Source organism: Pteronotus mesoamericanus, unplaced genomic scaffold (assembly GCF_021234165.1).
Source record: "Pteronotus mesoamericanus isolate MK-2021 breed Mesoamerican mustached bat unplaced genomic scaffold, CSHL_Meso_final contig_78, whole genome shotgun sequence".
NCBI lineage: Eukaryota > Metazoa > Chordata > Mammalia > Chiroptera > Mormoopidae > Pteronotus > Pteronotus mesoamericanus.
The window spans coordinates 28,769,339-28,910,787 of record NW_026555258.1 but is presented as its reverse complement, the minus strand read 5'-3'; the positions used below and the strand labels follow the sequence as shown (position 1 = coordinate 28,910,787).

The 141,449-nt window shown below is 49.0% G+C and overlaps 4 protein-coding genes across 8 annotated transcripts; 3 read left to right on the top strand and 1 right to left on the bottom strand.

Annotated features, from left to right (window-relative positions):
• The first annotated feature begins 8,066 nt into the window (after nt 1-8,066).
• ALDH1B1 (aldehyde dehydrogenase 1 family member B1) lies at nt 8,067-14,308 on the top strand. Its single transcript, XM_054584635.1, has 2 exons — nt 8,067-8,202; nt 11,553-14,308. Exon 2 carries the CDS (start codon nt 11,563-11,565, stop codon nt 13,114-13,116), a length of 1,554 nt encoding a protein of 517 aa, XP_054440610.1. The 5' UTR covers nt 8,067-8,202; nt 11,553-11,562; the 3' UTR covers nt 13,117-14,308.
• Nucleotides 14,309-22,753: 8,445 nt separating this feature from the next.
• On the bottom strand, nt 22,754-34,642 carry IGFBPL1 (insulin like growth factor binding protein like 1). Its single transcript, XM_054584962.1, has 4 exons — nt 34,195-34,642; nt 25,596-25,705; nt 24,797-24,913; nt 22,754-22,903 (listed from the first exon to the last, which is right to left on the bottom strand). Exons 1-4 carry the CDS (start codon nt 34,640-34,642, stop codon nt 22,754-22,756), a joined length of 825 nt encoding a protein of 274 aa, XP_054440937.1.
• An 8,019-nt stretch (nt 34,643-42,661) lies between these two features.
• LOC129079678 (stimulated by retinoic acid gene 6 protein-like) lies at nt 42,662-76,927 on the top strand. Of its 5 annotated transcripts, none has more exons than XM_054584960.1 (19): nt 42,662-42,816; nt 49,787-49,957; nt 53,323-53,398; nt 55,200-55,265; nt 57,946-58,076; nt 58,821-58,941; nt 60,501-60,546; nt 61,402-61,530; nt 63,783-63,853; nt 65,219-65,330; nt 68,305-68,458; nt 68,841-68,916; nt 71,551-71,632; nt 71,965-72,013; nt 72,487-72,604; nt 73,676-73,795; nt 74,939-75,102; nt 75,834-75,980; nt 76,687-76,927. In XM_054584960.1, the coding sequence occupies exons 3-19, from the start codon at nt 53,337-53,339 to the stop codon at nt 76,839-76,841; spliced, it is 1,803 nt and encodes a 600-aa protein (XP_054440935.1). In that variant the 5' UTR covers nt 42,662-42,816; nt 49,787-49,957; nt 53,323-53,336; the 3' UTR covers nt 76,842-76,927. The 5 variants fall into 5 exon arrangements, with proteins under 5 accessions (XP_054440935.1, XP_054440933.1, XP_054440934.1 ...); XM_054584958.1 differs by having other exon boundaries at nt 55,165-55,265; XM_054584959.1 differs by lacking the exon at nt 49,787-49,957.
• Nucleotides 76,928-85,552: 8,625 nt separating this feature from the next.
• On the top strand, nt 85,553-137,649 carry CCDC180 (coiled-coil domain containing 180). The gene is given in 37 exon segments (XM_054584956.1): nt 85,553-85,624; nt 86,874-87,064; nt 89,795-89,883; nt 92,281-92,384; nt 93,464-93,592; nt 93,670-93,780; nt 93,898-93,993; nt 95,923-96,086; nt 97,431-97,550; nt 99,948-100,027; nt 100,385-100,473; nt 102,234-102,356; nt 103,492-103,665; nt 104,432-104,547; nt 105,853-105,979; nt 107,601-107,640; nt 107,770-108,236; nt 109,532-109,758; nt 113,365-113,540; nt 115,105-115,285; nt 116,204-116,350; nt 117,074-117,218; nt 117,402-117,518; nt 118,467-118,565; nt 120,435-120,554; nt 122,207-122,379; nt 122,680-122,803; nt 122,805-122,929; nt 124,667-124,744; nt 128,014-128,080; nt 128,863-129,004; nt 132,497-132,657; nt 133,244-133,381; nt 133,872-133,983; nt 135,591-135,696; nt 136,434-136,569; nt 137,518-137,649. Coding segments are annotated over 37 exon segments (4,995 nt in total). The 5' UTR covers nt 85,553-85,555.
• The last annotated feature ends 3,800 nt before the right edge of the window (nt 137,650-141,449 follow it).

The following is a 141,449-nucleotide window of genomic DNA, read 5'->3' as shown; positions in this document are numbered from 1 at the left end:
TGAGAAAATATATTTCTTCACTTCAGCCGTTCAGTCTGCGGGGCTTTGTTATGATAGCTTGAGAAGCTGGAGACACCCCTTTAACAGCAGAGCAGAGTGAGTTGGGGCCAGGGTTTGGGTCAGGGGTAGGGTGCCCATGAGAATCCCCAGGGGCGCCTGTGGGGAAGACAGACTCCCAGATATGCCCCCAACCCCCACGGATTCCAAGTGGGCGGATCTGAGGTTGAGACTGAAGGCCTCCCTGATTTTGAGAGAGGAGGTCTCAAATTTGAGAGAGGGGGTTCCAAATTCTCAGGAAATTTGGCAATTCCTGGCCCGGAGGATCTCACGGGCCCCTCTGAACCCCACCTTCTGCTCCCATGTCACTGAAGCCCCAGTGCTGAGCCCCTGCGCTGTCCCAGTCAACCCCCATTTTTATACATCAGGTCATTCTAAGTCGTCCTCTTTTGCCTTTTTTCCACATTAAAGCATGAGAATGCAGAGCCCAATGGATGAAAATAAGCTGAAAATTTATAAAACAGAAAAGTGAATCCATGCACATCCCTGGAAAAACGGACAAAAGTGCTTCAAGTTACCCAAAAGTTTGCAAAATGCCCCATTGGAGGAACAAAACATTACCAATACAGTCAGCCTTTTGTGTCCACGGGTTCCGTGTCCACAGATTCAATCAACCATGGATCAAAAATACTCAGGAAAAAAAAATCCCGGAAAGTTCCAAAAAGCAACACTTGACTGTGCCACACGCTGAGCACTACGCTGATTCCACATGGATGAGGTGATGCATGTGTGTACTCTATTATAGCCTATATCCAAACACGATGCCATTTTCTATAATGGATTTGAGCATCTTCAGAGCATCCTCAGGGTCCTGGAACCAGTCCCCCATGGATACTGAGACAATGACGATACTAGAGAAAACAGAGACGAAGAATATTCATTGTCTTCATTGTCTATTGCTGCATAACAGATTGCCCCCAAACTTAGCACCTTTGAACAAGTTTCTGAGGGCGGGGACTCCAAGAAGGGTTTAGCTGGGTGGTTCTGGCTCAGAGTCTCTCATGGGGTCATCAAGCTCCTGGCGAGGGTTGCAGCCCCCCGAAGGCTCACTTGGGGCTGAAGGATCCACTTCTGAGTGCACTCACGGGCATGTTGGCAGCTTGGAAAGACGCCTCAATTCCTCCCAGGTGGAGCTCTCCAAAGCTCACATGGCACCTTGCTTCCCAGAGCAAGAGACCAGAGAGAAAGGTCCAAGACGAAGCCTCAGTCTTTTATAATCTAATGTCATTGTGACATACCACCGTCACTTCCACCATCTGCTGTCAGTCACACAGACCAACCTCCTGGTACAATGTGGGAAGAGACCACAAAATACGGCTGTGAATACTGGGAGTCACGTTGTTTGGGGCCATCTTGGAGCCTAATTATAACTTTTTTTTAAACCAAATTTACATTTGGACCAAAGTAATACAAACCAACACGTTTTTAACCCAATTGCCTTCAACCTGATGACAGGTGGCTTTGGAACCTAACTGGGAACATAAATGAGGGCATCTCCTTGTTTCCTGTGTGTGGTGAACTGAGTAACAGTCCTTAAAGTGATTCAGGTCCTAATTCCTTGAACCTGTATAATCCCAGATGGAAAAAGCATCTCGGCCTCCCCAGCCGAGGACAGGGACGGTGCCCGACTCCTCTCTGCACTGCCAGGTCCTTGATGCAGCGTCATCAGGAACTGAGGGGAGGGAGGGACGAGGGATGACAGATGCTTGCTAATGTGGCAACTCCTGGGCCTTGGCGAAGGGCTGTGCCTAGGCAATAGTCTTTGAACCAAAAAAGAATTGACTGGAGACAGAGGGGAAAGGCATGCGCACCCTGAGCCACCGTCCCCTTGCTCTGGTCACCGAAGAGTGAGATGCTGCTGGTCCGAGAGGCCCGTGTGTGTTCCTTGGCAAATTTGTGCGGTGTATCCTTAACGGTGGGCAGCGTTTCAGGCTTGCTCAACCGGGAAATGTGGGATGACACACTTAGCCTCTGCCAGCACTTTGTACTTTAACCATTGCCTCCTAGTGACCTATGGCCAGAGATGATAACAGGATGGGAAATTCAGTTGACTGGGTTTTCCACAGAGCATACATTCAGGGTCCAGAGTTTATGTCTCCAGGACTCTGCTCACAAACACTGTTAAAAAGCTTTCCTACACTTCTTCTAGCCCTGAGCCTCTCTCTACTGGCCCTTTGTTCATCTTAATCCTTTTAAAGGGGGGCAGACAGAGGCCCAGATGGAGGAAGTTGCCCAAGGCCACACACAGAGAGGCTGGGGCGGGGACCAGGACTCTGACACTCAGCCCTGTGTCCTTTTTACCATCCTGCCTGGCTCTGTGATGGCTGCCCCCAAATTAGCTGTGGACTTAGAGGAAGGCATCGAGCCCAGTCGTGAGGGTCACAAACTGGACAGATCCATTACAGAGCCTTTGAATGAGCAAGACATATCCCCTTGATTTGGTAACGCAATCTTTACTTAAGCTTTTCACTTTTTATTATGAACGAGCTTAAATATAAACAAAGAATAGAAAGGACATAACAAATTGCCTGTGCCCATTAGCAGCCAGCTTAAGTACTTTTCAACACCTGCTGTTCTTGGTAACATAACTTAGAATCATCTTTCCCCTAGAAAACTAGTGGAGACACACACTACAGCCAGGATGATATTTTCAGATTGCAAACTGGATCGTGTCAACCTTGCCTCCCTCTTCTTCAAAACTCTAATAGTATCCTCTGCAGCAGGAAGTTTGGACAGAGCAGAGTCCCCGCCCAGCCCCAGACAACCTATCCCTGGACTACATTTTTTCCCCTCTGGACTACTTTTTTAAGTGAGAGAAAAATACACTTCTTTCCGATTTAAGCCACCTAGATTTGGGTTTTTTGTTTTCTTACATCAGTAGTTCAAAAACCTGGCTACATATTGGAATCCATAGAGGACCTTACAAACGAAACAATAAAACCAGTTAACCAGGTAGAACGCCAGGGGATTCCAGCTCACTGGGCCTGGAGTGCTGCTCAGCCATGGGCGTTTCTCAAAGCCATCCCGGCGATGGCAACGTGTAGCCACAGCAGAGAACCGCTGCGTAAGTCTGTGTGTCTAAACTCATTCTAACTGATACACGGCTCAGCTGAAAGGTCTTCTTCTCCCAAAAGTCCCAGGTGGAGGGTGCTCAGGGCTCCCTCCAGGGCTTCTGCTGAGCTTCATGCTAGTTTCTGTTAGTGGTACCTGACAGTTTATTGTATTGGTTTTGTTTTGGTCAGTCTCCTCGCTGTCCTCTGAGCTCCTCCAGGGTGGGACCATGTTGGATCAGCGATTTTCAGCCAGTGTGCTGCAAGAATTTTCCAAACATGCAATACCTGTTTAGTCAGGGGCACGACTTTTTTCCCCTGAGATTGTCAAATAAAAAGAAAAAAATGATAACTGCCAACACAACAATAGCCATCTGATGTGGAAAAAAAAAATCAAAATTATACCTCTTTTTTTGTCCAATTGGCAAAAAATATATTTTTTGGCGTGCCACAGAATTTTAGTAGTTAGTTTATATGTGCCGTGGGATGGAAAAGTTTGAACACCACTGTGTTAGATCCATCCAGGGTGCTGGCTCAGGAGTCAGGGTTCTTACCGGGGCCTCCAAAGCCCTGCACGGCCTGGTCCCAGCCCACACCTTCTGCCGCTTCCAGAGCCAGCCACCCCTTCATGGTTCCTGCTTCCACTCTATTTGTCTTTCCCTGGTCCCTGGAATGTATCTTGACCCCTCCCACCGCAAGACCTGTGCATATGCCTGTCCCTTTCAGCTGTACCTTTAACCTGCCTCTTCATTTAGTCAATCCCTGCTTGCCCTTCAGCTTTCATCCTGTGCTCTTGCTACTCAAAGCGTGCTCTTGGCACCAGCAGCATGGGCATCACCGGGAACTTGTTAGAAATGCAGAGTGTAAGGCATTTGTAGTTAAGAAGGTTTAAGAAGGTCCCCAGAATACGTAGGTTGCGATGCTGACCAGTTCTGACTCAAAAATAGGATTGGGGTGGAGGCGGGAGCACGGGGGACTCTGTTTGCTGTTTTCAGAAGAAAGGCTTGCTGGGTAAACGGAAGGCACAATGCCCGCCAGAAGGATGCTGTGTCCACACGTGAAATACTGTTGACCGCCTGGCCTGCTCCAGCTAGACTAGGGGCCATAAACTCAAATGCCTATAAAAAGCTGTAAATGAATTCATCATTGTATTTGTTTCCTATTTGTTAGTTGTAACAAAGTATCATAAACTTAGTGGCTTAAAACAATACAAATGTATTAATTTATAGTTCGGGGGCTCAGAAGTCTGATATGTGTCACACTGGGCTGAAATTACAGTGTTGGCAGACACGCACCTGTCTAGAATGCGGGAGGAGGGGGAGGGAATTTTGTATTTGTGCCTTTTCCAGCTGCTTGTATTCTTTGGCTGGCGGCTGCATCACTTCAACCTCTGCTTCTGTCATCACATCCCGTCCTCTGCTGTTGACTTTCCTGTCTCTCTTTGATAAGGAGCCTTGTGATGCAACACTGGGCCCTCCAGTGCAATCAGGTTAGCCTCCCCCACTCCAGATCCTCAACCTCAGACGCCCATGTGCTGCCACGTGCTCCGCTCCCACCCCAGTGCCATCGGGGTGCTAGCATGACAGCCTGGACTGTAGTCTGATCTTGGACACTCATCCTCGGTGTGACCTTGGGCAGGTCCCTTTCCCTTTCTGGTCTCAGTCTCCTCAATTTTACACCCAGGGCAGAGGGAAAGAGCAAGGGAGCCAGGCAGGCGAAGGGAAGCTGCACTTGTGGGAAATATTCAGGTCTGGTTTGACAACATTCAGATTTTGGTCATATTCGCAGAGTGTAGACTGTACTTAGAGGTACCCTTAGGAGAAAAAGAGGGAGAAAAGGGTATATGCATCTTTATTTTAAAATTCCCATTCCTTTTAACTTCCTTAGTATTCTGAGCCAGTGTTCCACCTTCAGTTCAAATGCAGCGAACAGAGGCACCTGTTAAGCTCAATGTAGAATAAACACCCAGTACAATTCACATGTCTTTTTATTTAGAATCTGTCTGTTCCGTTCATTTGCTCAGAGCCTGGAATCTTCTCCAGTGACTTCTTAGACATATAAGGCTCCAAAACGCCGAAGGCTAGAAATAGCTTCTTCCCTTACCTGGCCCCTGAAAATACATCTCTGGGTGACATTCCTTGCTGACAATGACCTGACTGTGGCTTATGTTATCCCACAGTTTCCCCTTCAATCCTTTTAGTCCAAACACTCGCAGTGGCACCAGGCCCAACATCCGTTGCAGAGGCCTGGATATTTTCTTTGCCAATGAAAAAAAGCTGAATCTAAAACAATCCTGAAACACAGTCAACCCCTCTGCAAAAATAATTTGTGCCTTTTCCCCTCAGCCACTGCGCGATCATCCTTCTATCCAAACCACACATGGCAGGCATTGTGGAAAGTTTTAGGTTTTCCTGTTTTGTTTTGTTTTTTAAGTTTGGGATGCTTTTAACAAGTGCCTTGCGACATGACTGCTGCTTTCAGCCCTGGAGCCAGCCACAGCCCAGGAGGTGCCAAGGGCGAGCGTGTGGGGTGGAATCTGGAGACAGACAAACGGTTCACGGGGTAAGTCTGTGTCTGAAAACCACGTGCGTTGGAGTTATGGAATTCCCAAAGGCCACTGAGACTGGTGCTTCCCAAATATGGTTGCACATCAGAAGCATGTGGGGCCCCAACATGTAATCATTTAGAATCTCTGAAGGCAAGACCCAGGGAGGTTGTAAATTTTTTTTTGAAGTTTCTGAAGCTCAGCTAAGTCAAGTGCACTCCTTATCTACAGGATTTTGCCAAATGGTTGTCTAACCCTCCTTGTATTATTTCAGTGATGAGGGGCGCGCTGCCTTCCAAGGCGGTCCCTGCCATCTGTCCTTAGCAAGCTGTGCTATGTCAGAAGTTCTTCCTCTGCCCCTGTCCCCTCCCCTTGCTGGCCTGCCTTTCCTTCTAGGATCCCACAGACCACATCTGCTTTCACCCTTCAGAGATTTGGAGGGTGCAACCTTGTCCCCTGAGTTCTAAGGAGCGGACCTCCCCAGTTTCTTCAGCTCCTTCTCCTAGGACACAGCCTCCAACCTCTCCCGCCTGCCACAGCTTTCCATTTCAGCCTGACGAAATGAAGACTGAAACTAGTTTTGTCATGGACCCACTGTGGGCAAGGGCTTGCGGCAAGGACTGTGGGCATCCTAAGGATGACACGGTAACAGAAGATTCCATAGAGATGTTGCTTAAGGAAAGAACGATGGGAAGTGGTCAGGTGCAAGCAGAAGAACGTGAATGATACTGTGGAGAGGCAGGGAGTTATCGTATTTTGCTGTGTATAATGCACACTTTTTTGCCCACATTTTCTAGGGAAAAATAAGGATGTGCCTTACACGTGGGTAGTACTAATGCCGTGTTTATACAAATGTTTTTAATTATTTTATTTATGCTTATGCATTAAAAGTGTAACTCTAGAAAGCAATAATGATCTCCATAAGCAAAATAATACCCAGGAAGATGCTAATTGGTTTTGTTTCTAAATATAAATAAATAAATCAATATTTGAATTTAAAAAATTAAAACAGAAGATTTTTTTTTCCTGAAAGTTTGGGCCAAAAATGTGGGTGCATCTTATGCGCAGCCAAACATGGGTAACACAGAGAATCAGGGGCTGACAACATTGCTGATGGGCCAGAGGGGAAAGTGGCCCCGGGGGAGCCCTTCGGGACCACCCCCCAGGACAAGATGGACGTGGCCCACCAGCATCATTACTGTCTGAAGCCACCTCTGAGCTATTTAGGTCAAGACACACCCTTGCAGCCATGATTCAAAGAGCAGGTAGCCAGAGTGAACCTGCAGCCACAGAAGCCACCCCACACCCAGGAAGCCAGGGAAAGGACAAGGAACACTAGTGGAGACAATCCTCACATTTCTGCCACCATGCTAGTGATGTTCCAAAGGGGCAGGACTATACCTCCCACCTGCCACATCTGGCAGGGGTACTGCATTGTAATCAGCAGCACATAGTTCACATCCGGAACTCGAGCTGCACACAAGGCCTGGGAACTTAGTCTTTACCCTCCCAAACTGTCCAGCCAGGAGGAGGGTGCGACACAGATGAGTGAGCAAGAGATCTGGGAGTATGTCCGTCTGGGCGTCCTCTATGACAGTGACAAGATGGAGACAAGCTAAAGGTTCCATCCACAGTCCTCCCTACTGTGGAATTCTATGCCACCTTGGAGAGAATGATGTAGTCTTATAATTAATTAGAGAAATGAGAAAACGTTCCTAAGAAATCCCTAACAGGGGCAGGGTGGGGGGAGGGAGCACGCAGCAAAACAGAAGGCACCATATCATTTTATTTCAACTAAAAGAATTTTTGAAAAGTGCAGGAAAAAACAATACCAGCAAGATAAATGACAACTTCTGGATGAAAGGATAGAAGGTAGTTTTTTTTTTTCTTTCTTCACCCTCTCCTGTTTCCAAGCTTTCTATAGTGTGCATATATTCTTTTTATCCTTAGGACAAAATTTGCTTTTTAAAAATGCACAAGCATAAAATCTTCATGGAACTGGGAAAAAGAGCAGTGAAGGTTGAAACAGAAATTGAACAAAGGTAAAAACAGAGGGGGGAGGAAACAAGAGGGCAAGGAGAGGTGCAAGGACCGCAACCTAACTAGGAGTGTCGTGCAGGAGGGGAAAATGCAAAATATTGTATAATTGGGGACCAGTCTCAGATGGCTATGTGACCTGCGGAAGGCCTGGCCCTTTCTGGGTCTTTGTTTCCACATCCAAACAAGCACCTTAGGACCCCAGGTCTGAACCGCATTGCAAAGGAGAGCACGCTTGAGTGGTGCAGTTCCCCTGGGGAAGCGAGATGAGGTTGAGCCACTCCACTGGGAACCCTGACCTCTCGGCCCCTGGAGGGAGGAACGACCGGCCCCTGGAGGGAGGAATGACCGTGACCTTGAGGCTGCCGCCCCTCCAGCGCAGAAAGAGCCTCTTTGGCTGCTGAGCCTCTGGGATTAGCGGAGGCGGGACCTGCGGCGCCCTCTAGGCGCAAAGCGGAACTACCTGGTGAGAGCCTGAAGCTGCACTTGAGAGAAAGCCCGAGCCTGCCGCAGGTAAGTTCCCACCTTACCCTCTCGAACCGCCCGGGCAGGCCGCAGCTGCCGTCAGCGCGATGGAGGCTTCCTCTCTAGGCCTCGGCTTACGCATGCGGGGGTCGGTCTTTTTGCCTGGCGTGCGCTCTAGGACCTCACCCCTTTCCCTGGACCCGAGTCCCGAGGCGGCACCTGAGGGCCCGGAGGACGCAGTCCTCCCCTCCCCCTCAAACCTTTCGGATTAGCTGGACCTCAGTGCTCCCGCCCACCTGGCCCACTTCAGCGGGGGGGCCCTAACGACGGTAGCCGGTGGTGGAGAGGCCAGAATGCGCGCCCCTCCACGCAGAATGGGTGAGGGCGGGCGGCCTCCTGGTCCTGGCTCGATGACCCGTAAGGTCCGATGCTTGGCACAGGGGGCACTAATACAGGGAACCAAAGAGACTGCCCGTAGTCAGGAGGAAACACAAAGCTAGGACTGCGGGAACCTGGGCTGAGGCTCCTCTTCTTACTTGCTATGTGTTCTCCGTGAGTCCCTGAAGCTTTCTGATCCTCAACCTTCTTCCAGAATGGGGCTTATCACCTTCTCTAATCACCCCAGGGCTGCTAACGTTTGTGTGAGTTCACTGCCAACCAAGTGGCCTGCAAACTGTAAAGCCTGGTGCACCAATGAGCAGTGATCTTCCTTCATGTACAGAGAGGTGCCAGGACAGACCCCACAGGGGCCTCTAGAGCAGGAACAGGTTTGGCTTGGCCTAACAGATTTCCCAGCCGCAATCTAAAACCACTTCTCCGACCGGTTTAGCCTTTCCACCCCCCTTCTGTGGACTGGTGACTCCTCCTTACACCCATTCCAGTGGACTCCTCCCTCCTGAGACTCTGGGCCGTTGGTGCCAAGGCTGCTTCTGCCCAGCATGGGGCAGAGCCCTGAGCCAAGTGGAACCCTAGTGCATCGCTGATAGGCTTGCTGGCATAGGGCCCTCCTCACCCACAAGGGAGGGCATTTCTGGGCAGCACTGATTTGTATAGAGCTGAGGACCTGGTGGGGGTGTTTTTTTGGATGAGTTCTTTGCTCCTCTCCATGCCCAATGGCAGAGGGTAGGGAGTAGGGGGTTTGGGGGCGGGGGATGGGCAAAGCAGTGCCTTTTTGCTGTTGAGTGGGGCATTACTCCCACTCGAGAGAGTAAAGGTGGAGGACTCCCTGTCCTGGCTGGGGAGTGATGGCTTCAGTGAATCTAGGAACTTTATACACCCTTTACATTTCATGGAATACATGTTATATACTGTTTAAATTTTACAGCTGCTGATCGGGTCTACACTGTTTTCAGAGTTGTGGGCAAGATACACCCAGGCCCTTCTTCCCAGCTACTGCTGGACTTGCCGCACCCCTGGGAGGCTGAGGCCTGTGCCTGGGGGGCTGGGCTAGGCTGGCAGCTGCCAGCTCTGACGCCCTGGGGGGAGGGTGACCGGCTTCCCTCCACACCACCCCATTCAACACAGCCCCAGGAGGCATTTTACGTAGGAGGCGTCTGAGGCACAGAGTTGACCTGATGTGAAGTAGCCCCTGTCTCTGAGTCCTTTTGGTCTCTATTCCATTCTCAGGTCAGTTAAACAGCCTTTTTGGAAATTTACGTAGCAATCATAATTCTAGGCAGCCAGGGCTATGGCAATGAACAAAACAGGAAAAGAAATTCTTGTCCTCATGGAGATGATGTTTTATTGGGGAGAGGCAACACTAAACATATAAGCGTGTAATGTCAGCTGGGGAAAAATAAACCACGGTAAGAGGGATAGAGGTGAAGAGAGTTGCAGGGGTTGTTTTGTTTTGTTTTGTTTTTTTCCTAGTTAAACATTCTCACATTCAATACAATCTTCACCTCTTAACTGGTTGGATGACCTTCAAAAAGTTATTTAACCTCAATGAGCTTGTTTCCTCATTTGGAAATTTAATATAATGCCACGTACTTCTCAGAGAAAAGGGATTAGGAAGAGTAAGAATAGGTATAAGTAAATACACCGCACAATGTTTAACACATACCTTCCCCACTTTCTCTCCACTGGCCCAATAGCAGGGTGAAGGTGTCTTATTCCTTCCTCTACTTCCACAACAGCTCTCTCTGCTTAATCCAGGACTGGATGTGGCCAAGCGATCCTCCCTCTCAGTCTGTTGTGGAGTTGAGGGTCACCTGAGGTGTTTGGATCTCAGGAGATATTTGAGGTCTGAGGGTGTAGGCCTGGGCCTTAGGAGCAGAACAAACTCAGAACTTTGGGTGGGTTGCCCCGAGGATAAATCCGTCTAAGGAGAAAATGTTCACTGGATGCTTCTTGAAGAGCTGAGTTCTAGCCTTATTTTTACTGCATCTACTGTTCCTGGACAATTATATGGGATATAGGAGCCCTTAATATGAGAGGGACCTCCCCAAAATGAAATTTATTTATAAAAAATTGTGTATTCTTACATGTTTAAACTTCAGCCACCTTCAAACTACTCTCCATTTCATTCAATACCATCTAGACTTTTTTCCACTGCTCAAAACAGTATTTGAACTCATTGATTTTGATGCTTTTTAGTGCTTCTGCCATTTTTTTCACTTCTTCCACATAAGCAAAGCATTTCTCCTTGAGGACTTTTTTCATCTGTGGAAACAACAACAAAAAAGTCACTCAGGGTGAGATCAGGTGAATAGGGAGGGTGGGGCAAGGGGGTCACGCCATTTTTGGTCGAAAGCTCCTGAATACTCAACACGTTGTGGGCAGGTGAACTCGTAAATCACCCACCATGAAATGGACAAACTTGTTGAAGGAGTCTTCAAAGAAATTCGCTAAAGCCAAAGGCAGCCTCTCACAACAGTGCCAGCTGGTGCACTGATACAGATGGGTTCCTAGAACACTCACCTAGTGGAGAAAGCCTGTACTACTAGGGGCCCCCCTCCTGTTTTGGAGGGGTCCCCCCTCATATATAATTGCTGAATGAATGAATGAATGAATGATGAATATATGGATGCAATCACAATCAAATAGTGATTAAGAGACTGGGTTCTGAACAGCCTGAATTTGAATCCTAGCTTTCTTTTTTTTTTCTTTAAGTAATTTATTTACTTTTCTAAATACATTTGTCTCTACCTTCCCCCCAGAAAGTTTCAGTTTTATAAATGGTGGTCAGGGAAGGCCTTGCTGAGAAGGAGACATTGTAGCACGGACTCAGGAGAGATGAGGGACTGAGCTGGACGCTAGATTGTACCCCTTAACAATCCATGTTTTTTTGAGGTGACACCCGTTATGCTCAAATCTGGGAACATCTGAGCTGGTGGGCTTTTGCGGGCCCACCTGAGTCCCTCTCACCTGTTCACCTGGTTCCTCCTGTCCCTCTCCAGAGCCGTCAGTATGCTGCGCTTCCTGGTGCCCCGGCTGCTTTGCCTCCGAGGCAGGACTGCCCCGTACTCTTCGGCAGCAGCCCTTCCAAGCCCCATCCAGAACCCAGACATCCGGTACCACCAGCTGTTCATCAACAATGAGTGGCAAGATGCAGTCAGCAAGAAGACCTTTCCAACAGTTAACCCCAGCACGGGAGAGGTCATTGGCCACGTGGCTGAAGGGGACAAGGCTGATGTGGATCGGGCCGTGAAAGCAGCCCGAAAGGCCTTCCGCCTGGGGTCTCCATGGCGCCGGATGGATGCCTCCGAGCGGGGCCACCTGTTGAACCGCCTGGCCGACCTAGTGGAGCGGGATCGGGTTTACTTGGCCTCACTGGAGACCTTGGACAATGGGAAGCCTTTTCAAGAGTCTTATGTCTTGGACCTGGATGAGGTCATCAAGGTGTACCGGTACTTTGCTGGCTGGGCTGACAAATGGCATGGCAAGACCATCCCCATGGATGGTGAGCATTTCTGCTTTACCCGGCACGAGCCCGTTGGTGTCTGTGGCCAGATTATCCCATGGAACTTCCCCTTGGTCATGCAGGGCTGGAAGCTTGCACCGGCCCTTGCCACTGGCAACACTGTTGTTATGAAGGTTGCAGAGCAGACCCCCCTTTCTGCCCTGTACTTGGCCTCCCTTATCAAGGAGGCGGGCTTCCCCCCTGGGGTGGTGAACATCATCACCGGCTATGGCCCCACAGCAGGAGCGGCCATTGCTCAGCACATGGATATCGACAAAATTACTTTCACCGGCTCCACTGAGGTGGGCCATCTGATCCAGAAGGCAGCCGGAGATTCCAACCTCAAGAGAATCACCTTAGAGCTGGGCGGGAAGAGCCCCAGCATCGTGTTGGCTGACGCCGACATGGACCACGCTGTGGAGCAGTGCCACGAAGCCCTCTTCTTCAACATGGGCCAGTGCTGCTGTGCAGGGTCCCGGACCTTCGTTGAAGAATCTATCTATGACGAGTTTCTTCAGAGAACAGTGGAGAAAGCTAAGCAGAGGAAAGTGGGGAACCCCTTTGAGCTGGACACCCAGCAGGGGCCCCAGGTAGACAAGGAGCAGTTTGAACGAATCCTGGGCTATATCCAGCTTGGCCAGAAAGAGGGGGCAAAACTTCTCTGTGGTGGGCAGCGTTTTGGGGAGCGTGGTTTCTTCATCAAGCCCACGGTCTTTGGTGATGTGCAAGATGACATGAGGATTGCCAAGGAGGAGATCTTTGGGCCTGTGCAACCCCTGTTCAAGTTCAAGAAAATCGAGGAGGTAATTGAGAGGGCCAACAACACCAGGTATGGCTTGGCTGCTGCTGTGTTCACCCAGGACCTGGACAAGGCCATGTACTTCACACAGGCACTCCAAGCTGGGACGGTGTGGGTAAACACGTACAATATTGTCACCTGCCACACGCCCTTTGGAGGCTTTAAGGAATCTGGCTTTGGGAGGGAGCTGGGGGAGGATGGGCTGAAGGCCTACACGGAGGTGAAGACAGTCACCATCAAGGTTCCACAGAAGAACTCGTAAGAACATCCACCCACAACCTCTTACCGGTGGTCACCAAACATTTTTTAGCCATGGACCCCCTTTATTTGTTCCAAATGAACTTGTAGGACCTCAACTAATGAAACAAAATCATAGTTGCTCTAGTTAAAGCAGGGATGGGTGCTGTGCTGGGAGTCCTAGCCCTCTCTGCTCCAACCCCAGCCCCCTTGGACATCATGAGTTACTTCTATGAAACCTTCAGGATCCCTGGAAGATAGATTAAAAACCACTGATCTGGACTTTTAGTTCTTCCTGCTGACCCAATGGCTTTCTAATGGATTAGCCTGGTGGCTTAGTGGACGGGCTCACCTCAGACATGGAATTAGAAGACATTAGGAATTTTGATGGATGCCAGATCTTGTTTCCATTCTTCAATGACTTAACCTAAAGATCAAGGGTTCTTTTCCTTCTCTAAGTACCAGTTGTTGGATATTTTGCTTGCTTGCCCTTCATTTTGCTACTGATTTTCTTTAATTTGAGGGAAGGAATGGGCAAAGAATGAATTTACATATCCATTCCTTTACAGTAAGCTCAAATAACACAAATGTCCATCAACTGCTGAGTGAATAAGCAAAATGTTTCTGTGGAATATTCCATATACTTTTCAGCCATAAAAAGGAATGGAGTACTGACACGCTGCAACATGGATGGTCCTTGGAGACATTACGCTGAACGAAAGAAGACAGACACAAAAGGCCATGTATTGTGTGATTCCATTTATATGAAATATCCAGAGCAGGCAAATCTATAAAGATAGAAAGTAGTTCAGTGGTTGCCAGGGTGTAGGGGTAGAGGGAATGGGAATGGGTATGGGTAGAGTAACTGTTAATGGGTATGGGATTTTTTTGGGTGGGAGGTTTTAAAATACTCTGGAATTGGATAGTGGTGATAGTTCCACAACTTTATTACATACTAAAAATCAGTGAATTGTATACCATATTTTGCCATGTATAATGTGCACCCATGTTTTTGTGCACATTATACATGGGATTACTATACCCATTATTATACCTATGTTGTATAGTCATTGTACCCATGTATGATGCACATCCTTATTTTTCCCTCAAATATTTGAGCAAAAAATTGTGCATTATATGTAGCAAAATATGATAAGGTGAATTTTATGAAATGTGAATGGATTTCAATTAAAAATTAAAATAAACTCACATTTTGTTTGCCAATCCATTTTGTGTCAATATTCTCTTGTTGCTGAATGTTTTGCAGAGTCTTGGGGATGGAGGGGACCCACGTAGTCCCCTTGTCAAGTCATCTTGTCATCTTGTCCCCAAGTCATCTTGTCAACCCCCAGCCAGGCGCAAAAGTCCCCGCCACAATATTTCTAGTTTTGTTTTGGTTTTCACTTGGCTGGCTGGGTGACAAAGTGCAACTTTAAGACCCACAGAGAAAAGCTCTGGTTCCTGCCTGGAACAAGTCCCTGTCAGGTCTCATTTCAAGACTTCCACTGGCATTGTCCTCCATCGTCTACCAAAACACTGCCCCTCAAGCCATGCTCCGTATCAGGGCCATCCTGATGTGCTGGGATTTCCAGAGGTTCAAACCTGAGAGCTCAGTGTGTTTACTGTTAATTTTAATTTCCCAGTAGATGGGCGTAATGCCAAGCCAGCAGGCCACGGCACCTAACCAGACTGCTGAGCCCCGTTCTCCTTGTCTTTCACCTTTCTGTCGCATTAATAATGAATCATGCTACTTTTAGGTCCACTCAGTCTACTACATGCACACCGCCCCCCCACATGGCATCTGTTTAGCATCCTGTTGTCTACCCTAGGCTTCAAGATGATTTTGTTCAGTATCTGACTTTGGAGTTGACCTGAAAATGCTTTCTGGGGCTTCTGAGTCTGTTTAGTCCCCTCATCTCTCCTTCCCTGGACCTCCTTTCTGTGCCATTTGTCTAAGGCTGGGGTGACCCTGACTGTCCCCCAAAGTGCACTTTTTGTCTCCTTCTCTTAGAAGCCATTGGCACTTTGCATAGTAGTCAGAGCTTCTCACGAAACAGGGAAACAGGAGTGAGTAGCTGGGTGAATGGGGGTCCCTAATGACCATCAAGCAATATCCCAGTGTTTTAACAAATCCATTGTTCGTTTGCCTCTCAGTACGTCTAAACCTAGAGCAACTTGGTACAGGGTGTCCCGGGATGGGTTGGGACTGGGACAGGACAGTCTTCTGGGTCCCTTATTTTGATTCCTGAAATTCTGTGACTGAGGAGACAGATGAGTCAGATTGCTGGCCATCTCAGCCCCCTGCCTCTGCTCTCATCGTCACTGCTCTGGGTACAGGGCCGTGTGAGCGGGGAGGTTGAACTTGGCATCCTTTAATGCAGACACTTGCACGTAGATGCTGCAACTTTGGGGCACCCACTCATTCCAACAAACTACCCCCAGCTCTACTCTGCCAGCTGCTATCTGTGCCAGGCACCTTTACACGCCACTGAAGCCTCACACAAACCTATAAAATAGGCAGTGGGGTTACCCTTCTTTTTTTAGATGAGGAAATGGGAGGTGAGAGGTTTCACATGAAGCTCATTTGGGCTCACTTTCCCATGTGCATACATAGCACTCTGGGCCAGAAAGGGGACCAACTGAGAGCCCATCTAATCCAGCCTCGACTCCTGAAGAGCCCGAGGACTCAGCTTTGCTGCATCCATTGAGGCTGCTGCTTGCCCACAGCAACATTGCTTTCCTTGATGGGATCCCAGATGCTAGGCACTTGAAGAACTTTGATTTGGTTTGGCTCTATTCTGGGTGTGAGGCTGACCTCTGGTGGCCACCTGGTTAATTAATTTGCTCAGATTGTTTGTTGGTTTAAAAAAAAAAAAAAAAAAAGGGCTTCCAGGTTCTGGCTCCCAGCCAGTTGCGGGGACAGAGGATTGTGTGAGGCAGCCCCTGCCCTCTGACTTACTTCACTTGGTGTGATACCCTCTAGGTCCATCTGTGCTGTCACAAACGGCAAGATCTCATTCTTTTGTATGGCTCATAGTACATTGTATATAGGTACCACATCTTCCTTTTCCATTCTACAAATGGGCACTTAGGTGGGTTCCATATCTTGGCTATTGTAAATAATGCTGCAGTGAACATAGGTATGCATAGGTGTTTTCAAATTAGTGTTTTGGATTCTTCAGATAAATGCCCACATGTGAGATTGCTGGGTCATGCGGTAGTTCTATTTTTAATTTTTTTGAGGAAGTTCCATACTGTTTTCCACAGTGGCTGCACCAATTTACAATCCCATCAAGCATGCACAAGGGTTCCTTTTTCTGCACATCCTCATCAGGCACTTCTTAATATTATTCCACACTCGGTAAGTAATCATGGTGGCCCTTGAACAGAGATGTTCAGATAGTAAGGAGCCAGGATGCAAACTCGGGTCTTCCACCTCTACTGCACCCACTCGGCCCAGGAGAAAGGCCCAGTGGGAGGGACATGGGATCCTACTAGACAAGAAGGAGGTAACCAGGCAGAGCGATGCAGGAAGGGTGTTCCTGGGAGAGGGAATGGCATGAAGTTTGTGAAAAAGCTTGGAGGGTACGAAGCAATGGTGGAGGAAGGGGAAGGCAGGGAAGACCTGGGAGGGGGGCGGGGCCTGGGCTGGGAAGGGGCTGCCCGCCCTGCAAGGACGTCCACACACGTCATCCAGAGGTGGGAAACCGTGAGAGCGGTGAAAGGAAAGTGCGAGGATCACACTCCGGTTTCTAAAGCTGACTCTGTTTCAGTGGGAGGACAGGCTGAGGGGGCGACCTGAAGCTGGAGGCCACTCGGCACCTCTGCCCAGCCCGCCATGCTACTAGCCTGGACCAGGTGTGAGGACGGGTGGGAGACGGCGGGAGGCAGGAGGTGACGGCGTGTGGCTGCTGGGGTAACCCAGTGGTGGCGGTACTAGCACAGTGAAAGGGAACCTAGCTAGAGGAGCGGGTTTGGGGACAAGGTGGTGAGTTTATTCGCTTATTCAACACTTTTTTTATTGAGTGCGGCACCCCTCGGCACCCAGTGAAGCCTGGTGCCTAGTCGGTGCTCTGCAGATGTTGTAAGTGGTGGGTAGGTTTATAAATGGAGATAAGAGAGGCTTCTGTCCCTCCCACCCCCACTCCCACCTTCTAGTGATGACGATTTTTACTCTTCCCTCGACAACCAACCACTCCCTGACTCCCAGCAGGGGGAGAGTTGAGTGTGAGGAAGAGGAGACGCAGGTGAAACTCTTCCACCCCTGGATGCCCCGGAGGCTGGCCTCAGCGGCAGTTCTGGCCCCGGGAGCTCTTGCGGCTGGAGGGGACGCCTGCCCCACGGAGCTAGGCAAGCGCAAGTTTCGGTGTCTAATTCTGCCCTGGGTGACGGGTTTCCAAGTTCTGAATTCATTATTGAGCTGCCGACGCCAGGGCACTTTCGTTTCCCTTAATTAATTAAAATATCACATAATAATCTTTCTCTGATTTAATGTTCAAGAGGCCCTGGCGAAGGCTGGGAGTGAGGAAATTCATTAGAGGAGATTGTTCACTGTCGATTGATTTGCTCATTCTTATTAATTTTTCCTGCATCATCCATCCCTGGGGGGAGAGGGGAGGGCAATGTTTTTTTTTTAAAAAACATAGGATTAAATTCACCATAAAACCTGATGGAAAAAAAATCCATTTTGACTAAAAATCAGACTTTTTTATTTAAGGTCGGAAGTGGGAACATTTGGGATTGGACACTGGTTTTCAAATGATCTTCCTTGCGCTTAGTTATAACTCACTTGACAACAGAAGACCGAGATTCAGGCTGCTTACTGCTTATAGCACCAAGTCCAATCCTTTCCAGTGGCATTTAGGGGTGTGGCCAAGGCCCCCCACCCACCCACTTGCCACCACAGCTCCCAGAAGCCGCACTGGTCACAACGCCCTGTTTCCAAAGTAAGCTGCGCGGCTCCACCCCTGCTCCTTTCACATGAGGTTTCCCTGGCCAGGAATCCCCATGCCCACTCCAGTCCCCAGCTCAGACGCCGCCTTTCCTCTTTCAGGAAATCTTCCTTGATCTTCCCCCTACTCTGATCACAGAGCAGACATTCTGTGCTTCCTGGAAGGACAGTGACTTCATCCCACTCATCCCCCCCCACTGGAGTCTCCCCTGAGTGCAGGGCCCAGGTCCCACCCACGTTCGTATGGCCAGTGTCTGCGCCCTTCTGTCCTCTGGAGAACGCCACTCGCATGAATGTGGAAGATGACAGAGGGCGGGGCTCGTGAGTGAATTAAATCCTACAATGTTCATACAGCGGGAGACCCACATTCAATAAGAGCTAGAAGAACCGGGCCAGCAGCAAACGATTAGGACTGGTTAATAATCGCACGCAAGGTGACCAGGCGGGGCTGTGACTATAGCCAAGGTGGGAGATGAGGACCCGGGCAAGCAAAACGGGGGCAAGACGCAAAAAGGCTGCAAAGACTGTCCTTAAAAACATTCATTTGCAGTGCCCAGGGGTCATACGATGTCATCACATATACGACAGTAGGGTGGAAAACCAGGTTCAGGGAAATCGTTTTTTCCCAACGGCAGTAGCCACCGCGCCCATCCTTTCAGCCCGGGCAGAGGTCTTGGGGCTCTCGCCGTTGAGAAGTCATTAGGCTGGGACTTTGTTGGTTTTGGTGAAAGCTTCAGACAGGGTAACGGTTGTCATTATTTTTGCAAATAATCCTGATGCTAAACCCAGCCTCGTGCAGTTCTCCTTGCTCAGCTCTGACCTTACGCGGCTCTGTCCACCCTGCTCTCTGGGTCTACGTCCAGCTTTCTGATTTTGACGAGGCAAATCTGAGGGGATTCAACTGATTTCATTAAGTGTGCTTATTAGCAGATGCATGCTGTTCTGCTACCTTCTCCAGGGCCTCAGCATCCGTTTCTCCTGAGGGTCTCAACACCCACTAGAGAGGGAGGCGGTGCTGAGTAGAGAGTGGATGTGAGCATCCCCAACCTCCAACAAACAGAAAGAGCTTCCGCTTTGATCAGTTTCAATTCTAATTTTATTCAAAGAAAGGGTTCCAATGTTTTAAAAGTCTGAAAACCACCCATCTAGTTTCATTCCTTTCTTATTCAAAATGAGGAAAGTGAGGTGTAGGAAGTGAAGGGAATTTGTTCGGGCTCACACAGCAAGCCAGGGAGGAGGTCCCAAGGGAACCCCGCGTTCCTAGATTCCCAGGCCAGTCTCCTGCTGCGCAGTATGCCAGAGTGATGCTGCCCCAGTATTTCAAATGTGAGACAGCCGGCCTTAAAAGCAGAAAATGCAGTCTCAGAAAGGACCCCCAAATGGCATGCCCGCGGTGGGCAGCAGACATGGGCCTGGACACGAATCCCTGAAACCTGGGCAACTGGCTGCACCTTCCTTCACGTAGGTATGAGTTATCCTGAGAAGCAGCACCACGGAGAGGAAAGAGCACCAAGGAGGGCCAGGCAGCCCGCGCTCTGGTCCTTCTCGGAGGTCTTCAGACCCTGGGCAAATGCTTCCCTCGCGGAGCCTAGTTTCTTGGTCTGCAAAGGGGGAGGCACATTAACACTCACCCTCCCTGCTATCCTGGAGCTGCAAAGTGACTACAGATGGCTTTGTGGACTTTAAGGACTATCCACACATGAGATCCCAATTTAAAAAGTTTAATTGCCTAGGATTTCTATTTTTTTTTTAATTCCAGATATTAAATATTCACCTTTCTTTCTTCATTAAAAAAAGCAAGCCTCATTCCTGGGTGAGGTCAAAATATTGCTAAGTAAAACATGTTCTCTTCCACAGCCAGAGAAAGCAGAGCCATGTCTCCACTGCCCACCTGGCTGGAGAATCCTGGGCTTGTTCACGAGTGGGCATCTTGGTCCCCAAACGCCCAACCACGGGGCCCCTGAGTCCGGTAAAGTGTTTCTTTAAGATGAGAAACCAGCAGGAATAGGAGAGCTACAGCCAGCTGTCTATTCCCTAGTATGAAGCAATGGCATTTGTTTTTGAGGAAATACCAGTTTAAAAAGAAGGCTAAGGCCACACTTCCCGCATTTTTTTCGTAGGGCCATCCTACTCTAGCATGGCAGGGCTGGAAGGGCCACAGGTAACATCCAGTTCAAATGCCACATTGACAGGTGAAGAGACCAAGGCCCAAAGAGGGAAGGGAACTGTCCAGGTCACACAGCAAGTTAGAGGTCAGGCGGGAGAGAGCAGGACCCTCTTCTTCCTACAACACACACTAAGTCACAGAGCTCCACTAATCAGTCGCAGACAAATGAGGTCAGGAGGCCCAGCTGCCGCATGCCCCACCCAGCCCTTTAGAGTTACAAATGTTACCGTGACAGGATCTTCCCTGGGAGGGAGTAGTTAAAAAAAGAATTCTCACAGAGCAATTCATTTCAAAAGTATAAACAACCACGTGCAGTTTGTTTTCCCAGTGTTTGCCCAGCTAAAAACTACATCTGCCTATGAATCTAGTTTGTGTCTAATTTTTAAAAACATACAGAAGGGGTCTTCTACAAACAGTTTTTCCAACTTGTCACAGAGCCAAATGATCCATGACTTGACTTTTCCATCATCCTGTGATCACTGTTTCCAAGACCCTAGGAGAAAGGAGGGAAAAGAGTTAGAGGGAAGAGGCCTGCCCTGCCGCCACCGACTGTGTGTTAAGTGGAAGGTGAGGGAAAGGACCCTTGACTTTGAATCTCTCCCCGGTGAGAAGTGCTGCGGGCACGGGGGCGGGGCGGCCATGGGGCCCTGCGGAGGCCCAAGAGGTACACGCACGATCAATGGGTGGATGTTTCAGGCAGAGTCCAACTTAATGTGAGGAAGAACTTCCAAATACTGGAAAACCCAGGGACAGCGCGCTCGCAGTGGCGAGCACTGGAACACCCGGCGGAGGTGCGCACGCAGGAGCCCACCCACAGGGCGCGCCACGGCGGGAACTCGAGAACCGGGAGGTGCCGGTGGACTTGAGATTCCATGGCTCCCTTTGGAAAACTCATCTATAATAGACTGTATTCATAGCCAGGTATAATTTCTGTTTTTTAAAGAAAAACATTTATACTTGGAAACTATATATTTAAACATGAAACATATAGATACATACATATATGTATACACATACATATACGCATACAAGTATACAGGACAAAATGTCTCAACTTGATTTTTTTTAATATATTTATAACAATAAAACAAAAAGTCCAGTATCAGGGCAACTGTAAAAGCCATTTCCTAACTGCATTTCTATTTGATGATTTTACCTTATATCTTCCTCCTCGTTTCTAGGAGCTCTAACTACTTGCATCCACCCATCCTTCAACCCCACAGGAAGCCACAGCAAAGTCTTCCTTTGTTTCCCCGGCTCTAAGCTGCTTCACTTGCCTCAAACTCACACACGCCCCATGCTGCCTCAGTATTGCATTCCCTGTCGTTTAATGATGTTCACTTTCTGGTTTCCTGGGCATCCCTGACAGGCCTGATGAAATAAGGCCTTGCACACAGAAGGTGCCTAACAACAGTGGCCACATACGGAATAATAGGCATTACAACCACAGCGAAGTCCTTCTGCTTTTCATACTCAAGCTTGCTTCCCACTTTCCCATCTCTACGAAGTACCTGCCAGTAAGCCTTGGTGACCGCACCTGTTCATGGTGGCTCCTCCCACCCTGTGAGGGGATCAGGCCTCCCTGCCTGGGGCCGCCAGTGAGAGGAGCAGACTTCTACCCACCCCTGTGCTGCTGGGTGTGGCCCTGTGACTCGCGCTGGCTAACAGACTTAAGCAGATGTGACAAATGCTGTATCTGAGCAGAAGCTTTAAATGAGATTGTGTGCTTGGCTTGGCCTCTTGCTGGTCCCCTCTGCTGCGAGAGTGGACATATTCCACTCTTTGGCTCCTCTAGCTGGGTCCCCTATCACAGAAGACACATGGAGCATAGCCACAGTCCACCCGCCACCTGGACATGGAATGTGAACAAGAGATAAATGTTGGTGGCTGTGAACCACTGAGGTTTGGGGGTTGTTAAGCAGCAAAAGCTGGCTATTAAGGGATTCGTTTCCTAAGTTCCCAGTCCACCTGTTGGCACGGGACAGCTGCAACCCCGGCCCTCACCCAGGTGAGTCCGCGGACGCAGGCCCACCTGGCCCAGGGAGATGCAGATTCTCTGCAGATGTGCTGCCCAGAGGCACCGAGTCCAGGACAGGGAGGAACAGCCTGGAGATGGCAGAGCTGCTGACGAGGAGGAACCCGGACAGAGACAAACAAGGGCCACGTTATCTTCCCCATGGGCATGTTTTCACACGGGTGCCGTCACCGTGACGATGTCTGCTCTCTCAGGGCCCTCTCTAGAAGCCGGAGGAAATATTTGGTTCGACCTTGGAAACAAAAGCAGCTGCTCCTTCTGGACGCCTGGAATGTTCACAGCTCTTGACTTGCATGCTAGGTGGGAAGCCCAGAGTGATATGCATGGAGAACATACTAGAGATACTACCTGCTAGTTGTAGTATGTTCCTCCTCTTGTTTTGTATCCTTCTGGTTTCCTTGATTTACGTGTTTTTCTTCTTTTTTATTACACATCTTATAAACTGTCTCAATTTCTTGTGACATAGGTGTATGAATACTGAAAATGACAAAGAACATATGCTTACTCTGTCACATGCGGTCGTCTGGAGCTGGGAAGTGAAAGGCCTTGTATATCCTCAGGTCACTAACTGTCACTGTGCCATGAGACTTGGCCTCCCCAACCGCGTTGGCCGAATGGCACTGGTACACTCCCTCATCTTCCTTTCTCAGAGGGTTGATCTAGAAACAAAGTAAGCAAACTTACATAGTTCTATGTGGCAAAGCAAAATCACTTCCTTATTTAGCCTTCATGATACCTCTGAACACTTACTCCTTTTTACAATAAGCTAGAGCTCACTCTATTTCTCCTCTTGCCTTCTCAATACCTTCTATCGTGGCTCTAATTTTAATGTTTCCTCTGCATTCTTGCCTTTTACGGTGAGCTACCTGGTTCTATTTTTTTTTTTTAAGATTTTTATTTATTTATTTTTAGAGAAGGAGGAAAGGAAGAAGAGAAGGAGAGAAACGTCAATGTGCCAGAGATATATTGATCAGCTGCCTCTCACACGCCCCCAACTGGGGACCTGGCCCACAACCCAGGCCCTGGGAACAGGACAGTGACCTCTTGGTTCACAGGCCAGCATTCGATCCACTGAGCCACACCAGCCAGGGCTGATCCTCTTATTGAAGGTGATAGATATAGCTTATAAGAAAAATACTGCAAATTAAAAGAATAACAATCTATTGCCCAAGGAATGGCCCACCAGGGTTCCCCAAAGGAGGCAGCCTTCACAAATTAACACCGGAGAAAACATTTTCCTCCACCCTTTCTCGTAATAAAGTATGGGAATGTTAGGGTCTCAGGGCCTTTGGATGCTGTCCAGTCTAAAGCCCTCTTTTTAAAACTGCGGATGTGGAGGCTCAAATTTGAAAAAGCCCCTGACCCAACTGCATTGTGAGTTTCTGATCTGTGTGCGGAAGAGTCACCAAATCTCGTAAGGGGGCGGGGGGGACTGGGGAAGACAGCCCCGGAGGGGAGCCTGCCCTCCTGCCCCTGCGGCTCTCCCCTCCGCTGCTTTCTCTTATTAGAACAACCTCTGTCAATGGCGAGCCACTGCATAGACCAGGAAGGATTTATGCGCACCATCTTGTTTTGAACTCACGCCAGTGGTGGGCCACGAGGGAGCATGGTTATCCTCACGTTACAGGAGACGTGCACATAAGTCATAGGCTGTTAGAGTCACATGGCCCTTTGACGCTGTCCGTCCAAAGCCCTCTTTTTACAATTGTGGACACAGAGCGACTCGGCCAACATGCACCCCTGTCTCGTCACTCCATTACTCCTTCAACCACACGGCATTCCCTCTCCTTAGCAAAACTGCAGCAAATGGCACAGAGGAGCCATGAGAGGATGCGGAGGTGCCATCTTCCCTCCTTATTGGCCATGCAGTCTTGGGCAAGTTTCCTACGGCCGTGCAACAAATTACCACACACTTAATGGCTTAAAATGACATACACGTTATCTATACTTTCCGAGGTCAGAAGTCCAAGTGAGTCTCAGTGGGCTAAAATCAAGATGTCGGCAGGGCTGCCTTCTTTCTAGAGCCCTTAGGGGAACCGCTTCTTGCCTTTTCCAGTCTAGAGGTAGTCTGCATTCCTTGGCCTGCAGCCCCTGTCCCCCATCTTATTCCGATGGTGGGTCACGCCTTTCTCACACTGCCATCTTTCTGGCTCTCTCTCCTGCCTCCCTCTTCTACATTTAAAGAACTCTTGTGATGACCTTGGGCCCACCCAGATAATCTGGGGTAACTTCCTTATTAAAGTCAGCTGATTAGCAACCTTAATTCCAGTTGCAAGCTTAATCCCCTCTTGCCATGTAACAGAAAAGATGCACAGGTCCCAGGCCTAAGGCACGGACATCTTTCTGGGGCTGTAATTCTGCCTACCACGGGAGGTCACTCATGCTCCCAGAGGTTACACTACCTGCCCTGCTTTCCTCACAAGTCTCACAGGGTCCTATGAGAAGTGGGTAAGAACAGCTTTGAAATGTGTAACATGGTATAGAAATATCAAGGGTGCTTTATACGGGCCAGTCAGTAATAGCCAATAATCCTAAACAAATGAGATGCTCACCAAGATCCAGGCTGTGGCCTCGTGGTCAGAAGGGCCCCCTCGCACCTGGACAGCTACATTGACATGGTCACCGGGCAGGTCCTCCAGCACCTGGGTGCCCTCAGGAGACTGTGTGACCTAAAGAGGACAGGAACACCAGGAATGGTTTAGTAAAAACATTTCTGGGTACGTACCACCCCACAGACATCCTCGCTGTCTTTATCTTCCCCCTGACTTGAAGGCCAAAACCCTAGTAGCTCTTGTTCCTATTAAAATGTCCATCCCTTTTAAACCCCAGATCTATGTACAAACAGCACACCCTGGCGGACAGCAAGATGTGGACACCACCACCGTCTCGCAAAAGCGGTTCAGAACCCCGTGCCCCTTCTCAGGGCTGTTGAGACAAGGGGACAACCTCTGCTGTGATCCACGCTAGTCCCTCAAAGACTGATCTCCAGGAAGATCTAGTTTCAGAATAGGATTGGGTAATCGGCCACCAGCCAAGTCCTCCTAAAACCCAAATCCAGTGTAGCAGTCTGTAACTTCATCGCAGCTGATCCCGGCTAGATAGGCAGCAGAACTTTCTGGACAGCTAAGTGGCCAAGAGGGCAAATGCCACAGGAAGGATGGCAACAGCCCTTCTCTGGGAGAGCTTTAGGGTAAAAGTTTTGTGGCATAAACCTGGAGGCAGAGGAATGGTACATAAGATAGCCTTTTAAAATCCTCTGATCCACATATAAAGATACACACACAAGCACACTTAGAAGAAAAAAAGACATTTACACCTCCCCCCGCCCCCACGATTCTTGGCTATAAATACCTTCCTCCACGTGATGACGGGGGGCGGCGCAGCCCTCACCTCACAGGACAGGTACACCTGTGCCCCAGTGACGTTGTGAACGCTTCGGGGTGGAATGATGACCACAGGAGCTGGATGAAGAAGGCAAGGGAGCACAGTCATTATCCCGCCAGGTCCCAAGGACCCCGCTTCTAGAATTCCCTGCCTGCAGAGAGCCTGCTGGGACAGACTAACGTGGCAAGAGCAGTGGCCAACAAAAATTCTCCACACAAAAAAAACCAAACTCTTAAGCAAGGAATCGTGGAAGAGAGTTTTCCTTAGACCTGGAAGGATGCTTACATGCTTCCTTGCGCATGGCCTTTGTTCTACTAACAGGAAAACAGGGATCCAGAGAGAAAAGACAATTACCTAAAGTCTCGCAGCCTGTCTGTGGCAGAGCTCTGGTCTCATCACACTCCTCCGAGGGCCCCAGCTGCCATCTGCTTTTGGCTCAACCACAGGATAGGGTGGTGAGCTCTGGGAGGGGCTGGTGTCACTTCCCCATCTTCTAACAGATGGGCCTTTCTCCTCTGACGTGGAGGGTGTTTCAAAGAATAACGCCATGTAGGACAGCTGCATCCACCCAGGAGCGGAGACCCCCTGCGGTCCTTTCAAGACGCTCATTTGCATATCACAGCCTCACAGACTCCACACAAGGCCTCCCCCACCCCACACGTCTCCCATCCCCAATGGCAAAACTGCTGGCCTGGAAGCTGTGTAGAGACTAGGAATCAGGCAATGTGGATCTAGGCAGCCAGAGCATGACAGAAAGGAGAGGGAGCGTGTGGGTTCGCTGGATGGGACCGGAGAGCATGCGGACATCTGAATTAGAAATTCTTAGCTGATACTCCATACTCTGCCCTCCTTTCTGTGCCTGGTATCTGCTCTGTTCACACTGGGACTAAAAGAATCAAGTCCATTGGCCTTGGCCTTCGTGCCCTGCATCGGTCCTTCAATGGACCTGCCTCTGCATGGAATGCAGCCCCCAGCTCCACAGGTGGATGGCTCCCCATCGTGCAGGGCCCACAGGGTGTGTTCCAGCCCACAACCAGGGTGTCTGCACTGCTTTCGCCTGCTGAATCCTAGCCTGCCGTGCAGCCCACACACCCGGGCTCTCGTGCACAAGAAAGCAAGCTCGGCCCACCCGTGGATCTGCCCCATGGCGTCTTGGGCAAGGTGAAATGCGGTCCCCGGCGAGGAAAGCGCTCTCTGTTTGGTTCTGCTTGTCTGTAAGATACGAACAACACCCTTGGCTTCGCAGGTCTGTTGAACGGATCTTACCACGTGATGAGTGTGAAAGTGATGGTTTAAGTTATCACAATATGCAAGTAGGGGTCAGGAGCAGGTCTGGTAAACAGACGACTGGATGAAGAATCACATGACAAATAAAAGAGCGAGCGCATTCATTCTCGCTCCATCCAACCGCAGAGACTATGGACTCCTGGGGCTTCCCTGGTGACTCAAGGACAGCCCGGCAGGCTGGCCTTGGACAGGAAAAGAACAAAGAGAGGGAGACAGAAGGCTGGAGGAAAAGGGGAGAGGGACGGGGTGAAAGGATGCAGAAATGATACTGGTCTGGCTCCTTCAGACAGACTGGGAAGTAGACTCTGTCAAGCTGGTGCCAAAATACCCCCCAGAAAACAAAAACCAAAACAAAACAAAACAAAACAAAACTTTGGGAAACTGTCTTAGAGCTGCAGAATCTCCAATAGAGAAGCCTAACTCAAGATCCTGTGCCTGACCATCTATGATGTGTTCATCAAGTCTCCACTTGCATGCCTCTAATGACAGAGAGCTCACTACCTATGGAGCCAGGCCCTTCTATCCCTGGAGGGCTCTGCAAGTAAGAAAGCTTGCCCTCATCGGAGCTAAAACCCACCTCCCTGTATCTCCCTGCTGTCTATTCCAGGGCTGCCCTCCGAAGCTTCACAGCCTCCTGGGTGTCCCAAGGGCCTCCGGTGAGGTGAGTACAGACACTGCCCTTCTCCCCTGCAGGCTTTCTTCCTCCTCAGCATGATCAGCTCACTCCTTCATCTTTATCTCATCTCTGCCCGCCAGGCACCAAACCCCTGCCCACATCCCTGAGTAGAGCCAACGTCCCCCCAGCGAGCCAAGGCCCTGGGCTTCCAACGCGGCCCATGTGCCCCAGCCACCTGCCTGGCTGCCACAAAGGACCACAACAGCCCTGCTCTCTGGCAGGAGCCCCATCTGCACAGACAACAAAGAGAGGCTGATTTATTCACGTTCTCCTGCCAGCATCGCCTCCCCCGGAGCCCAAACCGATCCTCGGATGGCGCGCTGTGGGCACAATCAGAACCATGTCTTATTCCAGAGCCCTCAATGGATTCCAAAGGGACACTCAATCAACGTGTTTTACTTTTGTTCATGTAAAGTCATAAATTTTAAATGAGATTTCATCAATCCCTTTCAGGTCTAAATGAATAAACCAGTAAATCACATTTCACCTTTCTCTCCTGCATTTCCCTCTCCCTCTCTTTCAATAACTACACTTAAGAAAGCCTGTCTTGGAAATACTGTCTTTGCCACAGATTTCATGGCAGAAAATACCATTTGTTTTACAAAAGAGCCCCCTACGTTGGATGACAAATTGGCATTCAAATTTTTATTTTAAAATTTACATACAGTACGTTCACGCTTTCTGGCGTACAGTTCTGAGCTTTGACAGATGCATACAGACGTGCAAACGCGGCCATAACCAAGACACAGAATAGTTCCGTTAGCTCGAAAAATCTCCTCCTGCGTCTCTTTGTCACAGTAATCTGTCTTTAATTTTGACATGTCTGATTTGAAATTGAAAATATTTTTATCCATAATAGCTCTTTACAGTCAGTCGTCGTCGTCATCATCATCATCATCATCATCATCATCATCGTAATAACGGAAACAATGCCCCCAGCTAACACTGAGAGCTTGCTGTGTGCTGCGCACGCTTCGGTTACGGGGACGCGAACCCGTCTGATCTTCCCCGCAATCTCACCAGCCAGGGCAGTGAGCCCGGGTCACCCAGGCTCACGTGGTGGGGCGACGCTACGGGCCCAGCAACCTGGCTCTGCGCTCTGTCCACACCACTTCGCCCTCTCCTTGCATGACACTGCCATGCTCACTACTCTTTTCATCCACACACCAGCCCTGCACTCCCTGCCCCCACCCCCACCCCCACCCCAGCCATTTTACGCATGAGAAAACCAGGGCTCAGAGAGGTGACGTGTCTGGGGGAACAGGGACTCAAATCCAGGACCCTGAGTCCATGAACTCCACACTGATTTTTAAAGTGAAACAGTTGTTATCGTGCATGGATGCCCTTCCAGTATAAGAAAGAATTCCTTGGGGACTGTGTTGGGGGTCCCCAAGACAACCCCTAGGTTCCATGATTTGCTAAGGGGACCACAGGACTCAGCAGCGTTTTACTCACAGCTATGATTTATCGCAGCGAAAGGAGAAGGCACAAGGAGCAAAGACTGGGGAAAGTGGGTGCGGGCTTCCCAGTGAAGTCACACAGGACACACTCAACTCCCCAGCAACGAATTGTGACAACATGTGCAAAATGTCCTCTACTGGGGAAGCTCACTAGGCACTCAGGGCCCGGTGGTTTTCACTGGGGGCCGGAGACCCAGGCTCCCTCTGCCTGCTACATCCCACTTCCAGGCTTCCAGGAAAAAAGCAGGTGTCCAACTATCCTCTGTTCAGTTTGGGCGGTGAGGCACCATTAGGAGTCCTGAAATCCAAGTTCCCAGGCACCAGCCACGGGCCACCCTTGCCAGCAGCCTGCCCGAGGGTGCACTGCTCTGGGGACCCTTTTCTGCCCGGGCATGACACCCTCCAGGCATCACCCCAAAGATACCATTAAATGGGCAATGTGTCCTCAACACTAGCAGGGCATTCCCAGCCCTACTGTCCCCAAGGGCTCATTCAGATGTGGCACTGGGAGGCTCAACGTCATGACCATCACAGGCAGAAGGAACCCAGGTTCGATCCTGTCTCTGCCGCACCCCAGAGCTATGATGTGGCCTCAGTTTCTTCTTTAAAATGAGCATGGGAGTCCATGGTCCCTCCCCTTCCCTCCTCTCCCCATATGGTGCTGTAAGAAAGCTACAAGACCCCTTGCAAACCGTAGCGGCCTCCCTGAAGGGACCTGAGGACTCGGCAGGTTGTCCTACCCTGAGGGCAGTCTCCTCGAAGATGCCTCTATTGGCCTCCGACATCGAGCAGGCCTATCGGGGCCCTACCCAGAGGCTCCAGAGGCGTGGCCACAGCCCTTCCTCGGGGGAGCCCGGGGCAAGCAAGGCCTTACCGTTGCCAGAGCAGCCATGCTCCTGGGAGAGCCAGCACTTTCCTTCCCTCTGACAAGCCCGACGTCACTCTGGAGAGAAAGGATGGTGCCTGATGGGCCCAGTCTCTGAATGTGCCAGCTTTGTCTTTCTAGCGCTTTCTTACTCAATGCTTGTTTCCTTCTGTTTGTGCCAGGAACAGCCCTGGGGATGCTGGGACAGCACAAATCTACCCATCAGGTAACAGCAAAGAGTCACGCAGCTGTGTCCCGACAAAGGCAGCACTGTGGGTGGGCAACATGGTCCCGAGGGAATGTCAAATGCCCAGGGGTCCAGTCACCAACCACTGGAGCTTGGGCTACTTGCTAACCACTTCCTCCTGATCTGGAAATGAAGATGATGACTTCAGCCTTCATCCTCTAGAGGGAAGGGAGAGAATGGATGCCACAGCGTTATTAAACATGTGGCTACAAACGAAAGGGATCAATATTATTATTATAGTGTGTGGTGCTCTGGCCCCCTACCCCGTTGTCAGCTGTGTTCCTGACGGCTGGAATGAAAGACCTTCCCAAAGGCCTCTGAGATTTCTTTAAAGTTAATGGTACTAGGGAAAGAAATACTATGCTTTCTACCTGTAGGAAAAGGCACACCACCAAAGAGTTTAATGATCAATGCATTGAACAGCCCATAATAATTTATGCTAATAGTCACGTTACAATGTAGAAGGAGAAGCAGCTTAATCCTGCTCCCTGCAGCCTGCGCCTCAAACCCCTCCCTCGGCATGAAAGGCTTTTGAGCATGAGACCTCCCCCCCTTCTTTGTCCCTCTCACAAAGTGGCATTCACTGCCTCTCCTGGTTACCTGGTAACACATGCTTCACAAAGACAGATTTCTAAGTGGAGCTGGAATTTCAAACAAGGTAAATTTTCTAAGATTCTGGATCTCAAGAACTCACTGAAGCCTCAGGGGGCTCAGTGTCCCAGCAGGCACTGACATGGGACCCTGTTCCTATGTAAGTTAGCATTCAAAACGGGGCATCAACCTGCTGTCTGCAGGATCCTACCCCCTCCCAACGTCAGCAAATGGTCACAGTGCATCCATGGAACAACACAGCCTTTTAAAGTAATGATCGCAATAACAACATAATGCCAGGCGACCTTGCAGTTGAGAAAGAAAACCAGTAATTTAGTACAGAATAAAGCTTTGCCCCTTCGCCTGGCACTTCAGGCTGGCAACGAGCCTGCCGTAAACTACACTGGGCCTCGGCTCCGGGGGGCCGCCCAGCAGCTCCCCTGTTCACACTCACCACCGGGCCTCCTCCCTCTGTGTCTTGGTTCCTGCTGTGCCTCTCCCGCCACCACCCCTCAGCCCGGGGATGTTCCACCCACCCTTCAAGACTCCTCTCCTACGCTTTCCCTTCTGCGAAGCGACCCTGTTCCCCTCAGGAGCCATCGCCCTGTGCTAAACAGAGGAGCCAGCAGCAAACGTCAGGGGAAAACAGGGAGGTAGATCCAGACTGAGAAACCCTCATGATTTAAGAGTGGCCGATTTGCAGCACCTTCCCAATCAGGTTGCCAGTGGGCTAGAGATGTGTGGCCCCACTTGAAACAAGCCAGGAAAACCTAGGTTGGGGCTCCGCCTGAGCTGGGAAATAGCCAGCGGGCTCCAGGGAATACCCTCCTGCACGCCTCGGTTTTCTCTTCTCTGTAATGGGAGTGGGACCTGGCCAGGGCAGTTGTAAAAATCAAGTAAGAAGATGGGACGCGAACGCAATTTCGAACAGTAAAGAATGATTCCTATGCGGGAACGTAGTGGGCGTTCAATAAATAAATGTGTGTTGATCAGAGGATTACTTGCATTAGGCAATTTGGGTCATTTCAGAGCACAGGAGGAAGGGTGAGCATTTAAGGAAACTGTTTCCAAATGCTCCTGAGAGGCATGTGTGAGAACACCTCCCACACCGTGTGGAACTTAATACATATTTACAGACGCCTCGTTCTGTTCAAGTCAGGAGCTCACACACTGAAGGAGTAGGTGAGAGGCTGAGGAGGGCGGTTTTACTGCCAGTGCTGGAGCGGAACAGCTGCTGCCGGGACTCAGTCTGCTTCCCTTCAACCAGGGTCCCCAGGGGCGTTGTTAAAAAGTGCGCCTGCTGTGTCTCTGAATAGACGACGGCTTGAGGGCAGCCCAGAGTGTGGTGCCGCTTTTGCCTTAGTCATGAGGTAGGAAAGGCCCCCCTGTCCACACCTTCACGACTGACCAGGACACAGGGGCCGGGGCCACACAGGCATTTCAGGACAAAAAGCAACGGGGAAACAGGGCCCGGTCCGGCGCGGATGACAACTGCTGGTGGGTTCTGGGGAGGCCTGCTGCCTGTCACTAATGGGATCATTAAAAGCAGCTTCTGTATTGTCTCCATGTGGCTCCACGAACATCCTTACGCCCGCCCGGGGCCCGTGCCTGAGGTGCGCCTCAGGGCCCATAGATCAGAGTGGAGGGGCTGTCACATTTACTTGTCATTTGGTAATTTTCAATGAATTAGGGGTATGGGGTTTCCATCTGCCATCTGGCCTCACTCTGGTAACCACGGCAACCACCACCTGCCTGACTTAACACTATCAAGTCCTGTCCTGAAAGAGCACAAAACAGGGTGCAGGGACTTGGGAGCCGGCCAGGCTTTACTGGTCACCCTGACCAGTCCCCCGCACTCCCCCCTCCTCGGCCCCAACCAGAGTCTCCGTCTCCTCCCCCTAGTAGCAGACTCGGCTTAAATATCTTAAACATCTTCAAGGCATCTCTTTTGGGAACAGAACACCACTCCCGGGAAAAATCATCTGAGGCCATCCACGCGGGCAGATTCTGGGGACCTGGTCAGCATTTATGTCTCCTGCGTGTGGAGTGAAAGTATTACCTGTCTGCAGACAAAGAGAACCGCCTGTGAATTAACTGCTGAGGAAAGCAGATTGTAAAATCGAGTGACAGGAACTAGAAAAAGGAAGGAGACAGGACTGTTTCCGTGCCACAGGGCAGAAACAAAGGGGCCTCAACGGTGGCTCCACAGGGGCTGACACAGTCCAGAGGAGGGATGGGACCAGCCCAAGGTCACTCGGGGAGACAGGAGCACGGGCAGTGCCAGCCAGCTCCCTCCTCCTCGGGAGCCCCAACGAGGAATAGCCAGGGAGGCCGCAGCCCCCACGGGCTGCACAGTGTTCTCACGTTTCTGGAAAGGAACCTTCCTGCCCCATCTCCAACAGCACAACAACACGGGTCTCTTGGCACAGGTCTAAATAGACTGCCTGGGAGAAAATAAGAATAGAAACTTCCCAATGCCTGTTAAGGCCTTCCCCCACCCCCAAGTCTGCCGGGTCGGAGCTGAAGTCATTACACTGACTTAGGCATTTAGGTTGGACCTGGTCCCCAGGCATGGCCCTGAACCTCAGGCTGGACTCCTTGGGACTCGCCACTGCCCCCTCGAGGCAGCGTAGAAAGGGGCAGTTCTCCAAAACCGAATCGGCCAAAAAGGTGCTCCTCTGAGCATTTCTTTACCAATAATTTGGTTTATTTTTGTTTGATTTAAAAAAAAATTACACATAGAGGGTGGGCAGCAGTAACACCCATAGACGACTTTACTGTGATGTTAATGAAGTTTAAGTTTCTAGGTCCCAAGTAATTTCATTTTTGATTCCTTTCCTTAAAGTGGGACCCTTCAAAATGTATAAGCCTTAGCCCCACAAAACCAGGGTCTGCCCCTGAAGGCACTATAATTTTTTCAGGGCCTAGGTCTGCAAAGGTCTTACCTGTCCTAAGAGGGAGCTCCCTCAGGAATCCCCAGCAGGGTCCCAGCCCTGGTGCTCAGCTCCGGTGGGTCCCAAGTGCTGGTCTGGAGCTCCTTCTCCTCTGGCATCCTCACCTTTACTCCCTCACCATTCAAACAACCCACACCGGGGACTTGAACCCAATGACGACCTCCCACTCCCAAACTCCCAGACTTGTGGAGGCAAAGACACCAGGCCTGCGAATAACTGCATCAGCAAGTACTTAAGTACCGAAAGGGACAGCAGGCTCTCCAAATTCCGACCAGCTCACAGGCTGGTGACTCCATGAGTTTGGTGAGGGAGGGTGCAGGATGTGATGCCTGCCCCAGCTTCCTTGAGCACCCTGACAGATAAGAAAAACTGCTTAGGCAGTACCGGTGCAGGGAAATGGGGAGAGACATTCTTTTCCCCATACCCCAGAGGGCTAGGGTCCCTCTTTCTCCCACGCCAGCACAGCCAGGAGGAAGCCGGACTCACCAAATTCGCAGGGGCCGTCGTATGCCTTGTGCAGGTGGCCTGGGTGCCCGTGGGGCGCGTGCCGGGCGCGCAGGCGCAGTGCACAGATGCTGGGGTAAGAGCGGCCGTCGGAGCCGCAGACCGCGCCGCGCTGCGCGCACACGCAGAGCCCGGTGCCCTCGGGCGCCGCCCCCGCGGCGCGGCTAGCGCACACCAGCTCGGGGCCACAGCGCGCGCCAGCTCGCCCCCCGCAACTCGCGCCCTCGGAGCCCAGGCAGCGCGGGCAGCAGCCGCACTCATCACGCGCCGGAATCCCTGGCGCCGGGCAGCGCACGAGCGCTGGACAGCGCTCTGGCCGACACGGACCGCACTCGGGGCGCCGGCCGCCCGCGCGGAGTAGCCCGAGGCCTGGGGCCAGCGGCGGCAGCAGCAAAAGCAGCAGCGGGAAGAGCACGGATGAGCGTGGCATGGTCCGCTCCGGGACGGCAGTAGCGCCTCTGCTTCGCTCTCCGTTCCGTGCGCGCGGCGCCGCCACCCCACCCGCCCCGCGGCCGCTGATTGGCCGGGCCTGCACCGCGGGGTGCCCGCAGACGGCTGCCCGGCCCGGGACCTGAGCGGCGGGGTGAGCTCCCAGCTGCCCCGGTTCGGAGCTCGAGAGATGTTCCTAGACCCGCTGTCTGATACCTAAGGGGAGTAGGGGCGGGAACTTGACCCAAATCGCTTTGTTAGAGCCAATTTGTATCCAAGGCTGGCTCCAAATATTTTGTTCTTTAATCCTCTCAGAAGGATGCGCCATTTTATTTTGCATTCTGTAGTTTTCAAAGTTTTATTTTTTAAAAAAAGAACATATGGCTTAAAATTTCAGAGTTTACAGATGGATGTAACGATGTAGAGCCGGTTTCCCTTCTTCCCTGTCCCAATTCCCCAGCCCCGTCTCAAGAGGGCACTCGTTATCAGGTTCTCGTTGTATCTTTAAGGAATGTTGTGTGCCTATAAAAAGCACGTGCGTGATTCTGTAGCCCCTCTCTTTAAACACATACACGCACAGTAGCATGCCCTGTGCATTGCTCCGTGCTTGTCTTTCCCACCTATGGTATTTCCCAGTTTCCCCACCTTTTATCATGTCTGAAATCGGCCTCTTTTACAATCAATGCAGCATTAATTAGTCTCCCCCCAACCCCCTTAATTCTACGTAAAGTCGTGGTGCATCTCATGGTTAGGAGTGACTTGGGTGAGATATGGTGATATATTTGGGATTGGCTTCGAAATTTTAAACTTTGCACAGCATTTAATTACACAAAAACTGCATTTATTCAGCCAGTTGTTTTTGGTCTTTTTGTTACTACAAATAGTGTTGTGTTGGATGTTCTGGCACACAAGTGTCAGCATATCTGTGACTTCGTGGGGCGTGCATGTTGGAAAGACTGTGGAACAAGTTCTTGCAGCCACGTATTTTTTTCATGCGGTCCCCATGCCTGCTCAGAGCCAGGTTCTGTGCGTCCAGTCTTGGCAGAGGACTCGGACAAAACACACAGGGAGCCTTGGTTGCTGAAATTTGATGTGTGGCCAAGTGAAGAAAACAGACAGAAAGAGGGACATGCTAACCAGGCTTCTCGGACAGTTTTTCTTGCCTTCACCCCCTAGCCCTCATTTGGCCCACGTTGCTTTTTCTGAACTCCCAGAGATGGAGAAAGCCTCTTGGAGTTTAGGAAGACTGGCTACAGTCTTAGCTACAGTCTTAGGTGGTGCCTCCTTTGCTTTTCAAGCAGGTCCTTCCCAGTTTGCAGTCTTTCAGGGGATGCCCTTATCTCCAAGAGGGGCCCCAGCAGAGGCCACTTTCTGTGGCGGTCAGAACAGCGCCAGCTGCCTGGCCTGCGCCAGTTCTTCCCTTACAAGCGAACACAGAGGACGGTGTATGATCAGGCTTCACGGAGTGGAGGTAGGTGGTGGTGAGGACTAAGTATCCCAGTTCAGAATAGCACTCAACACGGCTCTCAGTGCTTATTAACACTTGGTTTCATCCAGAGGCTGCTGCCTTGACCTGGAATGGCCTTTGAGAGTACTTACGCTCCTTCGGAATCTCTCCGAAGGAGATGTCACTGTGTGTGAAGATTTTGTTCTGGAGTTGGTCACTACAGCAAACAATTGGAAACAATCTAAATGCCCACTGATTGGTAATGATTCAATAAAGTGATGGTACAGTCAACATTAGAAGATTAGATGGGCAATGAAAAGGAGCAAGGAGATGTAGGGAAACAAACAAAAAGATGTTTGTAATGTATTGTTTAGTGAAATAGCAATTATGAGTTGCATGTCATGTGTGATGGCATATTTGTAAATGTGTGATTGTATATATGTGAAGAAATTCAAGATTGTTTAATGACATGATGGAAACACTTATATTAAATGAATAAGGCAGGACTGGAAAACAAAAGAGAGAAACTCCATGCTGCATTTCAGGGACATCCTTCTTAGTAAGTTCAGACTTTCAAATGGCCATAGCTGTCCAAAAAGAGAATGGACTACTCCAGACGTAGTGAGCTCCCTGTCTGCGGAGGAGTTCAAGGGTGAGTCTTGGCAAGGAGTATGGGGGGGAGAAAAGAATCAGGGGTTGGGTGAGAGGATCTTTACATCCTTCACTCTGAGCCACCATTTTCACACCACAGGTGTCTGACCCTGAGACCTGAGTTGTACAAAATGTGGTCATGATTAGCAAATACATGTGTTCAGGAATGATTTGCCTGCTTTTTATGCAAACATTGACCTAATAAAGTGTATCATTATTATGAAATTAATGAGTGCTTCACACAGGTTGGGATAGACAATCAAAGACGCACATTTACACCTGATCCACATGCTTTTTAAGTAGTAGGGAGAGCATTACATAAGCATGACTCCTTGAGAGAATGAGCAGAAGACTCACTTTCTAACCCTGAGCCTGTGGTATCTGAATGGAGAAAACATTCCAAAGCTTTGAAGATGATCGGCATCCATTTCCTGTTTAAAACTGCCCCAAAGCCCATAGCCCAGTGGACTCCGGTTCCCAGAGCGCCAGTTGACACTGTGGCAACACTGTGGGCCCATAGAATTCTGGGGAAAAGTGGGGGTGAATTCTTTCAGCAGGGAAGAGAGTTGATGCCCATCTATTGTCTGGCAAGGGTTAAGGAGCCTTTCTGGAAAAGAGGCTTCCTAAACTGAGCCTGGGGGAGACAGGAAGTGTTGTCTGGGAGGCGGGCAGAGAGAGGGAGCAGTGTGTCCGCAGCCATGAAGACCGGAGAGAGCACGGTACAGTCAGGAGCTCAGCCCAGCTACATGGGTGTGTGGAAGCTCGGGAGGCGGGAGCTGAGGCTCAGAGGTCAGGGAGGGCCAGATCACCGGCTTTGCCTGGCCTGCTGGATATGCTGGGACCCCGGCTTGGCGCTGGTTGTTTGGGCCTGCGTTACTGTTTGACAGGCAGATATTTTAAATGTGGAGGGGAAGGGGAGAGCATATTCCCACTGGGAAGGCAGGGAATAAGTCTGCAGAAAGGCTTTCCTGGTTCTCCATTCTTCTCTTCAGGATTTTTTTCCCCAGGGCTTCAACCAAATTGCAAGTTTTGTGTTGTGGCCACGCATGCAAATCGCCACCTTGTGGACAACACAGGGATTACAGATCCAGAAGTTCCTCATTCATTGGTTCAATAAACGTTTTCTAATAGTTCTTAAGAGCCAAAGTTCTGGGGTAAGGTGCTTTGGGTCTGGAGGAGAGGAGACATGCGTACAGATAATCACCAAATGCTTAAAGGTGTGAATCTGCCTGAAGTAATGGGGTGAGTGGGGCAAGTCGGGGAAGGCTTCACAAAGGTGACAACTGAGTCAGAGAGGGGAAAGGGGTCTTTAGAAATCACCTCTGACATTCTCACTTTACTCAGGGGGTGACTGCAGCAGAGGGTAGGCTTGAGACTAGGTCAAAATCATGCAGCTTCTCCGGGCAGAGCTAGGGTAGGTGTCTGGATGTCCCGGCCCAGGAATGAGCTGAGCCTCATCTTGGTTGGCTTTCGGTTTCAATGGGTCCCCCTCCTGGCGCTTGAAAAATGGCCCCTGCAGGGTCTGGTCTTTGCCGCCTGATCCCCCCAGCAGCCGCATCTCGGCAGTGTGTCCAGCCTGCCTTCTAGTGCACTAATCTCTCCTCTCGTTCTCTGTGTTCCATATGAGAGACATTGGAAAGCACCAAAAACCCTTCTAGGGTGGACACTGTGCTTTAGCCAGGATCTTGGCCAACCTGGAAAGAGGGCTCAAGATGTGTCTCTAGAGTGTCTATCCTCAGGGACTAGCATACTTCTTGGCCCATGGGTATTTGGTAAATACTTGTGACATAAATAAACAAGTGAGGGACAGGGGAGGTGGATAGCGCCTGAGAGGTCAGCTCAGCTTTCCCGTGGACTTAGCCAGAGCTGAGTCTAGTCTGGGAAGATAAATTGGGGCCACAGTGCAAAGGTCGCCGACGGCCCAGCTAAGGAGTTTGTCTCGATCCTGCCAGCAGGTGGCGCCAGCCCTGTTTGTGACGGGATAGGAATATAGTTAGTTTCATTCTTTTTCAAAGGGAGAAAAAAAATATTCCTAGTCCAGTGTCATGCCCATCCCAGAAAGCCATCGATGCTACTTAATGGAGAAATTGCACTAGGTCTTCCACATATCTGGGTTCTTTTGTTTCTAAGCTTACTAATTAAGCCATGTGTCTCTAGAATAAATAGAGGCTGCCCTGGGGTAAGCTGCCAACTACCTGGGAGACAAGCACAGCGTTTGTGAAGAACTGCTGAACTTCCTTCCGTCATGGAAGAACTCTGAACCCTGCTGAATACAGAGCTCAAACACTGGAACCCTTTCTCAGCTGGGTTGTGGTGTCACCAGTCACCTGTTTCCTCGCCCTTCGCCAACTGACTGCAGCGTCATCATGTGGCTCCTGGAAAGAGGTCTCCAGGGGAGCACTGTGGGGCCCTATTCAATAACCTGGATGAATGCAGGAAAAGTGTGTAAATGCCCTGAAGCTTCAAGAAGGAATTAATGTACCTTGGATAGGAAAAGCAATATTCAAAAAGGCTTGCATAGGTTAGAATGGTAGAGATAAGTGAATGTTGACATATTCTGCAGGTCCATGTAAAGTACTATGTTTGGGTTTGATACTAAACTGAGAAAGTAGGAGAAAGGGAAAATGAAATCTGTCACACAGTTTGACTTCAGATTCAAAAGGGGTCATTCTGGAGCATGGTATCCCCTTAGAAATGGGCCTTGATCACTGTGGATGAAATTTTGCTGAAGCTGAGTGTTTGATAACAAGGGTCTTGTGTTTCTCCCACTGTAAGGTAGCTGCCCCCACAACCTCCTCAGGGTAATTCAAAATGACTCCTCCTTACTGGTATGAAGAGAGGAATTGTAGGACTGTGAGGAAAACCACCATGATAATTCAAGAATTTAGAATATCCATGTGAAGTCTGGGCAGTGGAACCAGGAAGCCAGTGGCTGAAGGGCACTCCTGGAAGAGACAGCATCTCCGCGTGCCTGGAAGAAGACGTGCTTTGCACGTCTTTCCCCTGAACGGGTGTGGCATGGATGCACGAAGCGCTGCTTCCTCCAGGCAAGGATAAGGCCTGCTTCCAGAGAAAACACATTTACAGTGTTTCTTTGCTCCTAGGCATCCAAGAAGAGGGTTATGTTGTACCCAAACATTGTATTTCTGTCATTTTCACTTTTCTTTCATTATTAATTTTGAGAACAAGCATTTATGGGGCCTCCCCTGTATCCCAGATGTTGTGGTGAATCAGACCTAGTTGTGGTTTCTAAGCCCCTGCAATCTATCGGGGGAGCTAAGGCTTAGACACGATGGACTGTGATGTGACTATGTAGTCGCTTGCCAGTCAGTACCTGGCAGAGAAGAGGAGCCCCAAAGCAGCTGCTGTTCACTGAGCACTTACTGTCAGCACCTTCCTAAGCGTTTCGTCTGTATTATGTCACTTCAAACTCACACGTCCATGAAGTAGGTATAACTTAGACAAAACTAAGGATCAGAGAGGATAACCCTGTACCTTGCCCAAAGTTACACAGCTAGTAAATTGTGGAGTTGGCCCCAAAGTCTACAGTCTGAAACAGCACACCAGACTACTTCTCCATAAATGTGTTAAATAAAAAATAAATAAAGGCCTAAATACACACCGTAAAATAGACGTAGACCAAGGCAAGAGAAATAAGATCATACCGTGGTGATCAGGAGACACATCATGTCAGAAATTACGCTCAAGGTAGGAGCCAATGAACAAAAACCAGGGTGGTGAGTGGAAGTGGAGAACGTGTCCAAGTTGGAGTGAAGGGATCAGGGTGGGCTAACACCAGTGGCTTGAGTTTGTCAGTGATGGTGCCTGCTCACTGACTCCATGACCCTCTCCCCTCCACCAGAGCAGCTTAGACCACGGGTGTTACGGACTGAATGGTGTCCCCCTAAATTCATAAATTGAAGCCATAACCCCAGTACCTTAGAATGTGACTGTATTTGGAAATAGGGCCTATAAAGAGGTAATTAAGTTAAAATGAGGCTGTTAGGGTGAGCCCTCATCCAATATGATTAGTGGCCTTATAAGAAGAGGAGATTAGGACAGACCGAGAGAGACACCACGGATGTATGTGACAGGAAAAGCTATATGAGGACACAGTGACAAGGCAGCCTTCTGCAAGCCAAGGAAAGAGGCCTTAGTGGGAATCGCACCTGCTGACACCTTGATTTTGGACTCCCAGCTTTCCGAACTGTGAAATAATGAATGTCTGCTGGTTAAGCCTCCTGGTACGTGACATCTTGTTATGGTAGCCCTACAAATTAACAAGGGGTGTGCGATTGAGCCAAAGACAGAAAGGCATAGACTGGCCTGTGTCCTACCTGGGGGAAAAGATAAACAGGGGGATCTTTTCTCTTGACAGTTGGAACTGGGGAAAATCCTAGAAAAGAGCCAGTGAATTTGGGGGGCAAGTATAAAGGACGCCATGAACTAGAGTCAGGACAGTGCTGAGCAGAGGCCGTGGGAGAATGCAAATCATAAGGAAACAAGGGGACTGACTGAGCCACAAAGACAACAGACTGAAGGAAAAATGCCAAGAGGGAGAAATACAAGAGAGAGGCACATTAGCCATGAGAGGGGAGGAACCATTCCCAAGAGTGGCGCCAGTTTCCAACACCTTCGCAGGATGGGTCCCAGCCCTTGCCGGGGAGCAGTAGGGAGCCCCTTGAACTCAGGGCAACTTCAGCGGATTTCTGTTCCTTGCTCCCTAAAGATCCACAGTAGCATGGAGGGCTATGTTTAAGGATGACTAAGCAACTTTAAAAATACCTGTCAATGCGTGCAGGAAAGCAGTGGAGATTAGGCTGGAAAAGAGGGCTGAGGCAGCTTCTCGGAGGGCTTGCAGTGGAGTGCTAGGGTAGGGAGTGCAGAGTGTGGAGGACGCTTGGCAAGGGCCTGATGGGTCTGAGCTGCGCTTTGGGGAGAAGTGTGTATGGACCAAGCTTGGAGCCTGGAGCAGGGCCATTAGAGAGCTCTCATGGTGGTCCAGACAGGAAGTGAAGAGGGAGGGATCTGGGGCAAAAGCAGTGTGAATGGAAAAGACAGCGTATTGATTAGGGCAAGGACCAGCTGCCGTAGCCAACTGCCAAGTGTGTAATGACTCTAACGTAGTAGAAGTTAATTGCTTATTCATGTAAAGTCTCAAACAGCTACTCCTAGTCTCCTCCAGTGTTGATTCAGGGACCCAGGCTCCTTCCAGGTTGTGGTTCTACCAGTCCTGCACCAACTCCATGCTGCAGAAGGAAAATGAGGACGTGAACAAGACACACTCACAGCCTGAACCCTCTGATGCAAATGGGTGGATAAGAACCATTGGGAGATATAATGAATGGAGTGAGGGAAGGGGAGATGATAGAGGCAGTGAATTGACAGACAAGGACACCTGGGGTCTAGTTCCCATTCGGTCCCAGAAGATCATTTGGCAACAGGGTGGCCATTTAAAATTCATGAACAATTCTGATAATTGGGAAAGCTTACCACATTCTCCTCTGCATTGGTAGGGTTCAGCTTTGGATTTGTTTCCAGCCCCTTCTCCCAGCAAATGGGCAGGCAGGCTTGTTTCCCAGGAGAATCTTGGAGCCACTGGTTCCAGTTTCCTAGTTTATTGCCCAGAGGCACAGTCCTACTTAATTGTTGATAATATTTTTTACAGCTAGCTAAAGAGGCCTCAGCTGCTGGGCAAAGCTCTGATAGCTCAGGGGGCCCGTGCTCATAGCAGGGGCCAGAAGAGCCAACAGGAGCCCAGGAGAGAGGAAATAGGAAGGAGATTCCTGCGTTTGCAGCCTGAGAAGGGGAGGAAGAGCGGAGGAATGGCCAGCGGCCTTCTGAAACAAGGAAGAGGGCCGCCCATTTGCTTTCATTCCTCTGGTAAATATTTGACTGGATGTTTTCCTTGTCTGTGAATTTTTTGGGTGCTGTGAGAACTGGGCAGGACACCGGACTCTAGAAGCAGGCGTAAGCAAGAGGCTGGAGAAGCTCAGAGAGCAACCTAGAGAGAAGCACATTGTTCACCGGTGTGGCAGGTGGTACTTTTCCACCGAGATGAATTCCACGAGTGAGAGGTGAGTTATAAGACAAGGCTTAGGCGGGTTATGCCGACCCAACCACATGCCCCAGCAGCTGTGTCCTTTGATCTCGGTGACTCATGGAAATCAGGAGCCAGGCATGGTGTAGCTAGTTTGTGTGCAGGCTGGCGCAGGGAAAGGAACCGCGGATAGAGTTCCTGAGTGAGTGAACAGGTTTCCGTTTGTCTTCAGTCTGGGATCACAGAATGGAGTGGGAAGAGCCCAAGTGTGGTATCAGAGGACCTGGGTTTAAATCCTGGTTCGGCAGTTTTGGGCAAATGTCAAAGCCTCAGTTTCTTCATCTGTAAATCGGAAGTGATAACCCCTGTCCTGCCTAGCCCACAGCTTTGTGGAGATCTCATGAGAATGAGAACATGGAAGGACTTTGAGAGCTGTAAAGCCTTGCCCAGACGTCAGGAATGAAGAATTCTCACTCAAACATTTAACTATCTAAGATCTAAGAACCGTAAAGACGACTCCAAGTACACACAAAATAGAGGTATACGCGAAGTAGAACCTTTGTGTTTGGGAGTTACAGTGGATCGGTTTAGATTTTTAAGGCACACTGTGGAAGACAAAAGGGAGGGACGGAGTCATGAGAACTCGGACAGGTGTCATGAGAGTCATTTGGAAAAGGGGATCCCTGGAGTCCCAGCGATGGAGCAGGAGGGAGGAAGCCTGAGAGCCGTGCATGCAAAAGGACAGGTGACAGCAAACGGACTGGACGTCGGCCTGAAGGACATGAGGACAGAGAGTGGGGAGCCAGCTGGGCGGGTGAGGGCACGAACTAGAAAGCCCGAGGAACTCGGCCTCTTCCGCTCCTCTCTCCAGCTGGGCTCCTGGGCTCAGAGGGACCCGGGCAGTGACGTGGCGGGATGTGGACTTTTAGGAACACCAGTCACAGGATGGAGAGTGGCTTGGAGCAGGGCAATGCTGGATGTAGGAGACCTGGCAGGAGGCTATTGCGAAGCCCAGCTAGAGGTGATGGTGGCCTGGACTAAGCTGGTGGTTGTAGGGATCGAGATGTTTGTGAATTTGGTAGTGACTGGAGAGGTCAAACTGACTGGGCTTGCTGCGGGCGCGAATTGGAGGGGAGGGAGTTGGGGATCACTCTGGGGTCTCTGGCTTAGACCAAAGGTGGACGGAGGCGCCGTTCCCGAGGGGAGGACCCTGGAGGGCGAGCAGGTTGGAGCGGGTGTTCAGGTGGGACGTGCTGGACTGGAGGGCCCATGGGACATCCAAAAGGAGAGGGCCAGGAGGGAAGCCATTGGCTTCATGGTCTGGACCCAGAAGAAAAGTCTGGGCCAGACCCAAGAACTTGGCCCACCTGCGATGTCCGTTGTGGCCTCCAGGCTCCTGACATTTATTTGAAGTCAGCACCCCATGGCCACACGGCCTGCATGCCCCCCTCCCAGGACGTCCTCTCCATCGTGGCCATCTCCCAGGACAGGGGCCAGCTGGTCAGCGCCCTTCTCACAGGGCGGGGCTCAGGCCTGAGCAGCTTGCTCAGATTTGTCTGACCAGTGGGGAGTAGGGGGTCATTGTCTTCTCCAAGGACCACAGACATAGAACCTTATTGAATGTCTCAGTGTAATTTTTGTATGTGAATATGTTTCCTGTTTAGAAAATACAAGTGTTCAAATTCCAGTTCTGCCGCTCTCTAGCTGAGTGACTTTGGGCATTTACTCGTCCTCTCTTTGCCTCAGTTTTCTCATCCATGAAGTGGGAATAATAGTCCCTGCTGCCTAAGCTGTGAAAGGGTTAAGCAAGGTCATAACTATAAAGACTTTTGTTTAATGTCCAACACGTGGCAAACCTTTGCTAAATGATATTATTATTTTTATCTTATTAAGCGGAAAGAAATGAAAACAAATGTCCTTTTAGTGGACAGTTAAGCATGGTAGTGAGTAGAAAAGTGGGCCTTTGCCTTCTTCAATCACCACTTTTTCTCCATCCAGCTCTCTCCAAACTTTTCAGATGTGTGTGGAAAATGCACACCCTCTCACGGAGGGGTCCCACCTGGAACCGACTATGCTTCTCTGTACAGTAAGCTCAGAATGAATGGGCGAGGTCAACGCAAAGGACAATAAACAGAGACCTGTACACAGAGGAAGAAACAGGAGGCTGTGGGAGAAAACGGAATAAAGACAGACCAGACATGAAAGGCCATTTAATACCTCATCTCTGATCCTCAGAGCTCGTTAGTACCTGTGTTTGAATTGTACTGTGGGCCAGGGGCAGCCTCTGTTTGAATCTTTTCTTTTTTTCTTTTTGCATAGTTTATTTTTAAAAACTTTTTAAAGAAAAAAACAAGGTGTAGACAATCAACACAAAAGTATAGCTCAGTGAATACAGGACAAATACGTTTGTAACAATTGCCCAGTTCAAGAAATAGAACTTTGACACACTCCAGTTTCCTTTCTTCTGTTCCAGCCACCTTCCTCCCCCAAAAAGATAATTATTAACATCAGAAACAAAAGAGCATACAGGAGGCCCCGGCTGGGTAATTCAATTGGTTAGAGCATCGTTCCCATAGCCAAGGTTGCAGGTTTGATCCCAGGTCAAGGTGCATATGAGAATCAACCAATGAATGCATAAATAAGTGGAACAACAAAATTGATGTCTCTCTCTCTCTCTCTCTCTCTCTCTCTCTCTCTCTCCCCCTCTCTCCCTCTCCCTCTGCCTCTCCCTTCTTCCCACTCTAAAGTCAATAAATAAAATTTTTGTAAAAAATGTATTTTAAAAAAAAGCATACAGAAAAGGAAATGTAATCATTGTTTACCACCTGGTACAGCCGTGATATTTATATAATCATAATAATTAAAACATTGTATTTGGACTTAGGCATAACTTTTGATAGAGATGTATCACAATTTTTTACCCTGAGAAAATATCACCAGAGACACAAGCCTTTGATCTTGTGGTGCCAGCTGCATTGTGGCGGTGAATATTGGGAAAGAAAAGAATAAAAAATTCTTTTAAATGATTTCTTTCCTGATTACAACAGTGGTACATGTTCATTAAAGAACTTTTGGAAAATAAAAACAAAAAAGTTATAAAAAGAATCTACAATGGCCCTAAAATCCAACCAGGAGACAACCATCTTTATTTTAGTTATGTTCTCTTCCGGGCATTTTTCTATGGCTGTGTGCAGTTTCAGAGTGTTTTATGACATTAAAATATACTCTGTATATGGTTTTTATGCTAATGTTAACACATAACGTTATATCAGGACTTCCCCACATTGTTAGAAACCCTGTGAGCCTCAGACCCCCTGCAGCGGCTGCCGTGGGAGTGAGTCAGGGAGGGGGGCAGGGCCTTGTTTGTAGTGCCCCACAGGTCACCGCAAGCCCACATTTTGAAGTTCACCTTTTATATATTTTATTTGTTCACACCACTGAGGAAGATTTACTTTGTTTTTTCTTCTTAATATATATTTTATTGATTATGCTATTGCAATTGTCCCCTTTTTTCCTCCCCTTTTTTCCCCTCCACCCTGCAGCGCCCCTCCCACCAGCATCAACGCCCCCCACCCTCGCTTAGTTCATGTCCATGGGCTGTACATACAAGGTCTTTGGCTTCTCCATTCCCTATACTATTCTTAACCTCCCCTGTCTATTTTGTATCTACTATTTACGCTGCTTATTCCCTGTACCTTTTCACCCATTCTGCCCCTTCCCCCTCTCCTCTGTTTTACTGTTCATAGTTTTTGATCTTCTTTTTTTTCTTTAGATAAGCCCCTTTAACATTTCATATAAGGGCGTGGTGATGATGAACTCCTTTAACTTGGCCTTATCCAGGAAGCACTTTATCTGCCCTTCTATTCTAAGTGATAGCTTTGCTGGATAAGTAATCTTGGATGTAGGTCCTTGCTTTTCATGACTTTGAAAACTTCTTGTCAGCCCCTTCTTGCCTGCAAGGTTTCTTTTGAGAAATCAGCTGGAAATCCTGTGGGAAGTCCTTTGTAGGTAACTGTCTCCTTTTTTCTTGCTGCTTTTAAGATTCTTTCCTTATCCTTAATCTTGAGTAACGTAATTATGATGTGCCTTGGTATATGCTTCCTTGGATCCAACTTCTTTGGGACTCTGAGCTTCCTGGATCTCCTGGAAGTCTATTTCCTTGGCTAGATTGGGGAAATTCTCCTTCATTATTTTTTCCAGTAAGTTTTCAATTTCTTGCTCTCCTCTTCTCTTTCTGGTACCCCTATGATTCGGATGTTGGATTGTTTACAGTTGTCCCAGAGGTTCCTAAGCCTCTCCTCATTTTTTTTGAATTCTTATTTCTTCATTCTGTTCTGGTTGACTGCTTATCTCTTCCTTCTTCTCCAAATCATTGATTTGAGTCCTAGTTTCCTTCCCTTTACTGTTGGTTCCCTGTATATATATATTTTTAATTTTACTTTGCAGAGTGTATCTACCTATCTCTTTGAACCTTTTCTGAGGATCCAGTGAACCCTGGGGAATGAGAACACTGTGCAAACTGTAAATTACCGTGCTATCCCCATCGCGCCTGTAGCTTGGCACAAGGGGAGAACCCGCGGCTCAGCCCCATGGAGAGCTCTGTTCCCGAGCTGGTTGACCTGATTCTGTCTCTCTTAGATGGTTAATCAGCTGTTCACTGGTGGAGCCAGGGCACCCAACCAGGGTGTCCAGCTCCTTGGTACAGTAGCTCCTAGGTCTCTTGATAATGTCAGTGTCCCCCCAGGGGAGTCCCCCACTAGGTCTGCTGGGGACCAGGCTGCTGCTTGGAGTCCTCGTTCCCACCTTGTGAAACAGTGTATGTGGGAGGCAGCTATAGGGATGGCGGAAGCCGGCCGAGAACCAGCATGCGTGGTACGTTTCAGTTTACAAACACCATTCCTATCCATTCTTTAACGACCTAGGGAAGTGATGGCATCACGCCCATTCCACAGAGGAAGCAACCAAGGCTCAGAAGCAGAAATGATTCACCCAAGGCCTCAAGGCCCCGCACTGCAAATGCCACACTTTTCCCTCCAGGCAGGTCCGAGGGCCCACACAAGCATGAAAACACCCAATGCCCATCGTCTGAAGGAGGGTCTGACCCAGAGCTGACCTTGCCTGGCTGCACAGCAAGGTCAAAACGAATAGAAGAGGTTGAGGCAAAGAAGAGAACAGAGATTTGGACACAGAGAAAAGAGAGTCTCGGGAAGAAAATGGAATAAAAAGAGGGCGTCTACGTTTCTTTCATTATAGAACTGTCCCCTGATTCTCAGAGAGTTACAGAAAGTGACAGGCAGAGAGAAACCAGCAGGCAATTAGAGAGAGAGGCAGGCAGAAGGGTACAGATGACACTCTGGGAAGGCTGTCAGAGGCAGGCCTGAGGGCAATAGAGGGACCGGGAAGAAAACAGAAGAGACCGGCAGCAAGGTGGCAGGCAGCCTGTGTGGGTTTTATAATAATCATGGAACTGATTTTATTTTATTTTTAAAATGTCAACTTTTCATTATGAAAGTGTGCAAGCTTATATAAAAGAAGAGAGACTAGTATGAAGCGCCCCCACATCCCCATCACCCGGCTCCCACAACTGCCAACACAAGGCAGGCTTGTTTTGTTGATACTCCCACCTACCCACCCTCTCCAGACAGCCCGTCATTTCATCATGGGTTTCACTTGTGAAAAGAAGTTTGCCTTCCCGTGGAATTCCTAGGCCTTGCACAAATGACTTGGCACGCAGATTTACTCTTAAATCTTCACAAGTTCCTGCAATTCTTGTCTTTGTTCCAAGAGACACAAGACCTTGTGTCTTTGTCCAAGAGACCAGAGATCTCAGGCTGCCGTGGCCATAGGAACAGAAAACTATGTTGAAGAGCCATAGAATGTGCAGTGGGGAATTACCTATATGATCTCCCACATTGCCAGAGTCTCAGTCTCGGCTCCCCTACCCACTAGCTGGGGAAGCTTGGATAAGTTTCCTGATCTTCTGGTGCCTCAGTTTCCTCACTTGTGAAACAGGATGATAATAATAGTACCTCTCTCACAGGGCTGCTGTGAGGATGAACTTAACTAATAAAAGTGTAACCCTTAACAGAGAGCTTAGTGCACAGTAGGTCCTTGTGGGATGTCAGGTTTCTGTCCATCTATTTAGGGAATATTAGTGAGCACCTGCTATTGCCACATGGCGGCCCAGGAGCTGGGCACACGGAGGCGAATGCCCCCAAGGAGCTCCCTATCCAGTGGGGACACAGACTCATAAAAAGACATTCCTAAAGGATGGGCTGGCTGCTGTGACAGTGGGTTAAGTCCCAAGCAGTCCCAGCTTCTCAATTTGCAAGCAACTGAGCTGAAACCCACGGGTGCCCTGAGCCTAAGGAGCCAGGGTACATAGCAGCAGAGCTGGGGCGGACCCGGCTGTTTCTCCTGGCTCGGCCTCTCTTCACAAGGGCCGAGGAGGAGGCCGGCAGCAGGAGGGCAGCAGGGCGCTTCGGGGCCAGCGTGTCATGCTTTGGGCCACCCTGCCAGCATCAAGCCTGGTCACGGGGCCAGGTTGGGGCAGCTGCTCTGGCTACTGGTTAATCAGGTGAAGGACTTCAGTCACTGTGGGGTCAGGGGTACCAGGGTAGGGGAGCCCCTGATACCCCCACATCTAGCAGGAGGCCAGGCATACAGGCCGGCTGCCCTTGGTATGCGCTTGATTGAGGCCGGAGTATTGGCACTCAGCCTGGAGAATGGCTGACCCTGGACACTCCAGGGGCTGTGGAGCAGACAGGGTCTGGGATCTGAGGAGGTAGAAACACAGACAGTCAGAGTTCCCTTTCAGTCCACCTGAAGGGAAGTCCTCTTTTGATCAGAGCTATTCAAAAGCAGGTAGGGGATAAGGAAGAAGATCAATACTCACTGATCAATGAGACTGTTTTTTAGGGGAAAAGAAAGTAAAATGATCTCTTGTTCCACCACTGTTTACAAACCTGGGGTTATATTGTTTTATAATTTTTTTTTTCACTTAACAGCATATCAAGAATACACATGCAAGGCATCACCACTGGAAAGCGGACCTTCCACATTTGAGGGGGCCGGTTTGCGGCTGCCTTGCAGATGTTGTCCCTTCCACAGACCTGCCCCACTAGGTGGCAGTATGAGTCTCAGAGACCCCGAAAATGATCTCCGCGGCTTCGTAACAGGTTGGCTTCCGTGCACACTTCATCCGTTCACTGCATTGGCCGCAGGAGTGGAAGCATAGCCCAGGGGCATCCGCCTCCGCCCCGCCTTCCTTGAGCTCACCTCTTTCCCGCTGCTGCAGACTAATTCTGGCTCAGCCCCTCGGAGCAGGAGACGGGCTCAGCAGCGACTCTCTGAAGGCAGGGTCTCCCATCCAAAAAGTCCAATGCTGACGTGAGAAGTTCCCTTTCCTTTTTAAAATGGATATCCTTTCCTTTATTGATTAAATGAAGAAAATAAGTTTAATCTGATCCAGTTTTTGCTTAAAACTCTAAGTCATAAGCGCACATGCTTAAAACTATATAATTATGGGAGGAGAAAAAGCCTTTATTTACTGCTTTATACATTTGTAAATATTTTGAATGTTTTACAACGAGCATAAATTACATTTAAAACGTTATACACACATATGAGGAAGAGATTGAGAGAGAATCTTGGCATTCTAGTATCAATATATATCTTCAGACACCTCTCTGATTTCCTTAACTTACATTTTTTAGAAGTAGATTTCCTGGAAATGGAATTGCTATATTTTAAAAGTTCTTGGTGTATATATTACAGAATTAATCCTCAGAATGACTATACCAATTTATACTCTGATGATCAATAAATGAATGCCAATTTGTCTTAACCTTCAGTAATGCGGGGTAGCATTTTCAATAATTCCTAATTTAATAGATAAGACATTTCATCTTAATTTCTACTTGTATTACTACCTGAAAATTTAAGAATTTATTGGATGTTTATATTCCTTAGTTTGTGGCTTATTCTTTGGACATTTTTGTTCCTGCGATGCTCCTCCTTCAGTCTTTATCTATTTCTTTCTCTCCTGTGCTTTGGTGAAGCAATTGAGTCTTCTTTCATGTACACTTTACAGTTTTAAATATATGACTTTACATTCTATTTATATTCTTACAGTAATTAACTGTGGATTTTTAATACACTTGCTTAGATTTCTATTTTCCTCATGATGTCCAGAAAGAGAAGACAGGTTCCGGCATCTCCTCCTGAACTCGGCGAGCACTGGCCCTTGTTCCACTTCCTTCTGCGTCCGCCCCTGCTCTCCCTGCCTCTCCCTCCCCCCAAGTGGGATGTTGCCTGGTATTTGACCTCTAAATGGGCACTTCAAACATTTGGTTTCATCATAATTCCTTATCTAGATATTTAACAATGTATTTTATTAATTTCTCTGTTCATTGCTGCTTTTGAATTCTTCTCTGTCTAGATTAATTTTTCATGTTACTTGAAAATTTCCTCCAAGATTTGTTTCAGAGAAGGTCTTTTGAGTATTTGTGTTTCTGAAAATGGCATATATATATATATAAATTTATTTATAGAATAAATTTACATTATAAACAATATAAATAAATATAAATATATACATATTTCTATGTAAATATATTATTATATAATTTATATAGATGTAAGTTTATATGGTAAATTTATTTATTACACATAAATATATATTTAAAATTTTGTGCTCTGTATTAACAGTGAGTTTTGCTAATGTCTTTGCCTGCCGTTCCTTTTTTGTATCCCTCTACTTCCCTATAGAGAATTCCCTCTATTTTGTATTAACCTTACTTCCTCAGGAGGAAGTTCCCCCACCTGTGGAATTTCTGGCTCCCTTCTGTGTACTCTCTCCTCAGCTGCTTCATGGTTCCTGGTTGTGTGCTGGTCTTTGTGATGGAGCTTTCCCCTGGGACATTAGCTTTGGGAGGGGTGGCGGCTGCTGCCAGGACTAAGGCCTCTTTCTGGGCAGCGAGGTGGGGGTGGGATGTACTCCCGAATGGGGTGCCTCAGGAGCTGGCCTGCTGGAGGCCGGAACTGTTGGTGCCTCCCAGGTGCCACCTGTGATCTGGGCACTGCCCCTCTCTGAGTGACCCGTCTGTGCTATTCCCGGAGATACCAACTCCACTGCCCCAGCTGGTCAGCAGGGCTGGGAGGACACTTGGGTACCTGAGGACCCCCCAGTTCGTCATGCTGTGCTCTGCCGGCAGCCCATTCTGCACCAGCCCCTTGCAGTCTGGGTGAGGAGTATTTCTTGAGTGGTCCTGCAGCCTGTAGCCTGATGCTTCTGTAACCAAGTGGTTGGCTGATGCTTTTTTCCGTTGATCTAGCCCTTGTCTCTCTCCATTGTTCAGGGTCTTCTAGTAGTTTCTCTGTCCCTGATAGATTTCCAGCTTACTTTCAAATGTGGCCACATTTTCTTTCTTTTAAAAAAAATAACATCCAATGCTTTTTGTATGGCATGGGGGGCGCTATATGTTGCTCACTGGACCTTCCTAAAAGCCAAAGTCTGAGCTTTATAGTTCCATCACATTGCTGACAATTTAAGCTCCCCACACCCCCTCCACTTGTAGGATGTTTCAGACTCATGGTTAGACATAGCTGGAGGGCACTTGAATTTTAAAGAATTATGGGGGAATGTGTCATGCTCTTGGGCTCCTGAGCAGAGCGCTCTCCCCTGAGACTTCTGAGGGAGAGGTAAGAGCTGGCCAGGGAAGAAAGCACGGGATACAGCTACAGGGATGCTGCTGGCGTAGGGCACCAAGTGAGCAAAGATCCGGAGGAGGGAGAGCGTGCAGGGACGGTGTGCTGCAAGTCAGAGTGGCAGGAGCAGAGTGTGGTGGGAGCCTCAGAAAGGAGGAGGTCCTTTAAAGAGAAGTCACAAAACTGCTGTCACATGAGACGCCGGCAACCCTGTCCTGCAGACTCTGAAGCCTGGAGAGGACGAAGCCCACCCTCCATTGCCCAGATAAGCACTGTCGTGCCCCACGGGCCCAGCAGTGGATCAGCAGCGAGCTGATGCTTCTCGACCTGTGGTTATGGAAAACCGTGTCCAAGTGCTGATTTCCTGTGAAAGTTACAGAAACTTAAAGTCCAGGGCTCCTCAGTTGCACCAGACCTTTCCAAGGCTCTGGGAGGGTGCACCTTAGTTAAGTGTTTACATGATGGTGTGTTTTCCTTAAAATATGAAAAAAAGTGTGTAGTTTCATTTGAAAAGGATGTCCAAATTATTTAAGCTGTGGGCCCCACAGAGCCTGAATCTGTCCCTGACTGTGTCATCAAGGAAGGAAGGCATTAGATCCAGCCAGCGGGGCAGTTGGGTAGATAATCAGGCTGGGGAAAGAATCAGAAAGGTTAATCCCCATAGGGAAGGTACATCACAGGTGAGCAGTACGGGCTCTGAGGAAACAAAATGTAAAAAGATCAGATGATTGCAGTGGGCTACAAGCCAAATTCCTGACAGAGATGGTCAAGATTGAAGGGTCCATGACTGCCGCAGTGACTGATCATGTGAATGTGTTTTTTGGCTGTTTTCCAGGGAAAGGCAGCTAAATGGCACCTGTGCTGGCTCAGTGGACATGGAACTCTTCCTCCATTACTCCCTCATCCCTTCAGTAAGTAAAGGCAGGGGTCAGGGGGAAGGGGGACTGGGCTGCTCCCAGACACAGGCTCCCAAAGGGGCCTGAATAGGTCAGCAGAGAGAAATCAGCTATATTTCCTCGACTTGCTCTCCTATATTATACACTAAAAACACAGGTGGAAGAAGTCTTTTAAGGGCCATAAAGTCAGGGACACTGACTTTTAGGGGAAGCAAGAACAAGCTGAGTTCTGTTGAAAGATGCAGTAAAGAGCGTTTCAGGCAGAGGGCAGAGCACATGCAATGTGTGTAAGTGTGTGGCAGGGGTGGGGGCAGCAGGGTGGAGATTGGAGAGCACGAATAACCGAGAGGGACAGCTTGGCCGGAGCGAACTGAGGTGAAGTCATCTGTCCGAGGAGGTGGGCAGGGCCAGGCTCAGTGGAGCACCGTGAGGCTCAGTGCAAAGGAGTTTTTATTCTAAGCACAATGGGAAGTGTTTCTAGCGTGAGGGTGGCGTGATCAGATTTATGTTTAAAAATGATCACTCTGGTTGCCATGTGAGGATCAGGTTGGAGGTAGGCAAGAGAGGAGGCAGGAAGACCAGTTAGGAGATGGTTTTAGTGGCCCAGGTGAGTGAGAGGCAGTTTTAGTTCATCCTAGATGACGGTGGTCAACTCAAGATGTTTGGGAGTAAAAACAATAGGTCTTGATAATGGGTTGGATAGAGAGGTTAAGGAGAGGGAGATGTTGAGGATGACTCTGGTTTCTGACTTGCACAGCTGGGAGGACAGTTGTAGCTGCCATTCCCTACTTAAGGACGATTAGAAGAGACCCAGGTTTGGGGTAAATGAAGGAATAGGGCAGGGAGGAAAATCATGAGTTTCAGATATACTGAATTCAAGAAGCTTTCAATACATCAAAAACAAATGCCAACTATGGATTTGGATGAACAGTTACGGAGCTCAAGGTCAAGGCCTGGGTTCAAGATCAAGTTTGTGAGTTTTCTGTGCATTGGTGGCTTTTGAAAGCACAGACATGGATCAGATTGCTGAGGGGGAGAGGATCAGGTAATGAGACAAGTGGTCCTTGGGCTGAACTAGGAGGAACGCCAGGTCTCATGGTTGGGTAAAGAATGGTCTAACAAAGGAGACTGAGAAGTAATCGAGAAAACCCAGAAAAGCATGGGAGGCTAGAGAAGAGTGTCTCTAAGAGAAGGAGGTGGTCAACACTGGGAAATGCTGCTGAAGGGTCAAGCCAGGTTTGAACTTCAAGTTTACATTGGATGGAGCAACAAGATGGTAGGTAGTGACTTTGGCCAGAGTTGTGTCCAAGGACTGATGGGGTGGAAGCCAGGTTAGAGGCTCACAGAACAAGTGAGACGTAAAGAAACGGAGTCAGCAAGTCGAGATGGGTCTCAAGAAGTCTCTAGAAAAGGGGGAGAGAAAAGGACCTCAAGTATGTGAGAAAATGAATCCACAGGGAAAAAAAGCAAAGAAGGATTTGCAACCCAACAGTTATTGTCCCCTTTTTACAGGAAACTGAGAGTCAAAGAAGTCTCTTCCCAGCCAGTGTGTGGGAGACTAGATTTGAACTCATGTCTGTTCAGGGCAACCCAAAGGAGCACTCATCATAAAACGTTCTGGAAGCTCCAGGGTGCGGGCTGCCACCTCCACGCCTCTGGCGTTGGAGGAGTACACCCCTTCTGAGCGCTCTGCTCCCCGACGCGTTCTCTTTCAGAGCAGGCACCAAGTCCGCGCAGAGGATGGATATTCCCACTGACCCTCTCATCTTTTCTTCTGGTAGCTTTGCATCATTTTGATCTTGTCCTTTCTCCAAAGACGACAGCACTGTAGACAGAGAGATGACACTTCCTACCTCCTGGGGAACCACTTTGGAATTGTCATGTGAGTTGAGCCAGGGCTGATCACTGCAGCTTGTAGTACCAGAGATTGGGGCCAGCACCAGTGGTCAGGCCGGGATAACTCCCAGCTACCACCCCCACCCGCCTCTGCCTCACTGTGGACAGCCCTGCCCCTCCCTGCCCCAACCCAAACCAAACTCTGACAGTTCAGGACTGGTTTTCAAGCCATTGTACCCTAGGCACCCATGGCAGCTCACATGTGCTTAACACATCTCAACAAGGAGGCTCAGATCACAATGGGAAGGGCCTTCCCACATCAGGACTATGGCTGCCTCAGGAAGCACAGGAAGAGAGTTCCCTGTCCCTGACGGCAGCGAGCCTTCATGTTGGAATGGTACCGTGAGTCACATGCCAGGAAAGCATTGGACCAGGGAACTTTCAGGGCCTTCCTAGCTCTGCCATTCTGAGGCTATGCACCCCTCACCCCATTTTCCCTTAATATCTAATCATTCATATCTCTTCATAATTATCATTAATATTTATTAATATTTCTAATAATTATAATAAATCACTTAACATTTATTGCACAGTGATATGACCCAGGCAGTGAACCGTTTGCTTTGCCTACATTACTTTGATGAACCCTCTTGCCAACCCAGCATGGTAGAGGTTGTTATCCTCATGTAATGGATGAGCAAACTTAGGCTCAGAGAAGTTAAGTGACTTGCCCAAGACCACACAGTGCAATAAGTGTCAGGAGCTTTCACCCAGGTTTGGTTGATACTTGCTCTGATTCCCCCAGTGTCTTAACCTAAGCAGGCTCAAGCACACGGGCATGCCGAGACCTCAGCATTGGCCTCTGGAGAAGTAAGAGGAGGGCAGGATGTCAGGACCGGGGCTAGAGGTGGCCTGGACTTCCAGGCGAGGGAAACCCAACTGCCGTGTCCAAGGACTGGGAGGCCAGCACTGAGTGGCAGACTTGGTCTGGATACCACCCATTGGCGCGGTCAGCCCCTCCCAGGATGCCAGGTCTAAGCCACATGGGTTGGGGAACAGAGAAAGTCTGAGGCTGGTAGATCCTCAGACTCTGCCCTGAACATTTGGCCTGTAGGGCCTGGTGCCTGACTTTTTAAGAAGTAGGTGCTCAATATGGGTCACATTAAACAGCTTTGAATTAAATTGACAATGGCATAATTCACTTACTCTGTGCTCATCAAAACCTCTGATTTTCTGAGTGGTTCTGGCTCACTGTCTTTGCTTATTAGTCAGCCCTCCTGTGCGTGCGGCTTTCCACAGTTTATAAAGCAGTTCTTCATTTGCAGTCCAGAATGGCTCTGTGGTTGGGCAGAGCAGGGGTTTCCCTCTCTGCTTTAAAGATAGGGAAACTGAGTCTCACAGAGCGCTCAAGTACTGCAGGTGAGACTGATTAGAATCCAACTCAGTTTAACAGAGTGCGTGTCTGTGGATGTGCAGTGCACCTACTGTTTTCAAGGTCCTGTGCTAGGTCCCTACCCCAGAGGAGTTCATGGTTTATGGAACAGGTGACAACACTAAGGAATGTGTGGGAAACATGGACATGAACTTAGGGGACACTGAGCGGACACTGATGGGACAGCCGCGAGGTGTGCCTGACTGGGAGTGGGAGGTCAGGGAGGCTTCAGAGAAGAGATGCTCCTGAGCTGATCCTTGAAGGTGACGAGGAGAGAGGCAAAGGGCACAGGAAACTGAGATTGCTCTCGGCCCCACGCTGAGTTTTCATTTAGGCCGCTGCTTCGGGTGGCGCTTTGCGGGGAAAGCCTTCTCTCTTTTCCCGAATGCAATTGCTTACTCCGATGCAGACAAATCTCTCTTGATGAGAAGAAACAGATATCCATCCAGTAAAGCTTGTTTACATAAAAGGAAAAGACAGATTTTTAAAATAAAGTGTCGAGATCTCACAGAAACTGCAAGGCCAGACTCGTGGGAACTGGGGCTTTGAAATGGGCATCTCTGGGAGACTGATCCTCTCTGTTTCCTCCTCTCTGTGCCACTGGGGCTCCCTCAGCACCATTTTACCATTTCGTCTCTGTCACCTGACTTAAGACCTCCACTTCTATAAAGCCTCAGCTTGCCTCTAACACTGATTCTGGTCCAAACTTGGCGTGACTTTCTAGAACAGAATATTAACAGCGGATTGGCTCAAGTCCTCAGGGCCACGAGTCCAAAATGTAAGACCAGACATCTGACTGGTTCATCTAAAGTCAATTGGTCACCCACAGGCCAGTCAGCTGTGGCCAGGAAGGTGTGATTGCATGGAACTAGCACAGCCAATGATACCCAGGCCTTCCCAGGAATGTTGGAAAGAACTCTCATAGACCCTGGCTGGGTGCAGGGCAAGCTCTCCCATGCCTGTCTCGGACATTCTCTTTGTTTTGGTCTTTCCAGTCATACCACCCATGTCTATCATAGATGAAACTCATCCCCTTTTGCTTGTTGGTATGGCTACTGGTGTCCTTGTTTGTGTCCTCTTAGACTTGAAGCATCTCAATGGAAAGAATTTTGTCTTCCTCACTTCAGTGTCCTGAATCAAAGCCTAGCTCCAGCATTGGCGCACAGGGCCTAAGAAAATGTCAGTTGAAACAAATAGTTCACTCCCCAATCATTCACCCCCAGGGTGGGTTTGGTACTCTGGGGATGTCTCAGAGCCACGTTCTGGCCTCATGTGCTGTTTCTCTCGTTCACAGACCTCTGGACTTCGTGGGCACTTTTAGTAACCGATGGTCCTATGGGATCGCCTTTGGGGCCACAGCCAATAAGGTCATGTTCTTGTTCTCAGAAGGCTACCAGCCCCTGCAGGTCCCGCAGTGGGCCCAAGGTACCAGGGCCAACTCATTACTGCTGGGAATTTAACTGTGGAAATTCTTGCTCTCAGAGACAGCATGGCAGGAGTTCTCTGGGATCGGGGGTAAGCTTGGTGAGCTCAGTGTTCTTCTCAGCCTGTTACTTGTTCAACATCAAAGCTTGTTTGTGGGGACTTTCTGCCAGTTAGATTCAGAGGTCCTTTAGACATAGTAGGGCAAAGGCTCAGAAAGTATTTTCACCACCTAAAAATCATTTGTGCGTCATAGCGATGGCTGATACTCCCTCAAAGAACACATCTTCTTTGGCCATGGATCTGGGGCCTCTTCATCCTCCATGCCTCATGCTTTCTTTTCCCTGAAGTAGAAACTTTAATCTACAGCTTCAACTATCCCTAATATAACAACTTCACAACCTCTCTGTCTAACCAGTTTTCCCTCAGTGATTCTTGTGTGTTTTTTTATGTGGTCTGTTTCCACCCATTATACTGTGAGCTAATCAAGGGTAGGGAGCAAGTCTTCATCACCTCAGTAGCCCAGTGCCTGGCATGGAAGAGGCACCAGGAAGAGGTACCTGTTGCATGAATGAATGAAAGACATTCCTGCATTCCTCCTTGTGCTAAACTGGGGCTTGTCCACTCATCTTCTTGGGTCCTGAGGTCCATGACTGCAAGTCAGCTCAAAGCCCCATAGCTTCCCTCGGACTCACCCGAGCCCATGAGAAGAGGCACTCACAGCATCTCTGGCCCTGTCTCTCCCAGCCTTTGTGCTTCTGATCGGAGGCGTTGAAGTCGGCCTGTCCCACTTCCCCTTTTTTGCCTGCCTCTCCTCGGAGTTCCAACTGGTCAGCTCCATCCTGGGCTTCAGCTACTCTCTGATCTGGTAAGATAGACGCTGCCTGCCTGCCCTCCTGCAATTCTTTTGGCCATTGGTGAACTCTGGACAAAGGGCTGGAGGTGACCTGAGAGCTCTCTTTGGGAGGGCACCTTTGCTCAGAACGTAGGCCCAGGGCAGGCGGAGTGACTGGTCCACGGTCCCCTGCCACCCCTCCTTGGGACTGCACTTGAGGATCCAGAAGGTCAGGCCAGCATTCTGTCTGCTTCACAGGAGGCCACTCATTATTCAAATAGTCCCACTAATCAGAGATGTAGATGAATTTTTCTACATCTCTGATTACAGTGAGAGCCGAGAGACTCCCACTGGTGGAAGCAGGAGTCCCATGTGGATGCTTCTTCTGTGTGCTACCATGGCTTCCCCGGAGCCCAGGAGAAAGTGCATGTGCCTCAGTGGGGCATTCGGGGCATCCTCGCCTCTCTCCTATCTCTCCCCACCCCTTGACCTGCCTCTGACACACATACAAGTCATATAAAATTCCCATGTTCCTTCATCCATTTATTCATTCAGCAAACATGCTATGACATCCCCACATAAGCCAGGGAATGTACTGGAAAACAAGACAAACCCTTGTGATTATGTGTTCTGGCCACTTTGTCTGTATGTTGCTCTTCCCTGTGGGGATCATCTTCCCCCGCTGGCCCGGTGGCAGACATTCGCTCCATCCTTTGTGGATTGTCGCCCCCACAGGTGGGAGCTCCCTGGCCCTTTTGTCGAGCTCTGTGCCCTCAGTGCTGGCACCAGACCCCCGCACAGACCTGGCCCTTGGGAGTACTTGCCGACTGGATAATCCCACGGGCAGTTCCACTCTCCAGTCCTGATGGGCCCGTTTCCTTGCCCACATCTCCTTCCTGGGCAGGGGTTCTAGGCCCCGTGTATGAGTCATGCAGGGGGCTGACGAGCAACTGGCCCATGAATGGCTGCAACTCCAAAGTGTGTAAGTGGCTTGCTTTTAAAAAATTAAAAGAGAAGATATTCAGTGTTGGATACGAAGTAATATCTCAGCCTATGACAGACTTTTGGACCAGGAGAGGACAGGGTGTCAGGAATCACACAACAGCTTGGGCACCGTGGGAGTATGACCCAAGCTTGAACATGACCAGGAATGTGTGTTCAGAAGGGGTAAAGCCTCAAGGCTCATTCCTCAGGGCAGTGATTGTAGATAAGGGCACGTCCAGGCCGAAAGAACCTCAGCCCCAGAGTCCAGAGCCCTGGGTCTTGGTCCTGGCTCTGCGTGTGACTCCAGACAGACCCCTTGCCATCTCTGGGCTTCAGTCTTCCCACCTGAGTGACGGGGGAGGGAGGATGAGATCTCTCAGGGTCTCCCTGCTCTGCCATTATGGATCTGGGATTGTGCCTGAATCGAGGGCATCAAATGCATTTTGTTGCATGTACTTAGGCACAAGCAGGGCACCTGGTCTGTGCGGGATATACACGGAGGCCTGGGGACCAACCCCGTCAGGGAGGGTACTCCAAGCTGGTGGGATCTGGGCTGCTGTCACAGAGGCTGTGCTGGGTGTACCCTAAGCTCTACTTCTCTCCTGCAGGTTCGCTGTTACCGTCCTTCACATCGCACAGTGTCCCCACGGAAGGGTGAGTCCCCACTGAGCTATGTTTAGGGCATTCTGTCCATATCACCATGACCAACTTGCTGTGTGACCTTGGACACGGCCACTCTACGGGCCTTAGCTTCCTCCTGTGGACAAAAGGGAGTTGGAGCCCTGCATGAGGCTTCCATTGCATAGTATCTTATGTTCACCAAGGTGCTGATTCACAGGCAGATGTTCTCTCAGTTAATGCTCAACAGCAGCCCCTCAGGGTGGGGAAGCTCTCAGCAAGGCTACTTTATAGGTGAGGAAACGGAGGCATAAAGATATAAAGTAACTCTGGAGAAGCAGCAGATCTGGGCACTGAGACCAGGGCTGGCTGATTCCAGAGCTCATTTCCACTCCTTCATGCAGCCTCAGTTTCTCTGTCCACTGATGGGAGACTTGGACTAGATGAACCCCTTCCAGCTTTTCCGTGCGTTGTCCTTCTCAGAGCTGACACACACTGGCTCATCTGTTTAGCCCTGTACCCCAAGAAAGAAAGCAAGGTGTCTCTCTCTCCCTCTCCCCTTTTCTCTCTTTCTCCTCTCCCCCCTTTCCCCCTCTCACTTTCTCTGTGTATTTTCCAAAAGGAGCACTTGATACTGAATCAGAAAAAGAGCCATGAAAGCTCTTTGTAGAAGATGAAGTGGGAGTGCTAAGACTCAAATCCAGGGCCGCTGGGCTCCCAGTCCACTGCTTATTCCTATGACGCGGGGCTGGGGGAGCAGGGATCCGAGCTCTGAGCGAGTGGGCCTTGGTGGGAGCCGGCCGGGGCAGGCCGACTCCTGTCCACCGCTTCGCCAGGGGCCTGGCCCTGCCCCGTCTAGATCCAGTGCTCAGCGGTCTGCTTCTGTTGCAGTTTTTGGGGAGGTACGAGGCCATCATGTTCTCCTGGCCCTCCCTGCTCTGCCTGTCCTTCCTGCTGGGCCGCTTCCTACACATGTTTGTCAAGTGTCTGAGGGTCCACCTGGGCTGGGAGCTCCCGATGGTGAGTACTGCGTGTAAGCCCTGTCCGTGTCCTGACAGGTGTGCCCTTCACAACAGTCCTGGGAGGTAGGTACTGCGATTGCTCCTCCCATTCTGTAGGAGGAAACTGGGGCCCAAAGAGGCCAGTTGTATTGCACAAGGTCACGTACCTGGTCTGTAGCAGAGCCAGAACAGGAACCCAGGCAGTTTGCTTGTTGAGGGTCTTTTTTAACCACTGCTCTTTTTCTAATTCCTTGAGGTATAAAATTAGGTTGTTTATTTGAGGGCTTTCTTTTTGTTAATGTAGTCATTTGCCACTGGAAACTTCCCTCTTAGAACTGCTTTTGCTGTATCCCATAAGCTTTGGTATGTTGTATTTCTATTTTCATTTGTTTTAAGATGATTTTTGATTTCCCTTTTGGTTTTTGTCTCTGACTCACTGGTGGTTCAGGAGTGTGTTGTTTAACTTCTACATATTTGTGAATTTTCCAGTTTTCTTCCTGTTATTGATTTCCAGCTTTATGCCAAAAGATACTTGATACTTAAATGTGTTAAAACTTGTTTTGTGGCCTAACATGTGATCTATCCTGGAGAATGTTCCCCGTACTCTTGAGAAGGATATATATTTTGCTACTCTTGGATGGAATGTTCCGAATATGTTTATTTGTTGAATTTGATCTATAGTGTTGTGCAAGTCTGCTCTCTCCATACTGATTTTCTTACTTGGATTATCTATCCATTGTTGAAGGTGTGGTGTTGAAATTCTACTATTATTGTGTTGCTGCATATTTATCCCTTCTGTTTTATTAAGAATTACTTTTCTATTTAGGTGCTCTGATGTGGAGTGCACATATAATTGTTACATTTTCTTGAGCAGTTGACCCCTTTATTATTACATGGTAATTCTCCTTGTCTCTTGTGAAACTTTTTGACATAAGGTCTCTATTGTCTCATATAAATACAGCAACCCTTGCTCTATTTTGGTTACCATTTGTATGAAATATCTTTTTTCCAATCCGCTTTACTCCCCACGTGTATCCTTAAAGCTAAAGTGAGTCCCCTACTGACACCCTGTATTTGTAGTTTTTTCTAATCCATTCAGCTGCTCTATGTCTTTTGATTGGAGAATTTATTCCACTTACATTTAAAGAAATTGATAGGTAAGGACTCAAAATCACCATTTTGTTAATATTCTGACTGTTTTGTAATGCTATTTTTCTTGCTTTTTTTGTGCGGTGATTTTTTTTGTGGTGGTATGCTTTGATTCCTTTTTCTTTACCTTTTGTTTAATATAAAACAGGTTTTTCTTTGTGATTACTATGTGGCTTACCTAAAACATGTTATAGATATAACAGTCTATTTTAAGCTGATAACAGCTTACTTTAATTGCATAGAAAAACCGTACATCTTTACTCTCACTTCCCCTCATGGGAGAATTTGCAAGCCAAGGCGGAGGTCTCAATGCACTGAGCTGTGCTACCGTGGAGGACAGGTGACGTTGGTAAAGTGAACCTGTTCTTCCTACCCTCTCCAGCGCATCTATTCTCAGAGTTTTTGCCTGCCTGGGGTTCTGGAACCTCCCACATGCATTGTTGCGTGCCCACAAAGGTGTTCTCATCTGTGTGTGGTTGTCAAAACTGGTGCATTAGAGTGGGCCTGGGGGCTGGAACTCCCCATTCCTCCACCCTGTTGACATCACTTACCAGTCAGGATTCTAACCAGATCCTTTGTACTCTACCCAACACCTGCAAGATATAAGATTTCATCTCATGGCATGAAAAATTTACATATTCTCTCTATAGAGCAAAATCATAATATTATGGAAAGCTCATTACACCTGGAGAAAGCATTTGAAAACATGCCATTGAAGTTGGTTTTATTAAATACTGCAAAACAAAAAATGAGCAAAGAAACTCCTCCTATTCATAAGAAGTGAAAACACTGGGATTTTGGGTGCTTCATTCCTGAAACAATGTTTTGAAGTGTGATGGGAAATCACCAAGTCTCGAAGAGAAAAAGGCCTTCGCAGAACAAGGACTGGTGCAGTCAGTAAGCAAAACCTGGGGCATTTCGTGAAAGCAAGTGCTCAGTAAGCAGGGGCCTGGACCCCGCCTGCCCTTCTCTTCATTAGATGACAGGTGTCTGGGAATGCCTGACTCCAAAAGAGAAAGTTTTGCCCAAATTCCTGCCCTCTATGGCAATGGCCCCTCACAGAGACCAAGACCCTCACAAGAATGTGTGAGCCAAAGCCTATCCCTCTCTCTTTTCTCACAGGAAGAAAAGCCATTCCTGGAACCTCACCAGGCAGAGCATGTCAAACAGCTCCTGCGGAAGCCGAGCCTGCAGTAAGCCCCAGTCTGAGTCATTCGCCCTCCTGGTGGCGCCAGCACTGATGGGGTGTGACAGTGTGGGACCCTACGATGCCTGGAAGTGCTCTGTGTTGGTCAGGACTCTTGTTTGCTAGTAACAGAAACTCAACTCAAACTGGATTAGAGAGAAAAAGGAAATGTATGGCCTTACATAATTTAAGTCTAGTGGTTGTCAGTTTCAAACAGAGATGGATCCAGGGTTTTATTCCTGTCATCAGAACTAGGTCTCTTTCCCTTGTCTGCTCTTAGCTCTGCTTTTATCTGGGTTAGCCTTCAGGTTCCATGGTGGACCCCAGAATCTCTAAGCTTATACCCTCCTGGTTTAAGCTCACAGGAAAGATAAATTTTCCTATCTAATTTTCAGCCAAAGTCCCATTGGGTCAAAATGGACCAAATGCCATTCCAGAACCAGTTACTGTGGCTAGGGGACTGGAGTAAAGCGATTGTTAAGACTGGGTCACAAGGTTACCCCTGGAACGAGGAAGTAGTTCAGCCTAACCTGACCACTAAGATTGATAGTGGGAAAGGAGTAGATTGTCAGAGAAAAACTCACATGGCCTTACCAATAAAAGGGGACATAGCTCTTGGCCAGGCAAAAGTACAGGATCTTCAAGGGTCATAATCGTCACCCTACCTCTGCCACTAGGTACAAGAGAATATGCCCCGGAGAAGGGACCTGTCTAATCCAAATCACAGTGGCAAAGCTAGTACTTTCGTTAGAACTATGCTTGGCTACATGTAGCAAAAAGCACAAATACTAGTGGCACAGATGAGAGAGATGTATTTCTCATGTAAAAGAATCCTGGAGACTGCAGTCCATACTGACTGTGGACTGCTCACTGTGGAAGTTTACTGATCATCCATCTTTCTCCTTCAGTATTTTGGTGGTTTCCATCATGAAGTCTGCCCATGGTCTCAGGTAGATTTTGGGGCTCCAGTCTGGACCAGCCACTACGCCAGCATTTCAGATGCCAAGCAGGCGGAAAGATGGAAGGGCAATGGAGGTTCCTTCTAGCTGTGCCGATTCCATCTAAGCTCCCTCCCCAATGTCCCACACTGTCCCTCGGGTCACATCTAATTGCCCTGTACTTAGCCTTGGTCACTCTTAGCTCTAAGAGAGGTCTGAAACTATAGCCTTTCAGTTTGGTGAATTGCTGCACGAAATAAAACCGAATCCCAGTTCTTTAGAATAAGGGGAGAATGAAACTGTGGAATCAACCAGTGTTCTTTCTCTTCACTAAAACCCAAGGGGAAGAGGAGCAAATGAGGCTATTTTCCAAAGAATCAGGCATTTGTTTTCCAACTACAACCTATCTTTTCTTGGTGTTTACTCATTAACAGAGAGGGAAAAAAGTCTTGGTTCCAAACCAGGATATACGAGTGGGACCCCTGCTTTCAGTTCCCAAGCCGAATGATTGGAACCGTGGTGTTGGCTTTCATCTGCCTGTACCTTGTAAGTAGATCTGAACACGTCCTTTTCTAATTTATAAATGGGGTGGGGCTAGGGTAGGGGTTGTTCTTAAAAAGATGGCTCAAAATTTAATCTCTGTAAATCCAAGAAGTACAATTCTTTGACAGAACAATTTTGACTCCAAGCACATTTTTACCCACAAGGTGAATATTACTAATAAATATAATAAGGTTATTGATGGAGACTTCCAGTTGCCAATTCCACATGTAAAGAGCCTGCAAAAAAGCCATTCCATCCTAACAACAAATGAAAATCGAAACAAACTGAAAGAAGTCAACAACTCTTAGATTTGTGTGAGAAATGAGGTTACAGGGCGAAGCATTGCCCCTAAGTTGTAGAGACAGAGGATCACAACAGAATGGAGCAGAAACCCCACAGGATTCAGTGCCGAGGCAGGAAAATCTGAACTGTAATTGACACCGTCAATCAACTGGAATTTTGGACATTCATAGACTACTTAACCAACAAGAATAGAATACACATTTTTCTCAAGATGACACAGAAATTTCACCAAGATGGACCAAATCCTGGACCATAAAACACACCTTAACAAATTTAAAAGAATAGAAATTATGAAATGTTTGCTTTCAGACCACAGTAGAGTTACACTAGAAATAAATAGCAGAAAGATAACTGGAAAATTCCAAAATAGTGGAAATTAAACAACATACTTCTATGTAACGATGGGTTATAGAAAAAAATCACAGGAGAAATTAAAAATAAACTGAACAAAAATGAAACGAACTAAGTGAAAATGCAAACACACTTATCAGATTTTGTGGGAGGTAGCAAAAGCAGTGCTTAGAGGGAAATCTATAGCATTAAATGTATAAATTAGAAATGAAGAAAGATCCACATCAATGTCTAAGCTCCTACCTTAGGAAACTAAAAAAAAAAAAGAGCAAATTAAATACAAAGTAAGCAGCAGAATAGATTTAATAAAATTAGAGCAGAAACCCATGAAATTGAAAACAGGAAATTAATAAAGAAAATCAATGAAACCAAAAGCTGGGTCTTTGAAACAATAAAATCAATAATTCTCTAGCCAGACTAAGAAAAAAGGAGAAAAGAAACAAATTACTCATGTAAGAAATGAAAGAGGGAACATCATTACAGAGTCCATGGGCATTAAAAGAATAATAAAGGAATAGTAAGAATAACTCTTATGCCCCCAAATTTTATAACCTAGATGAAAGATACAATCTGCCACAACTCACACAAGATGAAATAGACACTCTGAATAGGCTTAAGGCTATTAAGTTAAATCAATGAGTAAAGATTTTTAAAAACCACCAGGCCCAGATGGGTTCACTGGTGAGTTCTACAGAACATTTCAGCAGGGCTAAGGGAAATATTATGTTATTCTTGTTACTTTGCCAAATAAAATCATGTCATTTAAATATAGATTAATCAATCCTGACAAATAATTTCAGTGAATTCAAAATAAAAGTGGATAAATTTACTGTACTATATTTCAAAAAAGGATCAAAAATTAAAATGTCTTATTTCATTTGGCCCCTATTTAAGTCTGCTTTCTCAATAAGGCATTTTAAATGTTGTCATAATTGAGACTTCAATATTCAATATACTTTTTATTAAGTGCAGAATCAAAACATTTCACATGGTCAGACTTATCCAAGGTAAACTGTCGGGGTTGAAAGCGGGATAAAAATGGAGGAATAAAAATGGCAAGGCCAAATTGGTTCTGCTCATTGTAGATGGGCAGGGATGATATCCATAAATATTAACCCTATGATTAAATTTTAAGTGACTGTATCAGTTAGGTTTTGGTGAAGTACCACATAAACCCTTACATTTTAGTGACTTAATATGGAGTCACTAAATATTAAACTAGACACTAATATCTAGCGCCCACATAACCATGTTGAGCAGCTGGGTGTTCAGGTTTGGGAGGCAGCAGAGCTCCGTTTGTTATTCCATACCAGGTTCTTCCATCTTCTGCTTCATCATCCCTGAAAACACTCACGGTCTACATCCAGTCAGCAGAAGGGGAAAGTGCATGGAGTAGTGCATGTGGGAGGCTTTCAAAGGCCCTTTTCCATTGACAAAAACACTGTCATGTGGCCACGCCTAACTCAAGGGAGGCTGGGAAATGTAGTCCAGCTTTCTGCCCAAAGGAGGGGAGAATAGATTTTAATGGACTACTAGAGTTCTCTGCAACAGTGAATAATTCACTTGGAGTTATGTTTCTTAAGTCTTCATTGGTTATCTACAATGTCAAGCACTATGCTAACACCTGGAAGAGAAGGGAACTGATTTAGCAGAGTGTTGGCCTGGGAGAAGCCCATGGTTTAAGAGGACGAGATAAGATATGGTATAAAGTACCTGCCATCTAAAGTGAGACAAAAGAAAGGTGAATGTGCTCTGGACGTTTAATGAATTATTCTAGATTCAGAAGCTGCCTGAAGACGAGAGCATTTGAGCTCCACATTCAGAGGTAAACAAGATTCGGCTGGCAAAGTAAATGGCGGCAGGAACTCTAGAAGTAATGGCATGATCGTGGGGGGCGTGGGGGCATGATAACAGGAAGACAGGGATGAGCAAGCATCACATGTACAGGAAATGGTACCTTCTTCACTTTGGTTTCACTAAGATGCGAGAAGGGGAGCGATGAAGAGATATGACTGGCCTTGTCCCCAAGGTCACCCCTTATCCAACATGACGCATTCACCTCACTTTGATTTAGTTAATGCTTGAGCCCTTAGGGCCTCGCGTGTACTGTAGGGCGAAGAACAGAGTTTGATGTATCTCCCGCCTACAAAGAAGCCACAATCCCATTGATCTTAGTATAGCCAGTGTCCAGCGTCTGGTTAGGATGAGTGCTGAATTTCAAAAAGTTTTAACTCAAAACCACAGAGAGACCCATATGTGATTCACATACTGGGCAAAAGCTGGACTCAGGTGAGACCTTGAACTGTTTGCTCTGTGTCCCCAGTTCATTGTCATTGAGTTCTGCATGTTCGTGTACGTGAGAGATAAGCTGGATGTGTTTGAAGGCGAGTTAGAGAGCTACATTGCCTCCATGAACCAGACCGGGACCCTGACCCCAGTCATCCTGCAGGTGAAAGAGCTGATAAACAGCTCCAAAGGTAAAACCATCCTTGCGCATAGTTGCTCTTTGACTGGAGGTGGATCACCACCCCCAGAAAGTGGCAATTAGAAGTTCAATGAAGTTTTACAAGGAGGAAAGCTACCTACAATGTATATACGTCTTAATTTTTTTTTCCCATTACTTACTGGATTGAAAATATTTATGCCAAAGGAGAGGATTGTAAAGGAAATAAAGTATTTCAAGGGTGTGTGTAGCTAAAATGAAACAAATATATACACAAAACTGTATTTACACAAGAAGTGTGTTAAAGGAAGTATAATATATTTTGCCCAGACCTTTCTGATGTTAGTTTCTGCATTTGGAAAATAATATTTCTGGTTCATCTTTGGAGGTTTCTCCTATCACCTTTTCTGTTTCAGGAGTTTGGGTGGTTACCATTTTGCCTGCTTCCCTCACGTGTGTGACTTATCTCTTCCACATCTTGGCTTGTTACAGGTAAAAGGGCTCAGGGAGTTACTTGTGTGTCTTCAGCCAGGAAAGCATCTAACCGAATTTTCTAAGAATTCCCAAACAGTGCTAGCAGTGCCCAAACTGGAACCAGGAGTGCATGCAAAGTTCAGAGACAACCACATCTGTTGTCAATAAACAAACACACAGCTCTTGGCTTGCACTTCTACTATAATCTAGACATTGTGTTAGAATCGTTTGATTTTCACCACAACCCAGAGGAGTACTTTCATCTCCATGTTTATAACCAAAAGAGCTGAGACTCAGCAAAATAATTTGTCCAAGCAGTTAGCCACTGATTATGTCTTCCAGCCTGAGACCTTGACATTTCTTCTACACTCTGGCATCTCTGCGGAGTGTCAGACCTGCCCTGCTCTCCAGGACTCATCACACTAGGCCATGAGTGTGGACAAAGGTGGCTCAAGGGGACATCGGGAGGATTGAGTCAAGGGGACCAGGTGCCTGAATCTCAAGAACAGCAGTCACTGCCATTCAATACATAGCAAGCATATATTTTTTTAAAGATTTTATTTAAGTATTTATTGAGGGGGGAAAGAAGGAAGAAAGAAAAGGAGAGAAGCATTGATATGAGAAAGAAACATCGATTGGTTGCTTCTCATACATGTCTGATCAGAGACTGAACCCGCAACCCAGGCATGTGCCCTGACTGGGAATCAAGCTGGCAACATTTTGCTTTGCAGGATGATGCCCAACCAACTGTGCCATACCAGTCAGGTTCATAGGGAACATTTTCATGCAGGTAGCAGTTGAATTTTCGGTATCTCATGCTCACCCCTCTGTCTCTCTGCCTTTGCCTTTACCTCTGGTGGTCTCTCTGTCTCAGTCTCTAACTCATACTTGCCAACTCAAAGGAAGCTTAGGGCCAATCTCCCACCCCCCTCAGAACATCCTGCTTTTGCATCCTTACCATCCGGCTGCCCACGGGGCGAGTCTTTTGCCAATGGCATCCCAAGGAAAGACTCCTGGCACAAAGAGACTCTTCATCCCCACCCTGCCTTGCTCCCTCTCTTCATGTTCTTCTCCCTGGACCCTGTGGGTGAGCTGGACACTCATGCTGTCCTTTGCCTTGTCTTGTGAAGGGAGGTGTCTGTTCCTTCCTTGATTAGTCTGCAAGTGGCTGGGAGATTTTTGCTGAGGCTTTTGACCACAACTAGGGACAACCACTGTGCAGAGCAGGCTGCATGGATGTGGGCAGAGGGCAACTGAGGGTACCAAGAAGACAAGTCCCTGGTGCTGGGGAGGCCTCACTCCTGTCTAGGCTGGCTCCTCCCTCCCACACCTGTCACCCAGGTGTGATGACCCCTGCCCTGCCTCCTTTACAGAACAATGGGGCAGAGGAAATAATGGATGAGAAAGCACCCTACAAACTGGGAAGCACTAGCACTGTGCCAGTATTTTTATCGTTCTTAGAATTATTCCAACTTACATACAAACTCTTTTTAAAAAATGGTACAGCCCTGGCTGGTGTGGCTCAGTGGATTGAGTGCCGACCTGCAAACCAAAGGGTCGCTGGTTCGATTCCCAGTCTAGGGCACAAGCCTGGGTTGCAGGCCAGGTCTCCGGTAGAGGGCTGGTGAGAGGCAACCACATATTGATGTTTCTCTGTCTCCCCTCTCTAAAAATAAATAAGTACAATCTTTAAAAAAACGGTACAAAAATATTTAATGTAAAGTAAGTCTTCCATTCAGATCCCAATTTGTTGTCCCTGAGCTAAACACTATTATTCATTTTTCTGAGCATCCTTCCAGAAATTTTCTGTGCTAATATATCTCTGTGTTTGTTTTCCTGGTTGCACGCTCTACTTCAGTGCTACAAAATAAGAATACAGTGAAAACCACAGATGTACTTTTTAATTTTCTGGTAGACACTATTAAAAAAGTAAACAGAAAGGTGAAAATAATTTAATAATATATTCACCCTAACATAACCCAAACACTATCACTTCCACATGTAAAGAATATGCAAATGATTAATGAGATGTTTCTACTCTTTACTTCATACCAAGTCTTCCCAATTCAGTGGTCCTGAAATTACAAAACAATCTGGGAAATGCCGGAGGTAGAATGTTAAGAAAAAAGCAGGGCCCAGATGTCAATTTGGACAGTGAACTTGACTACGTCAACCTAATCTTTATGCCAAGGTCCAGGCCGAGACTAGCACATGGGGAAAACACACAGTGATTTCTTGGGCTGCTGGGCTTGTCAGGGGGCATGCCCCCCTTTTTATTTCCCTTTACGTTGTTTTAAGGTGGGGGGATATCATCGTTTTAAAAGTATTATCACATAAATAGTTTATATTCACTGTAGAAAAAAATAAAGCACAATGAATAAAAGCCACATACATATCTCAAATATCTCAAATGTCAAAGTCTCAAATATCACAGTCACCATTAAGACTAGGTAATTATATATTATTTTTATAAAACATATTAAATTTAAGATTTTTAAGACTAATCCAAACTATCTCATGAGTTGTGACCAACACGAGGGGCTAAGCTGCCTGCTATTCCCCTCCACAGGCCTTTCTGTTTATATCTATTGAGTTCTAAGTGCATGGGGAGCTGTGGTTATGAACATTACTCATTTCCCTCCCTCTCTCTAGAAAGCACATGAAGAGGTTGTGGGCAGGAAATAAACACTTCCTCCCCCTGAAGTTCCATAGCCCTTCCTCATCAGAAAGTGTGGTAAGTCTACAGAGGCCTCTCTCTGCTCTGGGACTAAATGGTTTACCAACGCTTGCTGTCTTGCACCTCAGGCAGGGCAGTGTAAGGGGAAGACCCTCAGTCCAGAGTCCTCAGTTCTCGGGGGCTCCGCTGCTGAGTGACTCAGGACAGTCACTCTCCTCATGTAGCCCTCGGTTGGTTTCCTCATCTGTAAAGTGAGGACAGTCACCTGCCTTGGTGGGTTGGTGGGTGGATCTCCAAGGAGACAGGGATGCTAGACATGTGGGTCAGAGGTAATCAAGGTTTTCTCCCCATTGGGATCCTTTTTTTTTTTTTTTTTTTTTTAATCCTAGGTGGCCATTGCAAGGTACTCTGGCTGGCAAATAGCCTACATTTTGTGGGGTAAGTGCCATCGTGCGACCGATTCCATCCAACGCACATTACCTGGGCCCCTGCAGAGTGCTGGTGTGGGTTGAGAGGAGAGAGGTGAGGCAGAAGCAGCCTCAGCTCCTGCCTCTGAGGAACCTCCAGGAAGGAGAAAGAATCACATACTCATACAGATCACCATCACCACCTGTCCTGAGCCCACGGGGTAGATATGCCAAGGGCGGCGGTGACCCAGAGGAGGAAGTTACTGTCCACACCTAGGGCAGGGCTTGACTACATTCTAGGGGCACTGACAGTTGAACCGCACCTGGCAGGGTGAGCAAAAGGTCAGCAGGAAGGAAAGTGAAGGCGTGCCAGGCAGAAGAAACAGCATAAACAAATGTTCCAGCACCTTGGGTGGGAGGAGGATAGGTCGGGGCTGCAAACAGGGACACGGGTGACTGGGTGATGAAGGGCCTTGGGTGACCAGCAGCTCCCTTGGCCCACAGGCTACCTCATTATCCACGTGGTGCAGAGCTTATTTGGCATGGTGATCATGTACAGCCTGGTGTTGCCCGTCATCCACAACCAGGGCCTAGAGATGCTCCACAGACTGGGCATCAGCATGTAAGTGCTCGGTGGGCTTCCTGCCATGGCCCAGGGCCTCAGAGCTGGTGGGCCCTCGCAGCTGCTGTTCAAAATGCCCCTCTGCTAAGCTGTCACCAACCCCTGGACCCACACTCTTAGGTCTGGCCTAAACATGGGCCAAAATAGCAACTCATCGCAATAGGAACCTTACAATTTACAAAATATTTCCACTCTCATTGTTCAAGGAGGTCCTTGCATTTGTGTCTGTGGCAGATGCACGTAAGTCCATTTTATACCTGGGAAGATAGAGGTTTGGGGAGGTGAAACGAGAGGATGGTGGAATGGAAGGAGAGAGGGGGTCTGAGCTTAGGTTTTAGATCAGTTGTGTGACTTGGGTAAGTTGCTTCTCTGTGCCCCAGTTTCCCCATATGGAAGGTAAAAGTGAATGCTGACATTGAGAATTCACTGTGTGCCTTTCCTCGTAAGAATCCTTTGCGGCTGGGACTTCTGTCAGCTCCCTCTTTTTCAGCTGAGGAGGCAGAGGCACAGAGATGCAAAGCAACTTGTCCAAGGACAGGGGAGAGGCAGGACCGGGAGCAAGGCAATCTGTAACCAAAGACCTCATTTAACCCCTGCTCCACACTACCACTCAGGGGATGCAAACACAGGCTGTGCTGCTCTCTGGACACCTCCCTGCCCTCAGCTCTCCGCTTCCATACTCCCCTAGAGACACCTGTGAGTCTGGTGCAGAACCTGCCCGGTCCACAGCCGCAAGGCCTTCATGAGCTCTTCTAGAAATCCCTTTCCTTTCTTGATTCCCATGCTGTTAAACCACTCATCCCAATTGCTGCCCCTGTATCCTGGAGTTCTGGTCTAGAGCTAGAAACCTGACCATGCAGCTTTGAGAAAGCTACCTCTCCTTTCGGAGCCTCGGTTTTCTCATCTGCACAACGGGCGTGCGAATGCTCTGTAGGCCTATAGCACAGAGCTCATTGCTACTGTTGGTCTGGCGGGCCATCAGCACCTCACTGCTTTTTATCACTGGGCATTTGAGAAGGGTTTGAGAAGAGTGGACAAGGCCCCCTCAGATGATTTCACCCTGTGTTTCAGCCTCACCATATCCATCGTCCTGGGTCTCATGATCATGCAGGTATGGATTGCCTCCAGCTTCTTCCTACAGCCAAAGATGGGCACAGCTGACAAGCAGAAGCCCTTGGCACTCAACAACAGGTGAGGGCAAAGAAGGGAATGGAGACTGCAGGACTTTGGCCTCAGCAATCTCTCATTCTTTTCTCTTCGCCGTCCTCAGGTTCCTGGGTGGACTCTGCACTTGGAGGGTGAGGGGCAGTGGTTGAGGAGTGGGCGGAGACAAACTCCCTGGGTCCAAATCCTGGATCCACCCCTTATAAGCTTTCTTATCTTGTGTGCCTTTACTAAACATCTATGAATGTCAGTTTCCTCATTTCACAAATAATTGTGCAGACCTCAAAGAGGTGTTCTGAGGATGAAATGTATTCATATATCAACTTAGAACAGTAGTGCCTGGCCTGTGGTAATCCTTTCTAATTCACTTACTCAGAGCCATTCACTGATGGAGGAAACAACATGGGCACGAAGGATAAAGAGATGTCCCCACAGGACCTGCCTCTGAGAAGCTCATGGTCCACTGGAGCTGACAGACACAGACATATAGGGACAATAGGCTCCAGAGGGTATGAAAGGATCACAAGAGAAACACGAGTAATGGAGGGGAGGTAGGGTAGGTTCATTCCACTGCTGGTGGGACATTTGAGCTGAAGTCAGTGAGATGGTGGGACTCCTACCGGTAGAGCTGAGGCGAGGGCACGGCTGGCATCCCCCATGGCACAGGTGAAGGCAGGAAGCCACGGCAGAGCAGGACATGTTAGGAGGATGGTGAGAATAAAACACGGTGGCCATGCGGTGGCCTCAGATGGTGAAGGCAGGAAGGGGACACAAAGTGCCAGTGCCAGAAAGATCCCCTTCGAAAGGGCCCAAAAATTCACTATGCAAAGTTTGGTGCTTTATCCCATAGGCAGCAGGAAACCACATGATCAAGCGGTCATTTGGGAAACTTCATCGGGAGGACGTGAAGCAGTTTCTGCTGCGGGCAGGTCACTGTTAGGACAGCGGGAAAGCCACAAACCTCTGCTTATAACCACAGAACCAGCTGTGGCCGCATGAGGTGTTTTATCATTCAGGGAACCTCAAAACCCACAGACCCCATCAAACATGACAGTCACTGCTAACAGTCACCCTGCACTGTGAGCAGTGCTCTGGAGGCCCCTGAGCCCATCTGCCTGGCCACGTTCTCCTACTGAAAGGGTGCCGCCCCTCCACCTGCTTGCATTGCAGGAAGGCGTTCCACAACTTCAACTACTTTCTGTTCTTCTACAACGTGCTGCTGGGCCTGGGCGCCTGCCTTTCCAGGCTGCTCATCAGCTGCATCCTGGGCACGTGGATGATTGCCCGCATTGACAGGACCATCATGCAGCATGGCTATGAGGGAGCAGACATGGGTAAGGGGCCAGGCCCCCGATGGCCACGCATCTGGGGAGGGCTGGGCTCGCACCTTTGTAAGAGCTGCCTGGAAGTCATGTGCTCAGGCCTAGACAGGGTTCTCTCTTCACTTCTGCTTAGAGCGTATCTTTCCGGGGAGGCTATAACACTGAGTAGAAAAGAAAAGAAAACTTTCAGCCCAATGGTCAGAAGGGAATTCAGGCTATTGAACGCTTGTGTATTTGGCAGACCTTTGAGGTATAATGGTAGGCAGTAAGAGGTAGCACAATTCTATCTAAATGTTTAGGAGGTGATTTATGAATGCACAGCTCTGAAAATTCTGAGAAGGAACACATCTCAGAATTACTGGTGCTGTTAGTTGGAAACTCACTTAGGTAAGAAAATGGCCTGTTCAGCTGACATACTCCAAAATCAAGCCTATTTCTATAGAGCAGAAACAGTTTTTGTTCTTTTTCTGGCCTGTGTCCATTCATTCACTCATCCGTTCATTGAAGGAACTCCTAGCTCCTTTGAGCTTCAAGTTCCACATAAAATGGGTGGATTAGATTGTGATCTGTAAGGACCCTTCCAGGTCTTCATACCTAATTTTCTAGATTCTCAGCAAAGATATGGGCACCGTTTAGAAACAGAGCGACGCTGCAGGCATGTCATAAAAAGCACACACTGGCCGCGCTGGGCCCGGCCGCCCCGGGGGTGTGCCGTGTGGCCTGACTCGCCTTGGGGATTTCAGGGTTCGGTGCGTGGATTGGCATGCTCTACGTGGACCATCATCACACCAACCCTGTGCTCGTCAGTTTTTGTCACATCCTGATCACAGGCCACAGGGAGAGGAAGCTGCAGCAAGCCATCAAGTACGGGCACCTAAATCAGTTGGCAGGTAAGTCTCCTGTTTGAACCTTCCATGTGGTTGGACACCAGGAAACAAGTACCCTAAGCGTTTCCTGGGATCCTAAGGTGTCCCCGGTTCCTCCTTCCCTGCCTCCCTTCCTCCACAGCCCATGCCCTGGGAAATCTATCCAGGAGATCAGGAAGGTTAGCCCCCCCCATCAGCCTGGCTAGGGGAGCACTGAGGAATTGTATCCTTGTCCTTCTAACTGGCTCTTCTCTTGTTCCCCAAAATGAGCTCTAGTTCTTCTGTCTGAGTCCTCTGTTCCCCACTTGTTTGAGACTTCACACATATGCCAGCCTTTAGACAGATGCCCTTCAAGAGAGCACTCAGTCGTACACACCACAGCTCTCCCGGCCACCAACTCCTGTCCCCTCAAGGCTCTATACTGTCAGCTCCCAGCCCTCCCACCCTTTTCCTCGGCTCTGCCTTCTGCTGGGACGCCCCCAGTTAGTCATGTCTTGTCAGCACTGATCTGGACTGTGTCCTTCACTGTTCCTAAAACTGCAGGTACCCAGCTCTGTGGGACAAATGCATCCCTCCACCGCCCTCATGTCCCCAGGAGACCTGGTCCAGCCCCTTCCCCAACTTTTACCCCACACCTCACAGCTCCGGGGCAGTGTTTCTTACAGCCTCTGAGAACCACAGAGACAGCTGCCCCTACCCTCACTCCCTATCTGCTCTGATTCTATCCTAGGTCCCTGCATCTCAACTAGGTCCAGGACAAGGTGGCTCCTGCTGCAGACCCTGATCAACAACCCCAAACTGGCCATGCTCAGAAAATCAAAACCGGGTCATGGCTCCCGGGAGTTCATCCAGATCCTGCCGATGTGCTCGGAGAGCTGGCACTGACCTCTGACAGTGCTCCAAGGCCGTTCCAGGATGACTGCCCCGAGAGAAGGCCCAGGCTACGCCGCAGCTGCCCCGCCTGCGGTGGGATGCGCAGCCGCTGTCCGCGTGGACGGCGCACTGTGCCAGCCACTCATGGGACGGCACCTGGGCCAAGCAATGAAGTATCAGGTCTAAGTCCCTCCCCTAGTAAAAAGATCCAGAACTAAAGAGAATTCCTGTTGAACAAACTTTGCCCAATCATGATTTCTACTCTCCGTGGTTAGGAGGCAGCCATGTTGAGAAGCACATAGTTTGACTACAGGGCAGAACTTGGTATCACTGAAGAAGGTGGTAAAATTTCTATATCAGGGGAGTTTAACCACCTGACACTGTTTTACTCTGGAAGCAAGTATGTCCTCATTCCAGCAGAGTCCTTATTGCTTCCTCCTTTCCAGGCACTATGGCGGTGAGAGAGAAGGAAATCCGCGGTCCAGCCTCCAGCTTGGTTAGGGGGAGCAGGCGCACACTGAGCTGGCCCTGCCTTGTACACTGGGATGAGAAATGGATCAGAACTGACCTGGGGCTCGGTCACAAAGAAAGATGTGCACATTCTCTGTGGCGAGAGGAGATCCCTGGGAAAGCTATCTGTCAGAGGAGGCGGTGATGGGTGTGCAAAGGCACGGGAGCAAGAAAGGCCCAGGCATGTTGGAGGAGGGGGAGCCTCTGGTGTCTGCAGTGCAGGGCGTAGGGGGCTGGTTAGACTATGCAAGGCGGCCCGAAGCCCGGCTGGGAAGCCTGACATGTCTCTTTGTGCTGCGGGCCCAGTACTTGGCCACATTCTTCACACCCAGGCATACAATCTCTGCTGGTTTGGGATCTGTACAAAGTCTGACTGTTCAAAGTCACTCATGACGCCTGTGCAAGTGCCTGGGGGACCCACCAGCAGGGTAAGGGAGGTCCCTGTCCACCTCGCGGGGCCAGTGAATTTCAGTCACCATTACTGAGCACCCATGGTGAACCCAGCCCAGTTACCAGGTGTTTGCCAGCCTTATCTCTCAATCTCCACAACCAGGCTTTGGTGTTGTGCTTTCAGAAACTGACAAAACTGGCACCCACTGTGCTGGGCTCCCCACGCCGCCTCGTCCTAGCTGTGTGACATTGGCCAGATGACTTTGCCTTTCTGTGCTTCCTGTCCCTCTCATGTAAAAAGGGGTAATGCCTACAATATCCAAAATTATTTTGAGGATAAAATGAGTTACTACGTACAAACACTCCTAAGCTAGTGCCCGATATATCCTAAACTCTCAATAAATGTTAGTTATTGTTATCTACAATGCTGCCCTTTGTGGTGATCTGATTAATGCATGTCCACCTCAGTATGCTCAGCTCCATGAAGAAAGGGGCCTGCAATGTTCCCCCTGAGGTAGTTGTCTAGCAAATTACTGCTGATTCTCCTCAGGATCTACACCCACCAGCCCTGTTGGCTTCTAGACCTTTTAGTAGACTTGGCCGCAGAAGTCATTTAGGCCCGCAAGGGAGACTGGCAAGGCTGGGGGGTGGTCTTTCCATGGCCAAGTGCACAGACTTTTATCCTGGCAAAACATAATCCATTTGTGATCCACCAGGTCCCAGCCAGAGAGGAGTGACCACAAGGTCCCTGACAGAGAGGCCAGGGGCCTCTAGGGCGTTTCTGTCTTAAAGACAATTGTATAAGGCAGTGCAGGGATATGGGACACCCAGGGTCACAGATAGCATAAGTGTCTGTGGGACAAGGCCCTGCTGTAGCCTTAAAAGGTGCATCACAGATCTTTCCGCTGGACGTGAAATAAGGAAAAGGAATTCAGAGACCATGGACCAGGATCCCAGAAGGATTCTAACCTAGGTAAAGAGTGATCATAGGGTCCCTAGAGGGGACTCGAGATGGAAAGTCCTGCCTGCCCTTAGTCCCTTTGCAAATGATCTTCTTCTGGCCTTGTCCTTTCCACATGCAATGTTTAATCTCTACATTTCCCCACCTACTTAACATTGATGCAATTCCAGAGATTGAACTAGAAGACTACAAGTTTCTAATATTTGGCCAAAAGAAACCTCAGCAAGAGAAGCAGAACATGTTCCCTTGTCCTTAAAAGCTGTAGAAAGGAAGCCACTGTCCTGAGGCAGGAAATGGTTTCTTTTAAAGATGCGTGAATTTCAGCGGCTGTTGCTATGCCTGTAAAGTACCTCCAACCTCTAAATCTCAGGAGTTCTGAGGGGGTGTGTCTGCTCCTATGCCCAGGTTCACAGTAACACCTTGAATGTGCCCTCTGAGGAAGGGGGACTTGTGGGTCTCCTTCACAGCCAGGGAAGGGGCTGGCCCTTCTCCCTTCTCCCATATACAGTAAGCTGATGAGCCTGTAAGATTTTTTAGTTTTAGGAGGAATGTGAGAGTCTGCATCTCATTTAAATTAGCACAGGAAGGGAGAGAACCAAGACTCAATTCAGGCTGTAAAAGGAAATGGATTTTAATAATATTCAAATCTAGCATTTACTATTTTCAACAAATAAACACTTCCCCTCCCCAATAAGTAAAGAGGCCTTGGGGTAAAGCGGTCAGGGTGATGGGGTGTGGTCATCCCCTCTTCTGGCCTTCATGGAAACGCCAGGAAAAGGCTCACAATGTCCTCCTTCTCCTCGGAGGGTGGGGGAGAGCTGGTCCAGGGCACCCCAAGTGCCTCAGCCTTGCCCCCATTGCTGAAAACCAGGGCACTCTCGAGCTGGTCGTCCTAGGTGTGTGATCTGGGCTCTGAGGCAGGGGCCGGGTGGCTGCATAGAAGAGAGGGGTAACCTTGGGAGGCCTCCCCCAGGGGCATGGCCCACCCTCGCCACCCCATCCCCACTACAGGTGGATCCAGGCACTGTGCTGAGTGCTTGGTCAGTGAATACATTTGTCCCTGCATCACCCATTTCACAGAGGAGAAAACCAAGTCCCAGAAAGCAGAGAGGAATCACCTCCAGCACAGGACTGGTCAGTAGTGGAGCGGGGATCTGACTCCCCAAGACCACGCTTGGCCCAAAGCTTAATGGAGCCCTTGGGATTCCGCCACTGCCAGCCTGGACACTCACCCTTGAGCTGATGATGGCCAGCTCTTCTTGGCCTTCAGCATTCTGTTGGCCAGTCAGGACTGGCGCTCGAGCTGGCAGGATAGGTTAGGTTCATGCTATGGCACCTGTGAACCTACCAGGAGCCACACCTCACCTGTTCCTCCAGGTGCCTGCCCAGTAGCAGGCCTTCGGGTGCCTCGGGGGTGGCCATGCAGCAAGGTCTGATAAGGGAGTCATGGCTGCTAATGCTCTGGAGCCAGCTGCCAGGGAGCGTCTGTACCTGCCCTCACTCAGCTCCTGCCCAGCCTCACCTCACAGTCTGGCTGAGCGGCTCCATGTCCTGGAAAGAAGCCCCAAACTGCTCCTCAGGCTCAAGGTTGTAATGATTTGCAGCTCCTTCCCACCATCCCCGTCCCCCCCCCCCCTCCTGCCACCCCTCCGCAGCTGCAGAGAGGGCCTGCGCGGGGGATGATGCTGCAGGGATAAGCAGTGAGGCAGGGGGCCGTCCCGGGCCTCTGCGCACTCGGGAACCCTCCTCCCTCCAGTTCCATCCAGCTCCTAACTGTTCTCAGAGGTGGGTGTAAATAGCTCCTCCCTCAGCCAGCGGTCCTTAGTGCCGGCCCCTACTTCACTGTTACCAAACTCTCCCAATAAATGCGAGATGCAGCAGATGGAGCAAGGAGTGTCCTGCCCAGGGCCATCTCTGATTTCCACTCCCTTCCCCTCACCTGCGGTGAGTGCCACAGCTAGCTGTTCACCTTCGTCCTTTTCTGGTGGTTGATCTGATTCCCCTGGGAGGCAGACAGCCTAAGTCCATCGGGAAGAGCCCCTTAGCTAGGCTGCAACTAGTCCCCATCTGTGCCCTTTCTCATGTTGCACTATCACCAGAGCCCTTGAGGGGGCAGGACACACAGAAAACAGGTCTGGGTCCCAGGCCAGACTCGGCTCCAGAGTTGGGGGAGCATGGGAGCTGAAGTTCAGGGACATTCTAGCCCACCCTTTTTGATGGCAGGTGGGGAAATTGAGGCCTCAGACAAGAAGGGACTACTCAGCCACTTATGTGCTGCGGGACTCGGAGGAACCTGACATCTGTCCCTTCCATGGGCACCAACTAAACCTCCTGAACCTTTGGTTCAGGCAGCTCTGTTGCTTCACCAGCCTGGGGAACTGGGATGGGTATCTTATGGGGAGCCTCCATACACTGGTCCCCAAGATGGGCAGGACACCCGAGCTCAAAGGGGCAGCTGAGAGGTTCTCCTGAGAGTTTTGCCAAATGCTGAGAACTCAGGGCTCAGTACAGGGGAGGGGTTCTCTCCTACCAAGTCTCAGAATCCTGGTGCCCACTCTCCTGCACTCCGACTCACCTCCAGATAATCCTCCATCACAGCGTCCAGCATCACCACGTCAGTGACGCACGTGCCAAGGAAGGGGACAACACTCTGTGCCATTGGGGTGGGAATGGCGATGAGCTCCAACTCTCAGGTGCCACCCCCGACCCTGCCCTGAAAACTCCTCACACGCAGCCTCCTGGGCCTCACCAGCATTACGTGTGGGGTGGCCTAGGACCCTTCACGGCCTCCTTTTAATTCCTCTCCCCGCCTCCCCACCCCCAAACAACGCCAGGCTGCTCCTCATCACCACCCAGGGCCTGCTTTTGGCAAGTCACAAGATCTGTGGCCCCTCCCTTCCCCTAAATTGAACCTGCATCCAGCTCTCCAGGTCCCCCTAGTGGTCACTTCTAAGGGGCAATTGGGGCACTGTGGCAACAGGAGGCGGGACTGCAGCAGGAGGGCCCTCTTCTCTAGGTTTGGAGGCCTCCAGCTGGGAGGAAGGAGCTCCCTTCCTCGGACCCCGGAGCCCCTCCCCGACAGGCAGACTCACCTGGGGCTGCTGCCTCTCCTGGGCCCTCCGGGGCGGGGGGGGGGGGGGGGGGGTCATCTCCAGGAGACCGCCCTTGGAAAGCTGCTCCTGCCGGGATCCCTGACAGAGGTATTATAACGGGGCACAGCCAGGTCCCCCCAAAGTGTATTTGTAACAGTGTCCAGAGATTGGGGTGTCCAAGAAAAATATATTCCCCACCCCAGGGCGGGCCGCCCTGGGGGATGGGAGCCTTGAGCAGGGCCATTGTGAAGTCAGTTTGCATGTCAATAACAGGATAGCTTCGTTCCTCCTTTGCAAAGAGGATTATTTGGCATATCACAAAAGCTAATCAGGAGGGTTTAAAAGACTTAATACAGAATGGGAGGGAGAGAGAAAGAAAAAGGAGAGACAGGGGCCTGCAGGAGAGACAAATGGACACAGACTCTGGGGAACAGTGCGAAGACCACTGTTCCCCAGAGTCTGACCACAGGAAGAAAGAGGGGAGAAAGGACTCTTGCTAAGTGGGCCGGGAGAAGGTGCCACATGGTTATGGATTAAGAGCTGGACATCTGGCGACGCAGTGGATGGTGCTGAGACCCGCGAGAGGCCTGCCTAGCCGAGCCCCGGACTTGTGTTCTTTTCTTTCTTCTGAAGGACGGTACCCTAACTGGCCTGACTGGCCTAACTGGGAAGGCAGGACGGTGTGTGTGCTGGTGGTTGTTTTGAAGGGATTTTGAGGTTTAAGGGTGACATTTAGCCATTAATCAAACCTGTATAACTTTTGAATAAATAGTTCCTTTTCCTTTTCACCAAACTCTGCCATTCAGAGCCATAATTCCAAGGGCGGCGGGCAAAGGACCCACAACCGAGGGGTCCCGGGGAAGGAGGGTGTCGTTTCGGTGATAGCATCTGGGCACGCCCCCCCCCCCCCGCCACGGGTCCTTTTGTTCGGTAACAGTATTGAGGCCACACTCCACCCCATTTCCCCCCAGAGCCCTTCATCTCATATCTGGACATCTGACCCAAGTCACTTGGCACCAATGCCACTCCACCCTTCGGCATGCTCTGATTCTAGAACTCTCCGAGCTCCAACCCTAACCCAGTGTGTGGCCTTGGTTGGGCCTCTGGCCTGGCGTCCCTGAGCCTGTTTCCCCATCTGGAAAGTGTGAGAATCCCACCTACCTCAGAGGGTCTCCTGAGCGCTTCATGTCACATAACTGTCATTATCATTTCCCCCACACACCTCCAGGCTGAGTCAGGCACAAAGCTCCAGCACATTCCTTTCCTTCCTTGAACCACGCCCCTGCCCTGTGAGGCCTGCACCACAGAATCCTGAGCCTCCAGTTTTCAGATGAGGGGTCAGAGGCCCAAAGAGGGGCAGCGACTTTCTCAGAGGCCCACAGAGATGAGGCTGCTCCACCCTCCGGCCAGAGGCCCTGTCCCAGCTGTCTTCACCCCCCACCCCTGCCCCACCGCTGACCAGAGTCCTGTCCTCTGGGCTCTCAGTGCGTGTCCAGGCCCCCAGCCTGCTGAGCCTTGAATGGAAAGGGATGGGGCTGAGCACCACTGGGGACTATGACCTCCAGGCTGGGCCCGAGGCCATGACAAAGGCTTCACCTCCTTAGGACAGTTCCCCTGCATGGCAGTCCCTCTTTATCCACTAAGGAAGGGGACTCTGGAGGTGCCATCTCTGACTGACAGGGTAGCAGATGACCAGGGCACGGAGCAGTCCTGTGCCCTTTATTTCCTTTTACATGCAGCTTCTGACTTCCATTCAGAAAGAATCCTCTAAGAATCCCATCAGCTTCCCCAGACTCAAAAGCCATCTGGAGGGTGTATGTCATTGTCAGCGAGACACCCCGGTGAAACCCTGTGATTGATTAGCAATGACTGCTATAGGGATAGAGGGGGGAGACAAAACACGCACATATCTGTCCCTGGTCTGGCATTGAGATCCAAGGCTAGGCAGCCCATTTGTCCCCCTGACCAGTGGGACGACCCTGCAGTACCCACCCCTGGTGCAGGCAGGTGCCTCTCCCTGTGCAGATGCCGTGAAGAGAGGCAGAGTAGCGAGGCATGGCTCCCTGAGGACAGGCCCCTGCTGAGGCCAATCCAAGTTGAATAAAAGTTGGTAAGGCACACCGGCCCTTCAGGAAACACTGTCAACAGGTGCTCTGAACTCCTGTGTTCGAAAGCAACCAACGTGCAAGCACACTCAGAGAGAGGAGAAGTGAGGGGGAGGAAGGCAATACGGGGGTCAGGCTTGGCGAATGGGGTCCTTATCACTGGCCGTGGCCTGGAAGATCGGGCGGGATCGCGCTGTGCGGAGACAGGCAGCGGCCAGCAGAGGAGCAGAGCGAGGGAGGCCAGGGGCAGGGGCACATGCAGGAAGAGCCAGGAGGGGGGCTGAAGCAGGGACAGTCAAGGTGGGAGCCAGAGGCGGGGCCTCTGCGGTCATCTAGGGGCTGCAGGGTTGGGGAGGGCCTTGTGAGCAGGACAGTGGGTAGGTCAGAGCTGTATCTTAGGGGGTAATGTGGCCGTGGTGGGTTGGGTGCGTGGAACTCAAAGAATCATCCCAACTAGCCTTTTAATTATAAATCCACTCAAGCCCTGAGGCCTGAATGTTGAGTCCTTCAGCCTCTTCTACACTGAGGAAGGAGGCGATCCCTTTCAGAGATGCTTTCCACCTCTCACTTACAGACAAGCACCTCTCTGTGCTACTTCCCAGCAGACTGGTTGGTTTTCACCAAGGCGAAGAAGGTTGGACGGATTTTCTAGGCCATAATTAAGGGTTCAGAGCTACATCCGCGGTCTCCCAGTAGTTCTCAGAATATTAGCGGTGCTGCTCTAGACCCTCCAGACAGCCCTGAGGTGCCCACTGCAGAGAGGAGAAACTGGCCTAGGGGGAAGGGATTGATTTAAGAGTTTCACGACTCCCCTGGGGACGGGACGCTGCCGTTGCTAAGGGCAACCCCCTCGCTCTGTGGGAAAGAAGTGAAGGCGGGGCCAGCGGGGCTCCCGCCCCTCCGCGTTGCCTCGGAGACGCAGTGTGTCCTGTAGCCACAGAGGCTGGGCAGGCCCTGGCTGACTTTCGTGGTGCTTTCTGAAGTTGGGGTGAGGCTGCTCTCCTGGGCTCTGGGCCTTCCTCCACTTGGCCGGACTCAGAAGGGATGGATGTCCAGGGTCTGACCCCGCTCCTCGGTGGGCTGGGGGAGGGGTGAGTGGGATGGGGCGTGAGGGGAAGCTGCTGGATCTTCTCCGCACACAGTAGGCGCCTAATTAGCATGGCTAGAATAAGGTAGGCTGCTCGCTACCTTTAACCGCCTTCCTGTGTCCACTGGGCCTGGGGGACCGTGTTCAGCGCTGGGTGTGGGGTTCAAGGTCGGGTTAAAAACCCAGCTGACACCTTGGGAGCGCCGACTTTTCCCGAAAGAGCTTGGGAGAGTGAAGCATAAAACAATAATTATTTATTATTCTTCACCCCAAAGTCCCTCTGGGATTTTCTTCCTGCGCGCCTGGGAGAGCCAGCTTGCTATGCGAGTTCAGCTCTTGCCTGAGGTTTATCTTTTTACTTCTTCACCCCCTCTCTTCTGTTTGTTTTAAAACGCTGAGGATGGGGAAAGGCCCAGGCTTTCTCCCAGAGCAGAGGGTGAAGTCCCCAGTCCCGCCCCACCTGTGGGGTCAGGCCCCCTGGAGGGAACTTGCCCTTTCCATCTCCGATCTTAAGGAGAGCAAATCCCAGAAGTGATTCTCGGACAACTGCTCCCGGGCAGGGACGTCCAGCCAGCGCCAAGATGGCCTCATTGGGGAAGGTGACCGAGGTTCCCAGCGGGAAAGTCTACCAGCAGATCTTCGAGGCGGAGGTAGGCCTGTCCTTTCCTCCCCCCTCTTCCTGTTCCCCAAATTTCCCTCTCCTCCCCTCCAAACTGCCCTCCATCTGAATGAAGTCTTCCTTGCCTGGGAATCTAATGACATAAGGGCTTGGAAAATTGCTTTCATTGTAAAAAGTGATTCTTACTAGTTCTTAAAATGTAGGAAAATAAAATTAAAAGGTGTATTGTTGGAAGTTAGAGAATTTAAATTAAAGACTTAAATTACTCAGAAATAGCCAGAATTAACCATTGGGTGTTCTGGGTCTTTCCTAATTTTTCTGTTCGAAACCTGGGTTTGATTCTATACTAATGTTTTGAAACCTGCGTTTCCCTATTAACAGTACCTCCCAGACCTTTCCCATGTCAGTGGACGCTCATGCACTTCCTGACGTGTAGTGGCTGCCTACTTGATCTAGGACTTCCTGTAATATATTAAAGTAATACCCTTGTGACAGCTGTATAGGCATTGGAATCGTCTTGTCATCTATGAAAAACTACACAGACAAAATGGTATCTTAAAAGAAGTACAGGCTGGAACATGTCCTTTGAAGTTCTGTACTGCTTATTTAGGAGGAATTTGCATCCCTACTTTGAACCCTAAATAATGCTCTCTACAGAAGTCTTGGAAATGATAAAAGGATAAAGAGACCAAACAAGCAAATTACCCACATAGTCCTGTTCCCTGGAAGTAAAATGACCATATTCTTCATGTTTGGCATATTTTCTGTGCATTTCAAAAGAGCTTTCCTGGCTCCTGGCCCTCTAGAATGTTTGGTTGTTTCTCTCTGCATATAAAATTTTGAGCTCACACTGTATAATTTTGTTTATAATTTTTAATTTATGCTTTTCCTTGTTATGTATTATGGTATACTATAAGCATGTCTCCATGTTACAAAAAATTCTAAGTCTATTTTTAATAAATGCCTAAATTTCCTTTGAAGAGACCTCTGATGTCTCGTCAACCAATCCCCTATTATTGAACAGTTCCATTTTTCCAATTTCTCATGATTAAAAAAATGCTGGGATGAACGTCTTGGTCTTCATCAAAATTTCTTCAAAGATGTCTTCCTGGAAGTGTTTGAATGGCTGTTATGGGGCGTGGAGAACCCCCCTGTATGAAGCGTGCCCTGCAAAGCACCTTCCTGCTGGCAGGTTTCCCTGTGACCCTCTAGGACTGCACAGTCAGCCTTAGCGGGTGCTGGGGGGTCTGTGCTCTCACCCTTCCCCACAACTGGACCAGGTGCAGCTGGTCCGCTCCCTGGCCACCTCCAGGAAGCAGAATGTGGAGCGTTCCATGACCCTGAAGAATGGCAGCAAGCCCTTGATGAAGAAGGTGGACATTCCTGAGGGGGAGACGATGTCCCCTCGGCAGCGGAAGTGGATGCACAGCCTGCCCAATGACTGGGTCACGGAAAACCCTGTTCTCTACAGGTAGGTCCTGCCATCCAGGTCACACATCCACGCACGGGTGTGCATCAGAGCCTTCAAAGCCTCATAAAGAGCTCACACAAGATGGGTGGTAGGTAGGAATAAAGTCCCAGGGAGTTAATAACAGCTACTTTGGAGGATTGTTTGCTTCTCCTTCCCTTCCTCCAAGGGCCAGGCACTGGGCACTGGGATCCCACCCTCCTGGAATTTGAGGTCTCTACAGCAAATAAAAAAGATGTTCTCCCCAAGAAGGGAAAGGCTCTGGCACAGAGGATTGGGTGGTGGGACAGGTGTCCAGAAAGCTCTCTGAGGAGGGGCCTCTGCTGAGACCAGAGGGTAAGGGAAAGGAAGCTGAGGCAGGTGGGCTGGGCCCAGTCCAGAAGGCTGAAGATGTCAGGGGGCCTGGGGAGAGGAAGATAAGGCTGGGAGAGGCTTTCGGGCCACAGTCAGTATTTTGGACATTACTAAAGTGAGCAGCTGATTTGCATTTTCAAGGTTTTCCAGCTGCTGTGTGCAGAATCTGGGGAGCTACAAGAAGAGGCAGGGAGAGGGCCACAGCCGTCTATGTTAGCTTGGTGGGACTGTGAGAGGGAGACAGGACACTTCAGGTACACTTGGGAGGCAGACGCCACGGACCGGGTGATGGCTTGGATTGGAGGAGAGATGCCCCGTGAGCCCTAGGCCTCTGGCCTGATGGACAGCAGAGATGCCGTTTCCTGAGAGGGGAACAGATGGGGTTGGAGCACGGAGGTGAGGAGTTCCTTCTGCGCTTCCAAGTTCAGGCACCGAACCTGAGATTCCTGAGCATGATATTCTAGCTCCCTGAGCTCCGGCTCCTCAAGCAGGAAAAAAGGAAAGAAAAGGAAAGCCTAGGTTTCATCTTCCTCACAGGGTGCTTGGAGGAAGTAGCAGGAGCTGGGCTTCCCTTCCACTCTTCAAGCCCTGTGCAAACCATAGACTGTCTCTGGCCGAGGCCTCTGGGACAGGAACTCTGTGCTTCTCTACCAGCCACTGTTTTCCCTCTCGCCCGCTTTGGAGCAGGGGTTGATCCAATTCTGGGTAAAGGTCCCTGCCCTGATCTGACCTCCAGCTTTTCCCAGGGAAGGCTCCCCTGAGGCTTCCGACCTCAGCACCCTGAACTACCTGCGGATGGGCAAACACAGCGGGCACTCAGGCCCAGGCTGAGGTCAGCATTCTCCCACCCATGTCCTGATGCCCAATGCAGGGATCCAGGGGCACAGATGGCTGGGCCTATCTGTGCCCCGCCCCTCCCCAGGAGGTCAGCCTCGCAGCCTGGCTGTGACCCTGGCTCCCACAAGGACCCCAGTCTCCTCTCTGCTGGTCCTCCAGCATCCAAAGTCTACTAATGTCTCCTCTTGAAGGACCCCTTCCCCCAGGGTTTAGCTTAGGCCCACCTGTCATCCTGATGGCCAGGTATAGCATCCGTCAGGAGCTCTTGGCACTCACAGAACAGCATTTTTGGAAAGGACACTTCTCGTGAAGGTCTCTGGCATTGTACTGTACTGGCTTCCTGAGACAAGTAGGCAGAGCCAACTTTGCCCTAAACACAGATCGAGAGCACAAGCCCCTGTGGCCCGTGGCAGGGACAGAGATGTGGTTGTAACCTGATAGGCCCTGCCACCCTCAAAATAACTGGGGTCACTAACTCAGCACTAGTGTCTCTCTGGGGTGCCTTGTCCCCTTTTTGAAAATTTAGCCAGTCAAATCCAGTCTACTTGTGTGTTCATTCATGCAGGGCGTGGCCTCTGGGCGGGTAGAGAGGAGCTTAGGGGAAGGAGAGATCACCACCAGTGTAAACCAAGCCCCCAGGTCCCCTGGGCAAGTGGCCGAGAAGCCAGAGGCGTCAGCAGCTGCCAGAGTCAGGGCTCCAGGGTCCTGTGAGGCCGCCCTAGTCCAGAGGCCTTCAGTCGACAAGACTGAAAGACCTGCCTCTGGAGGGTCCGCCTGGGCCCCAGCCCCTGCAGCCCAGGCCCTGCAGCCTCCCTCTCTGGGAGGTCTGGAGTGAGGACCACATACGAAAGACCCAGCAAGTGCTGCACACGTGGATGCCCTGAGGAACAGCAGGCATCCTGGAGGACTGCTTGCTCCTGAGGTGCTTGCACAGTGGACAGTGCCTTCAGGGGTATTTATTCCAAAGTGAAGGTCATGCTCTCCTACCCTGGTCCTCCCTGCTGAGAGAGTTTGTCCTGGGATCCCTACTCTCTCCTCCTTCACCCAAACCCTGAGCGCCATGGACTTAGGTGTTGCATGCGAGGGTCTGGGGGTCTCAGTTCTGCTTCATACAGTGACTTCTCTAAGACCCTTCCCCCATCCTAGACACTGGTGTTCACCCCACTGCCTCATAGGGTGAACTGCTAGAGGAGCCAATGAGGAACATGCTGAATGCTTAGCGCAAGTCCGTCGTGCCCCTTCTTGTCTTCAATTTCCACGTGTGGAAAGTGGTTCCTGCCCACCGCCCACACGTCCTTGGCCGGTAGATCGGAAGCAGGCTCTGGAGGGCAGGCCCCAAAGGCTCGTCCTAGGGTTCATGGCGAGCACCGGCAGCACTGGGCCCAGGCAGAGGGCTGGGAGGCTGGCACAGCCTCGGGACTCTCTGAAATCAGTGGGCCTGGGCCACAATGTCCGGGGACCATCTGGAGACTCTCCTCGAGTCAAGCTTCCCTAAGGGTGAGAGGGTTGGGGTTTTATTGTTCTTATCTGCTACTGCCTCAGGGAAAAGAAAAGTATGAAGAAGAAAAAAGCTCAACAGAGCGAGAGCACCATCGATGCCCTGAAAGTCCGGAACCTCATGGACACCATCGGTAACCTCCCCTAGGCCCTGTTTTTGGGCCCTCTCCCCTGGGCCGTCTGCCCTGGGCCTTCTGCCCTGGGCCTTATCCCCTTGGCCTTCTCCTCTGCTCTCTCTCCTCTGGGTTTTCTCAACTGGGCTTCTTCCCTGGGCCCTCTCCCATAAGTCTTCTCCCCTGGGCCTTCTGCCCTTCTCCCTTTCCCCTGGGCCTCTACACTAAACCTCCCCCCGCTTGGCCTTTACTACATCTCCTCCCCTGCGCCCTTTCCCTTAAGCCTTCTCTCCTGGTCTTTCTCCCCTGGGCCCTTTCCCCTGAGCCTGTTCCCTCAAGCTTTCTTCCCTGGGCCTTTTCCACCAGGCCTTCTCAACTCCCCTCTCTACCTTGAGGCCTCTCCCCTGAGCCTTCTCCCCTGCTCACTCTCCTCCGGAACTCTCCCCTGGGCCCCCTGCCGCGACCTGAGTCCTCTCCCCTGGGCCTACCCCTGGACAGCCTCCCTCGTTCCCTTTCTACTAATCCTTCCCTGGACAGTCTCCTCTTTTCCTGCTCCCCTGGGCTCTCTCCACTAAGCCCACTCCCACTTTGTTTTTCCCCTGAGGACTCTCCCTTAAACTTTTCCCTTTGGGCCTTCTCCACTGCTCCCTCACCCCTGGTCCATCACCTTTGAGCCTTCTCCCCTGGGACTCCCCTAAGCCTTCTCCCCAGCCCTTCTCCCCTGCTGCCTCTCCCCTAAGCCTTCTGTCCTGGGCCTTCTCCTGCTCTGGCTCCCCTGGCCTTTCTCCCCTAAGCCTCCTCCACCACCCTCTCTCCCCTGAGGACTCCATCCTTGGCCTTCTCTCCTGAGCCCTGTCCCCTAGACTACCCTTGGGCCCTCTCCCCAAGCCCACGACCCCAAAGTCTTCTCCCCTGGGCCCTCTACACTGGGGACTCTCCCCTGGGCACTACACTCTGAGCCCTATCCCCTGGGCCTCCCCCTGGAGCCCCTTCCTTTGGCCCTCCCCCCTAATCTTTCTTCCCCGGGCCTGCTCCCCAGCCTTCTCCCCTAGGCCTTTTTTCCTGACCCCCTCTCTTGCTCCCTCAGCCCTGGGCTTTCTCCTCTAAGCTTTCCCCACTGCTCTCTCTGCGCTGGGCCCTCACCCCTGAGCCCTCTCCCCTAAGCCTTCTTCCTTGCCATCTCCCCTTCTCTCTCTTCCCTGGACTCTCACCCATAGACACCTCCCCAGGCCTTCTCCCCTGCTTTCTCTCCAGTTGGTTCTCTCATTTAAGTCTATTCCTCTGGGCCTTCTCCCCTGCTCCCTCTCCCCTACTTGTTCTCCCCGGGTTCTCTCTCTGGGGTGCTCTCTCCTGGGCGCTTTTCTGGGGGCCTTCTCCCAGTGCAGGGAGCTGGTGCGAGAGGGAGTGATTGCCCACACTGTGTTTTCTGAAGAAAACTGTTTGTAAAGGACGTTGCTGGCTTTACTGCGATTCCACAACAGAATTTCTGAATCCACCTTTTCTTCCTTCATACCACAATGTCTTAGTTGACTTTACCCCATTATGACGGCTTATTTTCTTTTTGATTAAAGAAGTAGTACATGCTCACTATAGAAAAACAAAGGAAGGAGGTGGGCATAAAGTAAAAACTCCCCCTGTACAATAGCACCCATTCTCCTCCCTAGAGTGCCCACCCCCCATGAAATCCCACGTGTGATGTCCAGCTTCCCGCATAGGTTCAGGGGACAGCAGAGCGGAGGGAGATATCAGACACTAGAGAGAGGGACCCATGTCCAAATCCCTGCTCAGCCACCAACTGCCTTTGTTCTTTAACCCCCATGCCTGAGTGTCCTCACTTGTAAAATAAGACCAATAAGTAATTGAGTTAGAACAGTACCTGATACATATTAAGTGCTGGTTATTTGTATTGGTGTATGTATTTCCTTCTCTAAAACTTTTTTAAAAACATAAATGGTCCCATTAAGTACACACCATTTTGGAACTTGTTTGTTTTAAAGATTTATTTACTTTTAGAGAGATGGAAGGCGGGAAAAGGAACACCAATGTATGTGAGAGAAACCTCGATTCTTGTGTGCCCCCAACCTGGGACCTGGCCCGCAACCCAGGCATTTGCTCTGACTGCGGGATGGAACTGGTAACCTTTTGGTTTGCGAGATGACCCCCAACCCACTGAGCCACACCATCAGGGCCCATTTTGGAACTTTTTGCCAGCATTTAACTGGATGGGCAAGACTTCCTTTCCCTTAGTACTATGGATCACCTTCGCCTTTTCTCTTTTCCCTTAAGACTCTGCTGGCCTGGCTTCGGGATCCGCCTCCTGAGCCAGGGCACCCTCTGCCTTGCTGCCTTTTCTTGGGCACTCTCCCCTGGACTTGGGGCTCTGAGTGCAGCCTCGTCACCTCTGTTGTTCTCCCCCAGTTCCTGAGCGACCCGGCACTGTCGCCCTTCGAGGAGACTACAAGAGGAAGTGCTATGAGAGTGCTCTGGGGAGTTTTAAGGAAGAGATTGCTCAGATCGGGATGGTGAGAACCCTTGTGTTTGCTCTCCTTCTATCCCTGGGCCATTCCAAAGGCAGGTTGGTCACTGCCCCGCCCGTCCTTTCCCCCAGCTCAGAGGTTCTCAGTGGCTCACCATGCTGTTGACAGAGCCGTAGCAGCCATGTTACGAGTGCTTGCTGTAACAAAGTGCTATAAGGCAGTTTCTGCTGTAACTTCCATTTTACAGGTGAGCCAAGGACACCTTATCTGACTTGGCACATAAGGGGCCAAGTGAGAACTGCATTCTGGGTCTGACGTCAAAGCCCAGCCTTTGATCTCTCTGCTCAGTCCCACTCATGAGGGTCCAAACGGCCTGACCCTCCATTGATGTCCTGATGCTGCCTGGCCCTTAGGCACTGCCCTCACTAGGCTCCCTGTTCCTCTTCTGAGACCTCATCTCTAGCTACACGGGTCCCAGAATATTCCCTGAACACACTTCTCGGCCCTTCCAGGTTCTCTCTGAGCCACGGATTGCAGTCACCCATTTCTTCCTGAGTCTTCTCTGAGTCATGTCGTTCCCCTAGGTTATTGGAGCTGGCTCTGTACCCAAAGAATCGATAAGGAGCTCCCCTGCCAGCTTGTCACTCTCCTAATATGTCCCATCTGGGCACAAGCACTGTTTCACCCATGAGCTCTGTGGCTTTGGTCAGCTTCTGTCACACAACATAACTGAGCCTTAGTCTCCTCATCTGAATTAAACTTGGAATTCTTTCTTGGCCACTTCTTTAATAAATATTTATTGAACCCCAGCAGTGGGCCTCACCAAATGTGAGCACCTATGCACAGGCCGTGGTGAGGGCCAAGGGCTTCTGAGGTCAAGGGCTCAGTTCAGAACAGAGCAGAGCGTCTGGCACGTGGCATGTGCCCCACATTGTGGCCACCCCTGAGCTCTAGTTGTGAGCTGTTTAGTAAGTCTTAACTCCTTAGGCGTAGGTAGTGATTATGATTTTTGAGATAGGACCATGGCCAACACTTCCTCATTATGGGGTTGGGGCGGGGGGTGGGGCTTCCTGCTGCCCCGAGGCTGATGATACTGTCGCCTTGGCCCTCCTGGCCTGTTTTAGGAAATGGAACCCCTCATCTTGGAGCCAGGAGCTCTTCTTTTTAAAAAGCTGGCTGAGCTTGAGGAAGACATCAACTGCCTCTTCAAAAAGGTGGAAAATGACAACAACTTCGAAGACTACAATATCGAAGTAGGGGTCCCCTCATGGGTTGACCTGGCCCACCCTGCCCTCTGCTCTCCTGGTCTGACTCAAATTTCTCCACATAGACTCTGTTGGAACTGTGGGACCAGGTGGCCAAGAAGTCCCAGCTCCAGAAGCAGGGGGTTAAGGAGCTGGATGAGACACTCTACTCAGTCGAGTTCTCCCGGGCAGATAAAGTGAGTTGGCCTCCCAATGGGCTCCTAGTGATTTCCACCTGTGTGAGACCTGTCTGTTTCCTTTTAGTTCTCCAGGAAAAAAGAGAGTCACTAACTATGGCATCTCGTCGTTTCTAGCTAAAAAGTGTGTTGAAGAAATACATGGAAATCATAAAGAAAACGTCCTACCTCATGCCACCCGACGTGCACAGGCTGATCGATAAAGAAGCCATGGTGAGTGGCTTTCCTGTGCAGGGGACCAGCTCACGGAAGGAGGAGCCAGGACTCTGGGTGCCCCAGAGCCTGGTGTCTCAGGAGTGATGGGTTTCTCATAGGTGGCATTTCCAGGTGACTCAGGCAGGCCACTTAAGTTCAGGACCAGAGGTTTAGTTAAGTATTTTCAATAGAAATCTGTCTAAAGTACACTGCATACGTCCCAGTGGACCTAACGCAGAGCCATCATTTTGAGCACCCATGATTTTACCAGCGCCTACCGGGCCACGTGCTGCCGTAACACAGGTGCTGCACAGGGAGGCATCATCTGGAAGCTGTCAGTGTCTCGGGGCGGTTCGTGCCCTCGTGAATGACCCCAGCCTGCTCTGTTGGTCTAGCTTTTCTAGCTTTTTTCAGTTGTCTCCCCTCCCGTGGGCCGTCCGTGCCTGCTGCTGAACCGTGCCTGTTCCCGCTCTGTCCCCACTGCTTCCCTGTCCACAACCCCAGCCTCCCCCAGCTGCTTTCTTTGGGATTAAAAAAACAAGGTATCAAAAAACAGGACTCGATGCCTCCAAGGTCAGTTAAGTCCGACCCCTCTGCTGCATGAAAGGGCACTTCTATTGGCTACTGGGAGGCACGTTTTTGTTTGCATGAGTTTCTAGCTCCTGAACAGAATGCTGGGCAGCCAGATAATGATGAAGGGGGTATGGCGTTGAGAATCACAGACGGGCTCCAGCCCAGGTCTGTGCCTCAGGGTCGCAGACAAAGCACAGCCATCCTCTCCACTGCCCGGACATGAAAGCTTCCGGAAACAACTCAGCCCCTGACCCTGGAACTCCCTGTCCATAAAATGGGGATAATGCTACTAACCCCCCAGCACTTGTTGGGAAGGTGATAAAAGAGGGTTCAGCAACGGTGGCTCTCATTTCGAGACAAGCAAGAGTTCCCAGCTTGTATCTCTTTGATCCATTAGCGGAGTCAGAGTTAGCAGTGTCCTGAGTTTGTTCCACTGTCTGACTTCCCTATGCTTATTTCACTCATTATAACAACTGGCAAATTCTACTTGCTCTATGCTCATTTATCTCACTTAATTTCACAAATTCCCGGTGCTGTAAGTATCTTCATATTACGGCTGCAGACCTGGAGGTTCAGGAGGTACGTACCCAAGTCAGGAAGTACAGCTGGCATCAAATCTCAGGTTCCAATGACAAGTGTCACAGGGACCTGTGCTTGGCAGGTTCTCACCCCCGCCCCAGGGAAGCACCTCGAGGGTTTTAGGAAGTGTGGAGAGGCTTTTTTGAATGCCATAGTCCCTGGGGGAATGGGAGAGGCCACTCTCATTGAGGGGAGCTGGAAGGCCAAATGACACAACAGTGACACACAATGAAGAATTCTCCCCACTGCCATGCCAAGGGTGCCCCGGAAAGAGCCACTGGGAGGACTGCCCAGGAACGTCCCAGCTCTGGCCTCCTTTGTTCCCTCATCACTACCATATGCGGCTTGTCCCTGATGGCATGAGCACTCTGCTTTTGAGAAAATGTATTTAAAACAAAACAAAATAAAAACCAGTTTAAAAACTGCGCGCCCGCTGGAGTGCTTAACTGCAGTGAACCAGAACCAGCGTCTTTAACTAACAGTCTGCAGTGCCTTTGCAGCTGCGTTGAAGCTCACATGGTCACAGTTCATAGCTAAGCCTTTGGGAAAGCCCTGGTCACCGTCCATGGCTATTGAGCCCCAGGCAGGTTCTCTGATTGTCTGACGACCCCCTCAGCACCCCTCGGACACGGCCGCCAGCGCCCCTCTTGGCCATGGCCGCGCTCAGCCCCAGGGCCTCCGCCGGTCCCTCATCTGTTCCCTCTCCAGCCTCCGACCACCCCTATCCAACTGGGCCTTGTTCTGACCCTCGAGAGCCCACCTGCCCATCTAGAGCCTGCCTGCCTGTGACCACAGGTCATAAACCAAGCCCTGCTGGGAAACCGGAGGGCCATCGCACAGCTGTCCGTCAACCTGATGGAGGCGACGCTGAAGCAGGAGCTCGAGAGCCGCCGCCGCTGGCAGGACCTGGTCGATGCCTGGAAGGCTCTCAAGAAGGAGGCCCTGGTGCAGAGCTTCAGGTCCGTGGCCGCGCGCACTGCCCGCAGCTCTTGCCCAGCTCGCCCGGCTGGCCTGTGGGCAGCACGGCGGCATGCTCCCTCCCTCCTTGGCACCACTTTAAAGTGCTGTCGTTTTTCTGTGGTAAAAGTAATATGTGCTCATTTTTTTTAAAAGTGAAAATAGAGCAAAGAATTTAGAAGAAATTTAAAATCACTGCTAATCCCTCACCCCAGCGAGAAGCACAGCTGATGTTTTGGTCTCTTTTCTCGCGGGCTTTTTTAGAGCCACACTGTGTATGTAGATTTCTGAGAACCGCACCAACTGTTTGGAAATGTTAGTCTGGTCATCTGCCCAATTACCCCTCTTTACTATTACACATAGCCCTGCATTACTGGGTCGTGCAAAACAAAGGCTATTCCTTGGCTTTGATAATTCCCACCCTCTGGTGGGAAATTCCACCCATGGGAGGGAAGGTGAAGAGAGCGTCCCCACGCTTCCCCTGCCAGGCCGCACTTTTGTTAATACCAATACGAGGGTCCTGGACCTTTTGGCCAACAAGGAAGTCTCTCTTTTGCAAAGAAAGGGACACCTTGGGCCAAGATGTCTGAGGATGCCAAAGAGTGCCTGTCCATCTGCACTTCGGGTCTGGGAGTGGAGGTCCCATCTGTACATCTGCATTTCCAGAGGGAGAGCATCCGAGTCCCACACTGAGGATGGAGGAAGGGGTCCTGAGACCTGGCTCCACCTGTACGTTCCTTGTGACCTTGATTTATCACTTGAACACCTGGAGCCTTTCTCTCCTTGTGCAAGGCTGAACCTTATGCAATCGTGAACTGGTGATAGGGTTTCGGTGATGTCAATAAGATGCTGCATGAAAAGTGCCTGGTCTGAGCCTGGGAGGTTGTTACGAGTGCCAGGAATCACCAACGTTGATGGCAGGGACCGATGTGTACTGGGCCTTTCCCCTGAGTCACGCACAGTGCTAGGGGCACTTCGCTTGCAACATCTTGCTGGGCCTTCATCATCATTTGCTCCATCACAGACGAGGAAACAGATTCAGAGTGGGGACAGTGACTCGCCCAAGGCCACAGAGCCAGCAGGCCGCAGGCGGGACCCTCATCTGGACCTGTGCCTGCTGGTCCCATGCCCTTAATGCCAGAACCTCGCTGTCAGTCCCTTGGTTCTTCTCCCCCACACCTTTCCTTCTTTTCTCAGTGTCCCAGAGGCTCAAGGTGGGAGGAGGGGCTGGGAGTGGCACAAGGTGCTGGGGCTCTGAACGTTCTTATGTTCACGGGTATCATCTCTCTCCCACCCACCTTGCCCCTCCTCTTTTCTCCGTGGTGCCAACACGCCTGGACACCCAGTGAGTTCATGGCCAGTGAGAGGATCCTGGCTCCTCCAGCCGTGAAGAAGGAGCTGGAGAACATCCTGAAGAACCAGAAAGCCCTGCAGAGAAAGCGGCTGACGCATCTCTACAGCATCTGGTACGGCGGGACGGGACTCCGGGGAGGGCGGCCTCTGGCGGAGGCAGGCACAATTCCCAGCACTGACGTCTCTCCGGAGGCATCCTCCAGGCTAGGCCATCATCTCCGGGTTCTCTGGTCCTGGGCTGGCTGCCTGGGCCCACGTGATGGGGTGTTCCAGCCCCAGTGGCAACAATGAACATGACACATTTGCTGCAGAAAAGTTTGGTGTGACTGTGCCAAAGAGCTTGGAAGGAGTCAATGGCAAGGGGAGAGGTGTAGGGACAGTGGTGGGGACAAAGGGACCAGGTTAAGGGGTTGGACTTTTCCTGAGGGCAGTGGGGAGCAATGTGGCTCCATCAGCTTTGCAGTTTGGAGGGTAAACTAGAGGGGTCTGAAGCTGGAGGCCGGGAGGTCGGTGAGGAGGCCGCTGCTATCAGACAGGGAACCTGTTAGAGGCTGTGCACACTCCCTCAGACCTGGGTCCGTCCAGCTCTGACCCCATAATAAGTTGTTTGGCAGGAGGTACACTGAACGTTCTAGACCCTGGAAGCCCACTGCCCGGTGAGCCTGTGGCATCCACTCTGAGCAGCAGGATGGAGCCTGTATGGTCCTGCAAGCTGGAGACACTTAATGTCTTCCTTGGTCCCTCCCATCCTGGTCATCCTAGGACTCCCCAGCGCAGGGCCTAAATTCTGCTAGAATAGAAATGACAGTTACTGCCCCACATGGTCTCCCCCTCAGCTGGTACCTCCCGCTCCACATGCAGCCACAATTTCATGCAAATGTAAGATTAACAAACTGGATAAAAATCTCAATGCAAGGAAAAGTGCTTTTGTTGTTTTCCAAAACTCCACTTATGGGTGATTCTGAGCCCTCGTTTGTTAAACTGGGCAAACGCCAGTGCCAGGCGCCCAGGACCCTGTGGTCTGCACCTCCCCCGCCCCTGTGCTCGCGTGCAGGCCCTGTGTGGGCCTGTGGGCCGGGAGGTGGGGCCAGCTGGGGGAGTGTTGCTAAGACTCCCAGGGCTCCAGGAGGGAGTTATCCAAAGTCCAGGAAGAGCCCCCATGGACTTTCTTGGACCCAACAAGCATTTGTGCATATAATTTAAAAATAGTTTGTAAATTACACTTGTATTTTGGAGTAATGTTAGATTTACAAAAAAGTTACAAAGATAGCACATGGAATTCCTGTTTATCAGTTTCCCCTATTGTTGTCATCTTATGTTACCACTTGACATGTGTCAAAACTAAGAAATTACTTTGATGCTTTTCCATTTACTAAACACCAGACTTCTTCAGATTGACCAGTTTTTCCACTAATGTCTTTCTGTTCCAGGAACCAATCTAGGGTACCACATTGCATTTAGTGCAATGATTAGGTTTGGGATTATGCAGTATGCACTCTTGTACCTACCTTTTGCTCTTTACTGCCCCACCCTCAAGAGGGTGCCACAAGTATCCTGGGTTTACCCATCCTCTCCTGGCATAATCATGAATAGCTCTTCCCCTTTCACTGTCAAAAATGTCCTGGTTTGGACAGCAAATTATATGGTCCCTCTAGTCATATGCATCTTTTCATACCACCACCCAAAACTTAGTGGCTGAGAACAACAACCATTTCTTGTTTCTCGTTACTCTGTGGGTCGGGGAGGGGGTTCCTCTCATCTGGGATGGCTTGGCTGGGGACGGGTTGTCTAGGATGGTCCCACTCCCATGTCCAGGGCCTCGGCTGGTAGAGCTGGGGCCTCTCTCACCTTGCTCCCTTAGCCTCCCTTATCCGGGCTCCTTGGCAAGGTGGGGATGGCACAGGAGCTCCCTGCAACGAGAGGGCAGGGAAGTGCTCTAGGCGTCCCCAGCCTCTGCTGTGTCCTGTTTGCTAACATCCCATTGGCTGGGCCCAGATCCAAAGCTGGAGAAATAGACTTCATCTCCTCTTGGGAGGAGCTACTGATATTTGGCCATTTTTCAATCTGCCATGCTTTTTTAATGACTTCACAAGAGGATTCACTGTACTTTATGTAGACAATTCTTTATAGTTGGATAGGAAGTTTGTTTGCATTTTTATTTTTTTTCTTTTTATAAACAGTCATGTTAAGGGACCGTCTTAATGCATAACTTTGTATAAATTGTTATCTCAGATTAGGTTCCTAGAAGTGGCTTCTTTGGTCAAGCGATGAAAGCTTTTTTTTCCCATTAGGAAAATTTGGTTTTACTATCTAAGTAACAAGCTGGTTAATACTGATAGACCTTTTCAAGAGGTGTGTGCATGGCACCAGCAAATCCCCAGCGAGTCACTTTGTTTCCTCAGTATTTACATAGATAGTGCTTGGGAGCACGTTCCTGGAAGATGCTACCAATTTTGATAAGTGAATGTTTTATTCGAGCATGACTTACTTGTCATATCTTCCTTCCCCAGTGACCTTCTGCCCCCCAATTACAGCAAAGAGCAGCTGGCTGAATGGTATTCTTCTTTCAACTCCCTGAATAAGTGCCTTGGTGAGTGAGGTTTGCCGGATTTCCCTTGGGTCTCCCCAGAACTGTGTTGAAGTAGCAGCTTTGTAGCAGCTTCAGCTGGTCAGTCAGTCATTTATTTGAAAGTTACAGGAGTGGGTGGCAAGTCCCCCCTGTGGGAAACAGGATAGGGGTGGAGGGAAGCAGAAGTTCTGTGGGCTCCTAGCGGCCCTCTCAGACCTGGCCTGGCAGAGCCATGTGGTTGCGGTGACATCAGTGATCCTGATTCAGGCACTTGACTGGGTAGAAGACGCTTCCCTTCGTGAAGGGGAAACTCCTCTTTCTAATCTCCCTTCTTCCTTCTGGAAGAGCAGCTGACATGTTTTGTCTCCATCTATGCAGACACCTACCACGCCAAGTGTATGATGCAGCTCCGCTTCCAGTATGAGAAGACCCGGCAGGAGTGCCTGGCCTATGTGCAAAAGTGCAGGGTGGGTGACCCGCTGGGCGGCCTGAGGAACAGGGCTCAGCCTGATGTCCCCTCCCTGGCCCACCCTGTCTCTCTCTAGCTTAGGGTCCCCTGCTTTCCTTTCTCACACACCGCAGGATTTCATTGGCTATGGGTATCCTGAAGCTCTGCCCCCTGCTTGCCTCCTGTCCCCTGTCCCCATGTTGTTCCCACCTCCGGGAAGCCTTCCTGATCTCACAAAGTTACACTCTCTGATTGCCTCAGACTTCACTCTGTACCACGTGCGACACTTGACACCAGTGACTCGGAGGAGTTTGGCCGCATCCTACGGGTTATTTCCAATGCTCCACTTTTATGAGCGGCGCTATCATTTCCGTCACACCCAACCTTTCTCTTCACCTGCCCACCTCTGTTAGAGGGTGAGCCGGTGGGTTTGCCCACAAAGCCCCTCAGTGACAATGCCTGGCTTTCTGGGATACAGGAAATATTCGGTCAAAATGCCCTCTCCCTGCCACCTCAGTAAAACTGTTTAGATGGAAAATTAAAAAAAAAAAAAGAAAGAAAGAAAAGCCCAATCATTTTGAAGATGGTCTAATCCGCCAGCTGTGGCAGTAGGAGTCCCCGAGCTCTGAGTGCCCCACCGGCCGCCCTCAAGAAGCTCCTGCTCCTCCACCCCTCACGTGTCTGCCCAGCTTTTGCTCAGCCACCAAGACTCTGAGGCAAGCAGAGCTTTACAGTGCGATGCACAGCCCAGGTGCTGTCGCTCCTGTGGGCAGTGCCACCTGCTGCAGACACTGTCCTTGAATCCTACAAGGTCCTGTACAGTGGGTGTCGCGCATCAGCCCCACCTGGAGATAAGAAGACCCAAGTTTGCAAAAGGCCCAGGGGCTGCCCAAGCCCACAGGGCTCTGCCCATTTGCTGTGTGGCCATAGGGACAGCCATGTGCCTGTCACTCAGCTCTTTAGGGGCATCAGACCTCAGAGGTAGAGCCTGGAGAGAAAGGAGGGAGGTAAGCCATGTCCTCTGAGAGTCCCCCAGCCCCACCGGCACTCACCCCCCCAACCATACCCTGATGCTGCTGCCCAGGACCCCCGGGCCCTTTGGCCCTGAGGGCTGATGCCACGCACCCCTTCTCACTGCCCTCTGTCCGGCTCCTGCAAGGGCTGCGTGCTTGCCGACGTCCTCACGTGCCCCAGGCATGCGTTAGCCTGACAGAGGGTGCTTGGTATTCCTATTCAATACCCCTGGAAATATTCAACTACAGACAAATTTTTAATTTGGGGGAGGTTTGTTATTTTAGAGTTTATGCATCAACCAAGGCTTTATTAACATAGAGAGCCCACTTTCCAGCTGGCATCGCTCAGTTACAGGAAACAGGAGCCCTGTGTGACTTGCAGCGACACTGAGGCCACATAGGATGGTGGGTTGTGCCTGTAGGGTTGGCAGTAGGACAGTTCTGAGTTCAGGTCCTGGCCCCGCCATGTGCCACACGTGTGCCACCAGCAAGTTCCCTCACTTCTCTGAGCCCTGGTTTCCTCATCTGTCTAATGGGGCCTAATGAGAACACCTCCGGGGGGATGGGTGGGAGGAATCAGTGAGACGGGGAGGGGACAGCACAGAGCACCTGGACATAGTGGGTGGACCACAGCGACGACCATCTCCGCTGCTGAGAGTGTTTCCCCCGAGGCTCTCAGGGTGGATGGAGGCAGGTTTCAGGGGGCAGGACCAGGCAGGTGAAGCCCCCAGCAGCTTTAAACCAGGTTCTGCCTTGTCCCCTCCAGAAGCAGCTGCTGGACTGGAAAGCCTTCACTGAGGAGGAGGCAGAGAGCGTGGTGAGCCCGTCCTTCTTCCAGGCAGTGGAAGTGCTCCAGAACAAGGTGGAGGAGGAGCTGGAGTCCTTGGACGTATGTAGCTGGGGACCCGTGCAGCAGGGTGGGGTCACCCAGGGTGCTGGGCTGGGGGAATGGGATTCCGGGGCCTCCAACTTTCCTCTCACGAGGGAGTCCTTTTCCTCCATCATGGCCAGCCCCTCAGAGCAGTCCCTCCTCGCTGGGCACTCCAGGCTCTCCCCCGACTCGCAGCCACCCCCCCACCCCCGCCCTGCCCCAAATGACACCGTTCTCCTTGGAAACAGCCTCCCAGCAGCGAGTGCTCCTGAGCCCCTCTCAATCTGAGTACAGAAGGGCCACGGGAACAGTAAGCCCTGTCCCAAGATGCTTAGAATCTAGAGCAGGGTCAACTAACATTTTCTGCAAGGGACTGGATAGCAAATGTTTCAGGCTCTGTGGGCTGCTGCCAGGTCTCTGTAACAAATTCTCACTCTGCTATCCTCACACAAAGGCAGCCAACAAGTGGGTGTGGCTGTGTTTCAAGAAAATTTTCTTTGTAAACACTGACATTTGAATTTTATATAATTTTCACATCATTAAATATCTTCTTTTTATTTTTTTGTCCCCAGCCATTTAACAATATAAACTCTGTGCTTAAATCCCAAGGCCAAACAGAAAGGGATGGAGGGCTGCATTTAGCCCACAGGCCAAGTTTGCTGACTCCCTAGCACTGATGAGAGCACAAGACAACTATTTTTTTAAAGAAGGAGAGCAGAGTGTGGGTTTGGCTCAGATGCCGAGGGTCAGGGAGCTCCACAGAAGGAAAGATGCCTTGGGCCGAGATGGGTGCAGCCACCTGAATGCCCGGGCTGGTTTCTAGGGTTGTTTCTCTTCCAAACCCAAACTCCATCTTCTTCCTGTCAGAGACTTCAGTGGACACGGGTCGGGCCTAGACAGGAGACTTCAGGGAAAGCCAGGCTAAGGGTATGACCTTGGGCCAACTAGAAATGCTGTCCCAGAGGAGGGAGGGCCGTGAGCCAAGATGAGGCCCAGAAGACGACCTTGAGGGACAGTGCCCAGGCAGTAATGGCCAGTCCTTGGAGATATGAGTCCTCCACTGTTCCGTGAGGCAACCTCGTAAGTGGGTCCCTTCCCCTTGCCCCGGGGCACTTGGCACTGAAGGCCCCTTCTCTGGGCTCTGCCACTGCAGAAATCCTTTGAGGCCCTAGCGAAGCGGGCAGAGTGGCAGAGCTTGAACCTCTTCAGCTACTTCCAGGAGGCCGTGCAGCTGTGGGAGGCACATCAGGGCCTGCTGTCTGTGCAGGAGCTGGAGCTGGAGAAGCGGATGGAGCTGCAGCGCCAGAAGCACAGCCTGGAGGACCAGGTATGGCTCCTACCCGCACCCCCAGCAGCCCCCACAGCAGATGAGGGAAGGACCACGCCCTGATTGTCAGCTGCCTGATAGCTCTGCTTGGTGGCCTGTGAACTCAGCTAGCATTCAGGTGCAAAAAAGGAGAAAAATAAATAAAACCAATTTGACCCATGTTTCACACCATCAACAAAAATTAATCTCAAATGTAAAACCTCAAGCGAGCTCTAAAACTTGAGCTGATGGGGAATTTGAGGCGCATGTTGGCCATGGGACCTGATGAGAGTAGAAGGAATTCACCTGAGTCAGGTCTGGGCTGTGCAGTGTGTCCCTGGATCCAAATGTGTCTGCAAGGGAACGTGCATGAGAGCCAGACAAATGGAGGGCATGGAGCAACTACTGTTGGCAGTGAGCTGGCTCCCGCCCCACCTGGCTTCACACAGTCTAGGAAGTAGAGGGAGTGTGCTCAGTACCTCATGTCAGTACAACTAGTGGAAGCGAGGTGCAGGTGGCCTGGGAAGGTGTTGGTGGGCCAGGTTAGGTGGGTGTGAGGGATGTGTCCCTGAGGAGTCTCATCTGAGCTCGGTCTCCAGGGACGTAGAATAGACAGAGAAGAACGCTAAGAGCCCAGAGGCCCAAAGCAGAGCCCTTTCTGCAGAGAAAAAAGAGTCCCGGGCCTGCCCTGGGTGCCTGGCTGCGGTCCCGGGGGCGGGGTCTGTGTGTGTCACTAGAGACCCGGCAGCTCCCACCTGCTTTCTCCTGTTTTGGGGTTGGCTGCCAGGCCCAGGAGGCCCAACTTGACGAGCTGTTGGACCAACTGAGGCAGGAAAGCAGTGAGGAAACACTGAAGTCTTACCTGGAAAAGGCCAAAGATTTTCTGAAGAATATAAAATGCAGGTAGGCAGACCAGACCCCAGAAGACAGAGGGGGATGACCCGGAACTCAAATTCAAGGTCAGGGGCTGCCTGCTCTGGAGCCCAGGGGGTACCCAATGAACTCAAGACTAAATGTTGCCTCCAACTCGAGAATGTCGTGGTCCTTTACATCTCTGCTCTCAGTCAGCACAGAAGCTTCCAGGGAGAACTTTCATCTGAAACGTTTGTGGAGGGAGGTTTCAAAGCCTGTTATTTAAAGGTCAAAAGCATGGACCCTCTGCTGCCTTTAAAATTTTAAAACATACATGCTCTTTGTTAAAGAAAAAAAAGTTAACTAATACACACATGTAGAAAATTTCCCCTCATTCCTGCTCAACTCCTTTTTATGGGCATGTATAGAGGTGGGTATATACACATATGTAGTATTTTTTAAACAAAGGTTGGATCATACTATGCAAATTGTATGCAAATTTTATAACTACAAATACATTTCCATTTTAAATTACCATGTAGAATTTATTAATATGATTGCTCCATAATTGTTTAATCATCCCCCAGTGGATTAGCTTTTTAAGATTGGTTCCGGTTTTTCAATATTAAAAACAGTTCTCTGTGAATCATCTTGTATCCTTGTGCTTTGCACAATTAACTCTCTGAGGACTATTCACAGAAAAGAAATTACACTGCTGACTGCTTGTAGTTCTTAGGTTCAGAATTATACCTTGAGGCTAAGTAACCCTCTGAGCCTTGGTCTCCTTTTGCAGGAAACAGATAAAAGTCTGGGTCTTGAGGCATTAAGCAGGGATGTCCAACCTTTTGGCATCTCTGGGCCACGCTGGAAGAAGATGCAGTGTCTTGGGCCACACATTAAATACACAAACACTAAGGAAAACAAAACAAAATAAAATCTCATAATGTTTTAAGAAAATTTACAATTTTGTGTTGGGCCGCATTCATAGCCATCCTGGCCCACGTGTGGCCCATGGGCCACAGGTTGGACACCCCTGTGAGATAATGCAGATGACACAGGTGAAGTTCAAGGACAGGATTGGGACTGTGGGCTTGAAGTGGGAACCCATGTTACAGCAAGCAGAGAACACTCTTGTGGGTGTTTTCTAAATGTTCTACAAAGTTTGTATTTCTTGTATGATCAGAAAAACAAACCAAGGACTATTATTGTAAAAAGAAACCTATATAGCAGCTCTGTGTAGAGCTAAATGCCAACTTCCAGCCCACCTCTCTGGGGCAGGGGCTTGACTTTTGTCTGGGGTCTTCCACACTCAGCTGAGCCCTTCTTAGATGATGGTCTCACCTACCTACTTCCCAGGTATGAGTATTTTCATGCCCTCCTGACCCAAGAAGTGATGGAGTACTCAGCAATCATACTGAAAGAACTCAATTCCTACAGCTCCAACCTCAGCCGACACTTTCATGTTCGTGAAATCTTTGAACAGGTAAGGAGAGAGAGGGATACAGAAAGCCCAGCCACTCACCAAGAAGCAAAAGATGGCTTCTAGTTCTGATTTGCTTCAACTTCGAGCACCTCCCCTAACCTGTGTGAAGTTGGATCTATGTCAGGACATTGAGGAGAAAAAAGCTGAAAGCATCTCTAAAAGAGACCACCTCTTCCTCGGATTAAAAGAGGTTGAAGGGCTCAGAACTCAGGCCTCCCGTTTTGAATGGAGTTCTAATAAAAAGATTAATTTAGATGGTCCATTTGCCCAACCCACCACGGCCACATTACCCCCTAAGATACAGCTCTGACCTACCCACTGTCCTGCTCACAAGGCCCTGCCCAACCCTGCAGCCCCTAGATGACCGCAGAGGCCCCGCCTCTGGCTCCCACCTTGACTGTCCCTGCTTCAGCCCCCTCCTGGCTCTTCCTGCATGTGCCCCTGCCCCTGGCCTCCCTCGCTCTGCTCCTCTGCTGGCCGCTGCCTGTCTCCGCACAGCGCGATCCCGCCCGATCTTCCAGGCCACGGCCAGTGATAAGGACCCCATTCGCCAAGCCTGACCCCCGTATTGCCTTCCTCCCCCTCACTTCTCCTCTCTCTGAGTGTGCTTGCACGTTGGTTGCTTTCGAACACAGGAGTTCAGAGCACCTGTTGACGGTGTTTCCTGAAGGGCCGGTGTGCCTTACCAACTTTTATTCAACTTGGATTGCAAGGCCTTAGCACAGTGTCTTGCACATAATTCAGAAAAAAATGAATGCCCCTAGGTAAATGCACAAGAGTCTGGCATGTCCTGATCTGATTCTCCCAGAGAGGTTGGCTCTTTCCTGCACACCCAGCCAGAGTCCAGCATGGCCAGAGCTGAAAATATTTGTGATTGACAGTGAACCTGGCCAAGGCTTTCCCATACACATGGCCTCCCTGCCTCCTCCGAGAATCCCTCCTCTCAGCAGGAGTCACTGTTCCCATTGCTCCTCAGTGCTCCTGTGGCACCTCCAGTGAGGTGAAGCTCAAGCTATAGGAGAGTGAGATCAGTCTGGCTGCCTGGCTTAAAGGATAGATATTGTCATAGTCTCCTTGTCATGAGGGAGGACACGGAGCCCCACAGGGTTTAAGGGGTTTGCCCAAGGTGACCCAGCTTATCAGGAGCTGGGGTTCGAGTCCAGACCTGCAAACCGCTCAGCCCACACCATTATCTATGGCACACTGAATCTATAACTTCATCCAGGGAATTGGTAGCATCAACGAGAGGACTCCCAGGTCCCCTAAATCATGCTCATTCTGTAAGTCTGTGAACCCAGAATGAACTGGGTGCAGTGGATTCCTGCCGCTTTGTTTGAATCCTCCAACTTTCTAGCCCTTTGCCCCAGATGATTAACAAAAATGTGTCAGAATGAGACTTGATGCTATTAATGCCCACTGTGGGAGGAAAGGGTTTGCCTGGGATTAAGGAAAGTGGATTCCCTGGATTGGGAACACCCTGATGACCCCAGTGAAATGGCTACATTAGATATTGGAGCGGGAAGCAGGTCTTCTTACTTAAAAAAAAAGAGATGCCCTTAGAAGTGACGCCCTGGAGGAAGGCCCCATGGCTCCCTCAGTGTCCCGTGTTCTTTCCTTGCAGAACTTGGATGGGGAAGTCATTCTCAAACTCAGGGAACCAGGTAAACCCTTCGCACATCAAGTCTGATCCTCTCTGACTCCACTCCTGTGTATTCTGGGGCTGGGGACACCCAATTCAGGCTACATTGGTAACCCGCCTTTCCTCATGCTTTGGGCTTGGTCCTCAACAGAAGGATGTGAAAAGCATTTCCAGGAGAAAATTAGAAAACTGAGGAGGAAGCAAAGGGCTAATGTGGAAATGAGCAAAAGTGAGGGAAGCATAAGTGGAAGCACAAGTTCCCCCAGGCCAGCAGAAGAAATGGAAGAAGAAAAATCTCAAGACATTGAGTCCTTCATGATTGAAGAGGTGAGAGTAGGCCAGCAGGTGAAATCCATACTGAGTGAAGAGACGGGTGAGCCCAGAGAGGACTCTATTCAGGAATTAGAAGAAATGCAGGTTGAAAGAGACAGCTTCTTAAAACCATCCCAGGAAAATGTGATGGTTCAAGAAAAGGAGAAGGAAGAGAAGAAAGAGGAGGAGGTGCAGGAGGAGGAGAAGGAGAAGGAAGAAAAGGAGGAGAAAGAAGAAGAGAAGGAGAAAGAAGAAGACAAGGGAGAGGAGGAAAAGGAAGAATATGATAATTTACTTACATTTGAGGTAGGTCAGCAATGGATTATCCTTTGGTAAAGGAAAGCGTGCTATGTTCACTCTGCGTATCATTAATACAAGCTTAAGTCACCAATAGTTCAGTCTCTCTTGGGGTACATATGAAGAATGACAAAGGTATGCACACCTTTTATTTGTGTCAACAGGGATCCAATTCTTATCTCACAGCAAAGCTTTTTAAAATTCTCCTTCCTCTTCTCACATCCCATCCTACAATCTACTCTGAACTCACATGGCTTTCCTCATTCTTTTCTCATCCTCTCTCTTCCCCAGCTTCTCTTTATTGTCTAGATCAACTTAGCCTCTCTAGTCCTTCTTTCTTCCCATTCTCATTCCCATTCCCATTCCCATTCTCATGCTCATGTGGAAAACAAATGACTTATCTCCTAGTTGGCAGACAGGGCTTTCCTTAGAGTGCAGGGAAGTAACTCTCATGTTACTAAGTCTCGTCCAACACATTCCAACTCACAGAACAGTAACTTGAATTTCATAATCATGAAATTGCAAAAGACTCTTTTCCTGTATTGCTGTAGAAGAATTGTCACATGAGACTTCTTTCTGAGCAGGAATCTCACACTCAAATGCCCACAGGCATGGAATCGAAGACAGAGCTAGAGACCAATTGTAAAATGGTGACAAGTGTGGTAGTGAGTATTGTCTTGGTTCATTCCAGCTGCTGTAACAGAACAGCATAAACTGGGCAGCTTATAACGACAGAAGTTTTTGCTCACAGTTCTGGAGACTGGTAAATCCAAGACCAAGGCACCAGCAGATTCGGTGTCTGTTGAGGGCCCACTTCCTGGTTTATACACGGCCATCTCCTCACTGTTCCGTCACATAGTAGAAGGGGCAGGGGAGCCCTCTGGGGTCTATCTTATAAGGACACTAGTCCCATTCATGAGGGCTCTGCTTCATGACCTATTCACTTTCTAAAGGCTCACCTCCAATAGCAATACACTGGGAATATGAATTTTGGGAGGACATCCAACATTCAGTCTACGGCAACTGTGCAGTCATTACTCAGCTCCAACCAACAACACCATGAGGGAATGTAGGCTCAGAATTGCCAGATTCTCTGACTTTTAAGAGAAATCCAAGATCCAGACTATATGTGAAATCTCCCGATTTTAAAAGCACTGGGTGGGGGGTGGGGGGTGGGAGCGGGGACAATAACTACAGGCAAGATTCGGCTCACAGCTTTACAACCTCAGATGTCAAGGAGCCTGTCGTTGGGATCCCCAAGTCTGTTTGAAGCTATTAAGTCTAAAGTCTTGTTTTCTGCTTAGTTCAAAGCCCAGGAAGAGAGTCTGGATTCTGCATCCTATGAGGACATGGAGTCCTTCACAGTCTCCAGCGGGAACACTTACTTTGTCTTCCTACCCCTGGAACAAGAAGAAGAGGATTGCGAGAAGCCCCAGTCCAACCTTTCGGCCACTCTCCTCAACACTTCCAATGCCAAGTTGCTGGAACAAGTAATAATTCCGTCCACACTAGTTACAGAAATTAAGAAACAGTGAGTAGGAAACCCTTTTATTCTCACTCTTTTGTCCTGAGTTTTATTAACATGGTGAAATATTTTAATAAAAAATGGACTAATTTCAGCTGGTAAAAGGAAATGTATAGCCCAGGCTGTTATGGCTCAGGTGGTTAGAGCATCATCCCATAATTGAAGGGTTGCGGGTTTGATTCTTGATCAGGGCACATACTTAGGTTGTGGATTCAGTCCTTTGTCTGGGCATGAATGGTCCCCAGTCCAAGCATATATGATTCTCAGTCTGGGTGCAAATAGGAGGCAACAATCAATGCTTCTCTCTCACATCGATGTTTCTCTTCCTTCCTCTCTCTCTCTCTCTCAAAAAAAATAAAAAATAAAAAAGCAATGAAAAAAAAGTCCTTGAATGAGGATAAAAATTTTTTTTTAAAAAGGAAATGTACAACTGAAGGCAGAGATGAGAAACACAATAAATAAATAGAAATGTCCTGGAACTATTTGCAGTCACAGATAATTCTCTGTGTGAATGACCCCTCAGCCTGTCCCGGGTTGCCTTCCTCTCTTGGGCCTTGTACCTACAACAGTGTTTTATCTACAAGATATTTCTGGGTTGTAGATCATGCCCCATCAGTAATCATCGGGTTTCTAAGTTTTTTAAAAAATTTATAGATGTAGACCATAGGTATGAGTATATCAGTATGGTATGTGGTTTGATTATGTGACAAGTATATTGCAGAAAATTAGAAAATTGAAAAAAGTACAATGAATATAGAAATGACCCATAATTCTACCATCAAGAATTTACCTCCCCTAACTCCCAAGTTTCCTGGCCTTCATGTCTGAATTTGGACCAAACATGGAAACTTGTGTTTGGCTTTAGGACAGCATTTCCATTGCCCTCTTGACTCTACAAAGCTACAGCTAAGACTAAGCAGTTAGAGATTACCTGCTTAGTCTACCTCCCATGTTTATACATGCGCAGGAAATAGAAGAAGTCAGGCCTTGGTACTCTTTTCTCCTTCACCTCAGCATCTTTTTATCTTGGAAATGTCTCTTTATTTGAACCTCATCCTCTCCTTCCTCTATCACAGTTCTTTGTCCTCTCCGTAGGCCATAAAACAAAGAAAAGCAAGAACCACCGCAAGAGCTAATATTTATTGAGAGGATTTAATACTTTCAATAATTATAGGAGGGGTATAATAATTAGCCCATTTTACAGATGAAGAAACTGAACCTCAGAGAGTTAGTAACTTGGATAAGATCTCTGAGATAGAAAATGGTTAGATCCATGGTATGAATTTAGACCCTGTTAATTCCAGAATGTTGAACAAACACCATGCCATCTGACCTTGGGACTAACCATAAAAAGAGTTCTGTGTTTAGATGATTGCATTTGCATGTTGCAGGACAACATACATATCAAAAAGTACAAAAATCATGAGTGTATAGCTCAATGAATTATCCAGAGGGAATGCACCTGGTAACGAGTACCCACAAGAAGTGGAGCATTACCAGCTCTCCAGGGGTTCCCCTCATGCACCTGTCCCAAGTCACTGCCCTCTCTTCCCCAAGGATAACAAATATTCTAACTTCTGAATTAGTTTTGCTGGTTTTTGAACTTTATCGAAATGGAATCATACAGAATGTACTGTTTATGTCAGGCTTTTTTCATTATGTTTGTAAGGTTCATAAATATTTTTTAATATTGCTGTAGCTCATTTTTTATTTCTGTATAGTATTTTATTTATCCATTCTACTAGTGATGCATGTGTGGGTTGTTTCCCATTTGGAGATATACCAACAATGCCACTCTGAACATTCTTTTATGTACAAGTCTCTTGGTGAACACACACACACACACACACACACACATTTCTGTTAGATATATAACTAAGGGTGAAATTGTTGGAACATAGAGTTATATGTGTGTCCATCTTGAGAGGATACAACCCCAAGATACTACCAAGAGTTTTCAAAAGTGGTTTAACAGTTTACAACAGTGTGTGAGAGAGTTCCACTTGCCCCATATCCTCAGTGGTACTTGGTATTATCAGCAGTTTTTATTTCAGCTATTTTGGTATCTGTGTAGTGGTGCTTCGTTGTGATTTTATTTTGAATTTTTCTGATGAGTAATGATGTTGTGAACATTTTTCATATACTTTTTGGCCATTTGGTTATTTTATCTTCAAATTCTTTGCCCTTTTTATTTTTCCCTCTGCTGGATCTTTTCTCTCATTGATTCATATGAGTTAGTCACCTCCCCTAGACATGAGGTTTTTTTCAGAGAAATACATGGCAAATATTCATTCCTTCTCTGTGCCTACCTTTTTAACTCCTTTAAAGGTGTCTTTTGAAGAGCAGAAATTCTAATTTGTAGTCATGTGCTAATCAGCAATTTTTCTATAAGGGTTAATGCAATTTGTGTTCTAAGAAATCTTTGCTTGCCCCCAAGTCATGAAAATATTGTCCTGCATTCTCTGCTACAAGTGTTATTGTTCTAAACATCCACATCTAGATATAAAATCCATGTGGAATTGATTTTTGTTTATGGGGAAAGGTAGGAGTCAGCATTCATTTCTTCCCTGTATGGATACCCTGCTATCTCGAATACCCCAGGCTATTCGAGAACACTCTCCAGTCCCCGCGGCTCTGCGGTGCCTCTTCCTGTTGCTCTGTGTGTCTGTCTGCAGAATCACCTCACTTTGCCTGATGACCGTATCTTTACACTAAGCTTTAATATCTCAAAGTATAAGTCTTCCAAATCTGGTCTTCTCCAAGACTGTCTTGACTATCCTTGAACACTGGTATTTCTATATCAATGTGAAATCAGCTCATCAGTTTCTATAAGGAGACATCTGCTGAAAAAATTTTTTTGTTATCTCATTGAATCTAAAGGCAAATTTGGGGAGAACTGACATCTTAACAGTACAAAAATTTTAAAAGGGAAGAAATGATAAGCTGAGCAAAAATTTGCGATTCATATCACGGTCAAAAGACCTCCTGTTCGCAATATGCAGAGAGCTCCTGTATAAAGAGATTGCTAAGAAAAAAAAAGCAGTTACAGAGTAGAGGAATGGGCAAAAGAAAGTAATGGATAGTGTGAAGAAAAAGAAATTAAATAATCTTCAACAAATGAAAACACACTCAATCTCAATCATAAAATGACAACACTGTCAAATTTAAAAGCATGATAGTATATTCTGAAACTATGGAGAAGTAGGAATTATTCCTCGCTGCTTCCAGGAGTTCAAGTTACTTGCAATAGAAGCACTTTGGTTGCATCTTCAAGAATCACACATGTATTTTAGCCTTTGATTTGACACTTCCAGTTCAGGAAATTTATCCTATAGAAATGCTCCTACATGTACTCGACATGTGTACAGCGTTTTTCACTGTAGCCTCCTTTGTAAGAACAAATGTTTGAAAACTACCCAGTATCTTCCAGCAGGGATATGGTTAGAGAATAGTGGTCCACCCAGACCACCCAGACCCAGCCCAAAAAATGCAGTGCAGACGAGAAGTAAAATAAGGGAGAAGGAGCGAAAGGGCAACGAACTTTATCAACATGGAAAGATCTCTCGTTGGCACGATTGCAGGCAGACTGACGCTCACTGGTCTCTCCCTCAGACTTCGAGCTGGCTTCTTTCAACACTTAGAGGAGTGGTTTGACCAGTGTGCTCTCAGTGTCCGGGCCATTGTTGCCACCAAGATTGATGAGCTGGAGTCCGAACTGGAGCTGCGTCTGCGTCTGCACAAGCCAAGAGCCCAGCGCATTGAAGAGGACATCCACAATGTCAGGGCAGGTACAGAGCCTGCCTGGGGAGGCTGCTCTGCCCCAGACCCCTGGTGTTTGTGCCACCACAGCTCCACATTCATTAGCTGCCCCAGTTTGCATCACACGACATTTATCTTGCTGCTATCACACCGCGGAAGATGTGTGCACAGGTTTGCACTGCCCAGGGTGGCAGAGAAGGTAGTACTCAGAGTACTCGTTCAAGATTTTAAAAAAAAATAAAAAAATTTAAAGGCATTAGATACTGAGATGACAAGTATTGTCCTTTTTTAGCTGTGTGGATCCCACCTCTGTCCACATACCTGTCAGATACATACCTGCCTGGCAGATGCTTTAGAGGCAAACGCGTGGCTCAGGAATCAGAGCTATCAGGCTCCACCACTGCAGCTGTGTGACCCTGGGCAGATGACCCAACTTCTCTGATCCATCTCTCATCTGCAGGGGATGTTGGTGGTAGTGGTACAGTCAGGAATCATGAGCGCCTGGTACAAGTCACAGCCTCCAAAAGTGGTGGCCATTAATTTCAGAGTACAATTTATAACACTTAAGAAGAGGTGTCTTCTTTCTTAGGCAGAGGGCTCCATTAATGGGAGGGGGCACACTTTTAGTTGGATCCTGCAATGACCCCTGTTAGGTTTTCATTTGTGTTACACTTCAAGCTGCATCATAGACCTTTAGAGCTCGCAGGCAGTCCCCACATGATCCCACCCAGCCTCCTATACCGGGGGCTCTGAAATGGTTGTGGAATCAGGCAACCTGGCCTGGAGTCCCAGTGTCTGTGGCCTAAGGAGACCTGCTTGACTTTTGGGACCTCATTGTCTTCATCTGGAAAATGTACATTAACTATACATATAAATAAAGATGCTTTCTGAAGCCTGGTTTCCTTCCCTTTCCCTGGCTCCATGGCCCAATACACAATGTGGAAGTCAAGGGCAGAGAAGCAATGTTCCAGAGTCACAGCGCTCCTTTTTGATAGAGCAGAGACCACACAGCACTTTCACCATGCCCAGCAGGAGGGAGACCAGATAGGGTGAACTGGGGCTGTCTGCTAACTCTAAAGGACCATGAGCCAGCTTTTGAAGCCAAATCCTGGTCCTTTTTACTATACCTTAGAAGCCTGTTGGAATTCAGGCTCATTGGAAATGAGTAGCCACTGATCTAAAGAAACAAGCCCCAGCTGCCCAGCTGTGGGCTGGACGTTCTCTCCCAGACCCTCTCCAGAGATCCCTGCCCTCCCCAACATCTTGCCTCCATCCCACCTGCTCCCAGGTTGCTCCCTGGGACTCCTCCTCCCTTACCGTGTTCCCTTCAGCTGCACGCAGGGTGTCTCCACCAGCAGAGACCTCCCCGCCCCACAGCTGGGCAGAGCCTCCTCTCCAGTGAGAGGCCTTGGAGCAGTCTCAGGTTGGCCTCCCTGAGATCAGGCCTATTGGTAGGCCGAGCTCTTGTGAGGGCTGCGGAACAGAACGAGGAACGTTGGCCTGAACGGTCCCTGCTCTGCAGCTGGCCCAGGAAAGGAGTGTCCTGAGGCGACTCTGGATCCAGAGGACCTCAGCTCCCCTCATCCTTTTCAGCCGAGCTCTTGCTTCATCAAGAGCGTGTGGACAGCCACTGCGCTGGGGTGGTAGAGGCGCTGAGGAAGGAGAAGCTGATGTTCTCCCAGTTCCAAGAGGAGCAAAACATGAAATCTGAAAACTTCCGCCGCAAAATTTACGACATGGAACACGTCTTCCTGAATGCCACCAAGAGCCAGAAGTAAGGGTCCCCCACCCTGACCTTGTGGTCCTAGAACCCAGCCAGGTGGCTGCTCTCAAAGGAGTGGTCCCTCCCTGGTGGGTAAAAGAGGGGGTTTTCCAGACCTAGAGCAAACTTCTCTTTTCAGTTCACCTCTTCATGAGAGTCAGACTCCAACTGTGTGAAACATCTCCCTGGGGGCTGGGGGCTGGGGGCTGGGGGCTGAGGGCTGAGGCCGAGGCTGGGGCTGGGGCTGGGGGTGGGTGAGCAGCCAGAGAGAAAAAAGGATGCTCGTGGTCAGAGTGCAGGGATGCAAATGGCGTGCCCAGAAATGTCCATGGTGGGAAAGACCTCTTCCATCTGGGGTGATCAGGAGGAGTTTCCCTGCAGGACACCCCTGGGCCTGGGATGGAGGAAGGTGAGGAGGGGGCAGAATTCTCCCCCCTCAGGAAGATCAGGAAGGGGCACTGGCCCAGCTCTGGGTAGGCATGTGCTCAGGGCAGAGCAAGGGCTTCCAGGAAGGTCATTCAGAGGTTTGCAATGGAGGCTCTTGTGTGCTCAGGGAGGCCTCAGTCAGGTAACAGGGGAGGAGTCTTTGAGGAGAGCACGAGGGAGCAGGAGCTACGTTGCTGGGAGTCAGAGCGAGCGAGCTGGAGGGAGGATGAGATCCAGAAGGACCTGGGGATTCTTCTACCAATTTAGTGGGAATTCCAGAGGGAAGAGAGAAGTGCCCTCTCATCCCGCACGCTGACCGTTCCATACTGTGTCCTGCACTCGCTGGCATTTTGAACTTCCTCCGAATGCCTCTTTTTCTACCCAGAGAAGACAGGCAGTGGTTCTGGTGGCTCCACAGCTGGGCATTGGCGGTAGAGCTCAAGCAGCCTTCCAGGTTGCCCTGCCACGCCCAGGTCACCACCCTGCCCCTCCCGTGTCCCCCAGGCTGGCCACTCTCAGCAGCACACTGCACCAGGAGCTGCTTAGCTACGTTGATGTCATCCAGGTGTCCCTGCGCAGCTTCCGCCAGTACCTGGAGGAGAGCCTGGGCAAGCTTCGTTATACCAACATCGAGTTCATCAAGCACTGCAGGTGGGAACCAGCCTCCTGGGCTCCTGTGGGCCACCAGGCATTTTCTCATGAGAACTGCTCACGTCCCCCTTACTTTTTTATTGTGACAAAATGTACATAACGTAAAATTACCCATTTTAACCCTTTTCAGTGGCAGTAAGTCATTCACAGTGTGGTGCCATCCTCACCACCATCCATCATCAGAACTTTCTCATCTTTGCAAACTGAAACCCAGCACCCGTTAAACACTAACCCCCCTTCTCCTCTCCCTCCGCCCCTGGCGGCCACCGTTCTGTTCTCCGCCTCTATGAATCTGACTACTCTAGGTACCTCGTTGCAAGTGGAATCGCACAGCATTGGTCCTTTGCACGTCTGCCTAATGTCTCTTTGCACAATGTCTTCAACATTCATGCACATTGCAGCATGTGTCAGAGTTCATTCCTTTTTCAGGCTGAATATGATTCCATTGTGCATGTATACTGCGTTTCGTGTATCCATTCATCCCTCGATGGACATTTGGGTTGTTTTCCTGTTTCTGTCTTTGACCTACCTGGTTTAACCTTGTAGGTTAAAAATAAAATTGTACAAAATTTTATAGGCCAATTGTACAAAAAACAAAGTACAAAATTCATTTAACCTTGATTTTGTACTTTTAATCTAAAGCCTTATCAACCACAGTGTTTGGGATGAATGGAAAGTATCGGGTCTGATCAGTGGTTTCTATTTCCCCCAAATTATTTCCAGATTGTTTTCAGAGGGAGGCAACTTTTCTTCTGAAGAAATTGAGTCACTATGTAACCGACTAGATAAGGAAGCTGCCCGGATAGAGTTTGTTGAAAGCTCTATCATGATCAACATGGAGAAGATGGAGAACGACTACCTGGACCAGGTGGGTGAGCCGCACCCTTGACCTTTAGCCAGGCTCTCAGGACACCTGGTTACAAGATCAACAGGGCCAGTCTCGCCCCCTTTCCAACCATTAGTTCAGCCTGTACACCTGTACACCTCTGCTTCCAAAGCTCAAAAGTTCCCAATTAAGTCCCCCTCCTTTACTTTTTGTATTTCTTTATAGGCCAATGATTTCATCAACAAGTTTGAAAGTAAATTCCATAACCTGTCTGTGGACCTTATTTTCTTAGAGAAAATCCAGCGTCTGCTGACAAATCTGCAAGTGAAAATCAAGTGTGAGGTAGGACAGACTAATTCCTTACCTGGAGGGAATTTATCACACACAGCTGCATGCCGGTGCTGTCCTGGACGCTGGGGGCACCAGCGTGGACTCTGCCTTGCGGGGCTTGCACTCCAGCCAGGATGACAGATTAAATTGTCATGTCTTCTCATGTTCACTGAGTTCTTATGCTCCATGTGTCCTGCTAACCGACTTATTTTGATTAGCTATGTTAGTCCTCACAGGAACTGTGTAAAGCAAGTACAGATTTTGATCCCCATTTTAGAGATAAAGATACACACAAAGTGACTTAGTCAAGAACACAGAGCTCTTACATGGTGTCGCTGAAATGTGAATCCAAGTCAAAAATCTCAAATAAACAACCTAACTGTACACCTCAGGGAACTAAAAAAAAAAGAACAAACTATACCCAAAGTTAGCAGAATGAAGGAAATAAAGGTAGATCAGAAATAAATAAAATAGAGACTAGGAAAAAAAATAGAAAAGATCAATGAAGCTAAGAGCTCATGTCTGAAGATAAATAAAATTGATAAACCTTTAGCAAGACTAAGAAAAAGAGAGACAATACTTAAATAAAATCAGAAATAAAAGAAGCCATTACCCCTGATACCACAGAAATGCAAAGGATCCTAAGAGACAACTATGACCAATTATATGCCAACAAACTGGATAACCTATAAGAAATGGGTAAATTCCTAGAAACATACCTATACCTTCAACAAGTTCTGTGAGTCACCGATTTTATTTTTAACGTTTATTTATTTAACAGTTTAAAGAAAATCTTTTAAATTTATATTGATCAGGTTTTTTATGAGATCGTTCATTTTCCCCTCCTGATTTCATTTTTCCAGTATTTAATTCATCTCTGAGATTACATGTTTTGCTGAACATTTTCCTGATCAAAATAGGTATTCTAGAAACCAATCTTGGAACCTCTGGTTTTTCTAGGTGGCAAAATCCAATTCACAAGCAGATGGATTAAATTCTTCTCTGGAACGGCTTCAAAGCAAAGTAGAAATGTATCGAAACTCAAGGGGAGATAAAAAGGTACGTGCTCAGTAGATGCTAAGCTACAAATGGTAAAAATTCTTCACGCTAGAATCGTAAACTGGGAATAAACTTACATCCGTGGTCAAGACTTCTTCAGCACCGAGGGGCCTCTGAGCTTTCCTACTAACCCCTGTTTTATTCCATGGAATTAAGGAAGAAAAGCAAAGCCTGCCATTTCTCCCAAACCCCAGGGCCTCCCAGGCAGGCAGCTAGGGTCCAGTCAGAGAGTTTCTTCTCTTCCATTTCTGTGATTGAGTTAAGGTTTCATTGTTATTAGCAGTAGAGGTCATTTATTCTTCTATCTTTATTGTTTTTTCTTGCACAGGAACACATGCTTCTTGCAAAAAGTCCCAACCTCCACGAAGCATAGAGTGGAGAATGCATATTACTCTTGTTCTCATTTCCTGCAGAGCCCCTTGTGACCGCTGCGATTTTGTGCAGATGTTTCCACACATCCCCTGCAGAGCAGGGAAAACTGGTCAATCTGCTCTGACCCCTTCCAATGGGGGGCGTTAGGCACAGCTCTGCCTCTCCAGGGCAGAAACATTTGCTCTCCCACATTTCCTCGCCTCCCGACCTCCCCCAGTTTCTTTGCTCTTCTGGTGGTGTCAGGGGGGCTAGGCGGGGTGCCAGGGGTTTGCACAGCCTCTGGGGGAGCACGAGCTTGGGTGAGCAGACAATCCTCTTGTTGATGGAAGACACCGGTTGGACACTTAGGCAGAGCAGCTATCAGGAGATGGGAGAGACGCATCAGGTGCATGCGAAGGCTGTGGGGACCAGGGATGGCACAGCCTGGGCTGTGTGCTCAGGGCCACTTTGAGCAGGGCTGTCTGGCTGCTGGGTACAGAAAGGCAGGGAGGTAGGTCAGAGAGAGGCAGGGCACCAGGACTGAGGCAGAGAGAATAGTGGCCTGGATAAGGTGCCAGCAGAGAAACGTTCCAATTCCAGAGCTGAGTGGAAGGGAGAAGGGGCATTGGAAATGAAGGAAGTGGAAGAGGCCAAGGCGCTCCTGGCCTGGGTCATCTAATAGGTCAGTGGACGATTCAGGGAGCAATGTGTGAGCACTGCCGAGTGATATATGGGAAGTGTGGTCAAGGTGAACCTACTCACAGTGCTTTCCTGCCCACCCGTGGGGCGTGGGCAGTGGGATAGCTGCTGCAGGGGTGTGTGCACTTGACGTTGTCATGAGAACCCTTCTGGAGAAGCTGTGGTCATGTCACTCTTACATACCCTCACCATCTCGGGCCAGACATTTCCTCCTGAATGTAGAATGTTACAGCTGGAAGAAACCCTAGGTAGTGTTCTTTGCCTCATCATACAGATGAGGAGACTGAGTCAAGTATGTTTCTTTTTTTAAAAACTTTTTTAAACAGATTTTCTCTATTTACTTTTAGAGAGAGGGGAAGGGAGGGAGAAAGAGAGAGCAATAAACATTAATGTGCTAGAGATACATCTACTGGCTGCCTCTTGTATCCCCCCACCTAAGGACCTGGCCCACAATCCAGGCATGTGCCCTGACTGGGCTGAACTGGCGACCTTTTGGTTCACAGACCAGCACGCAATCCCCTGAGCCACATTGGCTAGGGCAAGTCAAGTATGCTTAAATCATTTACCTAGAATAAACCTGTAGAACCGGGACTAGAACTCCAGATGCCTCATTAACTGAAGGATCCGCTGTCTCAGTGCAGCGGCGTAAAAGAGTCACCCTGGTGTTCCCACTCCCCCAGGGCCTCCCTGCAATGAGGGGCCCCCATCAAACCAAGAGGCACCCTCGCCAGCCAGCCCCCATTCCCGAGATTCGGATGGAATCAGCTCGCCCTCCCGCAGCCTGCTTCCTGTGGCTTTCTTGTTCCGTGTTCTCGCTAGGTAGTGACCACAGAAGATGTGCGTGGCTCTGTCCAAACTTGGAAAGAAAAACTGAACCAGAGGATTCAATACCTCAACTGTGGGCAGGATAGAGTGTCCACGACTCAAGTGGATTTTACTGTAAGGAACGGACTGGGGTGACGGCAACGGGTGGGTGAGCTCCTGGGTCTGGGCCCTGAGGACACGTGCAGGGCTCAGCAGAGCCCAAGGGAAGAGGGGGTTCCCGGATCCCTGCTGGGCATCAGGCCTGCTGGGGTGCCTTGGAAAGACTGCAAGCTGTGGGTCAGATCTGGGCTCAAGTCCAAAATGGGCCACTTCCCTACTTTGGCCTCTCAGGAGACCCCTCAGCTGCTGGCTCCACCTCCTCTCCCCACCAGCGCCCTCGGCTCACCCCGCCCACCAGCTCTCAGTGCAGCCTCACCTCTCAGCCTCTCCCTTCCCACCCACACCCATGAGCAGCCACCAGCTTCTCCTTACCTACCCCCACCACCTCATCCAGGGCCCCGGTCCATTGCCCACCTGGCTGCCCTTATCTTCTTACTATCTTCCACGTGCCGCTCCCTGAGCTGCAGCCAGACCCAGCACTAGAAAAGGCCAGCCTGATCGCGTCACTCTCCTGCCCTCTGGGCGAAATCCAGACCCTTTCATCAGACCTATGCAGCAGCCTCTGCAGTCCACCCTCCACGGCCTCTTCCTTTCTCTGGTTCCCCTAAGATGTCACTTTGCCCTGAGCCTTCTCCCACCCCTGGACTGGTTGGGGTATCCCGGCCCCAGAGGCACCTCAGCTTTCCCCATGAACCCACAGACCATGCAGCAAGGTCTCTATCTCCCCTCGACTGTGCCCCTAGAGGGCAAAAGAGCCTTAACCCCCTCAGCCCATGCTCAACCCCCTATTCCAGGGTTTGAGCCTCAGAGACTCTCCACCAACTTCAGGTGATGGAGGAGGGTGTCATAGAACCAATGGCAACGTACATGGGACCCCTCAGGTACTGCTCTGGTCATCTGCAGGCCCTGCCTCCCGCGGCCATGTTCTGAACCAGCCTTTCCTTCTGTGGGGAGGCTCTTCCCACCAAGCCACCAGCGCTGAGCCTCCATTGCACCACCCCTACTGTGCCTGACGAGGTGGGGCTTGGAGTCCAGCTGGGGTCCCTCCCTCTCACAGTCCACTGCTGAGTCCCAATGCAGAATAAAATAGGGAACTGCCTGACCAAGGGCCCATCGTAGGTCGCCCCTCTGACCCCTTCTCTCAGGTCCAACTCGAGGAGGAGTCGGCCACTCACTCATTCATGCATGCATTCATTCACTTGCCCATTGGTCCCAGGCCAGTCTTACAGGTGCCTGGCCCTCAGTCTCGTAGAGGACCCTGGAACTTTCCCTTTACAGGACTGGTCCCTGTTGTGACCAAGCATTTATTTGTAGATGCACATATTAAATGTCTGTCTCTGCCTAGACTGTAAGGTCCATGAGGACAAGGGTCACATGTGACCTCTTCACCCCATGTCCTGGGACCCAGGCAGAGCCTTGCAGAGAACAGGAATGCAGGAAACATTTTTGAAGGTTGACATGCATGCATGAGTGAATGAATGGCCCTCTAAAGGAGATATGAGCATTACCATTTTATAGAAGGGAATATAGAGGCTCAAAGAGGTCCGGCAGCTGGCCTCCAGCCACAGCACCTGAGCAAAGTGGTGCTGGAATGTGGACCCAGCCTGTCTGACTCCCTGGCACCTAGGCTGGGCCCACACTCTTGGGCCCTTCTCTCTGGCCTGCAGGACAATGTGCTGACTGACCTGGAGATAGAGAGTGAAATCCTGGTGTCTTCAGAAGCCCTTGAAGAGGAGGCCAAGACACATGGAGTCACCCCCGAGTCCTTGGCCCATCCAAGCCGCATGGGGAAGCCAATGATTGAAGACCCAGCTATCGAGGTGGTCAAGAAGATCCTGCAGTGAGTGGTCCTGGGGTGCATGGGGGCACTGCCACCATGGCCCATGCCATGAGCCCTCAGGCACTGGCTTTGGGGTCCCACACACTGGGTTCTAATGTGAGCCCACTCCTGAAAGCCTGTGATCTTGAGCAAGGGACCTCTCCTCTCAGAGTCTCAGTTTCCTCCTCTAAAATGTGTCGTGTCTCATGGTAGGGTGGAGTCACATGGTGTTGTGTGCTAACTGGCGAGGGTGCTTAGGACCTGGCTTGAGCTGTCCCCATGGTCGCTGGGTAAACCTCACATCCTTTCCTTTGGTTTCAGACTTCAGGACTCAAAATTCTCAACTCCCTCATGTGAGAAAATTCGATCACAGACAGGTAGAGGCAAAGAGGACTGTGAATCTCAGGGCACTGGTGGTAGGGAAGCCAATGGTGCTGCCTGGCCCATCCTCACCTCGGGTCCTCTGCTCTTGTTCTGGGCAATTGCCACCCAAAGGCTTGAAGCGACACCGGAATCAAGGAGAACACCCTGTGAAGCCCTTGTGCGGTGGCAATGTCACCTCATCAGGGAGGTAAGGATGCTGGGCTGCCTGGGATCTCCCCTTCCCTGACCCGTACCTTGTCTCCCTAAACGGAGGCCAGAGATCACCCTGTTTCTTTACCAAAGTCCGTCCTCAGAATGTGCTGCTTGTGCTCGCAGCTCTGGGACTCCAAGGGACCCAGTGAGGGCCTGGCTCTGATGCTGGCTTGGGTCATATCTGCACTCATTCTTGCAGAGTGACTCGGCTCACATAGGCCTCCCACTTTGAGAACCTTCTAAAAGCTCAGTGGTTTCCCATGGTGATGGCTGGTGGATCCAAGCCCTCCTACCTTTCGACACGTCATCTTGATCAGAAAGAGGGACCCTGCAGATTGCTTTCCTTGGATGACATCACAGAGCCATAGGAGGAACCTTGGGCCTCTGCATTTCTCCTGGATGCAACCATGTGCTCTGCCCACTGTGCCCCATTGGGGTGATTAGACTCATGGCTCAGGGAGTGTGGTTAACACTCCACATGGATTTTACAGAATGTGGATAACGGAAGCCACATGGCTGAGCCATCTGTCTTGGTCTTCTGTGAGCCTTTGTTGAAGTGGTTTAATTCCTAGGTTTGAGGAAGTGGCAGTGAGGAAACTACTGCTTTGTCTACCTCTTAAGGTCTTTTTAAACAGTCCTGCCATCTGCAATGTGGAAATGAGCAAAGACCAACCAAATGAGAAAAGCAAAGGCTATTTATTCAGAGCTCACTATAGCATGGGAGTCAACCATATCACTTGCATTTTGGCGGAGGATCAAAGGCAGACAGAGGAATAGGAAAGCTTTATAGTGGAGAAAAGGGAGGCCTTTGGGCACACCCAATGGGAGGCTGTTGGCACAGGAAGCAGGAAGAGGGGGCGTGGCAAACCAGCAGCAGGACATCTTTTGTGATTGGTTAGGGGAGCATATTTGGTTTTCTCTTGTTGGTCCTAAGTTGGAAACAGGGACAAAACTTGAGAAAGCTGTCACTTATTAATCAATTCCTGGTCCTTTGGGGGCCAATTATTACAGACATTATTGTTTAGCTTTCTGAATTGTCACTGGGATAACCACCGGTTTCTTGCAAGCCTGACAACAGGCTGGCTTCCCAAGTTGTTTACTGTAATAAGGAGCTGGTTTCTCTGGCAGGCTACTGCAGGTTGCAGGTCAGACTTTTGTATTTATATGTGATCCAGCCATTGTCCATTTGTATATTCGGCCTCTCAGAGGCTGCAAAATGAAATTCATGTTGCTCACACTGCCAGACTAAAATTCAGGATGCACGGTTAAATTTGAATTTTAGATAAATGACACAGAATATTTTTAATGTAAGTATGTCCCAAATACGGCATGACACATACTTACCCTGAAAAAATTACTTGTTGTTCATATGAAATTCAAGTTTAACTGGGCACATTGTATTTTTATTTGAAAATCTGGCCACCCTCCATGTGGCTCTATCTATTTGCCTTTGGGGGCTCACCAGAGGTTAGCAAGGATACAAATTTTTAGGCCCGAGCCCCTCTCCCCCTTCCCCCTTCTGAGTGGCCTTGGGTGGGTTTTAGCGGTAGAGGCTCATCCCCACAGGAAGGTTGTCTCCAGAACTGCTGAGGAGAAGGGAAGCATCTCGAAGGACTCAGACCCAAACAGGGGAATCAGTTTGCCTATAGGCTCAAGTGGGGCTCCCGCAGGCTGGTATACAGCCTGTGTGTGTCCACAGCCCCCAGAGCACTGACCCAGCTTTGTCCTGCAGCAACATACCGTTCGCCAAACCCAGCAAAATCGACAGAAAGTACCAGGTGCTCTGGGACAAGCCACCTCCTCAGGCTGAGTAAGTGACGTCTTTTCCTTTAACTCCATCTCAACCTGTTGCCTCCATCTGGGGGCAGCTAAACCTGATTCAGTTCAGGGGAAAATAAGTAGTAGGCAGAGCCAGAGGGGGTGGCGAAAGGACAGCTAAGGGTCCAGGTCAGTTTGTCTCAACTCATTTCCTCTGAATTTGTTGAGAAATTTTTGCCAAAACTCACATTTTTTCAAACTAAGCAGTTTGTGGAAGCTGGGCAGCATACCCCTTTAAGGGAAGGGTTTTGTTTTCTTTTTTAAATGCTTCTCCCTCCCCCATTCCTCTTTTCCTTTATTTTAATTTCAATGATTAAAACAAAATATTTTCCACTAAACATTTCAAGCTACATTTCAAGCAAACTAGCCAAGCTTCAACTTGAGAAAATCGAAAGCACTCAGAGAAAGTTCAGGTCTACAAACGGTCCTCCTTCCCCCTAATCACAGGTCCCACCATAGCAGCGCCCCCGCCACATCAGACTCAGCTCCACCAGCCCCCTCACCTGGGTCTTGTGAACAAGCAAGGAAAGGTGGCTTTTACATCAGGTGGCCCAGAAGTTGTGTCCTAATCAGCTGCTAGACCTTCCCTTGCCCCACACACCCAAAGACATTCCACTTGGTTAAAACCTTGACTCTCTCTCAGTTTCATATAGTTCTTCCATTTGATCACATGTGTAGATTTATGTAACCATCACCACAATGCAAAACAGAACTGTTCCGTCACCTCCAAGATCTCCCTCCTGCTGCTCCTTATAGCCATATCCACCCCGTCCCTCGCTATCCCTAACCCTGAGCAGCAACTAATCTGTTTTCCCTCTTTATAGTTTTGTCGCTTTGTGAATGTCATATAAATGTTCTCATACAGTATATGATCTTTTCAGAGTAGCTTCTTGCAATCCACATAATGCTCTTGAGATCCATTCAAGTTGTCATGTGTATCAATTGTTTATTCTTTCGTGTGACTGAATGGTATAGATGATATCCACGGTATAGGGGCACCACAGCTCTTTCGTGATTAAAGGAAAAAATCATAGGCTACACGGAAAAAATATAAGTTGAGAATTTATTTAATCTCTGAAAGCAGGAAGACTTCCCTGGCATAACACAATGGTTAATTGCTCAGAAAATAGAATCAGACTGATCGTGTTTTTACCTCTACATTGGGGGCCTTGGCTGAATGACTTCTCCCCAAGCTCAGTCTTCCCCTCTGTGCAATGGGTAGAAGAGACCCCCTCCTCTCAGAGCTGTGGAAAAGAGCCAGAGAGTTCCCAAGTGTCACCCACAGGCCTCCGTTAAGTAATACAGGATTGTCACACTGAAAGGCACTAGAGGAAATCACAATGAAAAAGATGGAAAATTTTGGAAAATGCATTTTTAAATTCCTGTGGGATAAAATGCAATTAATAGTTATCAATAGATAGCCACTAGCCAAGAAACAATGGCAGTAGATAAGGACAACAAAGAAAAAGATGTTTAAAAATTGGAACCCTCTACCCCCCCCACCCCCCGCCCCCAGCAAATTATCAAGGAAACCTTGAGAATTTAGTAGGGTAAGAGAATTTGAAGCGACCGCTCCCAAAGGAGGAAATAAAATTAGGAACAAGCACGTGGACAAGACGGTCACCCTAGAATGCAAAGAAGTGAAAGGGGAACAGGTTCATGCCATATTTCGCCTGAGGTTAACCAATACAGAAAGAGATTTTAGTGGGAGTTCCCAGTTTATCTAGGGAGGTTGGAGATGATCCCTTCCGGGCAATGCAGGTGGGAGGCATTAAAGACAAATTTATTCTGACACTTGTTAAAACAGGAAGGAAGACTTTATCCCAGACTATTGCTTGAGGTGTCAAGACCGCCACAACAGAGAAGAGATAGGCCTCAACTCAGAATATAACAAGGGCAGTTGGGGCCACATAGCCAATGGGCAGACTGAAGGGGGTCAGTGGATGGGAAATTCAAGAGCGTTGGGATTCTTGCTAAACCTATTTAACAAGGTTCTTGCTGATGGCAGGCTGGGGGAGTCAGCTATCCAGGGCAGGGAACTGTCTTTAAACTGACTTAACAGGATTCTTGCTAAAGCAGAAGCCAGCAGTCCCACGACAACGCCCAAGGATGAGGCCGAGTTGAAGGGAGGGCTCGGAAGAGCCGAGCCGGCTTCAACTTTGATCAAGGGGAGAGTCCTCGCCAGTCCCTCTTCTGCTTCAAGGGAAGAAGAGCAGAATGTAAAATACACATGAACCTAATTCCAAACCTATTTTAAATCAGAAAAAGGAAACACAATAACATGTCGGCACTGATTTTTTCCTTCTTGTTTTTTCAGTCTATTTTCGATTTAATTTAATGATGATGAAAGAAATATAAAATGAAAGATTAAGTGACCTATATACATATATTTTAGGAACCAGCCAACAATGGTGTGTTTATGACAGGCACTGTTACATTTTATAGAAATTGTAAACAAATTAAGCATCTTGCAGCTATACATAGTTCTAACATATCTGTCCCTTACTTCACTTTATTGAGATGGTTGATGTAACTGGGCAGGGGTATCCATTGGATCTGTGAAAATTTGTCTAATAAAGCCCTGGTGTGTTCAAAGTCACCTAAAGGCCAGAGGTATTAGAAGGAAAATGTTTGGTCCTGCAAGTAGTCCTGCTCATTTGATGAATATTTATAAGAAATTGTTATTTCTTCTTTCAGTCAATGCTGAGGCAGGGGTAGGTGCAGTCACTGCGCTGGGCCTGGGGATTCCATGGTGAAGAAAAATAGACACACAATTCTAAATCTCCATCTGCTGCAAGAGATGGAGGTTAATCAGCTAGTTGCATAAATCAATCCCAAATCTCTCAGTGGGGAGTGCTGTAGGGTTGAGGGCCACGCTGAAAGCATTGGAATGAGGCCACGGGGAATTGCCACCAAGCTGGGATCTGAGGAAGAGCAGGAACAAGTGTGACCAAGAGGAAATTAGCAGTGTTCTCAGGAGAAGAATCAGTCTGTACAAAGGAGTGAGTAATTACAAGGACCAATGAGGCCAAAAGAAAATACAGACCCTTGGAGGGGCCAAACACAGCTTGTCACACACAAGAAGCATTGAACTTGACAGACAGAAATATTAGGTGGGCACATGCTTGGGCATCACATGAACTGTCCAGCTCCCTTCCTGGCTGGGCTGCTGAGTCCTCGGAATGTTCTGTCCATTTGTTTTTGTCCACATTGGTGTGATTAGACCAGGCCTCTCAGGGATCTGTCTCATGTGTGTTGCAGGGATTTTAAAGGGATCATCCTGACCCTCCTTTGGGAGAGCATCGAGCATCTGATGAACGTCGTGGAGGTGAGAGCTGCAGCCCACAGGCCTCTGCCTCTTTCCTTCTGCAGAGAATGGCCTTGCATGTGAAACTGAGGAGACGGGATTCCAGCCCCCGTGACCGTGGCTACCCAGCTAAACCTCATTCATTCATTTATCCATTTATTCAGCCACCAGGCATTTCTTGGACACTAACTGTATGTTAGCTACTACATGTTCCTGGAGGAACAAGCCCATCTCTGCCCCAGCCAGTGCCCAGCAGGAGGGTGACCGACATGGCAGCATCCTGGGGAGAGAGGTGGGACAATGTGAGCAGGCACCTGAGGAGTCCTCCGACAATCGCTACTCAGTGCCCTGTTCCAGCACATGCCACACAGGGGTGTCTGTGCAGTCTTCTGCTGGTGCCTGTCATAAACACACCATTGTTGGCTGGTTCCTAAAATATATGTATATAGGTCACTACCAGTCTGCTTAAGAATAGGAGCCTCAGATCATTCTTATTAGTGGCCCCCAGCCTGGTAACCAGCTTGGCACTCCATAGTAAGTCCTCAGTCTGGTTATTGAAAGGAGGTTCCATTTTGGTGTTGAAGGATAACTAGAATTTTGCCGCTCACTCACTTGAGCCTTGCATAGCCCTGTGATACCAGCAGTGGAGAAAAGGACAGACAAGCAGGAAGATGTCACCAGGATAGGGGACAGCAGGAGAGAAGGCCAGGAGGTATTGAGGGCACGGTGGAGGATGTCAGGAGCCTAGACCAGGGTCCCATGGTGAGAGTCCTTGCCCGTACACTGTCAACTCTCTATAGCAGGAGTTTAATCGCAAAGAGAAGCGCACCATCACGAGGCCTGATTGCATGTGTGACAACTTTGAACAGTGTGTGGAGAACATCAGCAAGAAGATGCTGGAGTACCAGACACAGATGGATGAGTACCACAACTCCTGCCTCCTAGGTAGGTGCTGGCAGCCTGGTGGGCGGGTCTCAGGTGTGGCACAGAGCCATTGACTGAGCTAGACCTGGGCCTTATGGTCTGGATGTGACTCTTGTGACTCGAAGGTCACCAGGTAAGGCAGAAGAGTGAGCCTCTTGATGAAAAGTCGACATTATTAGAATTGGGAGAAAACCTTGATCATATTTAATTAAGGAAATAACAATGCCCCCACCAAAAGTTCTCTTTTTCTTGAGAAACATGGGGATTTGTATAACTAAAAATGTTTTGTTCATTGCACAGATATTTTTGAAAGCTTTATTGAGATAGTCACATATGTATAGTTTACTCATTTAGAGCGTACAATTCAATGGATTCAGTATATCGACAGAGCTGTGCAACTACCACACCAGCAGGCTTAGAACACCCTGTCCCTCCAGCACTTCCCCAGCCCTGCACAACCACTAATCTACTTTCTGTCTCTGTAAAATTGCCTATTCTGGACTTTCATGTGAATGGAATCATTTAGTATATGGTGTTTTGTGACTGCGTTATTCCATTTTGCATAATTTTTTAACGGTTCATCCGTGTGGCAGCGTATATCAACACTTCATTCTTTTTATTGGCTGACTCATATTCCATCGTCTGCACGAAACCACATTTTGTTTATCCATTCATGGATGACTATTTGGTTATTTCAAGTGTTGTGAAAAATATTGCTAAGAACATTCATGTACACAATTTTGTGTGGACACGTGTTAATTTCTCTGGAGTGTATAAGTAGGAATGGAATTGTGTATCATAGGGTCACGCCTTTTAATCGTTTTAAGAACCCTCCCACAGCACCTACTGCGTGCCTGGCTTGGGCTGGGATGAGGAACGTGACAGACACAGCCTCCTGGAGGATAGGGAAGTGAAAACAGGCTGGTAGAGGACATCTTGCCATCACCTTTATTATTTATGACATTCAAAGGAGTTGTGAAGACATGACCATTGCCCACCTTGGGTCCATTGCTCCATGTTCCTCTTCGCCTTTGTCCACAGCCATGTGTGTTTCATGCTGTGGTACATTCCAATTGTTCCTCTTGTAAGTCAGGGAACCTGCGGGCCCATGGTAGGCCTGCTGTGTTGGTGGAGAGGCAGCAGGGATGGAATAGGGAGAGGATGAGGGGGCAGTCAGACCTGGGGCCAAGACCCAGCGCTGCCATCTCCCAGTTGTATGACCCTAACCAAGTCACCTCACCGCTGTGAGCCTCGGTTTCCTTGTCTGTAAACTGGAGATAAAGACAAAACCCACTAAGCAAGGCTTTTTTGAGGAGGAAACCCCTCACACAGACCTGCCTTGTACAGGATAAACAGTCTGCCACAGCTCTTGTTACTGTGGCTGTGCCATGACTGGAATTGAAACTACAGACAGTATCTTATTTCTTTAGCTCAGTGTTCCCCCCAGTGAACTCTGTGGGATCCCATCCTATATAATCTTCCTCAAAAGAAAGATTCCGTGGTCGACTGGATTTGGGAAATGCTGCAGATTACGTGCCTCTCTGGAAGAGTCACATTTCACATCAAATGGACATTTCCATGTCTTACTGTTTGGGAGTCCAGCAATCTGACCAACTCCCCCAGTGAAAATATGTAAAAATGCTGGATATGATATGTTTGTGAGGAAATCTTTTAAATGCATGGAGCTAACTATAAAGTAAGAAACACACAGGCCCCCAAATTAAATAAAATAGGAATTTAGAGAGAGAAATTGAGCAGTGATTTTTGGCCATTGCCCAAAGGGCTTTGGTGACTGTTTTCATGGCCATCGGGGCATTGGGAACAGGCGGCAAAGCCTCAGAACCGCCAAACTGGGAAGTCTGAAAGGACATAAGCCACAGAAAACTGGGACTCTACCTGGAGAGTGAGGTGACTGACAAAACCCATCCCTCCCACTCCCACAACTAGAAGGAAACTATCTTATTAAAAACCTTGGTACTAGGTAAAGAGGAAGAAAAAAAAAACTCCAATAAGAATCCACAACTATAAGCCAGCCCTTATGTGGTTTGTAAACCTGCAGCCGTACCGAGGTAAACCTGAACTCCACTTTGATTCTGTGGATTGTCCAAAAGACCTCCCATTGATGCTTCATCTTAAAATGATCTTGAGTTAGTTGTGCTGAGATGCTTGTTTAAGTAAAGACACAACAAATCTTCTCTAGTAAAATCCACGTTCAATTCAGGCCTCCAAGGATTCCCAAAAGTAAAGTGCCCAGAGTAAGAAGGTCACAGTAAAAATAAACAAAACACATGCACAAATACAAGTAAAGAGGTAACTTGAGCTTGAGGTATGCCAGTATGAGGCTAGTAAGAGCTTTATATATTGAATATATCAGACACAGAATATAAAACAATGTATTTATTAGAATTAAAAGAGAAAAATGGAAACATGAGTAAGGAGCGATAGACTATTAAAATGACCAAGTAGATATGAATACGAACCAAATAGAACTCCTATATTGGAAAAATAAATAGTTGAAATATAAAAATTATAAATGACTTGCCCTGGCTGGTGTGGCTCAGTTGGTTGGAGCACTGTCCTGCACACCAAAAGGTTGTGGGTTCGATTCCCAGTCAGGGCACATACCTAAGTTGTGGGTTTGGTCTCTGGTCAGGTATATATGGGAGGCAACCAATCGATGTTTCTCTCACATCGATGTTTGTCTGTCTGTCTGTCTCTCTTACCCCTTCCTCTCTCTCTAGAATCAATAAATATATCCTTGGATGAGGATTTAAAAAAAAATATATATATATATGGTTTTTACAACCAGATTATTCACTGGTGGAAGTGAAATCAGTGAACTGCAAGGTAAATCCAAAGAAAATATCCACAATGCAACACAGAAAACCAGATCAAGATTGGGAAGAAAGGTGAAGAGATGAGGAGGACAGAGCAGATCTAACATACACCTATTTAGAGGCACAGAGGGAGAAGGAGACTAGTAGAGAGACTCAAGGCAATATTTGACGAGATAATGGAAGAGACAACTGCTTAAAGGCACGATGTATTTTAAGTGAGCTGAGCCCCGGCCAGGTGGCTCAGTTGGCTGGAACATTGTCCCATACAGCAAAAAAAGGTTGCAGATTTGATTCCTGGTCAGAGCACATGCCTAGGATGCGGGTTTCATCCCCAGTTGGGGCTCCTGCAGGAGGCAACCAGTCAATGTTTCATTCACATTGATGTTCCTCTTTCTCTCTGCCTTCCCCTCTCTCTGAAATCAATAAACGTAGATCTCTGGGTGAGGATTAAGTGAGCTAAAATGTCCTGCAGAGTATAGAAGAGAAGTCCTTTAAACTTGTTTAATTCAATATTTTCTCTAGTAGTTTGACCACACGACCCTTTTGATGAAATAGCTATTAACCACATTGAAGACCAAGTCTTTTTGTTTGGGGGACTGCTTTGGGTCTTTGTTGGAGAGATCGCCTCAGCAATTTGGCTCTGTTCAGTCCTCTCTCCCAACCCCAATGTCCACAGAATTACGAGCCCAGATGAGGAGGTTTGAGGAGCTGCTGCCCCAGGTGTGTTGGCTGGTGATGGAAAATTTCAAGGAGCACAACTGGAAAAGATTTTGCACCTCCGCCAAAGAGATCCGGGAACAGTTCTGGGATTATCATAAACGACTGGAGAAAAAGAAGGTGGGGACCGTAGGACCAGGCCGTCCTCACCAGGACCAGGCGCCCTGGGAGTTCAGAAATGGATGTAGGGCATGGAAAAAACTAAGTCCCAGGGAAGGCAATGGACTAGGCTTGGGATTGTTGGATGGGGACTAAGGGACACAGGCAGTGGAGAAATGAGAGTGGAGCCGACAGCTTCTTCAAAAGAGTCATTCAGTAAAATCCTTGTTGAGTTTAACGGAGGGGGGTCAGCTGGCTTCTGTGTGGCCATCGTCATTGAGATCAACAGTGATTGTCTACCTGGTCCTTGCAGCCATGGGATGTGGATGCTGTTTATTTCCTTGGACCAGAGCCTGCTTGTCCTGGACAGATGCTCAGCTCATTCTCCCCCTACCGTCAGAGTCAGCTCCAGCCGTGCCCCTTTCTTGCCTTCTCCGCCCACCATGGCTCTTCTTTGCCATGGCTCATCACACACCCTGGTCAGGGCACATGGCAGTCTGGCCATTGCCATAATTTGCAGAGAACAAAGGCCAGTGACTTTTGGGTCCTAACGTTAAAACAGTGTGGTCAAAATTCCTGCTGATTTCTGGATTTTTTTTTATTGAAGGATAAAAATGCCCAGAGTCTCCATCCAAATCTTGGACACCCTGCACATTTCCAAGAAATAGAGTCTCTATGTCTAGTGGAAGAGAAAAGGCAGGCAGAGTTGGACAGCACAATTATGGCAACCAGGGAGAAGCTAGAGGTCAGTGGTGCCATCGACTCCCAAGTCCAGGGCTGAGGGTTGCAGTGTCCTCCAGAGAGATTCCCCCAGTTGACAGCCTGCCACTGGCGCTGAGCATGGCTTTTTGCTGGCACTATGGCCAAATCGGGGGATGAAAGTGGGCAGGTTTTATAGATAGAGATGGCTATTGTTGGCTGTTGTAATTTGCATTTTCTGATTTCTAAATTAATTACAAAATGACTGATGAGAATTTTTTTTCAAGATCCATGTCTAGTTGTATTTCTTCTTTTGTAAGTTGTCCCTTGGCCATTTCTGAATCATTTTCTGTCTTCAAGCCAAGTCGCATATTGGGAGAGGCCTCCTGGCCGAGGACCAGGTGCCAGCTAACTTGGATACAGCTGACCCATGGCTTTGGCCTTGTGCTACATGCCAGCTCCCCAGGCCCTCTCTCGCCTGCTTTCAGAGGCGAGCTCCTCTGCCACCAGCACCGTGCTCCCCATGTTTCCTCCAGGAATGTGCCAGGAAGCACGGCCGGTTATTCATAGCCAGCTTGGCCACCTTCACCGAGAAGTTCCTGCTGCAGCTGGATGAAGTGGTCACCATCGATGATGTCCAGGTTGCAAGTAAGGTGGTCACTGCCGCCTTGTGTCCTGGCTCCCGGGGGTCGGTGAGGTGTAGGTGGATGGGCCTGAGTGGGGTCTGCTTCCCCCCGATTCCACCAGAATGAAAACAGACTCTCCACTGAAGGGACTGATATGTTTTTGTTTGTTTTCATTAAAAGTCACTGTTTTCAATTAAAAAAGCACATCCCAAATAGGTCAAAGGTTATGTGTTAAAAATAAATATCTTTATCATTTTGGGGCAGGGACAGTTTTCCTAAGTATGACAGCCAGAAACTGTAACGGAAATGGCTGGCACTTCTCTGTGGTCAAAACAGAAACAAGAAAAATGTCAAAAGATGGAAAAACAAACCACAAACTGGAAAAATATTCCTAATACCCTTAAGGTCAGAGAAAGGCCTAATATCCTTGTGGTACAAAAAACACCACCAGGTCAAACTGTAAAAAGAGACAAAGGAAAAACACATGAGTTCAAAAGAGAAGTAATTCATACGGCCAGTAAATGTAAAAGGTGCTTGACTTGACTGGTGAGGAAAAATTCAAATATAAACATTATCAAAATAATTATCATTATCAGTTTTCCCCAACAGCCTCGCAAGGCTTTTAAGTTTGGCGGCAGCTAGCCCTGGCGAGAACGCGGGGAAGCCCAGGGGCGGCTGAGGCCCCAGGGGAAGGGTGGCATTGATGGCGCTCCCCGGCAGAGCCCTCGGCGGCGCCTGTCAGAATTCTCAATGTGCACACGTTTGACCTCACAGTTGTTACCTCAGGAATTTATCCAGCAGAAGTAGTTGCCCACTTTTTCAAGGATATATTTTAAAACATATTCACCACAGCCTTAAAATTGCACAGAACTGGAAACAATCCTAATATCCAGGTACAGGGGAATGGATGAATAAATTATGGCTGAAATGTGCAGTGAACACAGTTCAGCTATTAAAGTGGGTTTAGTAGGTCTACGTGTGCTAATGTGGAAAGGCAGGAAGGAACACGGTTATGTAAAAGCATAAGACGACAGTACTTGTCCATGATACCGTGAAAAAACCACAACATAATAGAAACACACACATTCACATATATGTGAATGAATCTGTGTGAGGGAGACAGAGAGAGACATAGAGGACGAGAGGCAGGCCTGAGGGACAGGCGCCAGACTGTTGACAACGATCGCCTCTGATGGCTGGGACTATGAGAGACTTACAAAATCTTTTCTCTTTCCAGGTTGGATGGTGATTAAAGTTTTTATAATGTGCATATTACCTTTATAGCTCTAGAAAGACTCAAATCATGTCTTCAAAGTTACCCATTTATCACTAACCTATAAAGTAATTAAAATATATTATATTTACTCAAATTTTTTATTACAAAGAGAGTTTTATTATAGTAAAATAAGAAATTCAATATGAATTATAAGGAAAGTTAAGACGATAGCCTGCATATCTGGTGCATTCAGTCAGCGTTTCTGTGGGAGGGGGCTCTGCCTCCCACGGGAGACACCAAGTGGGGATGGAGGGAGTGAGCCCTCGCTTCCCTGAATGTAAGGTCAGGAGGTGGGCCCCTGGGTCGCAGGCTGTGGGTGAGGCCCAGTCAGTGACCTGTTTCTTGCCTGCCAGGGATGGAGCCCCCCAAACAGAAAACATCAATCCTCATACGGAAGAAACTTGCCCAGCTCTCCCTGGAGGAAGAGAGCGAGAAGCCCCTGATTGAACGGGGTAGCAGGTGAGAGCCAAGAACAGGAGGGATACTGGGAATGGCTGTATTTGCTGGGGGCGGTGCAGTGGAAAAAACAGACTGGGACCCTGGGAAAGGCATTCTATCCTGTGCCTTGGTTTCCTCATCTGGAAATAGGCATGGCGGCCCCCCTTATGTGGTATCATGAAGAGAACGTTAAATGAGGTTGGAGTGACCCCGGCACCTGCTGAGAACTCAGCGGCTGTCAGGACCTGCAGAGGGGCCACACAGAGAAAAGGAGGCCTGTCCTTGTGTGAGGCACTTTTTTGGGTTGCTGGTGACACTGTGAATGTGTGGTGAGAGCTAGCAAAGTGCTTGTCCCTGTGTCCCAAGAATGTGAGTCTGGAAGAAGTAAGGCAGTTATTTGCCCAGCTATGTTCTTAGCAGTGGCTCTTACAGCTCAGTAGAAACAAGGACCAGGAACCAGCGACTTCCACCTGGCTGGCCGACTGATGAGGAAACTAAGGCCCGGAATTAGGGAACAATGAGAGGCATGGCATTCCCCTTCCCCGCACAGAACCCAAGACTGGCTATTCACATGGATTTAAACAGTAGGAAAGTACAAAAAAAGAACTTGAAGAAGCTTAACATTAAATGCTCAGAAGGTTTTTTCTTTTAATTAAAACATTTAAAGGAACGCTAACCTTTCCCACCAGGGTTAGTGGGTGCACTGAGAATGGGGAAGCCAAAGCCTGTGGGGCTTTGACATGCATGTTTGTCTGTAGGAAGTGGCCTGGAATCAAACCCACTGAATTCACCATCCAAAACAAGATTCTTCTCCGGAAGACGCCATCAATCACCACCGCCAAGACAACCTTGGGCCACCTGGCATCCGTGGAAGCCCGAGATGCTGTCTACCGGGTGAGTGGAGGGGCGGGTTGGCATAGGCACACTGGAGGGAGCGCAAGGAAGTCCAGCTTGGCTGGCTGGGGAGGGAGAGAGCTTCCCATCACAGGTGCCGAACATCTGACCATGGAGCAGATGACACACATCAGGGTGCCCCAGAGCACAGTGTCAACACTCAGGACAGTTGATGTTCCCATATACAAGGACGTGAGCTGCTGGTAATGGCCAGTTCCCGTGATAGCGTGGGTCTGATGGCGTGAGCCCCAGTGCTGCTGCGGGTGCCCAGCAGAGGGACATTCCACACAGACTTAGGGTCGGGGGTGTGGAAAGGAAGGTTTTCCAGAGGAACAGTTGAGTCAGAGCAAGGGGACAGAGTTAGTCAGAGGCATGGAGGCCCTGGGAGCAGTGGGTGGAACAGTTGACAGTTTCTGCTTTCAACAAGAGCGTCTCATTGAATCCTTGTGACAACCCCACAAGGAAGGTAGGGTTGTTCCCCTGTTACTGATGAAGACACTGAGACTTAAAGCAAGTGCCTCCCATATGCCACTGTGAAGTGGCAGAGGTAGGGCTAGAACCCAAGTGCCTGTTAGACACCGATGGGGCTGCCTGAGGGAGAGGCTACACCCAGCTGCCGCCTGTGAGACCTGTCAGCTCTAAAGATGTGTGGACCTTTGGTCCAGGGGCCCAGAGAGAAACCTTTTTCTGCCTGGAGGTAGGCTGACCCTGGTATTGGTAAGACTCAGTCAGAGCCTCAGTTTCCCCACCTATAAAATGAGGAAAACAATCAGACCTGCCTGATTGGTTGTTGGGCAAATACATAAGAAATGACTTGTGAGTTCTTGCCAGTACCCGGGGGGCGGGGGCAGTTTAAAAGCTACCTGCCATCAGTTTATAGTGTTCCTCTAGTGCACAGAACTCAGAAGTCCCTGCCCACACAGCCTCCTCCTGCTGCCTTGCTCCTAGAAATATTTAGCATTATTTGAAGAGGAATTGAAGAAGATCCAGGATGACAACACAGCACAGATGAAGGAGGCTCAGCGCTGGAAGGACAGCTGGAAGAGCTCTGTGCATACCATCCAGGGCCTGTACTTGTGACACCCCCTCAGCTCACCCCAAATAAAGGCTCCTTTTGCATTGGCTTCTTTTTGATCTCTCCATCTGCCTGTCCATCCATCCATCCATCCATCCACCCATCCATCCCTGCTCTGTGCCAAGCACTGTAGCATCGTGACCAGGCACATCATGTGGACATCACTTCCAACGAGGAAGACTGAAGTGAAAGGCGGAGTTCCATGTGGCTAGCAGGGATGCTGGTTAACAGGGGTAGGTCACGTAAAGCAGGAGTACTTCAAAGGAAATAACTTCTAAAAGTCATGCCTGGTGCTTCCTCTTGGAAAATGAAATAATTAAATCTCCTGGAAAAGGGTATATTTTATATTTAACAAAATGTGGGTTATAATTGCAACCATGCACTGATTCCTAGAACCAACAAAGAATCAATCCGGTGCCAATTGGGTATTTGCCTGGCAACTTGCCTGACCAAATGACAGCATTTTGGAAAAAAATCTTCTAGGCTTCCTTAAGTTTCCCAAGGGCCTCTTTAATCCCATGAGGCTCAGATCATTCTCTCTGGAAACCTCCATCCTGCTCTCTTCCTTGTCAATGTTCTCTTCTTCGATTGCTAAGTGGCCCAACCATGTCAGGTCTCAATTGTCAGTTACTTTCTATGTCACTTGGACAGGCTGCTCACATCCCTTCCTCAACTTCATACTCCTGTTCCTGTTTCTGCATCTGTCTACATTTTCACATGCTTTCTCTCTTTTAATGACTCATGAGGTAGGCTCCAATACATCTCAATACCTAATGTGGTTTCTTTCCACTGCCTTTACCTGTCCTCACCTCACCATCTACTGCAGCATAAATTTTGTACCAGCTGGTTGATAATTATTACAGGATCAGTAATATTATAGTTGGTTGCTTTGTTTAAAGTATTAGTTACCCCACCTCCATGCCCTACCCCACAACTGGGTCCTTAACCAGCTGCCAACCCAATATCTGCATCCTCGGAATCATCCAAATATCTGGGCCTTGTTCAAGGTTGAGCTGCGTAAATGACCCACAGCTTGGGAGGGGACAGAGGGGTCTCTTAGACATCCAAGACCCTCCCCTGTTGCTTCTAAGACCTCCCTCTATACAATACCGCTTTAAGCTTTCATTATCCCCTGTTCTCCAGGGTTCTTCGGCCTTGAGGCCTCTACAGCTTTAGGGATCAATCTTTCCTGGGGATTAGCCCCTTTCAGCTGACTCACCTTGGAGGCTTTTGTGGGCAGATTAGGGAGTTTTGCTTGATCAGCACATCCCTCACTGTATCACGGCCTGGATTTGAGCAGGGCTCTGACAATCCTTCCCTTTTGTTTTTGTTTTGTTTTGTTTTTCTCCTTACTCAGATAAAACAAATGCAATTGTCTAGAAATTTCTCTGCATTTGTTTGTGAGGCAATAGCTGATAGGAGAGGAAGTGATCATGGTGTTAATGATTAACCAAAAGTAGACCTGTCCAAAGATCTCTTTTGTCATGGATCTGGTTTTCCTGACCTTACGTAAGCAACAAGGTCCAGCGAGGCTGGGTTTTATCTGTATACACAACTTAGAATGTGTTGTTTAGGTTCAAAAAGGAGCTAAAATTATTGTTACTAAAATTATTTGTGATTAAATAACTCAGAAGGGAAAAAGATGAATAAAATCTAAACTTTTTTCAAGTTGTTCACAAGGGAGGTGAGACATGGACTCACTTCCTACAGTCTCCTCCACTGTAAACATGTTTGAGGAACAATTCAGGTGCTCTAGGAGCTCAGCTAAAGAGGAATCACTTTTGCGTGGGGGCTTCAGAGAGAATTTTCCAGGAGAGGAATTACTCAAGACACTGAATAATGCTACAACCAAGTCCCTGAGGCTCATCTGGTAGTACATGGGGTAATAGAAATGAGAGTTTGCATTTTCTTTTTGAAGACAATATACAGAAGAAACAGATAAGTTCAGATGGGAAGTGAGCTGTGGGTAACCAGAGGTTTCTAAAATTGCCTCTATATATTTTGGAGAGTGAGAGGGATGTTAGTAACGCTGCCCTTGGTGGCTGTAAAGTCTGAGAGGCTCTGAAAGGGAGGATGAGTCTTTCTCTTGAGCTGTATTGCAAACCCCTAAAAAAACAAAAACAAAAAAAAATCCACCAGGGAGATAAAAACAAAGGGAGAGACAGATAGGTCCTTGAACATGGTTGTTGTCTTCCTTTCATTTTAAATTGTGCTGGCTGAACTGAGACAAGGGAGGAAGGGTCAGAAATTCAACTCAACCTATATAGCTTTGGTCCTGTCTGCCTTGTAGAGGCGTTTTGGTGGTTTGTGTCCAATGTGGCTCTCTCCAAAGGAGCAGACTCCCCAGTTAGGGCCAAAAATGCATGAAGAGCTTTCGATGGAGGTTTTACACTTTTAATAGTCCCACCTTTCTCAGCCCAGGATAAGCTGGTAACAAATTCATCTTGCTTCCTTACACCTGGGCCTTGATATGCACTTCAAGAGAGGTTATCCTAGAAAGGGGAGTGGAAGACCTTCTCTGAAATCATATGCTCGATTTTGCATCTAAGTGTTACTTGCACATATTCTGACCTTCTTCCTTGCCAAAAGGTAAGAACCATTGTGTTTAAGGAGTAATCAGTTTGTATCATCTCCAATGTCCCTGAATTCCCCTGAAATCCAATTATATTCAGGGCATGGGGGTTAATTCTTGAACTCCTTGGGTCTTGGGCCATTCCCAAAGAAAATAAACACCACTTCCTAATCTGTCCTATGTCAGCTACCCAGGGACTTTTGAGGACCATCTAGTATGTCTTAGTTAAAAATCTATCTAGAATGGACACTTAGCCCGAGAACATGAAAAGATACTCAATATCATTAGTCAAGGGACAATACAAATTCAATATGATATTTCTATATACCTACTGGAATGGCTAAAATTAAGAATACTGACAATAGTAAGTACTAGAGAGGATCTGGAACAACAGGAACTCTCATACACTCCTGGAGGTTAAGTAGGAGGGGAGTCCAAAATGGAGCGGCCACTTTAGAAAACAGTTTGACAGTTTTTACAAAGTTAGACATGCTCTTGCCCTACAACCAGCAATTATACTCCCAAGTCTTTTTGCAAGGAAAACATAGGACCACACAAAAGTCTGCATGTTGCATGTTTATAGCTACTTTATTCATAGTAGTCCCAAGCTGGAAACAGCGCAAATGTGTATCAAATGTGAACAGGTGAACAAGCTGATATATCCATGCATGCAACAGCATACTATTCAGCAATAAAAAGGAAGAGGCCTCTGGTATAGGTGACAACATGGGTGACTCTCAAAAGCATTGTATGAAGGAATCCAGACACGGAAGATTACATATTGTATCATTCCACTTATATGATATTCTAGAAAAGCCAAAGCTATAGTGACAAATCAGACCCAAGACTGTGAGGGGCTGGATGTTGGGGGGATGAAATGAAGTGTAAAGGGTCACAACTTTTGGAATGATCAACTAGTTCTGTATCTTGATTGTGGCAGTGGACACATGATTGAATACATTTGTCAAAATTCATCAAACTGTACATTTAAATTTTTATTACATGCACTTATTGATAAAGCTGATTTAAAAAAAAATAGCTGCAGACCATCTTTTTTCTTAATCTATAGGACAGCCCAAACTTGGAACCCCTTTGCAAGGATAAAGAATCTTAGACATGGGGTCAACTCACTTGGTTTTATCACTTACAGTATTTTACATACTGGACTCTGGAGTTTTTCTTAATTTCCTACTCCAACTGACATTCTTTCAACTGGGTGCAGCTTTTTATATC

What these genes read in the sequence shown, in the direction of transcription:
- LOC129079678 (XM_054584957.1), top strand. Translation starts at nt 42,797, where the DNA reads ATGAATTCCACGAGTGAGAG. An exon ending in GGTCCCGCAGTGGGCCCAAG is followed by an intron (nt 58,077 to 58,820) that starts GTACCAGGGCCA and finishes TGTCTCTCCCAG; the next exon opens with CCTTTGTGCTTCTGATCGGA. An exon ending in CTGCGGAAGCCGAGCCTGCA is followed by an intron (nt 63,854 to 65,218) that starts GTAAGCCCCAGT and finishes ACTCATTAACAG; the next exon opens with AGAGGGAAAAAAGTCTTGGT.
- ALDH1B1 (XM_054584635.1), top strand. Translation starts at nt 11,563, where the DNA reads ATGCTGCGCTTCCTGGTGCCCCGGCTGCTTTGCCTCCGAGGCAGGACT.
- IGFBPL1 (XM_054584962.1), bottom strand. Translation starts at nt 34,642, where the DNA reads ATGCCACGCTCATCCGTGCTCTTCCCGCTGCTGCTTTTGCTGCTGCCG. An exon ending in CGACGGCCCCTGCGAATTTG is followed by an intron (nt 25,706 to 34,194) that starts GTGAGTCCGGCT and finishes TTCTTCATCCAG; the next exon opens with CTCCTGTGGTCATCATTCCA. An exon ending in AGGCCACAGCCTGGATCTTG is followed by an intron (nt 22,904 to 24,796) that starts GTGAGCATCTCA and finishes CTTTGTTTCTAG; the next exon opens with ATCAACCCTCTGAGAAAGGA.